The sequence below is a fragment of the Coenobita brevimanus genome, chromosome 15, assembly GCF_032717465.1.
Source record: "Coenobita brevimanus isolate Jiangsu-jjx chromosome 15, ASM3271746v2, whole genome shotgun sequence".
Lineage (NCBI taxonomy): Eukaryota > Metazoa > Arthropoda > Malacostraca > Decapoda > Coenobitidae > Coenobita > Coenobita brevimanus.
In genome coordinates this window covers 4290697-4434875 of record NC_136968.1, presented here as the reverse complement: position 1 = coordinate 4434875, position 144179 = coordinate 4290697, and the positions used below count along the sequence as shown (strand labels likewise).

The 144179-nt window shown below is 44.6% G+C and overlaps 2 protein-coding genes, 1 non-coding gene and 1 pseudogene across 3 annotated transcripts; 2 read left to right on the top strand and 2 right to left on the bottom strand.

Moving 5' to 3' along the window:
- Positions 1 to 688: 688 nt before the first annotated feature.
- On the bottom strand, positions 689 to 807 carry LOC145390842 (5S ribosomal RNA; annotated as a pseudogene).
- A 28284-nt stretch (positions 808 to 29091) lies between these two features.
- On the top strand, positions 29092 to 29562 carry LOC145390601 (uncharacterized). The gene has a single exon (XM_080265407.1). The coding sequence runs from the start codon at positions 29092 to 29094 to the stop codon at positions 29560 to 29562; it is 471 nt and encodes a 156-aa protein (XP_080121533.1).
- Positions 29563 to 38354: 8792 nt separating this feature from the next.
- Positions 38355 to 110984, bottom strand: LOC145390600 (uncharacterized). Its single transcript, XM_080265406.1, has 4 exons — positions 110934 to 110984; positions 39698 to 39876; positions 39222 to 39461; positions 38355 to 38948 (listed from the first exon to the last, which is right to left on the bottom strand). The coding sequence occupies exons 2-4, from the start codon at positions 39845 to 39847 to the stop codon at positions 38355 to 38357; spliced, it is 984 nt and encodes a 327-aa protein (XP_080121532.1). The 5' UTR covers positions 39848 to 39876; positions 110934 to 110984.
- A 2807-nt stretch (positions 110985 to 113791) lies between these two features.
- LOC145390799 (5S ribosomal RNA) lies at positions 113792 to 113910 on the top strand. The gene has a single exon (XR_013895713.1). It is a non-coding gene; the product is annotated as a 5S ribosomal RNA (ribosomal RNA).
- The last annotated feature ends 30269 nt before the right edge of the window (positions 113911 to 144179 follow it).

Here is a 144179-nt window from a genome sequence, read left to right as displayed (position 1 = left end):
AATGCCGCAGTGCATTAGGAAGAAGGAATTATATGTATTGATTGCTCAGTAATCATCACCACAACACTGAACTAGTCTTACCTACAACAAGGATATCATCAGGCAGGCTTGAACTGTTTGATGCTGTAGCTGCATGTGCTGGATATTCAGCCAAGAGGCATCGTTTGACATGACGGGGTGCTGATGCTTGCTCAGCAGCAGTTCCAGGAACAGGAAGGGCTGCTGGAGTCACTGGTGCTGGCTGAGAGGCAGATGTGTGAGGCAGATTAAATGGAGTCAAAGCAGCAGGCTGAGCAGGGGAGGGAAAGGTAGCTGCAGCAACAGGCAGGGTAGCTGGATGAGATGGGTCAGTCTCTGGCAACGGCTGGCCCTCAATGGCTTTGTCGCCAATGAGAGAGAGCAAGATCTCCTCCAGTGGTGTGCGCTCCTTACAGTCCGGTGGCCCTCCACCTAAAATAATAAGCACCAGCATTAGATTTACAGGAAATTCTTTCATTTTTTCATTGTTGAAAGGACACCATAAAATTTCAAAACTACAAGCAGGATACACTGACACTAAAGTATCCATCCATCCATCCATTGCCAGACGTCATGCATCCCAAATGGGGTGGTCAAGGGCTTAGAGTTAATTGTTTTACAGGGAGGGGCACTAATCCTCCACCAACCCCACTTGACACGTAGGGAGTTATGCCAACAGCATCTGGTGTTCCCAGGCGGTCACCCATCCAAGTACTAACCAGATCCAATGTTGCTTAACTTCGCTTATCGGACGGGAAGCGGTGTACTCAACGTGGCATGGCCCCTAAGCTTAAGGAAAAAAACTGTTTTTGCTAACAATGCTGCATGTTTTACACATGTAGTGACACCCTTATAATTTTTAATAATGTAAATATCCCTGTCTCCTCTAGTATTGATATCCTTGGAGTAACACTGACAGCCAACCTAAGTTGGACATCTCATGTCAGATCTATTGCTAAAGCTGCTTCTAAAAAACTGGGACTACTGTAACGAGTTTGAGAATTCTTCACACATGAGCAGTTGGTCACTATAGTATATAAAAGGCATGTGCATTCTCAGATGGAATACTGCTCACCCTTGTGGAGTGGTGACATTGAGGCATTTGGACAAAATTCAAAACAAAGCTACTAGATTAATCAACAACCCTGCAGTCACGCAGGACCTTCCTCCATTGTTCATGCAAAGAAATGTTGCATCCCTTGCTTTACTCTACAGATAATATTACGGCAAATGTTCCGAGGAACTTACTTCATTGTACCACCTTTTTGTGTGTTTCCCTGCAGTACTAGGGCTGCTGAGAATGCCCATAATTTTACACTCTCACCACCACTATGTAGAACTTCCAATTATCAAAATTATTTTATCCCCAGAACTACTAAGTTACACTCTGGAATTCACTTCCTTGGAGTTGCTTTCCAGAAACATTCAATCTGCAACAGTTCAAAATGGACCTTTTATTTTTCCTTCCTCCATTCATTGTCTCTTTTAAAAAATAAAGTCATGCACTAAAGATGTTGCCTAACTTAAACCTAACTTTCCTATAATTCAATAGTGTATATATAAAAATATGTGCACTGCATCTAATGTACTTAGACCCTTTATCAATTTTCAAAATTATAATGCAATACACAATATAATATCCATGTATGTTTTATGGTATATATTTACAAGCACACCCACAAAGCACCCTGGGCCTTTAACCTAACTTGTTCTTGTGTAGGGAAAAAAAAATGGCACATAAGAATAATGATCAGGTTAGGTTAGGTTAGGCTGGGCTGGGTTACGTTAGGTTAGGTCAGGTTGACTTAGATTGGGTTGGGTTAGGTTAGGTTTAAGTTAGGTTCTTAGGATAAGTAGGTTAGATTATGTTGGATTGGGTTGGGTTATGTTAGGTAAGGTAATAAGAAATATGTAAACTCTGAGGTTAAAGTGTATGAATAAATTCTCAAAATGTGTCATTTTTTCCTAGCCTGAAGAATGTGCCATTTTTTCCAACATTCAAATAACGAACACTGTAAAACATGAACACAGCAAGATCTACAATGACTAGATTTATTAGATTTTTTGGTGCCATTGTGGATGTACTTGTAAATTATGTAACATAGGACAGTCACGTGCATGCTCGGGGATAATGACGGTTTTGTCTGCTGTATTTTTAACTTACCAGTCTGAGCTGCTGAGTGCCTTCTCTCTGCTTCCTTCCTCTTCAACTGCATTTTCAAATCACTGAATCTTTTTTTGACCTCCTCTACATTTCTAATGCAGGGGGCCACACTTCACCGCAGTGTGATATGGTGCTTAAAGAACAAGTGATGAAAAAGAGGACTTATGTACCTAGGAGAAAAATATAGAAGCTGAAAAACCAAGTAGTAAGGGATGCCTTCTATAGCGAGATGAGGAGAGTGGTGGCTGAACAGGGAGCTGTAGACAGAGGCGTTAATGAACAGTACAGAGCTCTCAAGAACAACTTCTTGAGAGTTACTGATGTAACATGCGGTTGGACAAGAGGACCACCAAGACATAAAGTAACTTGGTGGTGGGATGAGGGTGTAGAAGCTGCAGTTAAGGAGAAAAGAAGGCTTTTCCGGGAATGGAAGAAGGGTGGTAGCAAAGAGGAATATTTGGCTGCCAAGCGTAGGGCTAGAAGAGAGGTATACAGGGCAAAGTCTGAGTCACAGAGACAATTACTTGATAACCTAAACCATGGGGAAAGGAAAAATATATTTAGGGTGACAGGTCAGGTGAAGAGGGATAATCGGGATATTACAGGTGAGCAGTGTATGAAGAATGATGAAGGAAGGGTAGTGGTGAACAGTGAGGATATTAAAGATGCATGGAGAGAGCATTATAACCGGTTGTTGAATGAGGAGTTTGACTGGGACAGGGAAGGTTTGGAGCCAGCAGTGTCTGGCCCTTGGCCTTTGATTGATACTGCTACTGTGAGTGAGGCAACAGGCAAGATGAGGGTGGGGAAGGCAGCAGGTGTGTCTGGGTTGACTGCTGAAATGGTGAAGGTCTCAGGCGATATAGGGGTGAGTTTAGTCACTGACCTGATAAACAGGATTATTTATGAGTGTGTTGTCCCAGATGATTGGCTGAAGAGTGTAATTGTAAATGTGTATAAAGGGAAGGGTGATGCCCTGGAAAGAGGAAATTATAGAGGTATAAAGCTTTTAGATCAGATAATGAAGGTAATGGAGAGAGTTTTAGAAGGTATGATTAGAGAAAGAGTGAATATTGATGAGATGCAGTTTGGGTTTATGCCAGGTAGGGGGACCACTGATGCCATATTCATTGTTCGACAGCTTCAGGAAAAATATATTGGTAGGAGAAGGGATCTTTATTTAAAGGCCTTTGACAGGAGTCCCTAGAGAGGTGGTGAAATGGGCAATGAGAAAGCTTGGCTTGGAGGAGTGGCTGGTTAGGGTGGTTATGGCCATGTATGTGGGTGATCACACCCAGGTAAGAGTGAATGGAGATTTGAGTGATGAGTTTTCCGTGAATGTTGGTGTGCATCAGGGGTCAGTCTTGAGTCCCATGTTGCTTATCATGGTACTCGAAGCCCTTTCACGTGACTTTAGAAACGGACTCCCGTGGTGTTGATAGCAAAGAATGAAAGGGAGGCGGAGGAAAGGTTTAGGAAGTGGAGAGATGGTATGGGGCAAAAGGGTTTAAGGGTAAATGCAGATAAAACAAAAGTGATGATATTTAGGGTTGGTGGCGGTACTGTCAAAGACAAGGGAGAGTGGCCATGTGCAGTTTGCCACAAGGGCGTGGGAAGTAATTCCATCTTGTGCAGTGTGTATGATAAATGGGTGCATAAGAGATGTAGTGGTATCAGAGGTAGACTGCGAGATAATGCTGAATTTATGTGTATGGCGTGCCGGGGTGAGCAGGTGGAGATTGTCAGACGTGAAAGGATTGAACTTGCTGGTGAATTTCTTGAGTGTGTGGAAGAGTTTTGTTATTTGGGAGACATGTTGTGTGCTGAAGGTGGAGCTGGAGCTAGCTTTGTGGCTAGGGTGAGAAGTGGTTGGAAGAAGTTCAGGGAGCTCTTGCCTCTCCTGACATTGAGAGGACTCTCCGTACGTGCTAAGGGGTCTTTGTATGCAGCATGTGTTAGGAATGTAATGCTGTATGGTAGTGAGACCTGGGCAGTGAAGGAGGAAGATATTTGCCAGCTCAGACGTACAGAAATGACAATGATTAGGTGGATGTGCAGTGCGTCCCTGCGTCCAAGGCCTGGAGGGGCTGGGTTTATGATGGAAGAGTTGAGAGGTAGGATGGGACTGGAGTGTATTGGTGTTGTGATGAGGAGAGGTAGACTGAGGTGGTTTGGACATGTGGAGAGGATGGGGGATGATAATTGGGTGAGGAAGGTGAGAAGTGTTAATATTGGGGGTGGGGTTATGAGGGATAGACCGAGAAAGACATGGGACGAGGTCATTAAATGTGACCTTAGGGTTAAGGGACTGAACATGGAGGCTGCAATGGATCGTGCAGCATGGAGTGCCGCCATTAGGTGACCAAGGCTGACACATGCAAGCATGTTGGAGCCTTTAAAAACGAAACGAAACGAAATGATGTGGCTCTCTTCTGCTGAGCACTAACCCTGGAAGATAACTTCTCCATAATAATTGTTTTTCTACGAGCTACCTCACTAACGAGTATATCACACTCTTGAGGGGTGAAGTTGTCTTTCCTCCAGTGATAAATCACTTTCCTTTCCATGTTGGTGTTTTATGTAGCGCCTGATGAACAATTACCAAGTGGCGATGTATGTACAATGTTTTCAAAGCGCGTGTCTTGCTCGTGACATCATCACTGGATTCGCGGTGAATGGTCAGTTCTAACTCATGATGTCAAGTAGAAACCACGTGATTGGCCAGATTATGGCGCATGCGCATTCAAACTTTTGCCCTTACGGCTGATCAGCTGAGCTTACACTCTGCTTTGTGAATATCATCTAGCGTGGGCAGCACTGGAGGGTGTAAGAAGACACGAGTGGTGAGCGTAGTCGCTTGGCGTAGTATCAGTGTTAGTGAATCCCGCGCCAGGTCTTTATGTCTCTTCAGGAAGCCATGTACTCAGGCTGTACCTGGGAGATTATCCTTGAAATCTGCGATGCAGTGTCTACTACTATCTAGGCAGTACTTAATGAAGTAATAGCATATATATTGCCCCAAAGTGCCAAGTCAAATTGTCCCAGAGGACCAAGTCAAATTGCCCCATTAATCTAAAATCATAATATTTTATAAGCTAAAGCAGCTAACATACTTTGGTAGGTGGATAAACATTAACCCTGGAATAGTAGCGTTGTCAGCATCACGTGCCTACTAGCGATGTCCGGAATCCTGGACAAACTTTGGGGGTAGAAATATACATATAGGAATGGTACAGTTTATTTTTAAAAATTTTCACTTAAATTAGATGCTAATCTTAACTCTAGGAATTATGAACTAAATGTATTTAACTAAAACAACATTATAAAAAAAAATAAAACAAAAAATGTGTAAAAATGACAAAACAATGCTACATCCTTGTAATCTTTTCACCACTGCCAGCCACAGTGTTGCCTGATGGTGATGACTAGTGCCACACATCAAGTCCAGACGTCCCCCGATATGCTCCAGCCTCCCTAGACATAATCCAACATTTTACAGTACATGTATATGTTTCATAGGCACACTCACAAGGTCCTATTTTAATAGCGTTGTACGGAATACCGGACAATTGGCTACAGCAGATGAGAACAAAACGGGAGCAAAACAAACTCACCTCACACACACAGGACAGAGTACAAACTGAAACGTCATGGCAGCTGAGCACCGTAGGCCTTGGAGCGTCTCCACAACGCAAAGTAGGCCTAAATTCGGAATCCCAGATGACGCTACTGAACTAGGGTTGACACTTAGCCTGTTATTATGTATCCAAGAGAGAGCAGAAGAAAATACAAATATTCTTGTCTTTACTGTTGTAAATCACAGCTCAAAAAAATTTGAAAATAACAGGAATGAAAAATTGATCACAGTTAACTTACCTTCAGCAAGCTATCCTTAAATTTCATTTACAATATAAAGTAAATTGGTGATTTCAGAATATAGTACCATATGAAAAAGTCAAATATACCATACTCCTATTTACAATGTCTAGACCACCTAAGTCTCATCACCCCTGATTACGCCAGATTGCCCTAGGTGAGTTGAACAGCTCCATCTTACAGTATGTTTTAATTCAAGCATTTTACCACTGGGTAGAAGCAACCATCATCCACTTGCTTGATGTGGTGCTGCCTACTTCTTCCTTCACCTTTATCATTCTTTTTCTGTGTCTATCATTCTCCAATCCTTCCTGTCACTTTTCATTACCCTTCTTACCTTTTCAGGTAGCTTTACACTGAGTGACAAGTCTAATGGTGTCCTGTAAGCCAGGAAACCATTTAAAACGCTGATGGTAACCATACAACCAACTCATACATGTTCCTACATGTCAACAAGTGGGCTGGTGGAGGGTTAGTGTCCCTACTCATAAATCAGCTAACTCAAAGTCAAACAGCCACCCCTTATGGGATTATGGCATCTGACTATAGACAGATAGATAGACAGTTAGATAGACAAATTTCACCGTTTACGACGGTTAATGGCATGTGGGATACAACCATACCTTTGAAAAATATTCATCATTGCAGCAGAATGGTGGAGAAATAAGAGCTAGAGTCTACAACATTTATATATTTTTAATCATTACCCAGCCAATTCAGATTACTGGATATTTTTTCCCTTCCAATACTGATATCGGTACCAATATCAATCAGCTTTTGCTTGCCAGTTTATAGCACTATGGTACTGGTTCCACTTGAAAATGATACTTGCTCCAAAACCTTGGAAACAGAATGGCAGAGGAGGGTACACCCAGCTCAAGAAACCTCTCTCTCTCTCTCTCTCTCACACATACAACAGGGAAAGGAAAACCAGGAAAAGGTGGGGAAGGCAATGGTTCAGGTACTGAAAAGCAGAGTGTCTCTAGTCAGGGATGTAGCAGAAAAGAAAAAATGTGTGATAATTTCAGGATGGAAAGAAGAACCTAGGCCAATAAGATCAGAGAGGGAAAGAGAAGAACTGAGAAGGACTAAAGAGATAGTATCAATATTTATGGAGGGTGACATTGAAACTCAAGAAGTGACTGAAAAGGTGTTTAGGTTGGGAAGATGAGGAGGGAGACGCATGGCCACTAGAAGCTAAGTTTCAGTCACAGGTCACGGTAAATGAGATAATTAACAGGACATGGAAACTGGCCGACATGGAGGGGTTCAAGAAAGTTTCAATAAGGAGAGATGCAAATGAGGAAGAAAGAGCTAAAATAAAGGAGCTAGTCAGGGAAGCTAAGGAAAAAAAAAAAAGTCCAAACAATGGAGGAAGAGAAGACAGAGTTCTAGATATTATGTGCTCTGTAGAGACCAAGTTAAGAGAGGACACTGATATCCAAGTGGGAGATGGTAAATACAAACTATGGAGAAGAGAAAGAAAAGAAATAAATGGGAGGAGGATTGATGATACCAGTGAAGAACAGCCTAAATGTGGGTAATGTGGGAGAAGGTATGGCTGAAGTGATAAATATGAAACTAGAAACCAGAGGGAAAGGCAGGAGAGACATCGCAGTAGCATATGTACCCCCAAAGACAAGGGCATGGAACGAGGCTGAATACCAGATGTTGTCAGACAAGGTTAGATACCTACAGAAAGTGACTGAGAAAAGCAGCAATGTAATAATGGTGGGTGACTTTCATTGTAAAGAGGTGAACTGGGAGGAGTGTGACTCAGGAGGTAATTAGTGAAGATTCATGGGGCAGCACAGTATACAGGCAAACCCCGATTTACGATATCCCTAGACATGATACCTCGGAATAGTGATGGGGGTAGAAATGCAGTACTGTACTACCCTACCCTACCCTGTCTATTGTAGGCCTACCCCTGGTTTTGAAATGGGTTTTCATTTTTTTTTTTTTTTTTAACAATGTTGATAATATTTTACACATAAATTTTGTTTAGGTTGATTTATGAAATGTTTTTAGACTTGGATTAATGTGTTTTAGTCACAGGTGAAGTGAACACTGTCATTTGGGGTACGGATTCTCGCCCATCAGTCGAGGTACGAAACAGTGTGGACAACTAGGCAGCTCAACAATGAATTTTTCATGTCTGACCATTGAACATCTAACCTAACAAGGAATACATAATAATTTTAAATATTAAAAATTATGAAAGTAAGAGTAAATTTCATGCACTGATGAAAACTGTTACATCAATAAATCATGTGTTTACATTTGGGGTGTTCAAGTAAAAACGCTTGAAAATACAGTAAAACCTCTGCAAGTCGGCATCCTACGAGTCGGCATTACGCACAAGTCATAATGGAAAATCTATCTATCTGTCTATCTATTGCCAGACGCCTCAATCCCGTTTGGGGTGGCTACAAACAAATCGCCTCCACGTCGCTCTGTCCCCCGCCATTTCACTGCCCTGCTCCCAACTCACACCCCCCTCTCTCATTAATGAAAATAATTTAAAATATTTGAAATCGGTAAAAAAAACTCAGACAAATTTCCCCAAAGTCGTAAAATGACGTTTAAGGGAAGGCCCATCTTGGAATGATGATGCATCATTCTAGGCTGTGAGGGCTCGTGTTGCTCCATCGGTCAGAAAATTCTCGTAAAACTACAGCTAAGACGTGAAATCTCGCCTATGAGAAGCCATATCTCAGTATGATGATGCACCGGCTCATCCTGTTCTAGCCTGTGAGGGCCCGCCAGCCACCTCCCACCCAGTGTTGCTAATATGATGGCTTGCCTGCTAAATGTTGAGGTTTAAAAAAAATCTGGGGGATAATAAATGATAAAGCTTATTCTATATCTGGTGTATTGTAAAGTCTTATCTAGCATTGTTTTCCTTACTGTTCCTTAATTTCCATCAGTTTGGTGGATTTTTATCACTGTTTAGGCCAGTCTAGCAGATTTCTGTGCTGTACAGTACTGTACATTCCATTTGGCAGCGCTGCTAAGTCCCGCAACCTCCTGCCTCACTCTGCCTCAGTCTAGCATCTGCTACTACTCGCGTCAGTATTCTCTTGCATTCCACTCTGTATTCTGCACTTTTATTCCTAACCTGCATGGCTTCCAAGGCTCCCAAGGCAGGAAGGGAATGAAGCTGAAGACCCTGAGCATTCAAGAGAAACTGAAAGTTTTGAAAAGGATCGATGTTCGTAGCTCGATGCGTGCCATATGTGCAGAGTTTAACCTGTAGCCGAGCACAGTTTACGATATAAAAAAGAACTGTTGTTCAGTTGTGACTGTGGTTAAGAAGTGTTGCACAAACATGATCATATGCTCCCGTAGCACCTCTACATCCTACCAAGAGGCCCTCCTTACGCTTGGATTACACCCTCTGCTAGCATGGTAAGTGATTTTTGTTTTTTTGTTTCTGGTTAGTCAGGAATCTCATATTTCCCAGAAGTCAGAATTATAGTCAAGTCAGAATGGCCTCAGCCCCAATTATTCCAACTTAAAGAGGTTTGACTGTACAAAGGAATTTCTAAATAAATGTTGGAAAATAAGAGAAAGGAAAATAAAGGAGTTCAGCAACCAGAACAATAGCTAAAATGACATAAAATTGGGCCGTTGAAAAGGCTATCCCAATCACATCATTGATCGATAAATCATGCATTTACACTCAGACTGTTCAAGGGAGAATGCATTGAAAGTATAAAGGAATTTCTAAATAAATGTTGGAAAATAAGAGAGAAGAAAATAAAGGAGCTCAGCAACCAGAACAGTAACTAAAACAACATAAAGAGGGGCCGTTAAACAGGCTATCCCAATCATGTCATTAATCGCACTCAAGAGAATTCCCCGTCGAAACATCAACAATTCTCCGTCACAACAATTCGCACCTTGGATGATTCAGCATCATTCATACATTATTATTATGCATAACAGATGTTTATTTAATTGTCCCAGGACTGTCTGATGGTGGGATTGTATACAATACTGCTACTTCTTCTCTACTGCGTTTGAATACGTGTTGGAGATCACATTCTTCAGTGACCATGACTGGATGCAAGCAAGACGGGCACTGGTTTTAGATTCAGGTTAGCTTCTTTTACTGTTGTTAGGCCATTTAGACTGACTTTAAACTTTTTTTGGGACTCATTTGGGATGGTTTAGGACTTGGTGGTTGGGTAAACCCAAGGCTCAAAAACACAATGCTATACCTTACATGTTAAATCTACCACAAGATACGATACCCCGCCTAGCGATAATTTTCTACTTAACCAATTGCATCGTTAAACCGGGGTTTGCCCTATGCTTTACACATTAAATCTACCACGAGATACAATACCCCACCTAGCGATGGTTTTCTACTTAACCAATTGCATTGTTAAACCGGAGTTTGCCCGTACTATTAAATATAGCAATGAATAATGTAATGACCTAGTAGGTCAAAGGAGAGACAAGATTTTGAGGTGATGACACACCAACAAGCCTAGATATACTGCTAACCAGAGAACATGACGTAATTGAATCTCTGAAATCTCTGTATCCTATAAGAAAAAGTGATCATGTTGTGACTGAATTCCAAATGATAGAAGGGAATGTGGTGCCAAGAAATGAGCTATACAGGCATGGAAGATACAACTTTGGGAAAGCAAACTTTACAGGAATGAGGAAGTTTTTAGAAGAAGCGGATTAGAGAGAATTCAGAGAAGCAAGAGAGGCAGAAGTAGGATACCTTTCTAGGCTTTTACAAATTGGGTGTGGAAAAATATGTGCCAAGAGAAAGTGGGAGAGAGAACTGAAAAAAGGATCAGTTCAACAGAAGATATATGAGTGCAAAAAGAGAAAGGGTTGTGGCATGGAACATGTGGAGAAAGAGAGGTAATAAGAGAACAATGGAAGAACACAAAAGAAGTAGATGTGACTACAGTATACCATACAAAAATCCATAGAAAGGAAGAAAGATACTTTGAAAGAGGTATAACTGACAAATGTGAGGAGGAACAAAAACTGTTTTATAGATTTGTCAATGGTAAATTGAAACACAAGGAAAGAATCAGTGAGCTGAAAGTAGAAGGAAATGTCTATAAAGATGCATTAATGCAAGCTGAAATAATGAACAATAGTTTCCAATCGGTTTTCACCAAGGAAAGTGATTTTGTTGAGGGGCAAGGAGTGACTAGAAATGTAGTGTTAAAAGATATAAAAGTGGAAGTGCAGGACATGTATAAATTACTGGAAACTCAAGATGTAAGGAAGGCCCCAGGGCCTGACGGGATCTCTAACTGAATACTAAAGGAATGCAGAGAACAACTGGCAAATAATGTTCATGGTTTGTGTGTTCTCTTGAAGAAGGGATAGTGCTTTCGGAATGAAGAGGGCCAGTGTGGTACCTAGGAGGGAATAAGGAAGAACCCCTGAATTATAGACCAGTGCCCCTGATCACCATGGTAGCAAAATTGTGCAAGAACCTCGAAAAACAGGTGGATAAAATATTGGGAGGAGACTGACATTTTGGCAGAAAGGCGGTGTGGATTCAGAAATGGAAGGTTGTGTGTCTCTAATCTGTTGAGCTTCTACTCAAGAGCGACTGATGTCCTACAAGAGAGAGTTGGGTGGACTGTGTGTAATTAGACCTGTAAGCCTTTGACAAGGTAACCTATAAGCAACTAATGTGGAAACTGGAGCACATAAGAGGACTGAAGGGGAACCTCTTGGAGTGGATGAGACTTCATGTGAGACTGACAGATGAGGACAGTAATAAAGAACAGGATGTCAGGATGGAGGGACGTAAAAAGAGAAGTCCTGCAGGGCTTGTTGCTGGTGCTCGTAATGTTCTTCCTTTACGTAAATGATATGGTGGATGGGATTCATACTTATGCAAGCCTGTTTGCAGATGATGCAAAGATCATGAGGAGAGTAGAAGAGGATTGTAGAATGCTGCAGGAAGATCTGGACAGGATTTACAAGTGGAGCAGGGTATGGGAAGTGAAATTCAATGAAAAAAAAAAATGCAAACTACGGTAATACCTCGATACACAATACCTCTAAATCCGATACCCCAGCTTAGCGATGGGGGTAGAAATACCACCACACCCTGCCTAACGATGGCCAAACCCTGGTTTAATGACGGGTTTTGATTTTTTTTACCAATTTTGATGATAGACTAAAATTGTGTGTTTAGGTTGATTTATAAACTGTTTTTAGACTTAGTTTCATTGGTGGGGTGAACATTGTCATTTTGGGGTACAGTTTACTAAGCTTGATTTTTTCCAGACTTATATATGACAATTTTCTTATTTTATTTGTTGGTTTTAGTTAGATATTTACAGGTGTTAGGCTTAGGCTAGCTTCTGTTACAGCTGTCAGGCCATTTAGATTGACTTTAAACTTGTTTTGGAGCTCTTTTGGGTGGGTTTTGGACTTGGTGTGGGGGGAGAGAAACCCAAGGCTGGTAAATGCTCCCCATTACTTTACACGTTAACCCTCTCAGGAACAGTCACGCGATTCGCGTTCCATGTAGTTTGTTACAAAGAAGTACAGTCACGTGAATCAAATTCCTAAGCAGAAAAAACACCGTCAAAAGAAAAGTTTTCGGCCACTTTGCGTCAAATTTTGGTGCGTTCCAGTGTGTGCCTCTCTTTTCCGAGGTAAGCATTTGGCAACACTGTGACTGCTCTGATGAGACAATGCGTAGCAGAAATATCTCAGTATCTCACGACCAGCCCGGCAGGAGAGTAGCGCAGCTGTCAGTGTCCCTTTAACCCCTTAACCGCGAGGCATCACTTTCGTGACGCTTGGGAGCAAGGGATCGTACCGCGGGGCGTCACTTTTGCGATTCTGTGTTATTTTGAATTCGCCTGGGCTTTCAAGTGGTAGCTTGTATCATCTATCAGTACTGCCAATGTCCAACACTAGTCAGCACTCCTAATCTCATCTGTACTCCCATCCATTGTTGACAATTTAGCCATTTCTCCCCATTCTTGACTCCCCTCCTTACCTTCCATCCATTACCCTCTCCTCTCGCCTGCCCTGCCGTGCTACGCTAAGTAAATCTTCCCTGGAATTTTCCACTGATTTCATCCGTTGAAATAAGCCCTATGCCCTATTCTTATACCAAATAATATATACAAAAATGAAATAAGGTAAGTGAGATTGCCATACACCTGGAATTGGCTAATTATCACCTGACAACACCTCACGTGCACTCGTTCGCTAATTTTCGCTGTTTTTTTCCCATTGAAATATGCCGTATAATCTATTCTCGTACTAAAAATATATATAAGGAGGGAAAGGAGAAGCCTAAGTGATATTTACATTCACCTGGAACTACCTAATTTATAATGTATTGTCTAGATTTCCTGCCAATCATTTCACTGCTATATATTAGCAGCTGTCAAGAGGCTGACGTTGGCAGTCATGCATTTCTCTAGGTAGGCCACCCCGGCCCACCCCTATCAGTTCACTGTCATCTTCCAAGGTGAAGGTACGTCTGTTTGCTCCTGCTACCTTCTGCCACTTTTTAACCCCATGCAAAGGGCCCTGTGACCTTTACCCCCTACTAAACCTCGTGTGGAAAGAGGTAAAGGGCTGACAATTGAAAGAGAGTGACTACGATCTTTCTGTTGAGTAAAACAGTGCAAGTGGAGCTGTAAATAATGTGTAAATAATGTGTAAACAGCAAGTGAATGCAATGAATGTAAATATAAGTGAACAGTGGAAAATACTTTTATAAGTTACTTCAAGTGACAGTGCATAACACAGTGTAAATACAGAAATGTAAATAATGTAAATAAAATAGAGAACGTAAATAGAAATGTAAATGAGTAGTATTATAAGAATACGAGTATATATACTAGGAGTAATGAAAGTGAAAGTTTCACTCTAGCATGTATGAATAGTATGAGTTATGAGAGTGAAGGTGAAAGTAACATTCACTCTCAATGCTAGTATACAAGACGAGAAAGTGAATGCTACATACTTTACTGAAAGAAATTGAATGCCTACAGTGACAATAAACTACTGTTACTGAAGGAAACTTATGGATAAAGACTGTAGATATATATAAGTGTTATACAGTAATAGAAATATAAACTGTGAGTGTTTTTATGAACAATAAATGACAACACCAGCGGCGAACTAGCACAAGTGGGAAGGTCATACGCCCTCGTAATTTTCATTGCTTTCACAGTGGTTTTTTTTTTTTGGAACATGGATTCCAAACTATTTGAGAATCATAGAATAGTGTTTCTAGTGATAATATCAGGCTGTGGTAATCATATTACGGGTTGTCGGGAAGTGTAAAGTGAAGACTTCGTTACCCAACTTCAGAGGTCTCCACAAGTCCTACAGTACTTGACGAAGGCTCAACAAACACCCCAGGAGAAAGCTGAAGGCATGTGCCATAAGCATATGTGATTTTGATATTCTAGGACTAATAACTGATTTTTGGCAAATATTTTTAGAGAGTCTGTCGGAGCGAGAATATGCCCAGGGGTGCTGCAAGAAAAAGCAAATCAAGCCCACGGTTAAAGGGTTAAACCCTCCATTTCCCCCCTCCCACCTGAGGCAGAAGCCATTATTGAAATATTGTGATTGTACAGTATTTTTTACTATAATGTGAAGTGATTGTGTCTATGGAACATAGATATATTGTCTGTAAATCATTGGGGCCCGTTATCAGCCGTTAAGCCTACAGGCAGGAGTGTGGTTTGTTATAATGGGGTTTCCACTCTGCTTCACCCTGCCCATAAATGATGTGAGTATTTTACCTTTATATACTGAAGCCAATACTTATATTTGTGTGAAGCATATGGTGCCTGGATTGATGAAATAACTGACCTACCTACCATAACAGGCATTATGCACGCCATAGAGATATGCAACAGTCGCTATGGAAACAGGCGGTCACGTACGCCATAGAGTTGGGAATAACAGACGAGGTTGGGATGGAATCATGTGATGGTGTTTTATATTGCGTATGGTTTAGTGTGAAATATACATATAAAGTAGTGCAGCGAGTGTTCACAGAGAAATATTTCATGCATTGACTGACTTAGCTAAAACATAACGCAAGTGTCAGAGACAAGAAATATGCCACAGCCACATATACATACGTATGTCGTGCAGCGAATGTTTGTGGAGAAATCTACTGTGTGCATCGCATGTGTTTTCAGCAAATGTATCGCAAGGAGAGAAGAAAATACGCCACAGCCACAGACACACACACACACACACACACACACACGCACTCACACTCACCCACACCCACACGCTCACACACTACATAACTCCTCATCTTCAAGCTACTGCCAGCATCTCAACACCTCTGGAGGAAGTGAGTTATCCATATTTTGTTGATTTGTATATTTACCTATTTCTATAGTTCAATATTTTTTACACAAATAAGTAATGTTTTTTACATACACATATGAGATGGAAGAAAGTTCAGCTTCAGTATCAGAACCTAGCAAAAAAAGTAGTGGTCATGTCGAATTTCTGACAGGACTATCAAAAACCTTATGATATTTTACATGTATACTTTGAGTAAAAAAAGAAAATAATAAAAAGTAACGAGCAAAAATATGCAGCCGTGGGTGAGGCAGAGAAAATGTTTTTTATCTCGCGTGCGGGTGAGGAGTATTCAACGTTTGTCGTCCAATTATTCCAAAACTATTGGACGTATTGATTTCCTGTAAGAACCTTGATAAAGAGCAGTAAATTCTACGTATGTTCATTTGCAGAATATAAGTCTTTGGGAGCATTTTCTGTTGGAAAAGTTGGGGGAACAGACTGCTTTGGTAAAGTCGAAAGCACTCGGAGGAGTAATCTCACTTAGTCGGCCAATTACTCGAAAACTATTGGACGTATCGATTTCCTGTAAGAACCATGATAAAGAGCAGTAAATTCTACATATGTACAAGACATAACAATGTAATATCTATGATATGAATTCGTTGTTACTTAGGCGGGAATATTGCGTATGCTGTGCGCACATCACAAGTGACGTACGGACATGAGTTCCCAGTCGTTTTTGGCGATTTACTCGAAAACTATGAGGAATATCGAAACCATTTTTAGGTCATTAGAAAGTTCATAAAATTCTGCATAATATTATGCAATAAAAACAAAACGTGTGAGAAAAGTTCAGAATTATAGCTCCTTGAATTTTTTCAAAAATGGCTTTCAGTTTTTGGATATTTTCTCGAAAACTACTAATCGTATCACAATCAGATTTGTCTCTTTAGAAAACTGATGAAATTCTCTATCAAAACTTCTAATAACATTTTCCTGTATGATGGAAAACATTCAAATGGTTATGTTGGGAAGTGAACGTGATGTAGCAAAATGTTTATTCACGGCCGCCTAATGTTGTTTTATTAGTGTTTTCCTGTTTTTTTGTGGTGCTTATCAGCTAGAACAAACATCAACGATTAAGATGACATAGGTTTCATGGCAGTATATTGATGTTTGGGTGGCGAAAATAAGGAGGGTCTATCTATTTATTGCCAGACGCCTCAATCCCGTTTGGAGTGGCCACAAACAAATCGGCTCCAAGTCGCCCTGTCCCCCGCCATTTCACTGCCCTGCTCCCAACTCATACCCCCAGAAAACTTACTGAAACTTATCGTGCGCGAGAGGGTTAAAAGTACCCGAATATATGGTACCCTGCCTAATGATGAGGTTTTACCTAACCAATTACATTGTTAAACTGGGGTATGCCTGTATTGGAAGTGGGTAAAAGTACTAAAAGGCCATCACTGAATGGACTGCTTGATGGTCATTTTTTTTTTTTAAATCCTTTCACATTAGGTGGCACGTCGATGTGCCACTAAGGAAATGTCTGTAGCCTTTGAGTGGCACATATATGTGTTCTGAACTTTTTATATTTGCACGCAACAGTGGTTCAGTGTCAGGAGGTGACAAGAATGAGGAGTTGCCATCATGGAGAGACTATTTTATTGTCTACTATTTTTGTCACTTACCAGAAGTATGTCGAGGTGTTAGGTACGAAATGTTTCGCTGCCATGGCAGCTTACCTGGATCTGATGGAACCGATGTCTGATCACTCAGATTATGTTGCTGGATGAAAGTGAGAGCGAAAATGAAAATGCTATTACAAAGGAAAAAAGAAAACTCAGCTTTGACTTACAATTATACCAAATGGCATACATCTGGCAGTGGAGGAGCTCCAATACCACAGGGTTTCACAGCTCATCATAAGGTAAATTATTACTTTTTTTATACACTATGTTAGACATCACTTTATTCAGGAAATTATGGTCTATCTTTTGGTGTGATATGTTTTATCAAAACACTTATCTGTACACTGTATATCTCAAAACCTCGTGTGTGGGACATCCAGCCAATAAAAAACGCCCAAACTGAAAGGGTTAAGTAAAATATTTATTTGGGTGATAAATGTGCTGAATTATCCTATGATATAATTATGTGGTAGGCAGGGGCACCCATCTTTTTTTTTTTTTTTAATGCAAAAAGAAGGAACCAAAGGATAGGAGCCTGCAAACTGTACAGTCCAAGAAATAACAAAAACAGTACAAAAGACAGCCCAATTCAGGATACGATATGCCTGGACACACTGTGTTTGAATGACTGGAGATCACAGGAAGTAGGAAATGCTGACAGAGGGAGACAGTTCCAGAGCTGACCTGTTGCATACATGAAGGACTGGGAGTAATGGTTAACTCTTGTATTAGAGAGATGGACAGAAAAAGGATGAGAGTTTGTTGCTAGATGGGTGCTAGGCACCCATTGTAGAGATGGAGGGATGCATGTAGACAGTTCAGAGGAGCAGTGACCATTGAAGTAGCAATAGAGAAGCGATAAAGATGAAACAATGTAGCGAAGAGACAGAGGTTGAAGGAAGCCAGTAAGAGGAAGAGAGTTAATGAGACGAACAGTCTTTGACTCCATCCTATTGAGAAAAGCTGTATGTGAGGAGCCTGCTCACACACGAGAGTTGTACTCTAAACAGGGGCAAATAAAACCCATGTATAAAGTCAACAACTGTGCAGAGGTAAAGAAGGTGCACAGTCGGCTTGGCATCTAATCTCTTGGAAGCAGATTTTACAAAAGATGTAATATGATCTTTCCAAGATAAGTCTTGAGAGAATAAAGCCCCAAGTATGTTTAAGAATGATGCAGGATTAAGTAGGATATTATGAAACATTAGTGGGTACTCCTGTGGAAGATTTTGTCGGGTGATAGGTGTAAGAACTGAGTCTCTGATGCATTAAAAACAACATGATTACTTTACCCCAGTCAGAGATACGAGCCACGTCAGACATTAGGTGTGCCATAGCCTCACCCCCCCCCCTTTTTTTTTTTTTTTTTTTTAATGCGAGAAAGAAGGAACCAAAGGCCATGAGCCCACAGTAACAGTTCCCTCCAAGAGAAAAACAAAATACAATAGACAGCCAAATTCAAGATCCGATCATTTTGAGATGCCTGGACACATTGCGTTTGAAACACTGGGGATCATAGGTAGCAGGAAATACAGACAGAGGGAGACAGTTCCAGAGCTGACCTGTTGCATAAATGAAAGACTGGGAGTAACAGTTAACTCTTGCATTAAAGAGTTGGACAGAAGAGGGATGAGAGTTTGCTGCCAAACGGGTGCTAAGCGCCCGTCGTAGAGGTGGAGGAATGCAAGCAGACAGTTCAGAGGAGCAGTGACCATTAAAGAAGTGATAGAAAAGAGATAAAGATGCAACAGTGCGGCGAAGAGACAGAGGTTGAAGAGAGTCAGTAAGAGAAGGAGAGTTAATGAGACAAAAAGACTTTGACTCCACCCTATTGAGAAGAGCTGTATGTGGGGAGCCTCCCCACACATGAGAGTTGTACTCCACACAGGGGCGGATAAAACCCCTGTATAGAGTCAACAACTGTGCAGGGGTAAAGAAAGAGTGGAGTCAGCTTAGCACACCCAATCTCTTGGAAGCAGATTTTACAAGAGATGTAATATGATCTTTCCAAGATAAGTTCCGAGTAAATGAAACCCCAAGCATGTTCCAGGATGATGCAGGATTAAGCTGAATATTATTAAACATTAGTGGGTATACCTGTGGAAGATTTTGTCGGGTTGATAGGTGTAAGAACTGAGTCTTAGATGCATTAAAAACAACCAGATTATTTTTACCCCAGTCAGAGATACGAGCCAAGTCAGACATTAGGTGTGCCATAGCCTCATCCCTTGTTTGTTGAAGTAACTGTTGAGATGGGCGTTGCGGGAACCGAATGGAAAGGTGAAGGGTGGAGTCATCAGCGTATGAGTGGATAGGGTTAGATGTACAGTTTAGAAGATCATTGATGAATAAAAGGAAGAGAGTTGGTGATAGGACAGAGCCCTGAGGAACACCACTGTTGATAGATCTAGGAGAAGAACGATGGCCGTCTACAACAGCGGCTATAGAACGACCAGAAAGGAAGCTAGCGATGAAGGCGCAGATAGAAGGATAGAAACCGTAAGAGGGCAGTTTGGAAATTAAAGATTTATGCCAGACTCGATCGAAAGCCTTTGAGATGTCAAGTGCAATGGCAAAGCTTTTGCCAAAGTCCCGAAAGGAGGATGACCTGGAGTCTGAAAGGTTGGTGAGAAGATCGCCAGTGGAGCGTCCCTGACAGAACCCATACTGACGATCAGAAGGTTATGGAAGGAAAGATGCTTTAGAATTTTTCTGTTAAGAACAGACTCAAAAACTTTTGAGACACAGGTTGTTAAAGCAATTGGGCGATAGTTAGAGAGTTGGGAATTGTCACCCTCCTTTAGGACTGGCTGAATGAGAGCAAACTTCCAGCAAGATTGAAAGGTACAAGTTGAGAAACAAAGGCGAAAGAGTTTACTCTGGCAGGGTGTAAGCACAGAAGCACAGTTCTTCAGGACAACAGGAGGTATCCCATTAGGCCAACATGCCTTGTTAGTACTGAGGCCAGTTATGGCAGAAAATACATCAGATGAAGAAATTTTTAATGTCAGCCATTTGGAAAAGACCTTTAACAAAGTCCCTAGAGATGTGGTGAAGTGGGCATTGAGAAAGCTTGGGTTGGAGGAGTGGCTGGTTAGAGTGGTTATAGCCATGTATGTGGGTGCTAGCACCCAGGTAAGAGTGAATGGAGATTTGAGTGACAAGTTTTCCGTGAATGTTGGTGTGCATCAGGGGTCAGTTTTGAGTCCCATGTTGTTTATCATGGTACTTGAAGCCCTCTCACGTGACTTCAGAAACGGACTCCCGTGGGAGATGTTGTATGCTGATGATTTGGTGTTGATTGCAGAGAATGAAAAGGGGGTGGAGGAAAGATTTAGAAAGTGGAGAGATGGTATGGGAAACAAGAGCTTAAAGGTAAATGCAGATAAAACAAAAGTGATGATATCTAGGTCTGGGGGCAGTACAGTCAAAGAAGAAGGCAGTTTGCCACAAGGGCGTGGGAAATAATTCCATCTTGTGCAGTGTTTGTGGTAAATGGGTGCACAAGAGATGTAGTGGTATTAGAGGTACACTGCGAGATAATGCTGATTTTATGTGTGCGGTGTGTTGGGGAGAGCAGGTGGAGATTTTCAGGCGTGAAAGGATTGAACTTGCTGGGGAGTTTCTTGAATGTGTGGAAGTTTTTTGTTATTTGGGAGACATGTTATGTGCTGTAGGTGGGGCTGGAGCTAGCTCTGTGGCTAGGGTGAAAAGCGGTTGAAAGAAAGTTCAGGGAGCTGTTGCCTCTCCTGACGTTGAGAGGACTCTCCCTACATGCTAAGGGGTCTTTGTATGCTGCATGTGTTAGGAGTGTGATGCTGTATGATAGTAAGACCTGGGCAGTAAAGGAAGAGGATTTTCGCAGGCTCAAAAGAACAGAAATGGCAATGATTAGGTGGATGTGCAGTGTGTCCCTGCGTGCAAGGCCTGGGGGGGCTGGGTTTACAATGGAAGAGTTGAGAGGTAGGATGGGACTGGAATGTACTGATGTTGTGATGAGGAGAGGTAGATTGAGATGGTTTGGGCATCTGGAGAGGGTAGGGGATGATAATTGGATGCAGAAGGTGAGAAGTGTTAATACTGGGGGTGGGGTTGCGAGGAGTAGACCAAGAAAGACGTGGGACGAGGTCATTAAGTGTGACCTCAGGGTTAAGGGACTGAACAGGGAGGCTGCCATGGATTGTGCAGCATGGACAGCTGCCATTAGGTGACCAAGGCTGACGCAGGCAAGCGTGTTGGAGCCTTCAAAAACAAAATGAAATGAAACGAGGAAGTTGGAGAGGGGAAGTGATGGGGGAACAGCACTGGAATCATCTAAGATGGAATTGGAGGAGAGTCTGAGTGAAGAGATCTGCTTTATCAGTTGAAGAAATAGCTACAAAGGCATCAGAGTAGAAAAGAGGAGGGGAGGAAGTTGTCAGAAAGATTTTTGGCAAGGTGCCAGAAGGAACGGGAAGAATTTGAGTTAGAGCTGAGAGCATTTAGTACAGATGAATTATTTTTAGGAGAGCAAAGAACAGACTTAGCATGATTCCATGCAAAAACATAAGAAAGATGTGATGCAGGGGTTGGTTGGCTCTGGTACCTTTTACAGACCATTTCCTTGTTGCGGACAGTATTAGAACAAGCGTGATTAAACCAAGGCTTTCTTGCATCTGTCAGAAGATATGAGAAAGGAATGTATGCTTCCATGCCCGTCCTCTGCAATGCATGAGGCACACTCAGATGGCTCCCAGCCATGGAAGCAGTAATTATTTCAGGGAAAATCAAATATGTACTGCCTGAGGGCCTCCCAATCAGCAGCCCCAAAGTGCCACAACCGACATTCCTTTAGAGGGTCCACAGGCCATACCGGAGTGCTAGGACAGGTTAAGGTAATAAGGTTGTGATTGGAGGAGCCTAATGGAGAGGAAAAATTAACAGTGTAAGCAGAAGCATTAGTTGTATGGACGAGGTCAAGCAAGTTGGAACTCTCTCCAAGGCGGTCAGGAATACGGGTAGGGTGCTGTACAAGTTGCTCTATGTCATTAAGGATAGAAAATGAGAAGGGTGGGTGGTGAACTGAATGAAAGGAAGGCAATGATTGATTATGTGTGTGTGGATGAAAGGATGCGAAGATGTGTAATGGATGCAAGAGTTTATAGAGGTTGGGGGAGTGGACTTTCTGACCACTACTTGGTGGTGGCCAGAATCAAGGTCCAATTAGAATGGAGGAATAGAAGAAGGGAAAGACGAGAGGAAGGAGTAGTTGCAAGGAGAGTGGAAAGGTTACAAGAGGATGAGAAAAAGGCAGAGTATAAGAGAGAAGTGGAGAAATGATTGGGCAAATATGAATGGGAGCAGATGGGAGACGTGGAAGGTGTGTGTAGCATATTTACAGAAGAAATATGTGCAGCATGTGATGTGGTGTGTGGAAGGAAGAGAAGACGGAGGGGGGTGCAAGGAACAGCGTGGTGGACTGAAGAGGTGAAACAGGCTGTGGCACAAAAGAAGAAAGCATACAATGAATGGATGAGAAATAGGGGCGTGGAAGAAGTTGAGAGGCGGAGGAGAGAGTTATATGTAGAAAGAAAGAGAGAGGTGAAAAGATTAGTAAGAGAGAGTAAGAAGAGAATGGATGAGGAATTTGGAAGGAATTTGAGTGTAAAGTGGAGGGACTGTAAGAAAATGTTCTGGAAAGAGGTGAAAAGAGTAAGACAGGGTGGAAGTGAAGTTAGCAGGGGAGTGAAAGATAAAAATGGTAGATTACTAGTGGAGAAGGGAGAAAAAGTGAGCAGATGGAGAGAACACTTTAAGGAATTGTTGAACGTAGAGGATGGAAGTAATGCGAGTATAAGTGGCTGGGGAATGGCTGGGAGAAGGAGGGAGGTGAGAAGACAGGAAGAAATCAGTAGGATAGAAGTTGTGGAAGCAATGAAGAAAGTTAAATCGGGGAAAGCCCCAGGAATTGATGGAGTGTGTGGTGAAACGCTGAAGCATGGGGGAGAGATAGTAGTAGAATGGATGTGGAAGATGTGCAGATTAGCCTGGGAGGAAGGTAGAGTCCCGGAGGATTGGAAGTCAGGTATAATTATTCCCTTGTACAAAGGAAAAGGGGAAAGAGAAGTGTGTGGTAATCATAGGGGCATTTGTCTTCTTAGTATAATAGGAAAAGTGTATGGTAGGATACTTATTGACAGAGTTAGAGAAAGAACAGAGAAATTAGTTGGAGAAGAACAGGGAGGCTTTAGGAATGGAAGAGGTTGTGTAGATCAGATATTCATTCTTAGATCTTTTGTGGAAAAGTTTCTAGAGAAGGGAAAGAAGTTGTATGCGGCTTTCATGGATTTAGAGAAAGCATATAACAGGGTGGATAGACAAGGATTGTGGAAAGTGTTAAGAATATATGGAGTAGATGGGAAGTTGTTGAATGCTGTGAAGAGTATGTACGATGGTGCGAAGGCTGCAGTGCGTGTGGATGGTGAACTAAGTGAATTTTTCTCTTTGAAAGTTGGTTTGAAACAGGGATGTGTCATGTCTCCATGGTTGTTCAATCTGTACATGGATGGGGTAATAAAAGAGGTACAAGGTAGGGTAGTGGATGTTGGAGTGGCCCTGGTGAGAGAGGATAGTGTTTGGAAACTCCCTGTACTATTGTTTGCAGATGATACTGTGTTGTTGAGTGAAGACGAAGGGGAGCTGCAAGGCTTGGTGGATGAGTTTGGGAGACTGTGTAAGAAACGGAATCTGAAGGTGAATGTAGGCAAGAGTAAAGTGATGGTCTTTGAGAGAGGTGAAGTCAGTGAATGTACAGCTAGGTTGGATGGTGAGGAATTGGAAAATGTGAGTACGTTTAAGTACTTGGGTAGTGTGATGAGTAAGGATGGAGGTTTGGAGGGTGAAGTGCTTGAAAGGGTACAGCAGGGAAGAAAGGTTGCTGGTTCTTTGAAAGCAGTGAAAAGAAACAGGGAAGTGAGCATGGAAGTGAAAAAGTTACTACGTGACAGTATTGTGATACCAACTCTAACGTACGGAAGTGAAGCTTGGATGTTGTTGGAAGGACACAAGTCAAGAGAGCAGTGGAAATGAGTTATTTAAGAGGAGCCTGTGGAGTCACATGGAGAGATAGGCTGACGAATGAGGTTATAAAGGAACGTTGTGGTGTTGATGTGGATGTGATAGGGAGCGTTATGAGGAACACACTGAGGTGGTTTGGCCATGTGGAGAGAATGGAGGGTGGGAGACTGACGAAGAGAGTGTATGTGAGTGAGGTGGAGGCCGAGGATGAGATGGAAGGATGGGGCGGAGAGGTATATGAGAGAGGGGGGTGTGAGTTGGGAGCAGGGCAGTGAAATGGCGGGGGACAGGGCAACTTGGAGGCGATTTGTTTGTGGCCACCCCAAACGGGATTGAGGCGTCTGGCAATAGATAGATAGATAGATAGAAAAGATGTAGGCTTGTTCAACAGGTAGATCAGTGAAAGAAGAGGAGAGCCAAAGGTGGTGGTGAATATTGAAATCTCCTAGAATGGAGATTTCACAGAAAGGAGAAATGGATAGGATGTGTTCCATTGTAGAAGATAGTCAAAGAATTTTTCATAGTCAGCAGAATTAGGGGATAAGTAAACATCACAGATATATTTAGCCAGAGAATGACAGGAAAGCCAAAGCCAAAGAGTAGAGAATTCAGAAAAATCAAGTTCAGGAACACAAGAGCAAGATAAGTCGTTGCATACACATACACAACAGCCACCTTTGGCTTTGAAATGAGTATAGAGAAAGTAGGAGGATACAGAAAAGGGTTTGGTATCAGTTGCCTCAGACGACTGAGTCTCAGTTAACCCCTAGGGTATGCAATTCGATCAATCGAACCGGCATGAAGATCTGTAAATGGAGCCGATTTTTCAATTTTTGCAGAAGTAAAAAATGTTATGCCCAAGTTTTAGAGCTTGAATTTACACACCTTATGCCGCAAACCACAGCATTTTAGACCAACTGGTTCATGAGCTATAGCTCATCAAAGTTGAAAAAAGTTACCCTTCCAGGCAGCACAGCTCCCTTTTTTTAAGTGCTCCCACCCCATTCCTCCTTCATTCCTCCCTTCCCATGACCTTCCTCACCCACTCCTCTCTTCCCCCCTTCAGAATTTTTCAGATCTTTTTTTTTTTTTTAAATAGCAGGCAAAATAATTAGTTGGTGTTCTTCACTCACTTCCAACCCCGTTCCCCCCCAACACTTCTCCCCTCCCCATCTTCCCTTCCTCGTCCCCTTCCCTCATAGCTGTGTAGCTGTCAAAAAAAAAAAAAAAAAAAAAAAAGAAAGCAAAAGCATGCAAAATCTCTTTCTTGGTGTTACTCACACACTCCAGCAGCCACTCCCCTCACCCCTTCCCCCCCATCCCCTCCCCTCAGAGCTGTCAAATCAAGTAGCTGTAAAAATTTCAAGGGGAAAAAAAAAAAACTAAAACATGCAAAATAATGATAATGGTGTATTAAAAAGACAAACACACAAATACACAATTTATTGTTATAAAAAACATACACTACTAACATTTATAGGAAATATTATATACACGGAGGTACGGGACTTGTGTTTTTGCACCTCCGACCCTAACTGCCCTGCGGGATGAGGGGCAGCTGTGCCTGCCCTTGTGATAAATGAGAGACTGAATATTGTTTCAGGGTAGGTGATGATACTGAATCTCGCTGGATGTCTCGGACGCGTAGCAATATAACAAAAGACTTAGGGCACTAAACGTCTTATACCTAGATAACTGGTAACTTACACCTGTTATTAAAATTTTACTATTTACAGACCTCGGTTCTTTTACCCATTTTAGAAATGGGCTAGAGAATGATACTCAACAAAACAATCTTTCAGGCACAGGGCGACTTTACATTCGTGGCACCTGAATGATGTTCTCTTTTGGACTCGAGGCTTTCTCTGTGAATGTTTGCAAACATAGCAATCTCTCTGTGCACTGCTACGTGCTTTACGTTGTTGCTCAGAGGAGAGTGGGATGGATTCTAAGTGGTGCCTCCTTATCCCTTCCGCAGCCACGAGTCGGTCAGGTAGAGCTGCAACGTAACTGGCACGGCCAGGTGCTGTCTTTGCCAATGTCCCATGTTTTTCTAGGATCTCAAAAGCCAAAGTATGAACAAACGATCTAAGAGTGATATTCTTCCCAGTGTGGAGTTTGTAGTATATATGGCAATTTAGGACAGCAATATCGACCAGGTGAAAGAACAGTTTTTTGTACCACTTGACCGTTTTACGTACACATTCTACCTGACTGATCATCATGTCACTCTTGTCTAAAAGACGCATGTTGATGTTGTAGTCAAGAATGACATCGGGCATACGGATGTCATTTCCCTCCTTGTCTTTCTTTCCAGTAGGCCTCATCTCCCCTCTGTGCAAAGTGGAGAGAGTTGTAACACTATGCTTGTCTTTCCACTTAGTGCATAGGACTGTGTCTGTTTTCTTTTTCACTATGTCACCTGTTTTTTGTTTAGACGGCAATTTTGGCATATACTTTTGGTGTTCTCTAACCATCCCCACTGTGCCTGTACTGTGCTGGTTCAAGTGATGGCAAAGCAAAGGGCTCGTGTACCAGTTATCTAGGTATAACACGTGCCCCTTGTTCAAGTAGGAAGTCATGAGCTCACGAACTACTGCGCCCGAGACACCCAGCGGATCGTCCTTGTCAATGTCTGTTCGTTTTCCTGTATACGCTATCATATCCAACACTGCTCCGGTCTTACAGTCACACAGAACGAAGATCTTTAGACTGAAGCGGTGCCTCCTTGTTGCAATGTACTCCCTAAAATGAATCCTCCCTTGAAACAGTACTAGACTCTCATCTATCACAAGGTTTTGGTATGGCACTAGTAACTCCCGGAATTTCTGCACCAAGTCCTCGAACACATAGCGAATTTTGAACATTGGGTCTGACATGTGAGGGTTTTTGTTATCAGCAAAATGAAGGAATCTCAAAATCAATAGGTATTTGTCTCTGGTCATGAATTTTCCAAAACAAGGCAGTTCCACAAGTGGGTCTTTAGCCCAGTATTCCCTTATAGCATGCTTCTTCACAAGCGGCATGATCAAGGTGAGGGCAAGGAACACCAGGAAGTCGTCCGGAGTCACAGACGTCCACCTCCTTACAGGTGAATGTACCGGTGCCTGCCCCAGCCCTCCACTCGTGTCAAAAAAATGGTTGGTCTGCTCCACCATGTAGGCAATAAGTTGAACATCAAATATCAGGCGGAAGAAATCAAGCACACTTGCGTCCCTTGGCATATTCTTGATTTTGTCACTCACCCCTGAATCTGAGTCGTCGAATACGTAGGTGTTAGGGACGAAAGGATCTTGCTGGTCGTCAACATCATCCCATGCAAATGCAGTACTGGGTACTTGTGCAACGGGCGGAGGGGCAGGGCGGCGAGCTTTCCTCTGCGTGTTCGTGGCCAGGGGAGGGGCAGGGGGAACTGACGGATCATCCTTGTCCTCGCTCTCATCCTCGCCCTCGTCACTGGATGACGCTGCTGGCGGTGCAAATTCCTCGTCCTCGTCATTATCCAGGTCGTCCTCGCCGCTGCTTATGCACTCGTCCAAGGCATGACGAATCTCCCCAGATGTATCCAAAATGCGTCGCCTTGCTTTGGGACAAGTAGGTGTGGGTGTAGGAGAGAGAGACCTATCATATGCTTTGACAAACAAAGAGTACAAAGAAATACAAAGAAATATGCAATGAAATACATCAAAAGGAAAAGCATATGCAAAAAACCTTTGGCAGTTACATAACTGTGCACATAGCATGCTTTTCCCCCAAAAAAAAACATGCAAAAAAACATGGAAATTCATTAAAAAATAAACATGAAAATACATACATTCTATGTTTCGTGCATTGGTGTATACAATTACACAAACAATAGTCTGGTAATGAATGAAAACATGTGACATGAATAGTAACAATGACATATAATACTCTAGGCAGGGGGGGGGGGTTGAGTAAGCATACAGCGTACTACAGGGGGTGGGGGGTGAGTTGTAAGCATACAGCGTACTACAGGGGGTGTGGGGTGGGGTGAGGAGAGGCCTGGAGGGTGGTATGGGGGTATAGAGGTGGGAGACAGACACCACAAGGCAAAGAGGACAGGCAGGGAGGGAGTACAGGGGTGTGGAGGGTGGGTAAGCCCCTGTCACACATACGCAACTCAAGGGCTGACCGCAGCCAGACTCAAGGTCGTGTCCTAGTTGGCTACCGTGTCTCTTGACTGGCCCCGAATCTAATCTGCTTATGACTGCCTCACGACTGGTCATGACGACCTCAAGAACGCGACCAGATCACATGGCAACCACAAGGTGACCGTGAGGTGACAGAGCTACATGTCTTCAAATTTAAAATTTAACGGATTTTTGTCACCCACGACCATGTCACAACCACCAATGAATGCAACACGACTGCGTGATGCGGTCGAGGAATGCACGACGACTCCCCCCATGACATCCCCACGAATGACCCATGGCAGTATATACTGAGTGCCAGGTGGGGCTGGGCATCACACTGCGACTGCCACTGACACAGCACATCACCATGGACCTCTCATGTGTCCCACCCACCGTCAGAAACAAGAGACTGCTTACCCAGCTATGTCAGTTGAGGGTGCAAAGCCTTAACACCCACACACTCCTTTTGGTCTACAAAAGGAAGCTTGAGGAGAAGGAGGGGGAGAAGCAGAAGAAGAAGAAGCCGAGATCCTGCAGGGTTCGACCCTGGATCAGCAGGAGATGCCAGTTTGGACAATGGGAACATCTTATTCAAGAGCTTCTCATCGAAGACAAGAGTTTCTACCAGAATTTCCTGCGACTGGACGAGTCCCTGTTCATGGAAGTATTGGGGAGAATCGAACACTGGATCAAGAAGCAGTACACCTGGTGGAGGGAACCTTTGGAGCCAGGACTTTGGCTAGCTATCACCTTGTGATATCTAGACACGGGTGGCAGCTACAAAAGTCTCTCCTATTCAGTCAGAGTTGCACACAACACAATCTCCCTCATGGTGTATGAGACCTGCGAGGCAATTATCGCAGAGTATATGGAGGAGGGCATCGATTGCCCAACGACGCCAGATGGATGGAAGAAGGTGGCCAACGGGTTTACCGATCGATGGAACTTCCATAACACCATCAGTGCCATCGACGGGAAACACATAGCCATGCATGCCCCCGGGAAGTGTGGGTCCTACTACTACAAGTACAAGGGGTTCCACTCGACTGTCCTCCTGGCAATGGTCGACAGTGATTACAAGTTCATCTACGTAGATGTTGGGGCAAATGGGGCAACAAGTGACGCTGGGATATTCTTAAACACAGACCTGAGGAACGCCCAGGAGGACAACCGCATTGGACTGTCCCCTCGAGATCCACTGCCAGGAGATGACCGCTCCATCCCCTACTTCGTTGTTGGAGACGAAGCCTTCGGCCTAAAGGATTGGCAAACCCTACCCTCACCGAGGTTTGACCAGTGAAGAGAAAGTCTACAACTACAGACTCTCCAGGGCAAGACGAGTGGTGGAGAATGCCTTCAGCATCCTCTCCAACAAGTGAGTTGAACAGTATTACAACACACTTAATTGTCACATTCAAGTAAGATGGAGGAATAGAAGAAGGGAAAGATGAGAGGAAGGAGTAGTTGCAAGGAGAGTGGAAAGGTTACAAGAGGATGAGAAAAAGGTAGAGTATAAGAGAGAAGTGGAGGAACGATTGGACAAATATGAATTGGAGCAGATGGGAGACGTGGAAGGTGTGTGTAGCATATTTACAGAAGAAATATGTGCAGCATGTGATGTGGTGTGTGGAAGGAAGAGAAGACGGAGGGGGGTGCAAGGAACAGCGTGGTGGACTGAAGAAGTGAGACAGGCTGTGGCACAAAAGAAGAAAGCATACAATGAATGGATGAGAAATAGGGGCGTGGAAGAAGATGAGAGGCGGAAGAGAGAGTTATATGTAGAAAGAGAGAGGTGAAAAGATTAGTAAGAGAGAGTAAGAAGAGAGTGGATGAGGAATTTGGAAGGAATTTGAATGTAAAGTGGAGGGACTGTAAGAAAATGGTCTGGAAAGAGGTGAAAAGAGTAAGACAGGGTGGAAGTGAAGTTAGCAGGGGAGTGAAAGATAAAAATGGTAGATTACTAGTGGAGAAGGGAGAAAAAGTGAGCAGATGGAGAGAACATTTTAAGGAACTGTTGAACATAGAGGATGGAAGTAATGCGAGTATAAGTGGCTGGGGAATGGCTGGGAGAAGGAGGGAGGTGAGAAGACAGGAAGAAATCAGTAGGATAGAAGTTGTGGAAGCAATGAAGAAAGTTAAATCGGGGAAAGCCCCAGGAATTGATGGAGTGTGTGGTGAAATGCTGAAGCATGAGGGAGAGATAGTAGTAGAATGGATGTGGAAGATGTGCAGATTGGCCTGGGAGGAAGGCAGAGTCCCAGAGGATTGGAAGTCAGGTATAATTATTCCCTTGTACAAAGGAAAAGGGGAAAAAGAAGTGTGTGGTAATCATAGGGGCATTTGTCTTCTTAGTATAAGAGGAAAAGTGTATGGTAGGATACTTATTGACAGAGTTAGAGAAAGAACAGAGAAATTAGTTGGAGAAGAACAGGGAGGCTTTAGGAAGGGAAGAGGTTGTGTAGATCAGATATTCATTCTTAGACCTTTAGTGGAAAAGTTTCTAGAGAAGGGAAAGAAGTTGTATGCAGCTTTCATGGATTTGGAGAAAGCATTTGACAGGGTGGATAGACAAGGATTGTGGAAAATGTTAAGAATATATGGAGTAGATGGGAAATTGTTGAATGCTGTGAAGAGTATGTACAATGGTGCGAAGGCTGCAGTGTGTGTGGATGGTGAACTAAGTGAATTTTTCTCTCTGAAAGTTGGGCTGAAACAGGGATGTGTCATATCTCCATGGTTGATCAATCTGTACATGGATGGGGTAATAAAAGAGGTACAAGGTAGGGTAGTGGATGTTGGAGTGGCCCTGGTGAGAGAGGATAGTGTTTGGAAACTCCCTGTACTGTTGTTTGCAGATGATACTGTGTTGTTGAGTGAAGACGAAGGGGAGCTGAAAGGCTTGGTGGATGAGTCTGGGAGAGTGAGTAAGAAACAGAATCTAAAGGTGAATGTAGGGAAGAGTAAAGTGATGGTCTTTGAGAAAGGTGAAGTCGGTGAATGTACAGCGAGGTTGGATGGTGAGGAATTGGAAAATGTGCGTACGTTTAAGTACTTGGGTAGTGTGATGAGTAGGGATGGAGGTTTGGAGGGTGAAGTGCTTGAAAGGGTACAGCAGGGAAGAAAGGTTGCTGGTTCTTTGAAAGCAGTGCTAAGAAACAGGGAAGTGAGCACGGAAGTGAAAAAGTTACTACATGACAGTATTGTGATACCAACTCTAACGTATGGAAGTGAAGCTTGGACATTGTTGGAAGGACACAAGTCAAGAGTGAGAGCAGTGGAAATGAGTTATTTAACCCGTCATGTCCCGAGGTTTTCTGCACCTTCGACATCCCCCAGTCCCGAGGAATTTTCGAAAAATTTTTTTTTGGCTAAAACCTTCGCTTTTGGTGAGAAACATTGAAAATTCATAGAGAAATCGCTCACCTGAGGTTTAAAAACCCAATCCAGGTAGGAGTTCCTCCATACCTGACTGGGTTTTCTAACAGGCTGGCACCAAAGAAAACGAGTTCTATGGGAGGGTAACTATTTTATCCACTCATAAACGGTATTTATTTATTTACTTGGTACGAATGTATATGTAGTATGAGAGTATATTGGTTTTCAAGCAGTAATAAAAGCATTATAAGCATTGTTTCACTCACTAACTAATCACCATACCTGACCTTTTTTTGCCACATTACCTGATCATTATTTCTGGCTGTTTCTTCTTCTAATGTTATGTAAACATTGTCCTCCACACTGTCATCGATTGGGGAATCACTCTGGCCCTGAATATCTTTACTAGCCAGGTCACTGGTAACAGGTGAATTGCCAAGACAATGGCGTGAGGGGGGGAGGGGGGAGGTTATGCGGTGTAAGGCATTGTCCCTGCTTGGCATCTTGTAAAGGAATAGAGGAAGGTGTCCCGTGTATACATACGAAAAATCACGCGCGAAAATTGAAAATTGTGCAAATTAGGGACCTTGCAATTGCACGACGTACCGGTACATCGCCGGGACTGGCAAATGCAAATCGTTGCAACGTACCCATACGTCGACGGGACGGGGTGGGTTAAGAGGAGCCTGTGGAGTCACGTGGAGAGACAGGCTGACGAATGAGGATATAAAGGAGCGTTGTGGTGTGGATGTGGATGTGATAGGAAGCGTTATGAGGAACACACTGAGGTGGTTTGGCCATGTGGAGAGGATGGAGGGTGAAAGACTGATGAAGAGAGTGTATGTGAGTGAGGTGGAGGGGGGAAGAGGGAGGGGGAGGCCGAGGATTAGATGAAGGGATGGGGTGCAGAGGTATATGAGAGAGGGGGTGTGTGAGTTGGGAGCATGGGAGTGAAATGGCGGGGGACAGGGCGACTTGGAGGCGATTTGTTTGTGGCCACCCCAAACGGGATTGAGGCATCTGGCAATAGGTAGATAGATTCATGTTAAAAATTTTGACTTGGCTATACCACCTGAATATGTGCCGAAATCCACCAACAACATGTATGCTATTCAAAAATGTATGCTATATCGTTGTCCCCTAGATTCCGTTGCCTCCTGACAACGATGGCCCTCAAGCCCAAAAGAGTAGAGTCTGCAGTCCTGGCCTGCTGCTGCCTCCACAATCTCCTGCGTCTCCAGAATCCCTCTTTATGCATACATGGGTGAAGTTGACTGTAGCACCAGTCGAGCAGGGCAGTATTCCCAAGGTGGATGGAAAGCTGATGACAGGGAGAGTTGGAGCTCCCGTTTCATCAGCCCTTGGGACTAGGTCCCGACCATCCCCTTTTGCTGAACTTTTTCAGTGTCTAAGTAACACAGAGAGTAGACCAGCATGCTCTCCAATACAAGTTTCTCCAACTATCAACACCAAACTATATGCATAGCACACACCACACTTCCTTTTCAAAATTTTCAAAAATAGCGTCAAAAAACATAGCCTCGGAGTCCCCGGGGGGGGGGGGGGGACCATAAATGCCCCCACCTTCAGCCCCTCTCCCGGTGACGACTCAAGGTGCCTGGAACCACTGTCTGACTCTCTTCCTCTTCATTTCTGCAACATTCGTGGCCTTTCCTCTAACTTTCGCTCTGTTGAGCATCACCTCTCCTTCTCTAAACCTCACCTTCTTTTCCTAACTGAGACTCAGCTGTCTGAGGCAACTGACAGCAAACCCTTTTCTGTATCCTCCTACTTTCTCTATACTCATTTCAAAGCCAAAGGTGGCTGTTGTGTATATATACGCAACAACTTATCTTGCGCTCGTATTCCTGAACTCGATTCTTCTGAATTCTCTACACTCTGGCTTCGGCTTTCCTGTCATTCTCTGACTAAATATATCTGTGCTGTTTACTTATCTCCTAATTCTACTGACTATCAAAAATTCTTTGACTATCTTACTTCTACGATGGAACACATTCTATCCATCTCTCCTTTCTCTGAAATCTCCATTCTTGGAGATTTCAATGTTAACCACCACCTTTGGCTCTCCTCTCCTTTCACTGATCCACCTGGTGAACAAGCCTATACCTTTTCTATCCTTAACCCCTTAACCGCGGGGCGTCACTTTCGTGATGCTTGGGAGCAAGGGATCATACCGCGGGGCGTCGCTTTTGTGATTCTGTGTTATTTTGAATTCACCCGGGCTTCCAAGTGGGGGCTTGTATCATCTATCAGTACTGCCAATGTCCAACACTAGTCAGCACTCCTAATTTCATCTGTACTCCCATCCATTGTTGACAATTTAGCCATTTCTCCCCGTTCTTGACTCCCCTCCCTACCCCCCTCCATTACCCTATCCTCTCGCCTGCCCGGCCGTGCTACGCTAAGTAAATCTTCCCTGGAATTTTTCACTGATTTCATCCATTGAAATAAGCCCTATGCCCTATTCTTATACCAAATAATATATACAAGAAAGAAATAAGGTAAGTGAGAGTGCCATACACCTGGAATTGGCTAATTATCACCTGACAACACCTCACATGCACTCGTTCGCTAATTTTCGCTGTTTTTTTCCCCTTGAAATATGCCATATAATCTATTTTTGTAATAAATATACATATAAGGAGGGAAGGGAGAAGCCTAAGTGATATTTACCTTCACCTGGAACTACCTAATTTATAATGTATTGTCTAGATTTCCTGCCAATCATTTCAATGAAATACATAGCTGTTTCAAGAGCTATGTTGGTAGTGCTGAATATCCCCTAAGTAGGCCTCAACCCGGGCCAGCCCTCCTTTATCAGTTCTCTCTCATCTTCCGAAGAGGAGGTACGCGTCAGTTCCTCTTGCTGACTTCAGGGCCTTTTTCTCCCCCATGCAAAGGGCCCTGTGACCTTTACCCCCTACTAAACCTCGTGTGGAAAGAGGTAAAGGGCTGACAATTGATAAAAGAGTGACTACGATCTTTCTATTGAGTAAAACAGTGCAAGTGGAATCGTAAATAATGTGTAAACAGCAAGTGAAAGTAATGAATGTAAATATACGTGAACAATGGAAAATAGTTTTATAAGTTACTTCAAGTGACAGTGCATAACACAGTATAAATAAAATAGAAATGTAAATAACGTAAATAAAATAGAGAACGTAAATAGAAATGTAAATGAGTAGTATTATAAGAATACAAGTATATACCCTAGGAGTAATGAAAGTGAAAGTTTCACTCTAGCATGTCTGAATACTATGAGTTATGAGAGTGAAGATGAAAGTGACATTCACTCTCAATGCTAGCATACAGGACGAGAAAGTGAATGCTACGTATTTTACTGAAAGAAATTGAATCCCTACAGTGACAATAAACTAATACTACTGAAGGAAACTTATGGATAAAGACTGTAGATATATATATAAGTGTTATATAGTAATAGAAATATAAAGTGTGAGGGGTTTTATGAATAATAAATGACAGAGTACCAAGAGCGAACTAGCGCAAGTGCGGCGGTCAGACGCGCTCATAATTTTCATTGCTTTCACAGTGTTTTTTTTTTTTGGAGTATGGATCCCAAACTACTTGAAAATCATAGAGTGGTGTTTATAGTGTTAATATCTGGCTGTGGTAATCATATTACGGGTTGTCGGGAAGTGTAAAGTGGAGACTTCGTTACCCAACTTCAGAGGTCTCCACAAGTCCTACGGGAACTGACGAAGGCTCAACAAACATTCCGGGAGAAAGCTGAAGGTATGTGCCATAAGCATATATAATTTTAATATTCTAGGACTAATAACTGATTTTTGGCAAATATTTTTTGAGAGTCTGTCGGAGCCCGAATAACCCAGCGGCACACGCAAAACATCGGTAAACATGCCCGCGGTGTAGGGGTTAATGACCTAGAGCAGCTTGTACAGCACCCTACCCGTATCCCTGACCGCCTTGGAGAGAGCTCCAACATACTTGATCTCTACCTTAGAACTAATCCTTCTCCTTACACTGTTAATCTTTTCTCTCTGTTGGGCTCCTCCGATCATAACCTTATCACCTTAACCTGTCCTATCACTCCGGTACGGCCTGCGAACCCTGCAAAAAAAATGTCGTCTCTGGCACTTTGGAGCTGCGGATTGGGAGGCCCTCAGGCAGTACTTCTTTGATTTTCTCTGGAATGATTATTGCTTTCATGGCCATGAGCCATCTGGGTGTGCCTTGCGCATTGCGGAGGTTATTCTCTCGGGCATGGAAGCACACATTCCTTTCTCATATCCTTTGACTAACGCAAGAAAGCCTTGGTTTAATCACGCTTGTTCTAATGCTGTCCGCAACAAGGAGAGGGCTTATAAAAGGTACCGGAGCCAACCCACCCCTGAATCACATCTTTTTTACATTTCTGCCCAGAATCCTGCTAAGTCTATTCTTCGCTTTGCTAAAAATAATTTCATCCGTACAAAATGTTCTCAACTCTCCAACTCAAACTCTTCCCGCCCCTTCTGGCACCTTGCCAAAAACCTTTCTAACAACTTTACCTCATCATCCTTCCCTCCTCTTTTCTACTCTGATGGCTCTGTAGCTATTTCTTCTACTGATAAAGCAGATCTCTTCGGTCAGACTTTCTCCTACAATTCCACCTTAGACGATTCCGGTGCTGTTCCTCCATCACTTACCCCCTCTGACTTCCTCATGGTTAACATAAAATTTCTTCAGCTGATGTATTTTCTGCCATTGCTGGCCTCAGTACTAATAAGGCATATGGGCCTGATGGAGTCCCTCCTGTTGTTCTCAAGAACTGTGCTTCTGTGCTTACACCCTGCCTAGGCAAACTCTTTCGCCTTTGTCTGTCAACTTGTACCTTTCCTTCTTGCTGGAAGTTTGCTCTCATTCAGCCAGTCCCAAAGAAGGGTGACCATTCCCAACCCTCTAACTACTGTATCGCCCAATTGCTTTAATATCCTGTATCTCAAAAGTTTTTGAGTCTATTCTTAATAGAAAAATCTTAAAGCATCTTTCCTATCACAACCTTCTTTCTGATCGTCAGTATGGGTTCCGTCAGGGACGCTCCACAGGCGATCTTCTCACCTACCTTTCAGACTTCTGGTCATCCTCCTTTCGGGACTTTGGCGAAAGCTTTGCCACTGCGCTTGACATCTCAAAGGCTTTCGATCGAGTCTGGGATAAATCTTTAATTTCCAAACTGCCCTCTTATGGTTTCTATCCTTCTTTCTGTGCCTTCATCTCTAGCTTCCTTTCTGGTCGTTCTATAGCCGCTGTTGTAGACGGCTATCATTCTTCTCCTAGATCTATTAAAAGTGGTGTTCCTCAGGGGTCTGTCCTATCACCAACTCTCTTCCTTTTATTCATCAATGACCTTCTAAGTTGTACATCTAATCCTACCCACTCATACGCTGATGACTCCACCCTTCACCTTTCCATTCGATTCCCACAACGTCCATCTCAGCAGTTACTTCAGCAGGCAAGGGATGAGGCTATGGCACACCTAATGTCTGACTTGGCTCGTATCTATGACTGGGGTAAAAATAATCTGGTTGTTTTTAATGCACCAAAGCCTCAGTTTTTGCACCTGTCAACCCGACAAAATCTTCCACAGGTATACCCACTTATGTTTAATAATACTCAACTTAATCCTGCATCATCCTTGAACATGCTTGGAGTTTCATTTGCTCGGGGCTTATCTTGGAAAGATCATATTACATCTCTTGTAAAATCTGCTTCCAAGCGATTGGGTGTGCTAAGCCGACTCCATTCCTTCTTTGCCCCTGCACAATTGTTGACTCTATACGGGGGTTTTATCCGCCCCTGTGTGGAGTACAACTCTCATGTGTGGGGAGGCTCCCCACATACAGCTCTTCTCAATAGGGTGGAGTCAAAGGCTTTTCGTCTCATTAACTCTTCCCCTCGTACTGACTCCCTTCAACCTCTGTCTCTTCGCCGCAGTGTTGCATCTTTATCTCTTTTCTATCGCTGCTTCAATGGTCCCTGTTCCTCTGAACTGTCTGCGTGCATTCCTCCACTTCTACGACGGGCGCGTAGCACCCATCTAGCAGCAAACTCTCACCCCTTTTCTGTCCAACTCTCTAATCCAAGAGTTAACCGTTACTCCCAGTCCTTCATTTATGCAACAGGTCAATTCTGGAACTGTCTCCCTCTGTCTGTATTTCCTGCTTCCTATGATCTCCAGTCTTTCAAACGCAGTGTGTCCAGTCATCTCGAAATGAATGGATCTTGAATTTGGCTCTCTCTTGTATTTTGTTTTTCTCTTGGAAGGAACAGTTTTGCGGGCTCATGACCTTTGGTTCCTTCTTTGTCACAAAAAAAAAAAAAAAATGTCGAGGACCCTGTAACGCACAAAATCACCGAGGGCCAGTGGAGACAGGGCACCCAGCTGACGTCCTTGGACCACCTGCCGAGGAGCCGAGGTGCGACTGGTCCCATAGTGATCAGGGACTACCTCAAGGAATATTACAACTCCCCTTGCAGTGCTGTGGAATGGCAGGACAGGGTGGTCCACTAGGTAAGTACAGTACCATGATTTTCTTTTTTTTTTTTCCTATCACCATAAAACCCTTCCCATGACAATAAAACACCTGTTTAAAGGGGGGGAAAAATTTATTAAACTTAACCATACATAACCATCTTTACCTGTAAACTTATAACTATATACATCAGTCACGTGGCTCAAGGGTCGACGCGCGAGGTGTGATAAGGTCTGAGTATGGTTGCTGCAAATCCAGTACAGAAGAGCCAAATGATAGGTTCCCCAAGCTGGGGAAATGTGAAGTGCCTGGGGTGAGTGGTGGGTGGGGAGGCCTTGCTGGATGTTGTTGGAGGAGCTGCTGCTGTTGTTGTTGCAACTGCCAGATCTGGTGTTGCAGCTGCTGAACGAGGGACTGTGACGGTGTCAGAGTTGGTGCAGGTGCTGGTGCAGGTGCAGGTGCATGCAGGTGCAGGTGCTAGTGCTGGTGCTGGTGCAGGTGCAGGTGCAGGTGCTAGTGCTGGTGCTGGTGCTGGTGTTGGTCCTGGATTTGGAGGATGTGAGGGGCCAGGAGCATGGGGGGGTTGCATGTAATGGTTAGGGTTCTCAATCATGTCCAGGGTCACGATGCTGACATGCCTTTGAAACTTCTTAAATAGCTGTGGTGACATTTCACAGCAAAGGGTTGCCAAGTAGTTAGTGTACTGAACCACTGCTGCCTCATGCTCGTTTCCTGGTTGCAGCGTCGATGCCACCTGGACCTGGAAGCTGGAGTTGGCTCTCAATTGCTCTTGGAGCTGCAATTGGGAAATGAAAATCATTAGAGACATAACTTTTAAATAAATGTAAACAGTGAAATGTAAACTGTGGGTTTGACATAGTGCGCATTGTATTAATACTAACAGGTTTTTTTACTTTTTATATAGTGCTGATGTGAATACCAAATTGTTCAAAGACCTTGTTTTATAGCAACTTTGTTTGAGATCAAAATACACACCAATAATGAAAGGTCTCATGATTAATGAATTTCTTAATTTTAACTGCTGCTGTCATTAATAATTTGTTCTCACCGTATTCAGGAGATCCTCGGCGGACATGCTGGTGGAGCCAATGTTCGGGGAGGTTCTGGGCCTCTTCTTCGACGGACCTGTGGACGAACATGGCTGTGGTGGCTGGCATGGCTGGGATGGTGGCAATGGCTCATCGTCCCCACTGAGCACAGCCTCCGCCAGGTGGACTGTGGATGGGGATGGTCCGTCATGATCTCGTGGCGTTAGCAGTGCCGCCCCATTGTTTGCACCTGGGAATCTCTGAGAGAAAAAAATGAATGAGAACTTCGAATTACAGGATAAATATGTATTACATTAACAACAAGGAAATTTGTATGATGTTGTACTAAAGTAAGTAAATAAAGAACTGGTATGTTTCATACACTTTGTTTAACCTTTATTAAAATTTAAGGATAGCAACTATGTATATTCCCATGAAGAAAAAAAAAAAGGTCACTGTATTATGACAAGTGTATAACATAAATAAATTTGTTTACCTTTGACTGGCAGGTGGGGCATCTGACACTGTGGGGTTGGAGGGAGTCAGAACTTAGAACTATCCACCTCTTACGCTCAGCCAGTTCATCCAGATCAACTTGGCCCTGGCCAGAGCGGGTTGCAGTGAAGCGGCCATACTTGGTCCGCATATTGTCCAGCCAGTTCCTCAGCTGACCCGCTGAAGTAAACAGTGAAAAAAATAAACATGCGCAGAATGCTTACATACTCATAAATTTGTATAAACACGGACAGTTTGCCTGCCTGTTGCAACAACAATGACACTACAAGAAATACAATACTTACCAAGAGATGAAGGGTTTATATTAAAATTAATATGTAAATGTACATAACAAGGTGTGTGTAGAAGAAATTGCACATGTGTTTTTACTCATGATAACAGTCGAGTTCCTGTACCTTTTCAGCCAGTATCCTGTTGCGTTCGTCCACGTCCTTATGTATGTTGAGTTTTTTGTTGTACAACATCTCATGATGCTTCAGCCACTCCACCAGGTCCTTCTCCTGCTCGCTTGTCAGGTTGAGAGATCCGACCCGCCTTGCTCTCTTGGGCTTCTCCCTCGGCTCCCCACAGTTGGGGCAGGGCACAGCAGCCTCCGTCTGCTGCTCCTACATCAGAGATTCAGCGTGCAGTGGAAGGGAGGCCTCATGAGTTGTGCACTCAGTACTGAAGAGGTTCTGGGACAATAGCTGGTCCATGGTTCCATGGTGAAGGCGTGGAGGGGTGACATGGAAGGTGTGGGAGATGGCTGACGTGATGCTTTCAGGCAGGTGGAAGGTGGGGCAGATGGTTGGAGTGGTGCTCACAGGCAGGCAGCCAAGTGTGACTGATGGCAGGCCCCGGCCTGTCGCGCTTTATGCGCCAATTGCTTGTGGACTCGCAGTTGCCATGTGTGACCGGTGTTGCCAGATCGCCGACCACGCCAGGTTTCCCGCCAAGACTCTTGGCGCACTCTGCACGTGGTCTGGGCTCGGCCCTAGCCCAGTCGTCACGTGGTCTTCTTGAAGTTGTCACAAGGTTGTGAGCCATGATTCTGAATTGCCAACTGGACTGTCAAAATGCATTGCATGGTTGGCTCAGGGTCTGGGGACGGTCTGGTCGTGGTTGGTGATTCGTTACGTGGTTGTAACGTTTTTTTGTCACTGACTGTATTACAACACGCAACGACCACATCACGATGCAGACGATTGAGCTAAGAATGCTTCAGGACTGACCTACGACACTCCTGACTATGACCCAACTGTGACACGACTTTTGGCAAATCGTGAGGCTCGACAAGTCGTCCCAGCAGCTCACGACCGCCCTCAAGAGTCCGGGTTTTGTCGGTGAATCAAGGGACAATCGATGAAAAAATGCGTTACGACCTTGAGTCGTGCCACGTTCGGCCCTTGAGTTGCGTATGTGTGACAGGGGCTGTAAGGGGGATATAACCATCCCCAAGGAGACAGGGAGAGGGAGAAGGGGGAGGAACCACGGCGGCGTGATGGAGGATGGTGGGGGAGGGAGCAGGAGGTGGTCAGAGGAGAGGAAGGGGGATAGGGAACAAAGATAGTGGGGTGGAGGGGGGATGCGAGAGGGCCATGGGAGAGCCTCCCCCCCACCATGGGTAAGGGCCTGGATCCTCCTTCCCGCCTATTCAGCACTTAGTTCTGATTGACTGGAAGGAATATATGTCACAATTGGGGCAGAGCATGCTGTTCCCAGTTTTTCCTTGAAGCCCCTCTATTGATCACATAGATCTTGCATAATCCTGAAAAAGGATCAATCAACCCAATTAGCACCAGAGGGGTTAAGGAGCGAATGTGAGGTTTAGAGGAGACGTGGTGCTCAACAGACAGAAAGTTAAAGAAAAGGCTGTGAATGTTGCAGAAATGAAGAAAAAATGAGTCAGACAGTGGTTCCAGGAAGGTCTTTGAGTTGTCACCGGAAGAGAGGCAGATGGTGGGAACATATATGATGTACACCCCTGGGGACTCTGAGGCTTGGTTATTGAATGCCATTTTCATGTTTAATTTTGAAAAGGAAGCGATGTGTGTAATGTGTTTGTAGTTTCGTGTTGACAATTAGAGAAATTTGTATTGGAGAGCATGCTGGCCTACTCTCTGTGTTACTGAAACACTGAAAAAGTTCAGCAAAGGGGAATGATCAGGAACTAGTTCCGAGGACTAATGAAACGGGAGCTCCAGCTCTCCCTGTCATCAGCTTTCCATCCACCTTGGGAGTACTGTACTGCCCTGCTCGACTGGTGCTACAGTCTACTCACTCAATGTAGTGTTGCCTTATGGTTTATACACTGAGTGACAAGCCAAATGGTTTCCTGCACCCAGGAAACCATTTACTATGCTGGGTGGTAACCATATAACTGGGGTTTCTGGTTGGGTTAAATGTCCCCCAGATACCCCTACCAAAAATCAATAAATTTATGGCAAATGTTTCAGACAGCCTTGAAAGGCCCAATACCTGCCCAGGGTCCCAATCAAATGAGAAGATTCGCATGACCATGTGGAATGTGAGAGGTGTGAATGAGGAGGGGAAGAGAGTGGAAGTGGTGAATGTGTTAAAGAGTGTGGGATATGCTGTGATGTTACTGTGTGAAACAAAGATGAAAGGATGTGAAGTGGAGGAGTGGGAGAGGGTAAAGTGTGTAAAGTTAGGCATGAATGGGCAAGGAAGATGCATGGAAGAAGTTGCTTTGTTAATGAATGAAGTTGGCAGAGTGTAATGAGAGATTAAAAATGTGTCAGCTCGAGATGTACCATACATATGTCAAGTTCAAGTTTGAGAAGGTGAAAGTGGCAGTGACAGTATCGTATGCACTGTGAGTTAACAGGAGTGAAAAAGAGAAAGACAGGTTTTGAGATGAGATGGATGAAGTAGTGGGAGAAATGCCCAAGAGCTATAAAGTATTTGTAATGGGCGACATGAATGGGAGAGTAGGCACTGGTCCTGAGAATGATACACCATCATCATCATCATCCGGACCTCCTTTCCCACCCTAGGGCAGGGTGAGGAGTAGTAATGTCCTGACAGCCCAAATTTGCCCAATCCAATGGGCCACGCTTCCATTCACTCATCATTCAAGCCCCTGGAATCCTGGCTGTATCAGATACGCCAAAAACATTCACCACGTTCTGTAGCTTCACATAAACATATCCGTCAGAGTCAATCCGAACGCTGTCACGTTAAAAAAGGGTGCCAAATCCCTGATCATGCACTTCTTACAACGTTTATCCAGTCAGCTTTATCTCTTGTCAGTTCCCTAGCCTCACTGACTTCCAAGCCTCTATTCCTCACACACTCATCCGTCATATCTCTCCACCTTCTCCTTGGCCTACCTCACCTCCTCCCGCCTTCAAATTCGCTCAGATTTACCTTTTCCACCACTCTATTTTTATTTGAGAGGAGCCTGTGGAGTCACAGGGAGAGACAGACTGACAAATGAGGATGTGAAGGAGCGTTGTGGTGTGGATGTGGATGTGATAGGAAGCATTAGGAAAAACACACTGAGGTGGTTTGGCCATGTGGAGAGGATGGAGAGTGAGAGACTGACAAGGAGAGTGTACGTGAGTGAGGTGGAAGGGGAGAGAGGGAGGGGAAGGCCAAGGATGAGATGGAGGGATGGAGTGGAGAGGTATATGAGAGAGGGGTGTGTGAACTGGGAGCAGAGCAATGAACTGGCAGGGGACAGGGTGATATGGAGGCAATTTGTTTGTGGCCACCCCATATAAGGGATTAAGGCATCTAGCAATAGATAGATAGATGGATATTTTTATCCATTCTTTCCACATGACCATACCATCACAGCACACTCTTTTCGATTCTGGTGTCCACAGACTTCCTCACTCCACATCTTTCACGAATCACATTACCAGTATTTCGTATCCTATCTACCCTCTGTGCTCCAGATACATTCCTCAGCAGTCTCATCTTCACTGCTCTTATTCTTGACTTTTCATTTTCATGCCATACCATAGTCTCACATCCATATATTGAAGTTGGCACTAACACTCCTTCATGTAAGCCTCATGCAGCTGCAACACTCAAGTCTCTGTTTCTTATCAAGGCCTTCACTGAACCAGCTACTTTTCTTCCTCTACTTTCCACTTCTTTTGCACATTTTCTTCTCTTTTCTATCACTGTATCCAGGAATTTGAACTTCCTTACCAATTCCAGTCTTTCTCCACTCACTGTAACATCGCACAAGGAGTCATCTTCTCTCTCAATAACCATCACTTTACTCTTCTCTACATTTGCTGTCAAAGCACAATGCTCCCAGACATCTATAAAACTCTGCACTAGCCTACCAAGTTCTTCTCCAGTATTTGCAAGTAGTACTGCATCATCAGCATACAACAAATTTGAGATATTTCATCCATCACCATTTGTTACCAAAGCCATCCCCCTCTCCACTACTCGTGTTTTTACTTCTCTCATCACCCCATCCATATATACGTTGAGCAACCACAGGGACATCACACAACTTGTCGCATGCCCACACTGATCGTAAACCATTCACTTAGATGCCCATTAACCCTTACACATGCTTTATTACCATCATAAAAACTCTTGACAGCACCTGGCAGCTTACCATCTACACTGTACAATTTTTTTTTTTTTTTTTTTTTTTTTTTTTTTAATGTGTCCGACTCTGGGCAAAGGCTTCAGGGCCTATATCTCGGGGGCAGTAGCCTATCCCAAGGCCCAGTAGTCCTCCTACACCTCCACATGTCACCACTTCAGCGCTAACACCCACCGTCCCTATTAATACATGCTAGGGCTGTCTCATACAGGACTGGTGTATTGGTATTAGCGGGGGTACTTTTATGACATGTCGGCGGGTCATCTGGTAGATCAGGAAGGTCTGCTTCTATGAAATTCAAATCCTTAAACTGTTCCCTGCCCCAGCCAGGATTCGAACCTGGGTCCATCAGGACTGCAGGCCGCCTCTCTACATGTGCAAAACTTTCCACAATCCTTCTCTGTACACTTTGTCGTATATTTTTTCCAGATCCATGAATGCCATGAACACCTTATGGCCCTTCTCACAAGCCTTCTCTGCTATCTGTTTCACTGCAAATATTTGATCAACATATCCTCTGGCACTCCAAAAGCAACCCTGTTCATCGCTCATCAGGACTTCTGATATCTCTCTCACTTTCTCTATGATAATTCTTCCATATACCATCCCTACCACACTCAATAAACTCACTTCACTCACCTTTACTTTTGTACAGTGGTACAATCACAGCCTTTTTCCCTTCTGCTGGCACAGTTTCACTCATTCATGCCTTCCTACATATCTCCAACAAGCACTTCATTCCATTCTCTCCACTACACTTAATCATCTCTGCAAACACCTTATCAACCCCAGCTGCTTTCCCATTTTTCAGGTGCTTCAGAGCATTCTTCAACTGTGTGAGTGTCACGTTTCCTGGCACTGCACCCCCCCAAAACAAATCATGTTTACAGCCTCTCTGCTCTCTCTAGTCCCGAGGTCCTTACTTCATCCCCATGGGTTAATAATCTACCACCTACATCCTTCACACCACCACATTTCTTTCTGCTTTCACTTCTACATTTCTGCACTGCTTTCCAGAATAACTCCCTATTTTCAGAGTAGTTTGCATTCATTTTTCTTCCAGATCATCATTTACCTTCATCTTCACTAGTCTCTTTACATGCCTCTTGCTCTGAACATATTCAGTTCTGATTTCAACTAACCCTTGTCCTGTAACCACTTTAGCCACTTTTTCCTCTTTTCCTCCACTGCTCTCTTAACCTCCTCATACCACCATGCCGTACTTTTCTTCTTTGTTGTTACTCGTCACACCACATACCACTTTAGCATTTCTAACTAGGCAATCCTTATATGTATGCCACGGGCTGTCCAGATCCATTTAATTACAATTCACTGATTTTAACTTCTCCCCTCCTTTGGTCCTGTAATCATCTGCCATTTCTTTGATCCACAGCTTCTCAACTTTCAGTTTTCCTCTCTGACTGCAACTTTCTCTCCTGATCCACCTCACTTCTCTCAGCTTGATCTTGCATACCACAATCAAATGATCTGACAGACCTCCACATTGTCCTCTCACATCCCTTGTATCAGCAGCCATTCACAGCATCGATCTCTCTATGAGCACGTAATCAATCAGGCTTCTTTCAGCACATTCCCTGTTCCTTTTTACCATGTATATTTATGTGCATCGTTGTGTTTGAAATACGAGTTGCAAATCACAATCTCCTCTCCTGATACAAATCCTTCAGTCACTTCCCAATATCATTTCCTCCTGCTATTCCATTACAACTCATTATGTTATCCTCACGACCAGTGTCTACTCTTCCATTAATATCACCCATTACGGTCACTTTATAGCTCCTGGGCATTTCTCCCACTACTTCTTTCAGCTCATCCCAAAACCTGTCTTTCTCTCTCTCTCACTCATCCCAAAACCTGTCTTTCTCTCTCTCTCTCACTCCTGTCCTTACGTGGTGCATATGCTGCAATCACTGACACTTTCACCTTCTCAAACTTGAACTTGACATACATACACCTCAAGATGACACATTTGTAGTCTCTCATTCCACTCTGCCACACATCATTCATCAACAAAGCAACTCCTTCCTTGCATCTTCCTCGCCAATTCATGCCCGATCTTACACATTTCACACCCTCCCATTCCTCAACTTCACACCCATTCATCTTTGTTTCACACAGTGCCATCACGGCATATCTCGCACTCTTGGACACATTGACATAATGGGTAATAAAGGAGTACCAGGAGAGAATGATAATGGGATGCAAATGGAGGACATGTGTCAGGAAACGAGGCTGTGCATTTGTAATTCTTAACACACACATGAACATAAATATACGTGGTATAGATGGAATGGAGATCACGTTGAAAGGAGCCTGACTGATTACTTGCTTGTAGAGAAATCAGTGCTGGGTAGTACTGCTGATACGAAGACAGTGATAGGACAATGTGGAGGTTTGTCAGATCATACAATTGTGGTATGGAAGACCAAGCTGAGAGAAGTGAGGTGGACCAAATGAGAGAGGAGCTGTCAGGGCTGAAAACCAAGATGCTGAGCAACAAAGAAATAGGAGATGAATACAGTGCCAAAGTATGGGAGGAGTTAGAAACAGTGCACTGGAATGAAATGGATCTGGACAGCTTGTTGAATGTATTTAGGAAATGCTCTGTTAGGAATGCTAAAGCAGTGTGTGGTGTGGCAAAAGTAACAACAAAGAAGAAAGCTACGACATGGTGGGAAGAAGAGGTTAAGAAAGCAATGGAGGAAAAGAGGAAGAAATGGCTGGAGTGGATACACAACAGGGGTTCAGTTGAAATAAAAAATGAATATACAGTAGAAGTCCTCTCATTCGGCATCTGGTCTTACAATATTTCTGGTCTTTCGGCGGTTTTCATAAATAGTCCCATTACGAAAGTTCTCTGCTCTTCTGGCATATATGCTGAGCCCACATCAGGGTCCCCGGCTCACTACAGGTACCCGTGCGCCTACAACTGCCAATTTGGCATTGTTGCCACTATATCTATTATCTAGCGCTTCTCATAATAATTTAGCACTTCGTAATAATTTAGCACCAATAAATAGTAGGTTTTCTTCTATATCTAGCACATTTTGAAGTCCAATTTAGTGCACAAATTTGAAGAGTTCACCTAGAGCTTAGTGCGTTTTAAATTTGAGCTTAGTGCGTTTGAAGATTTCTGCTTTGACAACACTCCATGTGCCGTCAGCCATCATGACTTGTAAGTGTCTGGCTCTGTGAGTAGGACCTTTCGAAAGTTTGTGAACTTCATGGTGCTATTTTACGGTGTACATATATAAATACACGTACAGTACTTCGAATTTTTGTGACATCTTCCCTATGTAGTACTGCCCAGTTTCAAGGCTATATGACCCTGGAGTCAGGACCTAGCAATTCTCACTGATTCAGTTCATTAATCACTTCATTACAGCTTTATCAAAACTGGTCTTTGTGCTATCAAACTGTCCTACAGGTACTTGGTTGTCACAAGGTTCGTCATCACTACTAGTCTCTCTACAACCAACAAAACTCTTCACTATACCATAAACATTGCATACTTCACCTTTATGGGTGCTATCACACTCTCACACACCTTGCATGATAATAACAGCTGAATATAGTATCACAGAAATCTTACCTATAGTGAAGTATAATTCCCAGACATTGATGTGAGTGGTGGCCAGCTGTGGCCCAGGTATGGTTTGTGGCGTCACAGCATGGATGTATGTTTCACGCGAGGTATGATAATCTTCAACTTTGACTTTTTTTTTTTCATAAATATTAAATTGGAGAAATTAAAGTATGATTCCCAGACACTGATGTGAGTGGTGGTCAGCTGTGGCCCTGGTATGGTTTGTGACGTCACAGGAAGGGTGCATGTTTCCCGCGAGGTATGATAATCATCAACTTTGACTTTTTTTTTTTTCATAAATATTAAATCAGAGAAAAAATAATGAATTCTATTATTTTATGTAACTTGTACACGTATTATTAGTTAGTTGTTATCCAGGGTGGGGCACTAACCCTCCGCCAACTCACTTGTTGTCACACAGGGAACATGTGTGGGTTACTTATAAAGTTACCACCCAGCGCTGTCAATGATCAATGATTTCCTGTATACAGGAAATCATTTAGCTTGCCACTCAATGTAGAGCTACCTTAAAGACAGAGTACCACAGTACCACTACACTTAGTGGGTGGATGATGGGCGCCCCCACCTACCACCAGAGTGTATGTGAGTGAGGTGGAGGGGGGTAGAGGGAGGGGGAGGCCAAGGATGAGATGGAGGGGGGTAGAGGGAGGGGGAGGCCAAGGATGAGATGGAGGGATGGAGTGGAGAGGTATATGAGAGAGAGAGGTGTGAGCTGAGAGCAGGGCAGTGATTTGGTGGGGGATAGGACAACATGGAGGCGATTTGTTTGTGGCATCCCTTACAGGATTAAGGTATCTGGCAACAGACAGATAGAAAAGGCTTGTACATGACCATCAACCAGTCCATTACTCGATGGCAAAGGAAGCAATCACAAAAGCGAGAGAAGAGAAGAACCTAGGAGTGTTGGCCCAGGATAATTTGTCACCCGAAAGACATATTAACAAGATTGTCAGAAGACATATAAGCTCTTGACAAACATAAGAGTGGCACTTCCATACATGGATGAGGAGACGATGAAAAAACTGATAGAGGCTCTGATCAGCCCCAGGTTAAAATATGTAGCAGCAGTGTGATCCCTACATAAAAAGAAAGATATAAACAAGATCAAGAGAATAAAAAGACCAGCAACCAAGATGGTCCCTGGCCTGGATGCAATGACCTGTGGAATAGCCTGGACAAACAGATCAACCGGTCCAAAAACCTATACGAGTTTAAAATAAAGTTTGGTTGAGACAAGGAGATGGGACCCCATGAGTGTAGCTCATTTCCTGTATATCACAATTAGGTAAATACACACACTTTCTTTATACTCATTTCAAAGCCAAAGGTGGCTGTTGTGTATATACAGTAATCCCTCCGATATCCGACGTAACAGAGCCATAGGCACGTCCGGATAGTGGTCCCCAGCCTTCTGGACTTGTACTTAAGGTCCCTAACTCAGAAAAACACCTATACAACTCCATCTGGACATGCATAGCACCTATTTAAGACCGAAATCACACCAATAAGGGACATAAAAGACTGAAATAAATGCAAAAGAAGCATAAAATAAGGTTTTTGAGGTAGGTTCATACAATATTAAACATTCTGGGTACTTACAAGTCCCTGACTCCTGGACTGGTAGTTATGGACCCTAACCTAGCCTAACTCAGAAAAACACCTCCCTACTGCACATGCACACCTAAGACACAGCATATTCATACCTATAAGGGACATAAAAGAGTGAAATGAGGTGTTTGAGGTAAGTATAGTATGGAAAGTACAGTAGAGTACAGTATGAAACATTATGCCTACTTACAGCAAGTCCATGGCCATCTCGATGAATAACCGCCTCCTCTCAGACTCTGACAGTAAGAAGGATTTCCTGAAGCACTTGCAGTACATTGTTCATGAAGTCTTGCACTGAACTTAGTCATTCGAACTCAGAAGTCCATTCTCTTTACATTGCGCACTCTTGTCTTACTTGCGCTCCATTGTACCTTAATGAAATAAGTGTTGCACTCTGCACTTTAAGTCTTTCCACTCTTAAAACCATTTTCTAAACAAAAAACACTCAAGTTAATTTATGTTACAGTTACAGTCCATTAAATTTTTGTCTTTTCACTCACAACTCTAAATCCTTAACACAATGCACTGTTTTTTTCGCTGCACAACACCGTAAATTCCCGTGTGGTCTAGTGGAGAAGTTCTTGCCGTCTAATCACTGTCAGAGTCTGAGAGTAGCACAGGGAGGTGACCTAGGGGTGCGTCGCTGGGTCGTGGTGATTGTGTACCCACTGCAGACGACTCTGAAGACAGACGCAAACTCATGTCGAGCAGTGACTCCACCGTGGCTGATGTGCTGGGCTGTGGCTCGGAGCATGAGGGCCTGTAGGGGAGGCAACGGAGTGGAGCCAGGGCTGGGCACAGCGGGGGTCACAGGCCTGAAAAAGCTGTCAATCGTTGATTGACGCAAGGAATGACGATTCTGATGATTTATGATGCGCTGCCTGAAAGCATGCACTTCCTCCACAAGTCCCAAGGGTCCCATCTCCCTGTCATAATCCGGGTGTCCCAGGTAGTCCAGAACGAACTCTAGGTGTTCCCGGAGTGCGCTCAGCTTGGGGATGGCTGGAGTTGTGTCATGCTGAGAGGAGTCGGCATCATCGTCGCCGTCCTCATCGGAATCTTCAAGCTGGGTACTGACACCTGCAACTGAAGATGCGATCTCGATATCAGACAGGGTCTGATACCCAGGATCGCCCTCGTCGTCATCCAACCACTCACACACTTCGTCCACATCAACATCATCGCCGTGCGTACGTAGACATGCATGGAACTCATCCACCTCGAAACCTAGGAAATCGTACTCCGCATCCGTTCCGAGAAGCAGACGAGACAACCATTTTCTAGAGTCTTGACAGGGATTTCCTTCCATGCACTGGCCCAGTTGTAGACTGCAGACCTGATGTTGTAGCGGCAAAGGTTTTCCAAAGTCCACTGGCCTTGCGTGTCCCATCCCTCCCTGCACTCGTCCTCGTCCTTGAGAACAACCATCACCTCGTCCAGGAACTTCCGGCGGTATAGGCACTTCGTTGCCACGATCACTCCTTGGTCCATTGGTTGGATGAGAGCAGTAGTATTAGGTGGCAGAAACATGCACCTAATGCGGCCATTCTCAGCCGCCAAGTCCTTGTCGCACGGGCGGGCAGGTGCATTGTCGAGGAGAAGGAGGGTCTTTACCTGGTCGCATAAGATTCCCAGTTTCTCCGTCTGGTAATGTATGACCTCCTTGACGAAATGGCAGTGGAACCTGTCTTTCAAGATGTGGACTGTGAACCATGCCTTCAAAGAATGGTACCAGATGACTGGAAGGACATCCATCACCCCACGAAGACACCGAGGCTGCTTTGCACGGCTAACAATAACGGGCTTAAGCTGGTGCACAACATAAAGCAGATAGCCGTTGCTTGGAGAGCTTGCGGCCAGGTACATGCTTCTCCATCTCCTCGGCTAGAGTGTTCGTTGGCAAAGAGCAATAGAATAGACAAGTTTCGTCAGCATTGTAGACTTGACCGAGAGTGAGGCCCTCCCTGTCGATCAAGCCCTTCACCTTGTGCCGAAACTCGTCAACTCCATCCTCATTAGCGTCCAAAGCTTCGCCATGAGAGGATGGAAGTAATGCGAGTATAAGTGGCTGGGGAATGGCTGGGAGAAGGAGGGAGGTGAGAAGACAGGAAGAAATCAGTAGGATAGAAGTTGTGGAAGCAATGAAGAAAGTTAAATCGGGGAAAGCCCCAGGAATTGATGGAGTGTGTGGTGAAATGCTGAAGCATGGGGGAGAGATAGTAGTAGAATGGATGTGGAAGATGTGCAGATTGGCCTGGGAGGAAGGTAGAGTCCCAGAGGATTGGAAGTCAGGTATAATTATTCCCTTGTACAAAGGAAAAGGGGAAAAAGAAGTGTGTGGTAATCATAGAGGCATTTGTCTTCTTAGTATAACAGGAAAAGTGTATGGTAGGATACTTATTGACAGAGTTAGAGAAAGAACAGAGAAATTAGTTGAAGAAGAACAGGGAGGCTTTAGGAAGGGAAGAGGTTGTGCAGATCAGATATTCATTCTTAGATCTTTAGTGGAAAAGTTTCTAGAGAAGGGAAAGAAGTTGTATGAGGCTTTCATGGATTTGGAGAAAGCATATGACAGGGTGGATAGACAAGGATTGTGGAAAGTGTTAAGAATATATGGAGTAGATGGGAAGTTGCTGAATGCTGTGAAGAGTATGTACGATGGTGTGAAGGCTGCAGTGCGTGTGGATGGTGAACTAAGTGAATTTTTCTCTTTGAAAGTTGGGTTGAAACAGGGATGTGTCATGTCTCCATGGTTGTTCAATCTGTACATGGATGGGGTAATAAAAGAGGTACAAGGTAGGGTAGTGGATGTTGGAGTGGCCCTGGTCAGAGAGGATAGTGTTTGGAAACTCCCTGTACTGTTGTTTGCAGATGATACTGTGTTGTTGAGTGAAGATGAAGGGGAGCTGCAAGGCTTGGTGGATGAGTTTGGGAGAGTGTGTAAGAAACAGAATTTAAAGGCGAATGTAGGGACGAGTAAAGTGATGGTCTTTGAGAGAGGTGAAGTCAGTGAATGTACAGCGAGGTTGGATGGTGAGGAATTGGAAAATGTGAGTACGTTTAAGTACTTGGGTAGTGTGATGAGTAAGGATGGAGGTTTGGAGGGTGAAGTGCTTGAAAGGGTACAGCAGGGAAGAAAGGTTGCTGGTTCTTTGAAAGCAGTGATAAGAAACAGGGAAGTGAGCATGGAAGTGAAAATGTTACTACATGACAGTATTGTGATACCAACTCTAACGTACGGAAGTGAAGCTTGGACGTTGTTGGAAGGACACAAGTCGAGTGAGAGCAGTGGAAATGAGTTATTTAAGAGGAGCCTGTGGAGTCACATGGAGAGACAGGCTGATGAATGAGGATATAAAGGAGCGTTGTGGTGTGGATGTGGATGTGATAGGAAGCGTTATGAGGAACACAATGAGGTGGTTTGGCCATGTGGAGAGGATGGAGGGTGAAAGACTGACGAAGAGAGTGTATGTGAGTGAGGTGGAGGGGGGAAGAGGGAGGGGGAGGCCGAGGATGAGATGGAGGGATTGGGTGGAGAGGTATATGAGAGAGGGGGGTGTGAGTTGGGAGCAGGGCAGTGAAATGGCGGGGGACAAGGCGACTTGGAGGCGATTTGTTTGTGGCCACCCCAAACGGGATTGAGGCGTCTGGCAATAGATAGATAGATAGATAGAGAACATTTTTGGAAAATGCGGATTGGAGAAAATTCAGAGAAACAAGAGAGATAATCTATAATTTGGGAGTGGAAATATTTGTGCCAAGAGTAAGGGGGAAAGAAAACAGGAAAAAGGAGTGGTTTAATTGATGGTGTATGATAGGGAAAAAAAAAAAAGAGACATGACATGGAACAACTGGAGAAAGAGAGGTAATAATAGAACAAAGGAAGAATATAAAAGAACTAGAAATGAATACACAAGAATATGTAGAGAGGAAGAAAGGAATTTTGAAAAAGGTATACAGTACAAGTCCCATTATTCGGCATCTATGGGACCAGGATGATGCCGAGAAATTAGATTTGCCGAATAATCAAAAACCTACCCACTCAGTACCTTAAATATATTGGTGAACACTTATCACCACTTATGGTACGGTATTACAGCTGTGTTTGGAGAGAGTACTGTATACTGTACAATACTGCAATGAATACAGTACTATACCTGAATCTGAAATATATATATATATTAGTGAACATATACAAGGGTAATGACACAGTAGGCCTACAAGTCAGATAACACTTCCTGGATGGCCGAAATGATACGGAATATTACCTACCAGCTCAGTACATCACTTGTATTGGTGAACTCATCACTACTTATAGTATTACAAATATGTTTGGAGTGAGTACTGTATACAGTACTTTTTCCAAACAAAATAAAATAGTCGGAAAATTGCATAAAATAAAGGGATCTGAACTGGTAAGGTCTTTCTGATGAAAGTCATAAATTACATTTAGCACTCACTCTTTTGTTCTTTTTTTTTTTTACATGTGAAAGGAGAGTACTGATGGAAACAGTAATGTATTCCACGGACCCCTTAATAACCTCCGACATTGAACAACCCTTTAAAGTACCGATGTCGAGTTAGTGAGCTGTGGAAAAACTGTGAACAATTATGGGAATGAAACGAAGGTCACTGGTATGTTTACACGACTCTATGCTACGATTCCAAGCAGTCAGGGGGTCAGTTAATCTCAGATGTTTTCGCCAATTTGGTAAATGCACCGTAACTTTATCAATTCTCCAGTCAATCATAGCGAATCATAGCATGGGTTTAGGGAGCTAAATAACACATTTCTAGGTGCGCCAGACGATTATCTTCACATCTTATAAGAAAATGGAAGAAATTAAATCCCTTTCTGAGTACGTAAAGTTCTTCCATTCTTCTGAAATCAATTTATTTTTCTTAAAGATGGGAAGATAATCGTCTGGGTCACCTAGCAATGTGTTATTTAGCTTCCTAAACCCATGCTATGATTCGCTATGAGTCACGGAAAGATTGATAAAGTTACGGTGTATTTACCAAATGGGTGAAAACATCTGAGATTAACCGACAGCCTAACTGCTTGGAATCGTAGCGTAGTCATGTAAACATACCACTGACCTTCGTTCCCTCCCCATAATTGTTCAGTTTTCTTTATAGCTCACACTAACTTAACATCACTGACATCGGTACTGTAAAAGGTTGTTCAGTGCCGGAGGTTATTAAAGGATTAATGGGATATATTACTGTTTGCATCAATGCTCTCTCTTTCACGTTAAGCACAAAAACAAACAAAAGAATGAGCACTAAATGTATGTTTAACTTTCATCAGAGAGACCTTAGCAATTCGTATTCCTCCAGTTTATTTTTAAGTATTTTTCTGACTTTAGGTTAGGTTAGGTTTGGTTAAATTATAAGGTACAGTTAAACTAGGTTAGGTTAGGTTCAGTTAAACAGGACAGTCCCTTCCACCATTATGCTGAGGAATAAAAATACTAGAGCTGTCACAGCCGTACAACTAAAAACAACGGGGAAACTGATTTAACAAGCAACATTTATTTATGGGTATGGCATTACAGTGTCAGTGGTTCATGGGCTACTCAATTACCGGTGTCATTTTCAGGAAGGCATCAAGAATGAAAGAATTTCAAGAATTAGCGTGGGGGCTTGGAACGTAACCCTCGCTAATTTGGTGGGGGTGGTTACTGTAGTGTATGATACTGTGCAATATTGTAATCAGTACAGTACTATACCTGAATCTGAATGAAAATATAGAAATTAGTGAACATACAGAAGTGTAATGAAACATTAGGCCTACAAGCCACAGATAACACTTCCTAGACTGCCGAGATGATTCCGACATCTGCCGAACAATCAATGATTTTCGTAAATGGGACTATTTCTCAAAACTGCCGAAATGTTGGATCTACCGAACAATCAGCTGCCGAATAATAGGACTTTTACTGTAGTAGACAAATGTAAGGATGAACCCAAACTGTCTTACAGATTTGTCAATGGCAAACTGAAACAAAAGGAAGGGGTCACCAAACTGAAAGTAGAAGGAGAGGTCTATAAAGATGCGGCAATGCATGCTGAAATAATAAACAAATGTTTCTAATCAATTTTCACTAATGAATAGGCGTTTGTGGAAGGGGAGGGAGTGACTAGAAATGTCGTGATAAAAGATGTAAAAGTGGATGTACAGGAAGTGTATAAATTACTGGAAACTCAAGATGCAAGGAAAGCCCCAGGACCTGATGGAATCTCTAATTGGGTACTGAGGGAATGCAGAGAACAACTGGCGGATAAAATTCACAGTTTAATTGTGTGTTCTCTGGAAGAAGGGAAAGTGCCTCAAGAATGGAAGAAGGCAAATGTGGTACCAATTTATATGGGAGGAAACAGTTTTATAATAAATCATAAGAAACTTTTAGTGAAGAATTATTTATAATAACTCATAAGGAACTTTTAGTGAAGAATTATTATCTATTCATCACTAAGTTACTAATGAAATACCTTTGACGAAAGACAGACTATAAGGAAAAAGAACCAACTCCTTACCTGGCTGTGTGGAGGGCTGGGCTGGACTGTTTTTCTCCTTGTTGGGCTGGGATGAACTGCTCTCAGCACATTGTAGCTCTGTTAAAGGTATACTTGCACTCAGGTCACTCTTCCAGCAGCAGTCAGGCTTGTGTGTTGGTGAGTCAGGATCTGGGAGCAGCTTGTGCTGCTCTTTCCTGCGCCAGCCACTCTTCTGTTTCATTTTGCTGCCTCCAGCCTTTGTGGGTCCATCATTCCCTAAGTTTCCCATGCACATCATGTGTGAGCCAACAGTACTGTCACTAAAGTCTTCTACATGCATGAACTCTTCCTCACACTTAACCTCTTCCATGCACGACACTTGTGCTTTACTGTCACCTGAATCTTCTCCTTTCAAGAACTCTGGTTCACAAACCTTTTCTGCTTGCAAGACCTCTTCCTCACTCTTAATCTCTTTCTCTTCCAAGACTCTTTCCTCACATTTACGCTCTTCAACTTGCATGAATTCTTCTTCACATTTTACTGTTGCAGTACCCCAAGCTACAACAGGTTGTACTGAGCTCCCTGAATTAGTTGTCTCACCCACTTGTTGCATTCGAGGTGTGTCTTTCCTCTGGTCAATTTTCCATGGCTTGTATCTCTGTGCATCTGGGTCGTCTGTGAGGTGTTCGAGCTCATGCGGCTCTTTTCTATGATGACTGTGTTTGCGTTTCAACCCTTGTCTACCAGAGTTGACGGAGGTTTCTTTATTTAATTCTGAGCTCCACATAATCTGTAAATTATCACTGACCAATTCTTCAGCTTTCATGAGCTCTTTCTCACATCTGACCTCTGTGCTATCACATGATATATTTTCTAATGGGTCATGTTCTTCACCAATGACAGTTGCATTACCATCGTCTACTTGGGCAGTGATTATATCCTTGGCAGCTGGAACCACAATATGTTCTGCATCAACTATGTCATCATCACCATCCGGTTTCTGCAGCATTGTCAATCCTTTATCAACCAGTAAACACGCCGTCACATCCTCCTCCTCCTCTAACTTCACTCTTGTTACACTGGCGTCCATACTCTCCTCCTCCTCCACCTTCATTACATTTGTAGACTCAGTGTCTTCCATGCACTTCTGTCCTTCTTTGTCAACCTGTTCCACATATGTACTTAACACTCCTCCAGTTCCTACACTTACGTGTGCTTTGCTTATAAAGATATTCTGACACATCTGTGACGGTACTATATTTTTATGCCTTGTAATAAAGGAATGCACCCACACAATGTCAGGCATGTTGTCTTTAAATTGGCCAACATTTCTGCCTGCTTTATCAAGAAGGGATTTCACAAAGTGTTGTAACTGAAGCAAACCAAAGGCACCAGCAGAATCACCCAGGCTTGCAACCTGGTGGGCAATGAAGCATTCCTCTTCCTTACACAAGGCACCACTCAGGTGAGTTCTAAGGAATGTACTCATGGTCCTGACAACTTGTTCTGGTGGCTGAACAATTTGAATTTCAATGTGGCAGTTATATAAGGCCTTCTCCGTGTTACCTGCAACTTTTCGGACATCAACAGCCTTATACATGTGTTCCTTTGCTGTTGTTCACTGGGCCTTCATGCTTCAAGCCTGAAAGAGGAAAAATACTTGCAACAGTATATACAAACAGAGTTTATAATGGATAGAAAACCAATGACCATATGAAAACTTAGTGTGTAGTGTGTGGACAAACCCCCAATTTTTCATGATAATTTCTTGAGAATGTGCATATAATGCGGGTGAATAGTCAGCAACTGGATGACATCACTGAGTGCCTTCAAATATGTGTATTTAGGTACTGTGATGAGCAAGAATGGAAGCTTAGACCATGAAGTCCAATAAAGAGAACTGCAGGAAAGGTTACTGGCTCACTGAAAGCACTGGTAAGGATTAGTGATGTGAGCATAGAAAAGAAGTTATTTACATGACAGTGTCATGAATCAAATTCGCGACATTTTCCTTTTGTGAGAAACCACGAACTATTAGTGGAAAACTCACTGTGTATCGTTCAGTTAACCATTTCTCTCTCCATTTCGGTGGTATACTTTTCAAAACATTCGTCACTGTTTCAAAAGTGACCGATCTAATGCACGTCATTAAGTGCTCTACTGAGCGATATTACTGTTTCTTTATTGTTTGCCCCTGCTTGCCTCCACCGTTGGCCATGCCTTCTCTCAGCTGGCCTGTATTTGAAAACAGTCAAGTGTCTGTTGCGACGGAGTGAGGTTCTGTGCTCCAGCAGTGAGAGAGTGAGAGGTCAGCTAGCACCCAGACTCCACTAGACTACAGTTCTCCTGGCTCCCACCCTTCTTTGGTGATACGCTACACTGACCAGTATTTTCTTTTCGTTTTCCTAGACTTAAGAGTTTAGTTAAGGTGCTTTTCCTAGGTTTAAGAATTTAGCTTTTGAGTGAGTGAGTGAGTGCGATCTCTTTATTTTGAATTCATTTGAAATGTAACGTTAAATTTATTTCTTTGTAATCAATAAATTTAACAGTTCTTTTTCTTGAGCTTAATGTAATGTAAACTCGTGTTTCATTTCTCCACAATTAAGCTTATTTCCCTTATAGCTCCTAGCTTGCATAAATGTTTTGCTATTCATAACTGGTACTTAGGCCAGTCTTGTTGTATTAAGCTTAAAATCCGTTGTGCCTTCTAGGAGTTACGCATCAGCAAGAACCTGATATCATTAATAGTATTAGTTATTTATTGTCAGGGGTGAAGTAACTTTCTCCAGAGGCTAACAGTACTAATAAACAGCAATTGAGTAATTAGTCTCTGCTGTGTACTGTTGAGAAAGTTTATAAATTCTCGTTCTGAGAGAGTCGGCGAAGCGGACCGGTATAAAGTAATCATTGCTTGATTTAGCAAGACAATTCATTGTCCCTGCTCTTCAATATTATTGAACATTATCTTTTAATAATTGCTTTTATTTTAAAAACCCCGTGACAGCATGTACAGTACTGTGATCCCCACTTTTACATATATAAGTGAAGCTTGGCCTCTGTTGGAATGACACAAGAAAAAAAGCAGTGAAAATGGGTTATCATATTTATGGTCTGTGATGGCAGAAAATAAGTAAGTTGAAGAACTTTTATGTCGGCCATGTGGAAGTCTGAGGGGGAAGTGATGGAGGAAGAGCATCGGAATCATCTAAGGTGGAATTGGATGAGAAACTCTTAGTGAAGATATCTGCTTTATCAGTAGAAGAAATAACTACAGAGCCATCAGAGTAGAAAAGAGGAGGGAAGGATGATGAGGTAAAGTTGTTAGAAAGGTTTCTGGCAAAGGTGCCAGAAGGAGCAGGAAGAATTTGAGTCAGAGAGTTGAGAACATTTAGTAAGGATGAAATTATTTTTAGCAGAGCGAAGAACAGACTTAGCACGATTCTGGGCAGAAACATGAAAATAGATGTGACTCAGGGGTGGGTTGGTTCCGGTATCTTTTATAGGCTTTCTCCTTGTTGTGAACAGAAATAGAACAAGCGTGATTAAACCAAGACTTTTTTGCATTAGTCAAAGGAGATAAGAAAGGAACGTATGCTTCCATGTCCAAGAGAATAACCTCCATAATGGGCATGGCACATTCAGATGGCTCCCAGTCATAGAAACAATAATCATTCCAGGGAAAATCAAAGAAGTACTGCCTGAGGGCTTCCCAATCAGAAGCTCCTAAGTGCCACAACAGAAGTTTCTTTGGAGGGTCCACAGGCCATACTGGTGCAATAGGACAGGTTAAGATAATAAGGTTGTGATCAGAGGAGCCTGACAGAGAGGAAAAATTAACAGTGTAAGCAGAAGTATTAGTTGTAATGAAGAGGTCAAGTATGTTGGAACTCTCTCCAAGGCAGTCAGGGATATGGGTAGGGTGCTGTACAAGCTGCACTATGTCATTAAGGATAAAAAAGATGTAAGCTTGTTTACTAGGTGGATCAATGAAAGGAGAGGAGAGTCAATGGTGGTGGTGAACGTTGAAATCTCCTAGATTTCAGAGAAAGGAGAAACAGATAGGATGTTTTCCATCGAAGAAGTAATACTGTCGAAGAATTTTTCATGGTCAGTAGAATCAGGGGATAAGTAAACAGTGCAGATATACAGTAATCCCTCCAATATCCGACGTAACAGAGCCAAAGGCATGTCCGGATAGTGATCCTGTCCGGATATTGGGCCCCAGCCCCCTGGACTTGTACTTATGGACCCTAACTCAGAAAAACACCTATACATGGACATGCATTGCACCTATTTAAGACCCAAATCACACCAATAAGGCACATAAAAGACTGAAACAAAAGCAAAAGAACCATAAAATGAGGTTTTAGAGGTGAGTTTATACAGTGCTCGTCAGAAGTATGGGGCGCCCTGCGTCCCTCCTGAGAAACAAACCTTTCAACATTGAAAAAACATATAAATAATGCATTTTATTTACATTTAGTGCTTCGTAGGGTAGCCTTTACGTTTCTTCACGGACCTGAGACGTCTTGGAAGTGAAAGGGCGAGGCTCCTGAGGTGCTGGAGGGGTATTTTGTCCCAGGAGTCACGAATGGCGGCTTCCAGCTTAGGCAGAGAGCTCACGTTCTTCCCTTGGAGACTCTTCTTTACGAGGTACCAGAGGTTTTCAATCGGGTTGAGGTCTGGGCTATTTCCTGGCCAGTCTGTCATGAATGATACCTCGCAGTCACGAAGCCAATTGGTGACCGATTTGGCCTTGTGAGCAGGTGCACCGTCCTGCTGAAACACTCGTGCACCTGTTAGCTCGAAGGAGTCTGGTAAATGATCACACAGAAGCTCCAGGTAAACATCCTGATTCACTCTGAGGTTCTTGGGAAGTACAACAAGCTTCCCCAAACCCTTCCCTGAAAAACAACCCCATACCATGAGTGAATCAGGATGTTTAACTGTGCTTTCTACATACCGTGGGTCAAGTGGGTCACTACCTTTGCATGCTCCTCTGTTACAGGTAACACTAAACGTTGCCTCATCAGACCACAACACTGACAACCATTGCTCCTCACCCCAATTTAGATATTTATTAGCAAAGGCAAGCCTACGAATTCTCTCTGGCTGCTAGAGAGAAGAGGCTTTTTCACAGGCCTGTGACTTGTGTAACCAAGCTCATGCACCCTACGAGACACTGTTCTCACTGACACCTCACCAAACACTTCCGGGTTGCTCTCCTTAATTTTCCTTGCACTCACACAAGGATTAAACTCCACTGCACGTTTTAAAACATTAACAGACCTTGGGGAAGTTTTCCTAGGCCTACCAGACCTCGGTTTCTTTGTGGGAACTTCACCACTGTTTTCCTCCCGAAACCGCGCACACCAACGACGCACTGTCGATCGTGCCACACCAACCAATTCACTAATTTCCTGTGTCTGGTGGCCTGCCTCCTTTAGAGCAATGATCTGGGATATGATTTCACTCGATAGTTCACGGGTAGGTGCCATAACAAAGTTTTGAAGGCCAAAACACTGCGGGACACTCGGTAAAAAATGGCGCAATTTGAGAGGGACACTCGGCGGAGTTCCTCTCTCTCAGGCAGCCCGTGGGCGACTGAGGCGGGAACCAACCAGCGCGTCAGAAGGCCTCAGGCTACCGTGACGTCATGCTCGGAGCTCAAACTTGTGGCTCAATTCTTACCCCCCAAAATGGGTGATTCTTTTTGGGCCATAAGTATTGCGCGCCCGGCGGACAACGCTGAATACTTCTGACGAGCACTGTACAATATTAAACATTCTGGGTACTTACAAGTCCCTGGCTCCTGGACTGGTTTGAACCGCCAGTTTGCAGTCCACAGTTAATCCTCTGCACTCTAAATTCTAATTTCTTAACACTGCACAACGCTGTAAATTCCCGTGTGTTCTAGTGGCGAGGTAATGCAGTTTATCCACTGTTTATTCACAAAAAACAAGCACCTGTGGCTTGCACTGCTATAAGCATCTGCTCTCGATCGGAGTTTGGCTGTGACTGTTGATGATGGCAGGGTAACAGAGTTGCCAGATCGCAACAGCCACATTACCAATCTCCTCAACTTTCATTACCAAATTTAACTTTTCATTACCAAATTCGTAAAGCTAGCATTTATTCTTCACTAATTATATATACAAGTGGAAATACATGTAATCACTCTCCTTATAATTAACACCATGTTGATTATTTTCATGCTATGTAGGGTAGCAGACTAATCAGAGACAGCAAACAATCCACCATCTCCATCCTCTGTATCCTCATACATGTGAAAAATCCATTTGGTAATGCATTATTCTGATTCATTACCAAACGAATTTTACATTACCAAATTGGCCCACACTTGGTAATGAAAAATACCAAATGGCAACCCTGACAGGGGAGGGGGGAGGGGGAGGAAGGAAGGGGTGAAAGGACCATGGTGTAACAGCTGTTCGGTGCCACGCGGCAATTTCAAATTACGGAAGGGAAAAAAGTAAGATTTTTTTCGTTTTTTTTTTTTGCGGTTTTTGGCCCATTTTGGGAATATAGGATCCCGGGACAATTATGTCCAGTTAGTGGGGGTGTTCAGATATTGGGCGTTCGGATATTAGAGGGATTACTGTATTTAGTCAGAGAATGACAGTAAAGCCAAAGCCAGAGAGTAGAGAATTCAGAAGAATCAAGTTAAAGAACAAGGGAGAAAGATAAGTCACTGTGTACATATACACAACTGTCACATTTGGCTCTGAAATGAGTATAAAGAAAGTAGGAGGTTACAGATACGGGTTTGCTGTCAGTTGCCTCAGACAGCTGAGTCTCGGTTATGAAGAGAAGGTGAGGTTTAGAGGAGAACAGGTGGTGTTCAACAGACAGAAAGTTAGAAGAAAGGCTGCGAATGCTGCAGAAAAGAAGAAGTGAGTCAGACATGGTTCCATGCAACCCGCTGAGTCATCACCGGGAGAGGGGCAGATGGTGGGGGCATTTATGGTTCCCCCCACCTCTGGGGTCTCCAAGACTTAGTTATTAAATGCCTTTTTTTTTTTTTTTTAAATTATGAAATGGAAGTGTAGCATGTAATGTGCATGTAGTTTGGTGTTGACAGTTAGAGAAACTTGTACTGGATTACATGCTGGCCTACTCTCAGTGTTACCGAAAAGCTGAAAAAGTACAGCAAACGAGTATGGTCAGGAACTAGTCCCGAGGGCTGATGAAATGGGAGCTCCAGCTCTCCCTGTCATCAGCTTTCCATCCACCCTGGGATTGTTGCCCTGCTCGTTGGTGCTACAGTCTACTCCCTGGATTTGGACAACTGAATTTGCTTACGTCTTTTTCACCTCTCTTTACCTCCGCCAAGGAGGTTATGTTTTCACCATCATTGGTGTTTGTCTGTCTCTCTGTTAGCAACTTTACTCAAAGACTTAAGAATGGATTTTGATGAAATTTTGTACAAGGGTCGCCCATGGCCAAGGAAGAAATGATTATATTTTGATCTGGAGTATTCCACACAATATCTCTGAAAGTTCTCAATGAATTTCAATGAAATTTTGTGGAAAGGTGGGCCATGGACTAACATGGAATTGATTAAATTTTGGAGCAGATCTGGATCCTACATTCACAGATCTGGGTCTGAATCCTTAGAATGGCATTGACAAAGGAATGTGATCTCTGAAAGTTTTCTAGTTTTGTATGTTTTATTCAAGTCTCCTCTTGATGTTGCTTCTCTATAGGTTATATACTCATTTATGTCTACTTCCTCTCCTCCTGTGATACATTTATACAACATAATCAGATCTCCTCTTTTCCTTCTTTCTTGTAATGTTGGTAGGTTCAATTTTTCTCGTCTTTCTTCACAGCTTAGATCCCTTAAACCTGAAGCCCATCATTCAGCAGCCCGCTGTACCTTTTCAATCTTATCTATGTGTTTTCTATTTTTTTTTTTTTTTTTTTTTTTTAATGTGTCCGACTCTGGGCATAGGCTTCACAGCCTGCTATCAAGGCCCAGCAGTCCTCCTACATACCATACACCTGTGGATTCCAGACGCATACTCCAGAGTTGTTCTTATGATGTGATTGTCTTTCTCAGTATGTCTTCACTTATATAAGTGAATGTTACTCTCAAACTAGAAAGCAGTGAAAACATGTTATGTGCTTTCTGATTCATGTGGTCAGCCAGTGATAATCTGTTACTGATAATCACTCCTAAGTCTTTCTCCTTTTCTGATGTGTGTAGGGTTGAACTTCCTTACTTATAATCCCAGTCTAGTCTTTTTCACTCTTACCAAACATTTTTACATGAAGTTTGTCCACACTGAATTCTATTTGCCATCTACTGCTCCATTCACATACCTTCTTCAGTTCTTCTTCTAGCTGGCTGCAAGAGTCTGTGTTCATAATTTTCCTTTGTATTTTTGCATCATCAGCAAACATATTTAGACAGCTTCCATTTCCAGTGTTGCTGCCTATGTCTCTTTATCATCATCATCATCATCATCATCATCATCTGGACTTCCTTTCCCACCTTAGGGCAGGATGAGGAGTTGCAACATGCAGACAGTCTATGTCTGCCCAATTCAATGGGCAACACTCCCATTCACTCATCATTCAAGCACAAAGAATCCTGGCTCCATCTGATAGGCCAAAAAAAATTTTACCACGTTCTGCAACTTCACATATACCTATCCGAGTCAATCCGAACACTGTCAAGTTAAAATCGGGTCCCAAATCCCTGGTTATGCACTTCTCTGCACAAAATTCATCCCGCCAGCTCGATCTCTTCTCAGTCCCTTAGCCTCACCAACTTCCATACCTCTCTTCCTCACACACTCATCCACCATATCCCTCCACCTTCATCTTGGCCCACCTCACCTCTCCCTCCTTCAAATTTGCTCAGATACCCTTTTCACCATTCTACTGTCATCCATTCTCTCCACATGACCAAACCATCTCAGTACATTCTCTTCAATTCCAGTGTCCACAGATTACCTCACTCCACATCTTTCACGAGTCACATTATTCTGTATCCCATTCACTCTCCGTACTCCACACACAGTCCTCAGCAGTTCCATCTCCACTACTCTTACTCTTGACTTTCATTTTCATGCCACACCATAGTTTCAAATCTGTATGTTAAAGTTGGCATTAAAACTCCTTTGTGTAAGCCTCTTGCAGCTGCAACACTCAAGCCTCTGTTTCTTATCAAGGCTTTCATAGCACCAGCAATTTTTCTTCCTTGTGTCACTCTACTTTCCGCTTCTTTTGCACCTTTTCCTCTCTTTTCTATCACTGTACCCAGGTATTTGAACTCTCTCACCAATTCCAGTCTCTCCATTCAGTGTAACATCACACTAGGAGTCGTCATCTCTCTCAGTAACTATCAATTTACTCTTTTCTACATTTACTCACAAGGCATGACACTCACAGACATCTACAAAACTCTGCACTAGTCTACCAAGCTCTTGACCAATATTTACATGTAGCACTGCATCATTAGCATACAACAAATCTGAGATATTCCATCCATCATCATTCATTACCAATGCCATCCCTCTCTTCATGGCTCATGTTTTTACTTATCTCATCACTCCATCCATATGTATATTTAACAACCATGGGGACATCACAAAACCTTGCTGCAGGCCCACATTGATCATGAACCAACCACTTAGATGCCCATTTACCCTTACAAATGCCTCACTACCATCATAAAAACTCTTGATGACACCTAACAGCTGATCATCTATACCATACATATGCAAAATCTTCCAAAATCCTTCTGCGTCTACTTTGTTGTATGCTTTTTCCTGATTCATAAATGCCATAAACACCTTATAGTCCTTCTCACACACCTTCTTCACCACCTGTCTCACTGCAAATATTTGATCCACACATCCTTTGCCACTCCTAAGGCCACCCTGTTTGTCACTCACTAGGACTTCTGATCTCGCTCTTACTTTCTCTATAATAATTCTTCCATATACCTTCCCAACCACACTCAATAGACTTTTGCCACAATAATTCTTACACTCACTCTGCTCACCTTTATTTTTGTACAGGGGTACAATCACTGCCTTTTTCCACTCTCCTGGTACAGTTTCACTCATCCATACCTCTTAAATATCTCCAACAAGCACTTCATTCCACTCTCTCCACTACACTTAACCATCTCTGTACACACCTCATCAACCCCAGCTGCTTTCCCATTTTTCAGCTGCTTCACAGCATACTTCACCTCTGCAGGCGTCACGTTTCCTGGCACTGCATTCTTTCTCTGTACAACCCCCAAACCAATCATGTTAACAGTTGCTTTGTTCTACCCATTTCCATTCACCAGACTTTCAAAATATTCTTTCTATCTGGTCCTTAACTCATCCCCATGGGTTAGTAGTCTCTCACATCCTTCAGATTTTTACATTGCTTTCCACTGTCACTTCTACATTTTTGCACCTCTTTCCAGAATAACTTTTTATTTTCAGAGTAATTTGCATTCATTTTTCTTCCTAGATCATCATTTACCTCCTCCTTTTTCCTCTTCGGTAGTCACTTTACATTCTTCTTGATCTCAGTATATTCATTTCTCATTTCAACAGAACCCCTGTGCTGTGTTCACTCCAGCCACTTCTTCCTCTTTTCCTCCACTGCTCTCGTAACCTCATCACCCCACAATGCTGTACCTTCTTCTTTGTTGTTACTCTTGCCACACCACACATCGCTTTAGCATTCCTAACTAAGCAATCCCTACACATTTCACAAGCTGTCTGATCCATTTCATTCCAATTAACTGATTCTAACTTCTCTCCTACTTTGGCCCTGTATTCATCAGCCATTTCTTTGATCCCCAGCTTCTTAACTTTCAGTCTCTCTCCCTGACAGCTCCTCTCTCTCTTGGTCCACCACACTCCTCTTAGGTTGATCTTCCATACCATAATCATATGATCACACAAAAATCCACATCTTCCTCTCACTGCCCTCATATCAGAAACACTAACCAGCATCGATTTCTCTACAAGCATGTAATCAATCAGGCTCCTTTGGACATGATCTCCATTCCCTCTATACCATGTATACTTATGTGCATCATTGTGTTTAAAATAAGAATTACAAATGCACAACCTCCTTTCCAGACACATGTTCTTCAGTCGCTTCCCATTATCATTCTCTCCTGGTACTCCATTATTACCCATTATATCATTCACAGAACCAGTGACTACCGGTACTCTACCATTCATATCACCCATTACCACCACTTTATAACTTCTGGGCATTTCTCCTACTACTTCACTCAGCTCATCCCAAAACCTGTCTTTCTCTGTCTCACTCCTGTCATCACACAGTGCATACACTACAAACACTGCCACTTTCACCTTCTCAAACTTGAACTTGACATACATACATCTCAAGCTGACACATTTGTAACCTCTCATTACAACTCCTTCTTCGCATCTTCCTTGCCCATTCATATCCGGCCTTACACATGTTACACCCTCCCACTCCTCCACTTCACACCCTTTCATCTTAGTTTCACATGATGCCATCACGGCATATCTCGCACTCTTGAACACATTCACCACTTCCACCCTCATACTTTCCTCATTCACACCTCTCACATTCCACATGGCCACGTGAATCTGCCCCACTGATTGGGGCTCAGGGCAGGAATTGGGTCTTCCGAGGCTCCCCAAAACATTTGTCATAACTTGGTGATTTTAGATGGGCGTATCTGGGGGACACTTAACCCTGACAGAAACCCTGGTTACATGGTTACCACCTAGCGTAGTAAATGGTTTCCTGGGTGCAGGAAACCATTTGGCTTGTCACTCAGTGTAGAAACCATAAGGTAACACTACACTGAGCGAGTGGATGATGGGCGCCCCCACCTACCAGCATTGAGCCCTGTACAACTCCACTTGTCACATCTCTTCATGATGGGTAATTTCCCCTTCGTACTTTTCTCATTTCCCTTTTTCTGAGAAAATCTTGCATCCAACAGTACAGAATACCTTGGATTCCTCCTTGATGATACAGTTTCCATAAAAGTCTTTGGTGTCGTACTTTGTCAAATGCCTTATTGAAATCCAAATAGATGCTGTCTACCCATCCTTCACTTTTCTGATGTGTTTCTTCAACACCATCATGGAAGTTTAATAGACTAGTAATACATGATTCTCCCTTTCTAAAACTGAACTGTCTTTCTGTTATCATATTGTGTTTTTCCAAATGATTTACTCAGATTCTCCATATCAGCTTTTCTAATATCTTATGACACTGGTCAACGATACTGGACAGTAGTTAAGTGGATTTTGTCTACTTCCTTTCTTGAAAAGGGGGACAATGTTTGCTTTCTTCCAAATATCAGGTAGCTTACCTTGTCTTAAGGATTCCCTGAAAATTATATGAACTGGTCTGCCTAACTCTTCTGCACAATCATGTAGTACCCAACTTGAAAATAATCTCATCTGGACCATCAGCTTTTCCTTTGTCTAATTTACTCATCTCTTCCTGGACCTCTTGTTCTGGTATACAGGTCCACTCGCTAAATACATGAGTTTCTATGACACAAAATGCCTAGAGTGTGACTCGGGGGGAGGGGGGGATTGACTAATCAGTAGTGTGCAAGTTGGTTCTGAAAATGCGAAATCGGGAAGGCAAAGTGAGCCGAATGCAGTATACAGTCAGCCCTCTGCTATCACGCCTAATTGGTGCCTAAATTATACCGTCATAGCAAAATTCGCTATAGCAGAACTAGGGTTGCAAAGGGTGAGAAAGTTTCCAGGAAAATGGAAACTTTCCAGGGAATCTTTCCGGGAATTTTCAGGGCCAGGGGATTTTGGGAATTTTCAGGAATATTCACATTTTTCAAAAAATTTTCTGTGTATTAATAAGTAAAGCAATTTAAGGTAATATATATATTAATTAGATACAGTCTTCAACTTTTTCCTCTAAACAAAAACTCAAAGGCAAAAACTCATCTCTTAAACTTCCAAGTAAAACAAGGTGGGGAGGCATAGTCCTGATGTTGAACAGTCTAACTGAAGGGAAAGAGGCCTTGCAGGAGTTGGTCATCATGGAAAGTCTCAGTGTAGATAAGGACATACGCAAGTTGATTTTAGACAACGAAGTTTTCTGGGTGCGTGTAAGTAGCTCACTGGCCATTCTAGAGCCTATTGCCTCTGCTATCCAGGAAATAGAAAAAGATGATGCAGTGCTCTCAGATGTACCACGTCTTTTTGCTGGATTGAACCAGAAAATAACTGCAACTCTTCCTTCATCACCTTTACTCCAATCAGAAGAGGCATCTGTGACAACATATATTGAGAACCGAATGCAGTTTTGCATAAAGCCAATACATGCAGCAGCAAACATCCTTGATCCTGTGCGCCAAGGACAAGACATTGATGAAGAACAAGTTGGCAGTGCATATTCAGTCATATCATCTATGGCCATTCATATGAATCTTGACATTGGTGAAGTGATGGGAAGCCTGGCAAAATTTCGTGCCAAAGATGGTATTTGGAAATCAGATGGTGTCTGGAAGTCAGCTGTGCATGTTTCAAAAGCAACTTGGTGGAAAGGGCTCTGCAGCTCGGAACCAGTATCATCAGTAGCAAGTATTCTTTCACAGATACCTCCGACATCCGCTTCGTCAGAGAGAAACTGGTCTATGTATGGAAATACACACACCAAACTGCGAAACAGACTTACCAATGATCGAGTGGAAAAGTTGGTGGCCATTCGTGCTAATCTCAAACTGTTTGAAGATGACATGGACGAGAAAAATTTAACCATCTGCACCAGTGAAATGGATTCAGACAGTGAAGTGATGGAAGATTCAGTGTCATCTGATTCAGAGGAAACCGAAGTTACCGAACAACAAAGTGAGAAATAAATGTAGTGAGAAATTGAGACAATCTGCTCTATTGTTTTAACTTACATGGCACAGCCAGTGATAATTAATGATAAGTTTTGCTTTCTTATTCTGCTTACATATTACTGTAAGGTACCAGTTTTGAGTAAAATTTTAGTTTACAAACAAGGTTTTCAGCTTACTGAATAACGCCACACATTTTGAGATAAGGTTATCTAAAGCTTAGGAAGTTATATTTGGACTGAAATAAACATTTTTCTTTACATATGACTTTTAATTCTCCTCAGGAATAAGGGGCCACCTCTTTTCTTTTATAATTTTTAAGGCATTTAAAACCTTCTGAAAGTTCCCGAAAATTCCCGAATATTCCCAACATTTCCAAAAAATTCCCAAAATTCCCCTGGAAAGTTTCCGAGTTCAAAATTCCCGGGAATTTTACAACCCTAAGCAGAACAGAAAAACCTATGGTAATATATATAATTGGTGCCTGGACCCCTGAGTTGACCACATATTTGACGTATTTTTGCCACTTTTTTTTTTATAAAGTTTTCAAACAGTAATACGAAACACTAACATTTAAACAAACATCAAAAAAAGAATCACAATCCAAGGAGAAACAAACACTTACTGTACAGTATTTCACAATTTTATTAACCTTCATTGGGGACGATGACAGCTGCCAGACTTATGTGGTTGGGTAGCCTCTGAGGCTTGGCTGGAGTCTCATTTACCAGCCCTACGCTCCTCTACTTCATCAAGAATTTCATCAGCTGTAGCACTAGAGAAGCCCTCAAAGTAACAGGGCTCGTCTAAGACAGAGGGCCGGCGGGATGGTCCTGGCGTTGGTTCAGGTTCTGGTTGCGGGGCCGGCTGTGCCTCACTGCGACGCCGTAAGAAATCAGTGATCTGACCCTGGTGCAGGGAGCTGACGTGCATGTGATACTGTTCCTCATAACCTGCAAATGCCAGGCTAATATGGGAGCACCTTGCTTCACTGTTGACTGCTGAATCTTGCTCTAGGAGGTGGCGAAGCTGGTAACCCAAGTCTATCATCTTCTTGATGTCCGCCATGGATAATCCTTCACGCCTCCCATGATGCTAAGTTTGAGAAAGGAAGGAGTGAGTTACGGATGTTAGAGATAAATAAATAAAATAAATAAATAATTAAATAAATAAATAAATGAATAAATAAAAATAAATAAATGAATAAATACAGTAAACAACCTCCTCATCCTCTCCTGCAATGTCCTGTTCCTGTGTCTCTTCATCTTCTTCAATTATTTCATCGGCAGTAACTGGAGGAGGCTGTATCATTTCCCGAATATCATGGCCAGTAGTATCAGCAAAGCCAGCTCCGGGAATTTGCCTTGCCTCCGCTGCCGCTGCCTCAACTGTCTGTGGGTTACCAGGTACCGCCACGTGACGGTCCCCAGGCAGACCCTCCAAAATGTTACGCCAGGCATGGTGAATAGTGGCAGGAGTAACATTGTTCCAGCAGTCTACCATCAAGTCAATAGCCTGTTTCACACTGTAATTTTTCCAATAACGAATCACTTTTTGTTCCGACTCATTATCCCCTTGAATCATGGCCTCATCTTCATCCTCACTATCAAGCAACTGCTGGATAAGGGCAGTGTCTTGTGTTGCCTGCCACATCTGCCTAAACTGCCTTGCAGAATAGGAGGCCTTCACAACTGAAATGACCTCCTGGTCGAGGGGCTGGATCAAGGCAGTTGTTTGGTAGCAGAAACTCGACCCTTACATTAGGATGCGCGTCCCTTAGAAGTGGTGAATGTCCAGGGGCACTGTCGAGAAGCAGGAGAATGTTGAACCTTACGTTGTTTTCCTTGCAATAATTTTCCACCTGGGGAATGAACAAATCTTTTAACCAGCCACTGGAAAGCTTGGCAGACATATACCCCTTCTTTGATGTCATCCAGTGCACATATAATTTGTCCATGTTGTATCCTTTGTAGGCCCTGGATCTTTTCGCACGATGCACAACTGTAGGTTTCAGGAGGCATATTCCTGACGCATTCATAGCGAGCAGAAGGGTGAATCGCTCCTTTATGGCTTTCCTACCACGAACTTTTTCTGACTTGGCAGTGATGCATGTTCGGCGAGGCATTGTTTTCAAGTAAAAATTCGTTTCATCCATATTAAAAATCTGATCGGGAGGGTACATACCTTCCTGGATAATTTTCCTCAGCGATTCTGGGTAATCACGTGCAGCACTCGTGTCCCCAACTGCTGCTTCGCCCGATATTTTCACACTTTTCACTTTATGCCGTGACATAAACTTGTCTACCCACCCTTTAGATGCTAGAAACACTGGTGGTTGTTCAACACACATCTTACGAGCCACAGACACATATATTTCCTTGGCAGTCTCCGTAATTTCACGTGTATCAACTGCTAAGTTCCGCTTCGCCTGCCTCTCCAGGTATCGGTGTAGCAGTTGTTCAGTCTTGAGGAGCAATTGATTTCCACTTCGTATAGTCTGAGCACCTGCTTCTGATGGGGCAAGTTTCATATGGGCCTTGATATGGTCACGCTGTCGGTAAATACCACGCACTGTCGATTCATTTATCCCGAATTTCTTTCCCACACTGACTTTTGTGTCTCCCTTGTCTATTAACTTCACTATCTTGAGTTTCTACGCATAATTTAAGTTCTTTCGTCTTTTAATTTCCCTTTTAGGTGCTGCCGCATTACGCTGTGCAATGGTAGGAGGACGAGGCCGAGGTGTGTCTGCCATTGTGCGAGCACTTAAAATGGCTTTTGTCCACACCTGTGACCCACTGGTCGCGCTTGTTAAGTCCCAGGGGATCGTTTCCCGGTTTGTGGCCAATCACAGTGCTGTGACGTCACAACCGATGAGCGCGGGAACCCGCCGCTATGGGTGATGACGCTTTGCGCGGGCTTTTTGAAACTTTTACAATTTTTTCTTTTCCCTTTTTTCGTGATAGCGTGCATTTTGACCGCGATAGATGTGTTTTGGCAGCTCTTTAGGTGCTCGTGATAGCATTAAATAGTAACAGCAAGACCCGTTATAGCAGAGGGTTGACTGTAGTGCAGCACTGCGCACCTTACACTTGTATAGCACAACCTCTATCACTGTCACAAGCCACGGCCATGGACAGTGAAGATCTACGGATACGAAACATAAGCAAAATCCCAGCACCATTTGACGAGTTTAAAGATCTAGTGAGAATGAAGGAAAACTGTAAAGCGAGAGCTCAAGAGGTTCTGGATGCCACAGAGAACAGCCTCCGTTATGACCAAGACAGGCAGGCTGAGGAAGTGAACCAAAGACATCAGACTCTGATCACCATTTCTTTACTCCACCAAAAAATGATGATTTAGTCCCTCAGCATCAGCAGAGCATGACGACGATGGTGCATCTGTTGTGTCTGCCTTGGGCTTTGAGGGGTTCATGACTGATGTGGAGTGTGTTGGTGGTGGTGGTGGTGTGACTGAGTCAGGCGGCGTGGAGGGCACCATAACTGCCTTGCACTGTCTCAGAACCCCATCACTTCAAGTCAACTATGTCTTTCCTGCATAGATTTTAAGGTAAGGGGTTATTGTGTGGGTCATACTAACTGCGTAAATGTGTTTAATGTCCCATAATATACAGGCAAAATGACAGACTAGGGGCCTCAGGGGTGACTTTTGAGACAGCTACCCCACCAATTAGAATTTTCCCCATGGGGTATGATATTTGTAAAGTGCGAAATTTCTAGACAGTGAGGTCTTCTATTGTCAAAATTCTCATCTGTTAATGTACAGACTGTATATCACTCTCATTTTTAGACAACAAAATATTCTTAGTGCCTGCACCTCCTTCTGTGGAAAATTATAAAATGTTTTACATAAATATGCATGCTGGTAATGCCAGCCTGTTTCCTTTGTGTCACATACTGTACATAGCAAGCTGCATACTTTCAACTCAATTAATTTCCATCTATGCATCTGACACTCACTATTAATATACTAGTATTTTTAGTGCCTCTAAATAATAAGAGTGTTTATGTAATAATCCACACTGGTGGTGCCAGCCAGCCTATCTCCTTTGTATCACATATGTAACTGGCTACATGTGTTCAGCTATGCCCGCCTAAGGGGGACCCATAGTGACTATTCAGGCCACACAAGGAAGCACTTTTGGTGAGTTGGAAATTTGTTTTGAAACTTTCAGGGTGAGTGACTTTTGATCAAAACTATATCCCCATGTTATAATGGAACTGCTAAACAATCAATCACCCAACATTCAGATTTTAATTGATGTCACCAGATTGTAGAGCACAGCTGAACTGTGTTTAACTATATTCTCAACCTTGCTGGTGGAAACTCAGTTCTTGGCCATTAAACTTTGTGAACCTGTCTAAATGCTTCTTCAACCTATTAACAAAGGTTTTGGATTTTTTACTACAACTAACCATGGTTTTGAATTTTTAAAAATACAAGTAACCATTAGTATTGAAGAAAAATATGGATAATTAGAAATACCGTACAGGGTAAAGCATTTTCCTTGCATCAACAGCTTCTGTCGTATTTGCTGTCACTCCTACAAGTTAAGCAGAGCTGCTGACTGTTTCACTTTGTACCACTTAAGCTCTAATACAACTTTTCAGAATATCTATCTATCTCTCTATTGCCAGACGCAACAATCCCGTAAGGGGTGGCCATTTGACTATGAGTTATTTGTTTTACGGGGAGGGGCACTAACCCTCCACCAACCCACTTGTTGACATATAGGAAGCACGTATGGTTTTGCTATATGGTTACCACCCAGCGTTGTAAATGTTTTCTTGGCTTACAGGAAACCATTTGGGTTGTCACTCAATGTAACGCCAGCTGTAAAGGAAAGAAAAGCAAAAAGAAGTGACAGGAAAGATGGGAGATATAGAAAGAGAGGAGGGCAGGTACAGAAAAAGAATGATAAAGGCTAAGGAAGAAGTAGGCAGCACTACATCAAGTGAGTGGATGATGGTTGCCACCACCTACCACAAAATGATCTAAATTATTTAAATCTTTTCCCTCTGGACCAATGTAGCTATATAAAATCCATGCATGACCCATTTCATGACAACACAGACCTCCAAAATATTTTATGCCACTAATGATTCAAATTTCATGAGTTACGAAGACTATGTGCTACCTGAATTTTCCTTACCAAAGACTGTTCTCTCTAATTTCTAGTTCTTTTATATCATTAGGCAATTGTATTCCATTATCCCCCCCCAATGTCTATCTTTATCTATTGCCAGATGCCATAATCCCGTAAGGGGTGGCCATTTGAATCGAGTTATTTGTTTTACAGGGAGGGGCCATTTGACTCTTTATTTGTTTTACAGGAAGGGGCACTAACCCTCCACCAACCTACCTGATGACACATTGATCTAAATTTCCTCAAATCAATTTAGGCTAAACTTATATACCCTAACCAAAACATTTTCTACCCTGGGCAAAATTTGGCCTTATTATGGCCTAGTTCTGGCTAGTTAGATCAACTTCACTACCATGATGCATCTTCTATTTTACTCCAGCTACCACCAAATAGGTTTTACTTAGGTTGGAGAAGAGCATCATCGTAGTGAATCGGTTAATGAAGGCTGTATGTAAACTTTCCAGTTCAAATATTCTCTACAGCTGAATAAAACCATATGAAGGGAGGGAACAAGAATACAATGGAAAAGACACTATCACTGTACAGTGATCCAACTGAATGCTATACTTGGCTTCTTTTTATCTGAGGGAACTGGACCATTCTCAACTTAAACACCAAGTCATGGGCAGTGCTGTAATGCAACAATGTAAATTTACTTGAGTTCTGTACTTAGGTAATTTTTCTGGGTACCTCCTTTTTAAAAAGACAGTTTATTTAGTTCCTAATACTTTAACTTAAGTATAGCTTTCAAATCTGAATATAATCAAGAAGGTACTTATTACATCAAATAATGTAATAAGTGTGACTACAGCATGGCCACTGGCAATGACAGCATTGAAAAGTGCAAACATGGATCAACTGTTCATGTCTGGACCAGCCATTGTGTTGTTTCACACACTTTCTTCCCATCATACCTGCACCACCAGGTCTCTCCTGTCATCATCATCATAATCCTGACTCCACTTTCCTATCTAAGGATGAGGTAAGACAAGGTCCAATAAGAGAAAAGTACAACTGGGGGAGAACTAATCAACACCATGCCCAGTGAAATGAGCCACATACTTATAGTATTGCCATTTAAGCCACACGAATCCTGGCACTACCTATTCTGCATGATCACCTGCAATTTTCTGGGCATTTTTTCTTATAGATGTTGTTCACACTACCTACCTAACAGTCAATATGACAACTACTAAACTAAAAAGGGGTATGCCAAACCCTCACTGTGTGCTCTATCTATGCAGCTCACTCCCATGTCAGTTCCCCAATCTTATCAATCTCCAAATCTTTTTTTCTCATTTACCATATTCATCTACCTTCTTTTTGGTCCACCCACATTTTCTCCCATTTTCAAACTCACTTGTTATATCCTTTTCATCACCCTGTTTACATTCTTTGTCTCTAGATGGCCATACCATCTAAGAACATTCTCTTCAGGTCTTTTGTCAACAACTTCCACACCTTTCATAAATCCTTATTTCTTATCATATCTACTCTACTTTACCCAATCAACAGACGTTTCTCAATAATCCCATATCCGCTGCTCTTACTCATCTTTTCATTCTCCTGCCACACCAAAATTTCACACTAATATATTAATGTGGGAACTAAAACATAGTTAAGCGATCCTCTTGCAGTCTCCATACTCTTGATTTTTTGTGTGTGTGTCCGACTCTGCTCTTAGGCTTCACAGCCTGCACTCAAGGCCCAGTAGTCCTCCTACATACCATGCACCTCTACATGTCACCACTTCGGCGTTAACACCCACCGTCCATATTGAATACATGCTAGGGCTGTCTCATACAGGGCTGATGTATTGGTATTAAAAGGGGTATTTTTATGACATGTCGGCGGGTCTTCTGGTAGATCAGTAAAGTCTGCTTTTATGAAATTCAAATCCTTAAACTGTTCCCTGCCCCAGCGGGGATTTGAACCTGGGTCCGGTGGGACTGCAGGCCACCTCTCTACCAATTGAGCCACCGCCTCCCCTTACTGTACTTTTTTTAAGTTTCAGGCTTTCAAAGCACTATCCATTTACTTTCTACATCCTTTGCACATTACCTTGTTTGTGTTTGCTGCTGCACCCAGGTATGTTAGTTCCCACCCCAATTCAAGTCTTTCCCCATTCACCATCACATCATACTGGAAGTCACCTTCTCCCTGAACAACCATGGCATTTTCATAAACATTTACTTGCAATGCATGATGCTCACAGATATCAACAAAACTTTGCAACAATCAACAATCCTCTTATTCATTATCAGCATGCAACATTGCAGTGTGACAAATTACCAAATAAACAGTCATTTACCAAGCTGGCACATTTTTTTGGAAAATACAGGTAGTACCCGTATCATTTTTTTCGGAATATAGGTTCATACACCCCTATCTGATGTCTGGTTAAAAAAAATAAAAAATAAATAAATATTTAACTATTAATAAAAAAATCAGGATTCAAAGCTAAAACATGCTAAAGTTAGTGTTTCACCATTAGATTGCCAAAATGCCTTGGCAGACTTCTGTTCGATCCATCATCATAACCTATGTCGCCCCATGAGGAGCGTTGGAACCCGGGCTAGGCAAGCTAGTCCTGACATTTAACTCCTTAACGTTCAGGACGTACGCATATACGTCAATGTGGTGTCTGGTGAACCTGTCCAGGACATACTGTGCTACATCCTAATGTATCAGTCTACCTTCAGTGTGTTTCATTCATGGGTACAAAGGTGTGGGAGAGTTTTTCAAGCCTGGTATTGGCCAATGATGCTATCAGAAGCTCCGCCCACTAACCAATCAGAAGAGATACATTTGAAAGCACAGGCCCCCTTCCCCCACAAACCAATCATAATTGTTATAAGTGATACCCCAGCCACGTCAATGTCTCCTCAGCCAGTTACATTGCATTTTTTTCATTATTTGCTCATCACCCACAAAAGAAGGACTCGGTGCCTATGTCCTCTTCCTCTCTTGCCATTTTTGGTGGCTGTTCGCATACAGACATAGCAAAATTACATCACCATGGCTGACTCTAGTGGAGATAGTTCAGATGATGTGTATGTGCCAAGTCATTCAGGTAGCAGTGCAACAACTGACAGTGAATTCTCTGAGAGTGGTAGTGAATTACCGAGGATACAGAGCCTATCGAAGAGGAAGGCTAACGGCTTGTGGCAGACATTTTCTCAAATGAGAGGCCTGATGATGTACCCCTGTTCAGTGATGAAAATGCTGGTGTAAATTCTGCATTGGGACCACAGAGTTTCACTACCCCTGGGGCAGTATTTAGTTACTTTTTCCATGATGAAGTGATGTCTAAATTATGTGCATGGATCAATGAAAGGGCTGAAGGTTACGTATGAGAAAATCCAGGTAAATCCAAAGTGCATGGACTAAAGTGGCAACCAGTGACGACAGAGGAACTACATGTGCTCTTTGGCTTTCTCATGGTGATGGGTATGGTAAAAGTGCCAAATATGCATATGTATTGGTCACACAGTGTGATGTTTGGAGGACCACCTATATTTTGCAAAGATGTGATGAGTAGAAACAGATTTCATTCCATTTTGAAATTTCTGAGGTTCTCTTCAGCTGACCCTGTGAAAAAAAAGTGACCCTAGTTCAAAGATTGAGCCTTTTTTTAGAGCTACTTCAAAAACGATGCCAGACTTTGATCAGACCATCAAAAGACGTAGCTGTTGATGAGGCACTGGTTTCGTGGAAGAGACAACCTGACTTTCAACAGTTTATCAAGACTAAAAGAGCATGATTTGGTGTAAAAAATTTTGTTTTATGCCCATCTGGTGATGAGTGGAGTGGTTATTCATGGAACTATGAAATTTATTATGGAAAGAGTAATTACAAAATAGATGACCCTGCTGCTTTTCACTTCTCAGTTTCTGAGGACATTGTTGTGTACCTAATGAAGAATTTGTTGGATCAGGGATGACATGTTGTCACTGATAATTGGTACACAAGTCTCAGACTTAGCGACTACCTCCTGACACGCAATACAATGCTGACTGGAGTTGTGCGTAGTGGTAAAGGGCCCCCCAAGAGAGTTATGAGTGAAAAGTTGGAAAAGCATCAGTCAATCTTTACTAAAAAATATAATACTCTGGTTGTGAAATATCAAGACAAAAAGGAAGTTACTGTACTTACGACCAAATACAAAGCAGGCATGGTAGAAAAAAAAGAAGACATATTTTGGAAATAAGACTGTATTTTTCAACAGGCCATTACATATTGATCGCTACAACAGCAAAATGTGCAGTGTAGATATGGCAGACCAGCTGCTTGAGCCATATGTACAGTATTAGAGAAAAAGAGTTTGGCATGGTTCGAGAAGATAGGAATTCACTTCATATTTCGCACTCTTTTGAATGACTTTCTCTTCTACCGTAATGTGTGCCAGTTCAAAGGTGAATTTCTCCACTTCATCAAAACTGTCAGTAACCAATGGGTGCATGAACACAGGAATGGTACTGATGCTCTCATTATGCAAGAAGATACAAAGACATTGAAAAGGCCAGTGGAAGTGATAAGAGCTCAAGGATCTTGTTCATGTGTGGGTTCGCCATGAAAAGTCAGGGAAACAAAAGCATTGTAGAGTGTGTACTAGGAAGGAACACAAAAGGAAAGACACAGTGTATTACTGCCCTGGATGCCCAGGGGAGCCAGGTCTGTTGTTCAATGGACCACTTCAGGGAGTGGCACACTGATGTATCAGATGATCCAAAGCCAGGCTCAAGTGGTGTGCCATCAGGAAAGAAAAACTGCCTCTGCTAAGCCCCCTCACCTTTGTATATACAGTAATCAAACCAACAACACAGCATGACAGAATGTAAGTACAATGACTATTGTATTATTCCAATATATTGCCACTGATCTAGAATTTACTGTATATTATATATCCCCAAAACATTATACACTCAATCCTCGTAAATCGCGGCAATTTTGGTCTGGACCACTGCCCCAATTTACAAATTCCGTGGTTTATAAATAATAACTCCTATGTGAAAAATGAATTTGGGTCTGAACTTTGGCCAACCACCCCCCACAGCACCCTAGCTACACCTATCTAGGCACCATCAAACACAAACATACAAATTCAGGAATATTCAGTGCATGTATTTAATAGAAATAAGCAATGTTAAGGGATCTCACCTTAATCCTATGACAATATTGCTTAAGTGAATGGAGTGGGGTGGTGTTGAGAAGAACTTAGAACCTCTCAGCATGAGGTGGGGGTGCTCCCTCATGCTGTTCTCCCTTCTCCAGCTCCTCTGCCTCCCTCAGGAAGCCCTCAAAGTCTGCCTCAGAGATGACAGATGCTATGTCATCCACGTCCTCAGTGTGTGAAGGGCCAGGCTGTGGTTCAGGCTCAGCTTCTGCCCTTACCAGGGCAAAATAGTAGGTGATGAGTTCCTGATGTTTCTCATTAACTCTGCGGCATTAGTATGCACACTTTACACCAGGGACGGGTGGTGATTGGTTGTTGGGTCACGATTTTCAAACTGAATGCCGCGGTTTACAATTCTCCTCGGAAAAGGCCCACTTTGGTGCCTAGATCCGCGATTTTCATGACTTAACAGTGATTTAAAGGTGCTGGCAGTCTGACAGCCACTTAGCCGTGAATTACAAATCCGTGATTTATAAACACGCGATTTCCGAGGACTGAGTGTGTATCGTATTTAGAATGAAAAAGTACATAAGGAATTTTATATATATATAAAGAAAATATTAAATAATGTGAGGTACACGTAGCACGTGGACGCCATTGGAGAGGCTGGGATTGACGTGTAACAGCGTGGTCAACATCTGGGCGTGAAGGGGTTAAGATGAAATTGACCAGCCTCACTCATCCCTAAGTGAGCTGGTCCTGACATTTAAGATGAGAGTGACCAGCCTCACTCATCCCTGCCCTGGTAAGGGCAGAAGCTGAGCCTGAACCACAGCCTGGCCCTTCACACACTGAGGACGTGGATGACGTAGCATCTGTCATCTCTGAGGCAGACTTTGAGGGCTTCCTGAGGGAGGCAGAGGAGCTGGAGAAGGGAGAACAGCATGAGGGAGCACCCCCACCTCATGCTGAGAGGTTCTAAGTTCTTCTCAACACCAAAACAGATGTCTTTCAAGGTGCATTGGTAAGCTAAAGGCAAAATACTTCTGCTAACTTTAGCAAGGTCTTGCTCTGAATCCTGATTTTGTATTAATAGTTAAAATAAACAAATTTTTTACCAGATTTCAGATAATTAGCTGAGATCGAAGGATGGAGTGGAGATGTATACGAGAGAGGGGGTGTGTAAGCTGGGGAGGAGGACAGTGAAATGGTGGGGGACAGGGCGACATGAAGGAAATTTGTTTGTGGGCATCCCTTATGGGATAGAGGCATCTGGCAACAGATAGACAGGTCTGTATGAACCTATATGGTGATAATATATTTTCTGATTAACACTGCCGATTTAGCAAATAACTATCGATTCAGTAATTCATTGCACCCCAACACGTGTCTGAATAAATAACACTAAATGTATTCGATCCTTCACTATTCCAAACACTGCCCTCTTTCATTAGGGCCACTCCAACATCCACTGCCCTACCTTGTATCTCTTTTATAACCCCATCCATATACAGATTGAACAATCTATCTATCTATCTATAGCCCGACGCCCTAATCCCGCAAAGGGTGGCCGCAGACAAAACGCCTCCAAGTCACTCTGTCACCCACCATTTGACTCCCCTCCCCCCAACTCACCCCCCCCTCCCTCATATACCTCTCAACTCCATCCCTCCACCTCATCCTCGGTCTACCCCTCCCTCTCCCTCCCTCCACCTCACCTACATACACCCTCTTAGTCAGTCTTTCATTCTCCATCCTCTCCACATGTCCAAACCACCTCAGTGTATTTCTCCTAATCTTTTCAACCACATCCACATCTACCCCACAACGTTCCTTCACTTCTTCATTCGTCAACCTGTCCCTCCATGTCACTCCACATGCTCCTCTCAAGTAACTCATTTCCACTGCTCTCACTCTTGACTTGTTCCCCTCTTGCAAGGTCCACGCCTCGCTTCCATACGTCAGGGTAGGGATCACAATACCATCATGCAGTGACTTCTTAACTTCCATACTCACCTCCCTATTTCTCATCACTGCTTTCAGTGTGCCAACAACCTTCCTTCCCTGCTGTACCCTTTCACGTACTTCATCCCCCAAAGTTCCATCCTTACTCATCACACTACCCAAGTACTTGAATGCACTCACATTCTCCATATCCTCACCATCCAACCTCACTGCACACTCTGTGACTTCATTCCTCTCAAACACCATAACTTTACTTTTGTTTACATTAACTTTCAGCTTCCTCCTCCTACACACTGTCCCAAATTCATTCACCAAACCTTGCAACTCCCATTCATCTTCACTCAACAATACTGTATCATCAGCAAACAGCAACACCGGAAGCTTCCAAATCTCACCCTCATTCATTAGGGCCACCCATCCACTGCCCTACCTTGTACCTCCTTTACGACCCCATCCATATATATATTAAACAGCCATGGAGACATTACACACCCCTGTTTCAGTCCCACATTGAGATCAAAGAACTCACTCAGCTCTCCATCCACTCGCACCGTAGCCCTAGCTCCCTCGTACATACTCTTCACAGCACTCAACAATTTCCCCTCCACTCCATATATTCTTAATACCTTCCACATACCTTTCCTATCTATTCTGTCATAAGCTTTCTCCAAGTCCATGAAGGCAGCGTACACTTTCCTTCCCTTCTCTAGATACTTCTCCACTAAACATCTTAGAACAAATATCTGATCTACACACCCTTTTCCCTTCCTAAATCCCCTTGTTCTTCTCCAACTAGCTCCTCTGTCATATGCCTCACCCTGTCAATGAGTATTCTACCATATATTTTACCAGTCACACTAAGAAGGCAAATACCCCTATGGTTACCACATACTTCTCTCTCCCCTTTTCCTTTGTACAGAGGAACAATTATACCTGATTTCCAGTCCTCTGGAACCCTTCCCTCTTCCCAAGCCAATCTACACAACTTCCATATCCACTCCACAACAATCTCACCCCCATACCTAAGCATTTCACCACACACTCCATCAATTCCTGGGGCCTTTCCCAGCTTAATCTTCTTCATCGCTTCCACTACTTCCGACCTACTGATCTCTTCCTCCCTCCTCTCATCTCTTCTCTTCTTCTCCCAGCCATTCCCCAACCACTTATACTCACACTGCTCTCACTCTCTACCTTCAACAAATCCTCAAAGTGCTCCTTCCATCTCCTCAATTTCTCTCTCTTCTCCACCAACAATCTATTATTCCTATCTTTCACTCCCCTACTATTTCCCCTTTCACACTGCCTTACTTTCTTTACCTCCTTCCAAAACAATTTCTTACTCTCCCTCCATTTCACACTCAGATTCCTCCCAAACTCTTCATCCACTTTCTTCTTACTCTCCTTCACCAGTCTCTTAACCTCCCTTCTCCTGCTCACATATACCTCTCTCTTCTCTCTCTCATCTTCTCCCCTACCTCTACTACTTCAACCATTCACCATATGCCTTCTTCTTTTGTTCCACAGCTCGTTTCACCTCATCATTCCACCATGCTGTCCCTTGCACACCCTTGCATCTCCTCCTCACTCCACAAACCACCTCACACGCTGCGCTTATCTCTTCCGTGAATATCTTACATACGTCTTCCACCCCTTCCATCTGCTCTAGCTCATACCTTCCCAATCTTTCTTCCACTATGCTCTTATACTCTGTCCTCTTCTCACTATTTTGCAATTTCTCCACTCTTCTCACAGGAGCTGCTTCCTCCTGTCTTCCCCTTCGCCTCCTCAACCACTTTCTTTGCAGCTCTATCTTGGCCATCACTAAGTGATGGTCCGAGACTCCATTCCCCCACCCTCTCCACACCCTTGCATCCAACACTTGTCTTCTCATTCGCTCATCCACACACACGTAGTCTATCATTGCCTTTCGTTCAACAAGTTCACCATCCATCCTCCTTATTACTCTCCATGTATACCGGTGGATCATCTTATGGCGTGAAAGTAGGTGTTGCTATTGCCAACCCCTTACCAGCACAGATGTCCACCAAAGCACTACCATTCCCATCTACTTCCGCTGGCACACCCCACTGACCAACCACTCCATCCACTCGTACATTCCCGACTTTGCCATTCATGTCTCCAATCAACAGCACTCTCTCGCTCCTCTCAAACTTGTCCATACATGCTTCTACTTTCGCCCAAAACTCATCTTTCACTCTTGCCACTCGATCCTCTGTTGGAGCATACACACATACAATCGCCCATGCTTGTATACCTACTTTCATCCTCACCCATACAATCCTTGCACCCACTGTTCCATACTCTCTTATATTCTCCTTCCACTTCTTGCTTATCATCAGACATACTCCCTCTCTTGCCCTCTCATTCTCACTGACTCCCGCACATATACCTACACCGTATTCCCATTCTCTCATCCTTTCACCTTTCCATTTAGTTTCAGTCAATCCACATATATCCACTTTTGCATCCTCAAGCACCTGGACAATCTCTCTCTCTTTCACTTCATCATTCACTCCTCTCACATTCCACGTTCCTACTCTCAGAATGTCCTTTGTCCGTTCCTTAGTCGTCAACGTATGGTCCGTCTGGGTCCGAGGCGCTTTATTTGCTTTTTTAGTTAGTTCTTTTTACGGGGTGGGGCACTAACCCACCACCAACCCTTTTAGTCGCCTCGTACGACAAGCAGGGATACTGGGGGAGTATTCTTGAAATAACCAATAAATATTTAGGCTTGAAAGAAGTAATGTGCACAGTTTATACGTGTATTTCCTTACCTTGTAATTTATGTTGACTTCTTGCAGCAAATAATAGTTTTTTTGTACATGAGAAGGTGACCTACATACGGTACACGCGTGCTCCGAGGCAGACACAACCAGGCAAGGCAAGGCCATACTCGATAAAGAAGAATGAAAAAAGAGAAGAAAAACGAAGGAAGAGGGGAAAAACTGTTGTAAAAGGAAAATAATATGGGTGCAGGAAGTATAAAAGTAGAGAAAAATAAAATGAAGAGAAAAAGAAGGGATAGTAAGAGAAAGACGAGAGAGAGGAATGTGTGTGGGTTACTGGTCATGCCAGGCCCAGTGATGTTCAGCTGAACGTAATCCAAGCTGTTTGGGGCAGGCAGGGCAGTACAGTCATGTCCACTTTCTTCTTTCTTCAAGAGTACACTGAGCACACTTGCGATGTGGGCGACTACTCTTCTCTGTCCTTGAAATAGTACAGTAACTAGCCCATGAACTACTGCAGCTGCCTGTTGTGTTCTTCTCTTCCTGGATGATGACTCTTTCACACCAAGCTTAGCTATGTACCCCAGGCTGTGATCTGATAACATTTCGTGAATCACTGTTTTTAGAAAATCATGACACTCGATAGCTTTTTCAAGTGGGCGGAGATTTTGATAAATCACTCGAGCATTTAGAATCATTCTTGTTATCATATGCAGAGCCAGCTTTCTGAACCATGTTTAACATTTTCTAGTGGGATCATAAGGTTCAAGTAACTGATTAACACTGTCCACTGACCCCATTTGTTCACCGTACTTTTGGATGAGCAATGGTTTTTTCACCATCTCCTGTTTACCACCTTTCAGGTAACGTGACTTTTCAACATATTCTGCCTCATACTTCAAGCTTATCACATGAACTAATTTTCTGTCACAAAATTTCACCACCACTATATCATCTTTTCTAACAAACACAGCCTGGGTCTCTTTCAGTCTCTGTTTCTTAACATCAGGGACATTTCTCTTGGGTCTGATGGTCCAAGTTGTCACGGTATTTTTCTGGAGCAAGTACTCAACAAGTGTCTAAGAGGTGTACCAGTTGTCCACCACTATGTGTCGTCCTTGATACAGTAAAGGTTTCATCAGGTGAACTGGCACACACTCAGACTTGGAAAGGGCTGTAAGGTCAGGGTCTTGAAAGAGATTTTTATAAAGTCTAGGGGTATACAAACAAAAATTCCATGTATATCCCCTTGTGTCTGGTGAACTTGGGCAAAGGGCAAAAAGTTTCAACTCAAAACGCTTTCTTTTTGCCTTTACATACTGCCTAAATCATAGTCTTCCTTTGTACAGTTGCCCCAAGAAGTGATGGCAGAGTTTCAGATTGCTTCGGTCACTCTGCAGTGCCATACGTTCAATGAAACAGTGAATATAAGGTAAATATTCAATGCCTTCATCACGTCATATCAAATAAAATATATATTATATAACGCTAAGAATGATGTAAAATGAATAACAGGAGGCAGTGAGATATTAGAAGTTAACACTTATATAGTTACCTTTCCCGATTTGAATGAATGTGAACTGTATTACTCCGCGCGCGGAGTAAGCCTATAACTCCGTGTTCCTGATTTATTTGTTTCCCATGTTTTCATATACAGATGCTCTAGTTTTGAAGATCAGTTAAGGATAATTCTTGTGAATGCAATACACTGCCTTATTTTCAAATGCTATGGTGATGATACAGCAACAATAAGGATGCCATAACAATGAAATTATTATTCATAATGATGCCCTACCTGCGGTAGCAGCAAGACCATACTGCCTTTTATTCCGTCTTTCTTTCGCCAATAATAATTATAATTAGCAATTTTATTTCCTACTGATGCAAAATTATTTTTACTTGTAAGGAGGTATGACAGATTCTGCCTTTTTCTCTTACACTAGATAATTAACAGGACCAAAACATGAGTTCATAAACTCTTGCAGTGCAAAAGCACGCACTCTACTCCATCTATTAACCTTAATATGTCTTTTTAAATAAACTGTAATGTCCTGCTGAACAGAAAATGCAGATTTGGAAGTTTTGAACTCAATGATCTGTTTGTGAACCTCTGAATTTTATTACTCTTGCTAATCGATTATGCACTGAGGATATCACACTATGACAGAAGTTAGCATTCTCCAAGGAGCTCCGACTCTAGGGAAATTTCGAGGTTCTTTTTTTTTTTTTATACTTCTTTCACCGATAGCCCTCTGGCATATATTCAATAATCCAGAGATTTTTCTTGATGGAAAACTGGCCAAAGGCAGTGTAATAACTTCATATCTTTGAGTAAATGTTATCTCCTTTCGTGCGTGTCAATCGAAACATTTAAAATAGCTTTCTGGCTTGCGCCACCTTCCCGCTTTCTGTCGTCGTCCAGGGAGACATTGGAAACGGAAATAAATGACTTTAAATTATTCCCTAGTATTGTAATGGAAATTATTTTATAAATAATTATTATTATTTTTTATTGTTTATTGAAGGTCCCTTTTGTTCAGTCTTACGCTACTATAAAATTATTGCGTGTTACCATACTATAATAGACTTGAACTCCACAAATTTTTCCTGACTGTCCCTGAGCGATAGTTGTGAAATTTCAATTAGTTCCGTTTAGGATTTCCTATTATCGTAACTAATGAACTGCTTCCTACAGTTTTGAAATAGACAGGTACAGTAATCCCGCACATTTCGCGGTAATTACGTTCTTGTTACCCCCGCGAAAAGTCAATTCCGCGAATACTCTATTAACAATTGAATCTTACACTTGTGTCCACCATGCTGCCCATCACACAGTCCATGTCCATATTGATTGCGAGACAATTCGCCGTCAGACAATTCCCCGTCAAAACATGGACGATTCCCCTTCAGAACAATTCGCACCCTGAACGGCTCCCCGCCATTCTATAAATATACTAATCAATACTTTTATCAATATACTTATTATTAATTAATCAATACTTTAATAACTATATTTCAGGGGGATCCAGCAAAGTCTATGTTCAGTAGCGTAGGTTCTGGATATTATTTATTAGTTGCACCTTTAGTCAATAATTAACTTGTTTCTTCCTCGCTGTAGTCGCCTTTGAATTATATTCTAGCGTCACCCATAGCTATCTTCATTAATGAAGGCGAATTGTTTTGTGTTTGTTGTGACTGCGAATTGTCCCGAAACCTCCATACTCATCCCAAAATACCTTCTTACAAGATTGAAAGCACATACTCCATTATGAAGGAAAAACGTAAACACCGTACTGAAATACACAATTATCTACACATTTATTCACAAAACAGTACAAAATAAAAAGATGCATTAACTGGTGATAGCAAACACTCGCACGGTCGCTTCTTAGCTTGTCCAGTAACACAATTTTCTCTGCTAAGGTCATAACTTTTCTTGATCGTTTTGTCACTTTGGAGTTCTTACTAATTGTATTATTAGCCTTTGGTGAGGCTGGCTTACGTCCTGGGGCCATGTGGAAAGCAAGTGGGAGGCAAGAGGCTCATATCATAGTGCGGTTACAAGCACACCACACACGTAAGGCAGTCAGGCGTGGACTGAGGAATGCGGGGCAGAGAGCAGTGTTGCCATATCCAAACAACGAAATTATGCTAGGGCAATGAAAAAATTATGCTAGATTGAGCAAATTTGTTACAAGTAAAAAATGAATTATGCTAACTTGAAGCTAAATGATAAAATTCTATACATATTTGTGCAACATATTAATTATGTATTGTTTACTTTGAAAATATTAAAATGAACCTACATACAGTAAGAGGATAAATATCGGTTTTCTGCCCACACTGGTTTTTCCCACGAAACTTACGTTTTTCTGATGGATTTTGATGTGATTCATTCGATATTGAGCACCATTTCCGTCGGAAATAACCAGATTTTGAGATATGACCCCCCCCATCCCCCTGCAATAATGGGGGATCTTTGGGGAATCGGGGGTTATAGGGAGAGGGGGAAACAGAAAACGGTCATTTCTGACTGAAATGAAGCTGAAAATCGAATGAATCATACCAAAATCCATCGGAAAAACCTAGGTTTCATGGGTAAAGTACAAAGCTCAAACTAATCCTAACCTAACCTAACCGAACCAAACTGAACCTAACCTAAAACCTAACCTAACCTAACCTAATCCAACCCAACCAAGCCCAAACTGAAAGTAACCAACTATTCAAACATCTTACCTTATTCGTCTCTCTCTCTCTCTCTCTGATTTGTAGCTTTTATAAAATTATTCCAAAAATATTCCATTCCATTCTAAATTATGCTAGAATGATTCTAAAACTTCTAATATGCTAAAAAATATTCCAGACTCGAAAATTTGATCAAAATTATGCTAAAAGAATAAAATTTTGTAGATATGGTAACACTGGCAGAGGGGCCGCAGGAAAGGGACAGAGGGTGGCGTGAGTTTACCGCGCTACAAATGCAAGCTGCGGGAATTTCAAATTTTTTATTTTCTGTATATTCAAGGATATTTTTGTTGAACTTATTAATGCTAATAAAATCCGCGAGGGCAAAACCGTAGACAAAAAATCCGCAAAAAATGCGGGATTACTGTACTTTAGCATTGATTTATTGTTTTTTGTAACAATTCTACGTATTAGGTTTCACCTCACAGAGATATAAGCATGAGTATGTGCACTGTCGCTGACCAAAAACTTCTGGATACTCCGCCGTCACTTCTTAGGCCGACTGTACAAAATTAGTGACTCATCCACCGCGAACTTTTCAACAGCAGAAAAGTACAACATAAACTTTTCACAGCATCTCAAAGAAACTTTGTAGTCTTGAAATGGGTTCCCTGGGAATAAAATCATCAGGGTGGGAATACCTCATAAAGCATAATATCTGTATGAATCTGTTCCTACTCATAACAGCACTGAACACTGGGGGCCTACGGCAAAGCACAGACTTGCTCCAGTAATTTGAGATTCTTGGCAACTTCGTTATTCCCATGAGAAGCCACAGGGAAAGAAACACAAAGAACTCACTCTCAGTTACATCAACCCATCTCCTACTCATGAAATTCCTCTTGCTTTTTGTTGGGTTCCCAATGAAAAATTTGTCTGAACATGAGTTTGTCCAAGAACAAATGGTTTGCACTGTCTCTTTTGTCATAAACAACATGAAACAATCAAATGCACTGTATAGGTGATTTTCATTTTGTTAAATTACTTCTGGATGCACATTCGGAAAATCTTCCACCACATTTGGCAAATCATTTAGTCTTTTGTCTGAAAAAGGGTCACTCATTAACCTAAATGTGTGAAGAGTTGAAGAGGAGTCAGAACTCGAGACAAGACATTCTCGACATACAACTTTCACTGTCCTCCCTGCTCCCACCCTCACTCTCTTCCGGCTCATACAATGGATCATTGTCACTTTCCTAAGACAACCACTCATTATCAGGTTCCTCCAGATCACGGTCTAAATGGAGGGTAAAATCCTCTTCCTCATCACTTGACGACATGTTTCCACATAAGGAGGTCTGTGGCGGGGTTTAGCGCGAGTACACATTCTTTCCAAGGCTGCAAGCATAGTAAGTCATCAATCACAAATTTACTTGAAAAATAGTTGCAGACTTGCAGGGGAGGCATGGGTGGTGGGGAGGCTGATAATCTGATTGGTGCTTGAGAAATTACGTCATACATGCAGTCTACAACTGGTCGAAACTAATGAGGTTTCATGACATATGTAAGACATAATATAGTTACCGTTGGTCGAGAAAAAAGGAGTGTTACCATATAGTCCAGCTTTTTCTGCAGCTGAAAACTACGTGGAAGGATTATAAGAGCCATATCAAGGCAGCAAAGACGTGCAGACAACCATGATGTTTGGAAGTATATGCGTACTTCCAAAATTTTCTCGGTACTCAATGGCTTTAAGAATGGAAGTACATATGTACTGTTAAATGCATTTAAGTAAAGAAGGAGTTGAGGGGGTGAAGTCATGTATGGAATAAAATGCTCAAAATCAATTTTTAAAAAATCAACTTATATTGAAAAAAAAAAAAAAAAAAAAAAAAAAAAAAACACCCTTCACATAAACACAGAAAAGACATGACTAACGAAGGAATGTATACGAACTGGGGGGCAAACCCCCCAGATCCTCCACTGACAATAATCAACAAACCACTACTAACCTTTACCTTCAGTGCTACTCAAAATCCTCCATGAAAAACTGTCAAACCTGCTTACCTTAGGGGAGGTGTTGTTTTTGGCCAATTCAGGTGTCTCAGCAACTCTGGGGATGAGAGCAGCAGCACATGTAGCTTCTTTGCTGTGTAGAACTGACTGCGGGAAATACAATTTTGCCGCTAGGAGCAGGAAGGAGTGGAGTTCGTGTCCCTTATGTTTTCTGATGCAAAGGTACCTTTATAGGTACTGTAATTCTGAAGGCACCTGGCAACGACACCAAGGCACTTAACACACTCCTTCACATCATACCACAAACATTTAATTATCTGTTTATGAATGCATTAATTTTCTGCATGCACAAAGTTTTCTTGATGATTACCATAAGTACATGATGAATATATCCATCACTGCCAAGGGTTCTACAGGCTACCTACTTGTCACTGCATATGATGCTTCTGCGACTAATGCAGTGCTTTACAATGGAAATTAAAGTCTCCCAGTACCTTGGCTCTCCCTCTCCCTTTGCATCCATTAATTGTATGATAAAACATACAATTGTATGATAAAACATTGCTCAATCCGCCCAAACAACAAAATCTGTGTTACCTCCCATCCGTGACTACATTTTCTACATACTACTGTAAGAGATTCATCTTTCTCAACAGCAATTCTTGACCTGCCAAGCTCCTCCTGGTTTTGGAACCAATATTCATTGACTCTGCTGCAGAAGTTCCTCCATTTGACATTTGCACATCATCTGATGCATAGGTTCTCAAACAATAAGCAGTGCCTCCACGATCAGTCTAACTACAAATTTATGTACTTCAAGATTTCACAGGGCTGCAATTGAGTCTTTTCTAAAAAACATACCTTTAAAGTTGCTGGTTTGAAAAGCCCTACTGGAGGCACTGATAGGGGACTTTGCTCCCCAACCCCCCAATGATTATAATCTACCTCACAGCATGCAAACTAAAATGTGCATTAGGTAAAACTTATGCCAAAACACTATTGTACATTTAGAGCATTTGTTAGCCATGGCATAAGTCTTAATCATCACATGACAATGTGATGGCGATGGTAGATCCAATTACAGTGGATACCAATATATATATATATATATATATATATATACTGTATATATAATGTATATTATATATATATATATATATATATATATATATATATACTGTACATATAATGTATATTATATACATATAAATATATATATATATATATATATATATATATATATATATATAGAAGAGAGTATACAATGAATGGATGAGAAATAGGAGCATGGAAGAAGTTGAGAGGCAGAAGAGAGAGTTATATGTAGAAAGAAAGAGAGAGGTGAAAAGATTAGTAAGAGAGAGTAAGAAGAGAGTGGATGAGGAATTTGGAAGGAATTTGAGTGTAAAGTGGAGGGACTGTAAGAAAATATTCTGGAAAGAGGTGAAAAGAGTAAGACAGGGTGGAAGTGAAGTTAGCAGAGGAGTGAAAGATAAAAATGGTAGATTACTAGTGGAGAAGGAAGAAAAAGTGAGCAGATGGAGAGAACACTTTAAGGAATTGTTGAACGTAGAGGATGGAAGTAATGCGAGTATAAGTGGCTGGGGAATGGCTGGGAGAAGGAGGGAGGTGAGAAGACAGGAAGAAATCAGTAGGATAGAGGTTGTGGAAGCAATGAAGAAAGTTAAATTGGGGAAAGCCCCAGGAATTGATGGAGTGTGTGGTGAAATGCTGAACCATGGGGGAGAGATAGTAGTACAATGGATGTGGAAGATGTGCAGATTGGCCTGGGAGGAAGGTAGAGCCCCAGAGGATTGGAAGTCAGGTATAATTATTCCCTTGTACAAAGGAAAAGGGGAAAAAGAAATGTGTGGTAATCATAGGGGCATTTGTCTTCTTAGTATAATAGGAAATGTGTATGGTAGGATACTTATTGACAGAGTTAGAGAAAGAACAGAGAAATTAGTTGGAGAAGAACAGGGAGGCTTTAGGAAGGGAAGAGGTTGTGTAGATCAGATATTCATTCTCAGACCTTTAATGGAAAAGTTCCTAGAGAAAGGAAAGAAGTTGTATGCGGCTTTCATGGATTTGGAGAAAGCATATGACAGGGTGGATAGACTAGGATTGTGGAAAGTGTTAAGAATATATGGAGTAGATGGGAAGTTGTTGAATGCTGTGAAGAGTATGTACGATGGTGCGAAGGCTGCAGTGCGTGTGGATGGTGAACTAAGTGAATTTTTCTCTTTGAAAGTTGGGTTGAAACAGGGATGTGTCATGTCTCCATGGTTGTTCAATCTGTACATGGATGGGGTAATAAAAGAGGTACAAGGTAGGGTAGTGGATGTTGGAGTGGCCCTGGTGAGAGAGGATAGTGTTTGGAAACTCCCTGTACTGTTGTTTGCAGATGATACTGTGTTGTTGAGTGAAGACGAAGGGGAGCTGCAAGGCTTGGTGGATGAGTTTGAGAGTGTGTGTACGAAACAGAATCTAAAGGTGAATGTAGGGAAGAGTAAAGTGATGGTCTTTGAGGGAGGTGAAGTCAGTGAATGTACAGCGAGGTTGGATGGTGAGGAATTGGAAAATGTGAGTACGCTTAAGTACTTGGGTAGTGTGATGAGTAAGGATGGAGGTTTGGAGGGTGAAGTGCTTGAAAGGGTACAGCAGGGAAGAAAGGTTGCTGGTTCTTTGAAAGCAGTGATAAGAAACAGGGAAGTGAGCATGGAAGTGAAAAAGTCACTACATGACAGTATTGTGATACTAACTCTAACGTACGGAAGTGAAGCTTGGTCGTTGTTGGAAGGACACAAATCAAGAGTGAGAGCAGTGGAAATGAGTTATTTAAGAGGAGCCTGTGGAGTCACATGGAGAGACAGGCTGACGAATGAGGATATAAAGGAGCGTTGTGGTGTTGATGTGGATGTGATAGGAAGCGTTATGAGGAACACACTGAGGTGGTTTGGCCATGTGGAGAGGATGGAGGGTGAAAGACTGACGAAGAGAGTGTATGTGAGTGAGGTGGAGAGGGAAAGAGGGAGGGGGAGGCCGAGGATGAGATGGAGGGATGGGGTGGAGAGGTATATGAGAGAGGGGGGTGTGAGTTGGGAGCAGGGGAGTGAAATGGCGGGGGACAGGGCGACTTGGAGGCGATCTGTTTGTGGCCACCCCAAACGGGATTGAGGCGTCTGGCAATAGATAGATAGATCTAACGTAACCTAACAACTCAACCTCATAAGACTACCAAACCTTCCTCGCATCATCCCCAGACATCACCTTTTGCTCCTCAAACCTCACCCCCACAACATCCTGGAGAGTGGTCAAAACCCTTGGCTCTGACCACCTCCCGATCATCATCACTACCAAATCCAGAATCACCCTAGCTGGCCACAGACATCATCATCATCATCATCATCATCCGGACCTCCTTTCCCACCCCAGGGCAGGGTAAGGAGCAGCAATGTCCAGACAGCCCAGATTTGCCCAATTCAATGGGCCAAGCTTCCATTCACTCATCATTCAAGCCCCCAGAATCCTGGGTCTATCGGATATGCCAAAAACATTCACCACGTTTTGATGCTTCACATAAACATATCAGATACAGGCAATTAGGATGCTGCCACCTTAAAAATGGGGTGCCAAATCCCTGATCATGCACTTCTCCTCACAACATTCATCCAGCCAGTTCGATCTCTTGTCAGTTCCCTAGCCTCACCGACTTCCAAACCTCTCTTCCTCACACACTCATCCACCATATCTCTCCACCCCCCGCTGGCCCACCTCGCCTCCCTCCCCCCTCAAATTTGCTCAGATATACCTTTTTCACCACTCTATTGTCATCCATTCTCTCCACATGACCGTACCATCTCAGTACACTCTACGAATCTGATGTCCACCGACTTCCTCACTCCACATCTTTCACGAATCACATTATTTCGTATCCTATCCACCGTCTGTACACCACATACATTCCTCAACAGTCCCATCTCCACTGCTCTTACTCTTGACTTTTCATTTTCATGCCACATCATAGGCTCACATCAATACGTTAAAGTTGGCACTAACACTCCTTCATGTAAGCCTCGTGCAGGTGCAATACTCAAGCCTCTGTTTCTTATCAAGGCCTTCATTGCACCAGCTACTTTTCTTCCTTGTGTCACTCTACTTTCAACTTCTTTTGCACATTTTCCTCTCTTTTCTATCACTGTACCCAGGTATTTGAACTCTCTCACAAATTCCAGTCACTCACCAATCACTGTAACATCGCACTAGGAATCACCTTCTCTCTCAATAACCATCACTTTACTCTTTTCTACATATACTCCCAAGGCACAATGCTTACAGACATCAGCAAAACTCTGCACTAACCTACCAAGTTCTTGTCCAGTATTTGCAAGCAGTATTGCATCATCAGCATACAACAAATCTAAGATATTCCATCTATCACCACTCAATACCAACGCCATCCCTCTCTCCATTACTCATGTTTATACTTCTCTCATCACCCCATCCATATACTGTATATAATGAACAACCACGGGGACATCACACAACCTTGCCACAAGCCCACACCAATCGTGAACAATTCACTTAGATGCCCATTAACCCTTACACATGCTTCACCACCATCACAAAAACTCTTGATGGCACTCAGCAGCTTACCAACGAAGCCGTACATGTGCAAAACTCTTCCCCAATCCCTCTCTGTCCACTCTCTCATATGCCCTTTCCAGATCCATGAATGCCACAAACACCTTATGGTCCCTCTCACAAGCCTTCTCTGCTATCTGTCTCACTGTAAACATTTGATCCACACACCAACTGCCACTCCCACAGCCACCCTGCTCATCACTCACTAGGACCTCTGATATCTCACTTACTTTCTCTATAACAATTCTTCCATATACAGCTACCACAAACTGACTTAGGACCTCCCCCCACAAGGTATTAAAAAACACAGAAATCATAGTATATCACAATGTTTGTTCATGAAATGCTATTCATTAACAAGAAATCATGTTTCCCTTGTTTCTGAGGACTAGTTGGATGCATTTCGGCATGGAATCACTTAGATCTCTAATGTAATGTAAGGACATGTCTTTGCACCAAACATTTGTCAGTTCAGTCTTGAGGTTGTCCATATTGGGTGTCTTCTTGTCTGCCATGATTTTCTTCATCTTTGCCCAGCAGTTTTCTATCGGATTTAGATCCGGACTGTTACCAGGCCAGTCGAGGACCTCAGTCTGATTATCCTGAAGCCATTTTGTCGCCCTTCTTGACTTGTGACAAGGAGCTGAATCGTGCATGAAAAAGTCACACCTATGAATAGCAAAAACTTTTCTGTTTCCTCCTACCTTCTCTATACTAATTTCAAAGCCAAAGGTGGCTGTTGCATATATGTACGCAACGATTTATCTTGCTCTCATGTTCCTGAACTTGATTCCTCTGAATTCTCTACACTCTGGCTTCGGCTTTCCTGTCATTCTCTGACTAAATATATCTGCGCAGTTTACTTATCTCCTAATTCTACCAACTATGAAAATTTGTTCAACTATCTTACTTCTTCGATGGAACACAATCTATCCATTTCTCCTTTCTCTGAAATCTCCATTCTAGGAGATTTCAATGTTCACCACCGCCTTTAGCTCTCCACTCTTTTCACTGATCCACCTAGTGAACAAGCCTACATCTTTCTATCCTTAATAACCTATAGCAGCTTGTACAGCACCCTACCTGTATCTCCGACCGCCTTCGAGTGAGCTCCAACATACTTGACCTCTTTCTTACAACTATTCCTTCTGCTTACACTGTTAATCTTTCCTCTCCGTTGGGCTCCTCCGATCACAACCTTATTACCTTAACCTGTCCTATCGCTCCGGTACAGCCCGTGGACCCTCCAAAGAAACGTTGTCTGTGGCACTTTGGAGCTGCAGATAGGAGGGCCCTCAGGCAGTACTTCTTTGATTTTCCATGGAATGATTACTGCTTCCATGGCCGGGAGCCATCTGAGTGTGCCTTACGCATTACGGAGGTTATTCTCTCAGGCATGGAAGCATACATTCCTTTCTCATATCCTTTGACTAATGCAAGAAAGCCTTGGTTTAATCACACTTTTTCTAATGCTGTCTGCAACAAGGAGAGGGCCTATAAAAGGTACCAGAGCCAACTCACATCTTTTTTATGTTTCTGCCCTGAATCACGCTAAATCTGTTCTTCGCTCTGCTAAAAATAATTTTATCTGTACTATAGTCGTTCTGTTTTATGAAGGCAGTTTGGGTGGGGCGCTCTAGGACCTCACTCTGTTAGCTCTGTTGCCACATCGTCACCACACACGTGCTCTCTCTCTCTCTCTCATATTTATATTAACTACTACTAAGTTTATTTTCTTTATTTTTTCTCTTGTTTTCGACTTTTTTCAACACCACCTCTGAGGTAAAAGTCTATAGGTGTGTTTTTTTTATACCTTCAATGGCGGGAGACTGACTGAGTATGACCCACTCACGCAGGGCTGTCCCTCGTGTCACACACCTGACAACGTTGCAAAAGCAACGCTGACAAGTCTTAAGAGATTTATACTATACTATAGCTTTTTTATTGAATTACATCTATACAGAGTGTTTAAAATTCATTTATAAGTGGTTACTAGCTTAAAATACGAGAGTGAGAGAGAGAGAGAGAGAGAGGTGAACACAAATAATTACATGTGTGTCGGCGGCAATGTGGCAACAGAGCTAACAGTGTGAGGTCCCAGATCGCCCCACCCAAACTGCCTTCATAAAATAGAACGACTGTATATGCTCTCAACTTACCAACTCGAATTCTTCCCGCTCCTTGTGGCACCTTGCCAAAAACCTTTCCAACAACTTTACCTCATCATCCTTCCCTCCTCTTTTCTGTTCTGATGGCTCTGTAGCTATTTCTTCTACTGATAAAGCAGATCTCTTCGCTCAGACTTTCTCCTCCAATTCCTCCTTAGACGATGCCAGTGCTGTTCCTTCATCACTTCCCCCCTCAGACTTCCTCATGGCTGACATTAAACTTTCTTCAGCTGATGTATGTTCCGCCATCACTGGCCTCAATACTAACAAGGCATACGGGCCTGATGGAGTCCCTCCTGTTGTTCTCAAGAACTGTGCTTCTGTGCTTACAGCCTGCCTAGGTAAACTCTTTCACCTTTGTCTGCCAACTTGTAAGTGTACCTTTCCTTCTTGCTGGAAGTTTGCTCTCATTCAGCCAGTCCCAAAAAAGGGTGACCATTCCCAACCCTCTAACTATCATCCAATTGCTTTAACATCCTGTGTCTCAAAAGTTTTCAAGTCAATTCTTAACAGAATAATTTAAAAGCATCATTCCTATCACAACCTTCTTTCTGATCGTCAGCATGGGTTCCGTCAGGGACGCTCCACTCGCGATCATCTCACCTACCTCTCACACTCCTGGTCATCCTCCTTTTGGGACTTTGGCAAAAGCTTTGCCATTGCACTTGACATCTCAAAGGCTTTTGATCGAGTCTGGCATAAATCTTTAATTTCCAAACTGTCCTCTTATCTGTGCCTTCATCTATAGCTTCCTTTCTGGTCGTTCTATGGCTGCTGTTGTAGATGGCCATTGTTCTTCTCGTAGATCTATCAACAGTGGTGTTCCTCAGGGCTCTGTCCTATCACCAACTCTCTTCCTTTTATTCATCAATGACCTTCTAAGATGTACATCCAACCCTACCCACTCGTACACTGATGATTCCACCCTTCACCTTTCTATTCGGTTCCTGCAACATCCATCTCAGCAGTTACTTCAACAAACAAGGGATAAGGCTATGGCACACCTAATGTCTGACTTGGCTCATATCTCTGACTGGGGTAAAAATAATATGGTTGTTTTTAATGCATCAAAAACTCAGTTTTTATACCTATCAACCCGACACAATCCTCCACAAGAGTACCCACTAATGTTTAATAATATCCAGCTCAATCCTGCATCATCCTTGAACATGCTTGGGGCTTCATTCACTTGGTATGACTTGGAAAGATCATATTACATCTCTTGTAAAATCTGCTTCCATAAGATTGGGTGTGCTAAGCCGACTCCATACCTTCTTTACCCTGGCACAGTTGTTGACTTTAGACACGGGTTTTATTTGCCCATGTAGGGCACAACTCTCATGTGTGGGGAGGCTCCCCACATACAGCTCTTCTCAATAGGGTGGAGTCAAAGGCTTTTTGTCTCATCAACTCTCCTCCTCTTCCTGCCTCCCTTCAACCTCTGTCTATTCACCGCACTGTTGCATCTTTATCTCTTTTCTATCGCTACTTCAATGGTCACTGCTCCTCTGAACTGTCTACTTGCATCCCTCCACCTCTACAATGCATGCATAGCACCCATCTAGCAACAAACTTCCATTCCTTTTCTGCCCAACTATCTACCGTTACTCCCAGTCCTTCATTTATGCAACAGGTCAACTCTGGAATCTCCCTCTGTCTGTATTTCCTACTTACTATGATCTCCAGTCTTTCAAACGCAGTGTGTCCAGGCATCTCCAAATGAACGGATCTTGAATCTGGCTCTCTTTTGTATTGTTTTTTTCTTGGAGGGAATGGTTTGAGGGTTCCGACCTTTGGATCTTTCTTTCGTGCATTAAAAAAAAAAAAAAAAGTTAAACAAATGATCTTTCAGACCTTGAATGTACTAGCCACCATTCTTCATCAAGTTCTTAGGAAAAAAGCTGAGGCCTCGCCTTCCCAGTTCACCTGAGAAACACCCCCACAGCATTACCAATTGTGGGTCCTTAACGCTCAGCACCGTGTAAGCAGGGTCATATCGACTCTGGGAGGCAGGGCAACGAACCTTGACAGAACGCACCTGGAACACTTGAAATGTGCTTTCATCGGAAAACATAACTTTTCTCCACTCATCTGATGTCTAGTGTACATACTTCTTGGCAAACTGAATGCACTGCTTCTTTATGCAGTCAGTGAGAAGTGGTTTCTTGGCTGCGGTGCAGCTTGGCAACCCAGTTCCTTCTGCAAGCAGTGTTGGATAGTTTGAAATGAGACGTCTTGTAACAGCTGGGGAGGCATTCTCTTCAATTCTGCTGCTGTCAGTCAAGGATTCTTGATAACTTCTCTCTTCAGAAGCGTACCTGTACCTCTGGAAGTTGTCATCTTCTTTCCACCACCATGCTTGTGCTCTGGTAAGACATCAGATGGCAGGACACGCGCTGCAGCAAGAATCTTCATGATGGTCGACTTTGCGCATCAAGTACGTTCACAAATCGTGTTGATAGGGACATTATCCTGCCTCCATGCAATGATATGGACCTTCTCATCCCTTGAGCAGTACTTTCCAGGCATGAAAACTCGACTCTAGGAAAATAACAGGGCAAAACGGTAATGCATACAAAAAAGAGGGAGGTGCAAGCTCGGAGCAAAGGGGACATATACTCCCACTCTCGCTTCTGAGCAAGCACTGAGGTGCTGAATGTTTCACCACCTCCTGCCAACACAAGAGGAGTTGTCAGTTACTTCTTGCCCAAAAAATTCACTTGGCAGAGGTGGAAACCCAAAGCAATGACAGACAACTCTCCCACAGCAATTCTGTGTGTAGGTCCTAAGTAAATCTGTGGTGGGCATATATAGATAGATAGACAGATATAGATATATACAGAGATAGATAGATACATCTATATCTATATACAGTAAACATACTATCTATCTATCTATTCCCAGATGCCTCAATCCCGTTTGGGGTGGCCACAAACAAATCGCCTCCAAGTCGCCCTGTCCCCTGCCATTTCACTCCCCTGCTCCCAACTCACACCCCCCTCTCTCATATATCTCTCCACCCCATCCCTCCATCTCATCCTCGGCCTCCCCCTCCCTCTTCCTCCCTCCACCTCACTCACAGACACTCTCTTCGTCAGTCTTTCACCCTCCATCCTCTCCACATGGCCAAACCACCTCAGTATGTTCCTCATAACGCTTCCTATCACATCCACATCCACACCACAACGCTCCTTTATATCCTCATTCGTCAGCCTGTCTCTCCATGTGACTCCACAGGCTCCTCTTAAATAACTCATTTCCACTGCTCTCACTCTTGACTTGTGTCCTTCCAACAACGTCCAAGCTTCACTTCCATACGTTAGAGTTGGTATCACAATACTGTCATGTAGTAACTTTTTCACTTCCATGCTCACTTCCCTGTTTCTTATCACTGCTTTCAAAGAACCAGCAACCTTTCTTCCCTGCTGTACCCTTTCAAGCACTTCAACCTCCAAACCTCCATCCTTACTCATCACACTACCCAAGTACTTAAACGTACTCACATTTTCCAATTCCTCACCATCCAACCTCGCTGTACATTCACTGACTTCACCTCTCTCAAAGACCATCGCTTTACTCTTCCCTACATTCACCTTTAGATTCCGTTTCTTACACATTCTCCCAAACTCATCCACCAAGCCTTGCAGCTCCCCTTCATCTTCACTCAACAACATAGTATCATCTGCAAACAACAGTACAGGGAGTTTCCAAACACTATCCTCTCTCACCAGAGCCACTACAACATCCACTACCCTACCTTGTACCTCTTTTATTAACCCATCCATGTACAGATTGAACAACCATGGAGACATGACACATCCCTGTTTCAACCCAACTTTCAAAGAGAAAAATTCACTCAGTTCACCATCCACACGCACTGCAGCCTTCGCACCATCGTACATACTCTTCACAGCATTCAACAACTTCCCATCTACCGGTACTCCATATATTCTTAACACTTTCCACAATCCTTGTCTATCCACCCTGTCATATGCTTTCTCCAAATCCATGAATGCTGCATACAACTTCTTTCCCTTCTCTAGAAACTTTTCCACTAAAGATCTAAGAATGAATATCTGATCAACACAACCTCTTTCCTTCCTAAAGCCTCCTGTTCTTCTCCAACTAATTTCTCTGTTCTTTCTCTAACTCTGTCAATAAGTATCCTACCATACACTTTTCCTATTATACTAAGAAGACAAATGCCCCAATGATTACCACACACTTCTTTTTCCCCTTTTCCTTTGTACAAGGGAATAATTATACCTGACTTCCAATCCTCCGGGACTCTACCTTCTTCCCAGGCCAATCTGCACATCTTCCACATCCATTCTACTACTATCTCTCCCTCATGCTTCAGCATTTCGCCACACACTCCATCAATTCCTGGGGCTTTCCCCAATTTAACTTTCTTCATTGCTTCCACAACTTCTATCCTACTGATTTCTTCCTGTCATCTCACCTCCCTCCTTCTCCCAGCCATTCCCCAGCCACTTATACTCACATTACTTCCATCCTCTATGTTCAACAATTCCATAAAGTGTTCTCTCCATCTGCTTACTTTTTCTCCCTTCTCCACTAGTAATCTACCATTTTTGTCTTTCACTCCCCTGCTAACTTCACTTCCACCCTGTCTTACTCTTTTCACCTCTTTCCAGAACATTTTCATACAGTTCCTCCATTTTACACTCAAATTCCTTCCAAATTCCTCATCCACTCTCTCCTTACTCTCTCTTACTAATCTTTTCACCTCTCTCTTTCTTTCTACATATAACCCTCTCTTCTGCCTCTCAACTTCTTCCACGCCCCTATTTCTCATCCATTCATTGTATGCTTTTTTCTTTTGTGCCAAAGCCTGTCTCACCTCTTTAGTCCACCACGCTGTTCCTTGCACCCCCCTTCGTCTTCTCTTCCTTCCACACACAACATCACATGCTGCACATATTTCTTCTGCAAATATCCTAAACACACCTTCCACGTCTCCGATCTGCTCCAATTCATATTTGCCCAATCGTTCCTCCGCTTCTCTCTTACACTCTGCCTTTTTCTCATCCTCTTGTAACCTTTCCACATCCAATATATATATATAAATATATATATATATATATATATATATATATACATATGTATATATACTATATATATATATATATATATATATATATATATATATACATATGTATATATACTATATATATATATATATATCTATCTATCTATCTATTGCCAGACGCCTCAATCCCGTTTGGGGTGGCCACAAACATATCGCCTCCACGTCGTCCTGTCCCCTGCCATTTCACTGCCCTGCTCCCAACTCACACCCCCCTCTCTTGTATACCTCTCCACCTCATCCCTCCATCTCATCCTCGGCCTCCCCCTCCCTCTTCCCCCCTCCACCTCACTCACATACAGTACACTCTCTTTGTCAGTCTTTCACCCTCCATCCTCTTCATATGGCCAAACCACCTCAGTGTGTTCCTCCTAACACTTCCTATCACATCCACATCCACATATACACATATATATATATATATATATATATATATATATATATATATATATATATTTATACATTTATATACTTATTCACAGAGTTAGAGAAATTACAGAGGAATTAGTTGGAGAAGAACAGGGAGGCTTTAGGAAGGGAAGAGGTTGTGTAGATCAGATATTCATTCTTAGATCTTTAGTGGAAAAGTTTCCAGAGAAGGGAAAGAAGTTGTATGCGGCTTTCATAGATTTGGAGAAAGCATATAACAGGGTGGATAGACAAGGATTGTGGAAAGTATTAAGAATATATGGAGTAGTTGGGAAGTCATTGAATGCAGTGAAGAGTATGTATGATGGTGCGAAGGCTGCAGTGCGTGTGGATGGTGAACTGAGTGAATTTTTCTCTTTGAAAGTTGGGTTGAAACAGGGATGTGTCATGTCTCCATGGTTGTTCAATCTGTACATGGATGGGGTAATAAAAGAGGTACAAGGTAGGGTAGTGGATACTGGAGTGGCCCTGGTGAGAGAAGGTAGTGTTTGGAAACTCCTTGTACTGTTGTTTGCAGATGATACTGTGTTGTTGAGTGAAGACGAAGGAGAGCTGCAAGGCTTGGTGGATGAGTTTGGGAGAGTGTGTAAGAAATGGAATTTAAAGGTGAATGTAGGGAAGAGTAAAGTGATGGTCTTTGAGAGAGGTGAAGTCAGTGAATGTACAGCGAGGTTGGATGGTGAGGAATTGGAAAATGTGAGTACGTTTATGTACTTGGGTAGTGTGATGAGTAAAGGTGGAGGTTTGGAAGGTGAAGTGCTTGAAAGGGTACAGCAGGGAAGAAAGGTTGCTGGTTCCTTGAAGGCAGTGATAAGAAACAGGGAAGTGAGCATGGAAATGAAAAAGTTACTACATGACAGTATTGTGATACCAACTCTAACGTATGGAAGTGAAGCTTGGACGTTGCTGGAAGGACACAAGTCAAGAGTGAGAGCAGTGGAAATGAGTTATTTAAGAGGAGCCTGTGGAATCACATGGAGAGACAGGCTGATAAATGAGGATATAAAGGAGCGTTGTGGTGTGGATGTGGATGTGATAGGAAGCATTAGGAGGAATACACTGAGGTGGTTTGGCCATGTGGAGAGGATGGAGGGTGAAAGACTGACGAAGAGAGTGTATGTGAGTGAGGTGGATGGGGGAAGAGGGAGGGGGAGGCCGAGGATGAGATGGAGGGATGGGGTGGAGAGGTATATGAGAGAGGTTGTGTGAGTTGGGAGCAGGGCAGTGAAATGGCGGGGGACAGGGCAATGTGCAGGCGATTTGTTTGTGGCCACCCCGAACGGGATTGAGGCGTCTGGTAATATGTATATATATATATATATATATATATATGTAGATAGATATATAGATAGATAGATAGACAGATATATATATAGATATATATATAGATATAGATATATATATAGATATAGATATATAGATATATATATATATATATATATATATATATATATATATATATCTATATATCTTAATTTATTTTTTTTATTTATTGCCAGACGCCATAATCCCGTAAGGGGTGGCCATTTGACTTTGAGTTATTTGTTTTATGGGGAGGAGCACTAACCCTCCACCAACCCACTTGTTGACAAGTAGGGAACACATATGGTTTGGTTATATGGTTACCACCCAGCGTTGTAAATGATTTCTTGACATACAGGAAACCATTTGGCTTGTCACTCAATGTAAAGCCACATGTAAAGGAAAGAAAACAATAAGAAGTGACAGGAAAGATGGGAGAAATAGGAAGAGAGGAGGGCAGGCACAGAAAAAGAATAATAAAGGCTAAGGAAGGAGTAGGCAGCACTACATCAAATGAGTGGATGATGGTCACCATCACCTATATACAGTACCCTCGCGTCCAACACGGTAATACTGTCATGCATGGGTCTCATGTTGGACCAAAAACGTGTTCGACAAACAATAGAGCTCATGGGGAAAAATGAATTATGTCAGCAACCCTCGGAAAAGTCACCCTAAATACCTACCATATACCTATAAATATATTGGTACTATTGTAATTATAATAAGTGGTACTGTGCTATGAATGATAACTAACCTTTTAGGACAGTGTTGGTGGGCTTGCTGGGAATGGAAGGTGGTATCCAAGGCTGTAGGTAGTCCTACTGGGTCCCCGGAGGATAGCTGCTGGCATCACTAGCGGGTAATGGCTGCTGCTCCTCCTCAACCTCCCTCATAAATCCTTCGAAATCACACTCAGAATCACTATCTTTGTCCACAGCCATAGAAGGTCCTGCTTCTGTCTGTCCTAGCACTCTGTAAGCCTTCACTGCTGCCAGGATCTTGTCTTGGTTTTTTATTATGGTCCTCACGTTGGCTTCATTCATGTTGTAGGCCTTAGCAATGTCAACTTTCCTCTCCCCTTTCTTCTTCCTCTTGATGCTTTCTAGCTTGGTGGCCTGAGGGAGGTGCCGACGCTTCTTGGGGTTCTCAGAAGGCTTCCTAGGCATCGTGAGCAGGGTAAAATGCAGTAACAAGGTCAGAAAATGCAGCAAGAAAAAAGCACCTTCCAATGCGAATTATGCGACTGAGTGGCGCTGTGGTGGGAGAAATTTAAACAAAACATCACGTGACAGCAGATGCGTTTTTAATTGGGTGGCATCACGATCACGTCACGATAGCGGGCGGGGATGGCTACTTGATCAGAAGTTTTCATTGGCTATCATCATCATGGGAATGTCCAGTATGACCATGTTGGACCGGGGGTGATTGTGCTAGAGGTGAACTCTGCGGATTTCGCCCACTTCTCGGAACTCTGTGCGTGTTATGCTAACACACTCATGTTGCAGTAATTAAATCGTATTAAATAATACTAATTATTTGCTCTCCATGCTGGACGTGAATCGTGCTGGACTAACACGTGTTGGACGCGATTCATCATCCAATCCTACGCTGCCCCATGAGGAGCGTAGGAGCCCGGGGCTAGGCAGTTGGTCCTGACACTTAAGATGAGAGTGACTAACCTCACTCATCCCTGAGTGCCATTACGTGAGCAATAAACCCCAATCACCCCTTGGATATAAACCTTCACCGGCTCAATCCGATTGGAGCACAATAATTACCCACTAAACCACCGGGCGCCAAAATGTGGTTATATGGTTACCACCCAGCGTAGTAAATGGTTTCCTGCTGTACAGGAAACCATTTGGCTTGTCACTCAGTGTAGAGTCATCCACAGGCAGAAGGAAGAGGAAAGAATGAAGGAACGAAAGACAGAAGAGGGAGTGTAAAGTCACCCGCAGGCAGAAAGATGAGGAAAGAATGAAGGAAACAAAGACAGAAGATGGAAGGAAAAAAGGATGGAGGAGAGGACAGGGCAGACACCCGAAAGCAACCCTATATTGAGTGAGTGGAATATACATTATATATATATACATATATATATATATATATATATATATATATATATATATGTATATACACAGTAAAACCTCGACATAACGGAACCTCAGTAGACCGGAAGTAGCTTTTATTGGAATCGAGGAGTGATCGGACTAAATTCTTATATATTGGAAAAAGTCCAATAAAACCAGATGCAATCCGGACTGCCTGACCACTTCAGCTGTGTTCACCACCACAGGGTAAATAAAAGACATGCTTATCAGTGTACAGTACAGTATTATTATATATATTTAACCATTCAATTATTGTAGTGAATGTATAATACAGTACAGTACTGCAATGATAATGCGAGCAGTTAAAAAACTGTTGGTACGATCCAGACTAATGTCTGATGCATCGGAAAAAGTCCAGGTTAGCAGGGGGAAGTCCAGATGTCACTTTTATCAGAATTTCACTTTTTTCGGAATGGCTTGGGCCCCAATTAGTCCATTATAATGAGGTTATACTGCATATATATATATATATATATATATTATCTCATCTCGTCTCGTTTCATCAGCTGTTTGAGTGTCCACTGCAGGACCGGCCTATCCTGACCAAAGTGGGGACAATACAGCCAATGAATCTCTACCAAGTGGCTTAGGCTGTCTGGTAGAGATTGTATGTAAGGTGAGAAGTGCTTGTAATTGTAATTGTAGTGTTGGAGTGGCTTTGGATGTGTGTGTAGTCTGTGAACCAAGTGTAATCGGCCCGCACAAGCTGACTGGGTGCAAACACACTTTACAGTATGCGACACTGGTTCAACCACTGCACCCCTTGTGTCTGCCAATGCAGCACGTGGCCTGAAGAACGCTCCCAAAGTTTATTACCCTGGCAGGGAATGAACCCTTGTTCTTCAGTGCACGAAAATGCACACTTTACCACTGCACCACAGAGGCTCCATATATATATGTGTGTATATCTATCTATCTATCTATGTATATATATATCTATATATTTATATATATACATATATATATACCGATATATATATATATATATATATATATATATATATATATATATATATATATATACAGTAAAAGTCCAATTCTTCGGCATCCAATTCCCCGGCAAATCTGACATTTCGGCAGTTTTGAGAAATAGTCCCATTTACGAAAATCTCTGATCGTTCGGCAGATTTTCCGATTTTTTTCGTTCCCTCTACTGCTGGGGACTTCTTCCAGCAGTAGCAGACTCCAATCAACCCCTTCTATTGTACATATATAAATAAGGAACCTACTATAAGTTTAGGTAAGTGCATGTGAACTTGTAGGCCTACTGTATCATTACATTTATATACAGTATGTTCACTAATTTCTTTATTTTTCATATTCATGTATAGTACTGTATTCATTACAGTATTGTACAGTATCAAACAGTATACAGTATTCTCTCCAAACACATATGTAATGATATGAGTAGTGATGATAGTGTTCACCGAAACATATAAGGTACTGAGTGGGTAGGGTTTTTGATAATTCGGCAATTTTGATTTTTCGGCACTTGCCTGGTCCCATAGATGCCGAAAAATCGGACTTCTACTGTATATATATACACACACACACACACACACACACACTATTTTCTAAAAGTATCTTACTGACTGTGAGGGTGGATGGTGGCAGTGAGGAAGAAAAACACCTGCAATTTTTCAAAATTTGCTAGATCAACTACAGCAGTCACCCGGGGTGTAGAGCATGTTTTGCTAGATAGACTAAGGTCATCACCCGGGGTAAAGGGGTTAAAGATTTTCCTGCATTTAGTAAGGTCAACTCTGATCAGTCTCCTTTTTACAGAATACAGGTCCAGGTTTTTCAGACGGTCAGCATAACTGAGTTCGGACAGGCCATTGATTTGCTTAGTCTATCTACGCTGTACAGACTCCAGGAGCCTCTGGTCACCGTGGTACCCTGTGTTCCACAGAGTGGAGCCAAATTCCAGGACAGGTCAGATGTGGGATTTGAACAGAGTCAACATAAAATCCCGGTCACAACAGAGGGCGAATTTCAATTAATTATTTGCCAGGCTTGCTGCTTTTTTTACAGTAGTTCTTATGTGTGAGTGAAATCTCAGAGAACTGTCAACCAAGATACCCAAGAAGACAAATGCCCCTATGATTACCACACACTTCTTTTTCCCCCTCTCCTTTGTACAGGGGAATAATTATACATGACTTCCAATCCTCCGGGACTCTACCTTCCTCCCAGGCCAATCTGCACAACTTCCACATCCATTCTACTATTATCTCTCCCCCATGCTTCAGCATTTCACCACACACTCCATCAATTTCTGGGGCTTTCCTCCTTTTGACCTTCTTCATTGTTTCCACAACTTCCATCCTACTGATTTCTTCTTTATACAAATATGCCAAGTAATTAAACATTTGCAACTGCTGACTGTAGAAGGGAAGGATCTTTTCATGACTTAAATTTAGTCATGAGCATAATAATTTGTGTCCATTAGTGGGATGTAATTATGAAAAAAAATAAATAAATAAATAACTGCTCAAGTACTGTATATGGGTAACAAACTAGCAATAGATATAGGCTAGAAACTTAGTGGCAGTGTTCACAATATACGGAATTTTTGTCGTTTATTACAGTCAGGGTATTTCAATTTTTTTTCTTTCTTTCACTAGGGGTAGTATTTACCCCTATTTTGAAAGATTTAGATTAATTTCCGCCTCAACTGATCCCTAACCAATATTTGGGGTTGATGTCAAATACAAAATAAAATCCTTGAAACTTTTTTTTTTTTTTTTTTTTTTTCATTATTTCAGTAGGGGAAGGATTTACACATTTTGAATGATTTTGAGGATAATTTCCATTGAGAAACTTTTTTTTCTTAATCTACCATGACCTAGCATAATCAAACTTAACCCTAGATAGGTATCCCTAGTCCCAATTGGAGTCACGCCTGAGCAGGGAGTGAACCTCCCGCATCACAATTGCACGCTATTGCAAATTTGGTAACCCCCAGTCAGCCATCCATAATTGCTGGTCCAGACGATGGTGGGGTCACATGTTCCTGTCCTCACCTGCTCTTTGTCATCTGGCAGGGAGTAGTCATGGGTCCAACTGGACCCATGTAACCTTACATGAAGCAGAAGGGTATTTCTATAGCATATACTTACAGGCATATAATACGACTGTGTGTGAATAAGTTAAGCAACGTTGGGTCTGGTTAGTACAGTACTTGGATGGGTGACCGCCTGGGAACACCAGATGCTGTTGGCATCCCTACGTGTCAAGTGGGGTTGGCGAAGGATTAGTGCCCCTCCCTGTAAAACAATTAACTCAAAGCCGTTGACCACCCCGTTTGGGATACATGGCGTCGGGCAATGAATGAATGAATGATCTAATACTACTATCCATAACATCTAACACTGTGTGTGTGGCTTATCATACAGCCAAAAATGCAGGTGCAATAATTGCCCATTTTCATTAGGTTGAGGTGGACCTTTGTGTTGCCTTTACAGGTACGGTGGGACCTTTGTGTGTTAGTGCAACATATCTCCTTCAAATTGGATGAGTTCCATTGCCATGCTACAAGTACTTTCTCTGCTATACCGGTACCTCATTTCCATATACTATCAATTAATAGGACATTTTTTTTTTCATTTTGTCAGAAGTGCCATTATGCTCAAGGAATTCTTTTGTATTTTTGTATGAACACTCAAGAAGCCTTATAATTTAATTTCATAGGGGTCTGTAATAATATAACAGCACTGCATTTTTTTTTTCCCTGCTGTGGGTTCAAATGGACCAGGGTTTCCTGTAAGGTAAAAGAATGAGAGGGTTACCTATCTAGTGTTAACCTCTAGCCTGAAACATTTGCGAGAGAAATGTCACAGAGAAGAATCCCCCCTAATGTGAGAAGTCTGTCATAGAAAAGGCTGGAATACCCGACGGGCTTGACTGTAATAAATGGCAATACCCAACATACTGCTTTACAGCAGCATGTGGCTATGAAACTATCAACATGCAACTACGCATGATGGTCGGGTAAACAAATATTACAACTGTCTCACAGCACCGTGCACATAAATATGTTATGGTACTGACAACAAATAAACATCCCATACCTCTAAATATCACCAACTCTGTGCTAAAGAGCCTTGTCGCGTCTTCATGCACCAGCGCCACTCTTCCCGGCCAATACCCCACCTAGGGTATTCCCCGCCAAGGGCTGTTAGCGCCACGACCAGGGTTTCCAAGGCCAAATTTAATTATACCCTAAACCTTTGCCATTTCTACCCTAGAATGGCAAGTTATACCCTAAAGCTATATAATATGTGTGCATGTAAAACAATAAAATAATATGGGGTATTTATGGAAATTTTAATAGTTGCACAACAAATGGTATCAAAATAGAATTGCAATTCACAAAAAAGTGGTACAGGAATAAAAATGCATTTCTAATAAAAAGACAGTATTCACACTGTTGAACCATATATTTAAGGTTGTGAGAGTAATATTATATATATATATATATATATATATATATATATATATATATATATATATACATACAGTATATATATATATATATATATATATATATATATATATATATATATATATATATATATATATATATATATATATATTGCCAGACGCCTCAATCCCGTTTGGGGTGGCCATATACAAATCGCCTCCACGTCGCCCTGTCCCCCGCCATTTCACTACCCCGCTCCCAACTCACACAACCCTCTCTCATATACCTCTCCACCCCAACCCACCATCTCATCCTCGGCCTCCCTCTCCCTCTTCCCCCCTCCACCTCACTCACATACACTCTCCTCGTCAGTCTTTCACCCTCCATCCTCTCCACATGGCCAAACCACCTCAGTGTATTCCTCCTAACGTTTCCTATCACATCCACACCACAACGCTCCTTTATATCCTCATTTTCAGCCTGTCTCTCCATGTGACTCCACAGGCTCCTCTTAAATAACTCATTTCCACTGCTCTAACTCTTGACTTGTGTCCTTCCAGCAACGTCCAAGCTTCACTTCCATAACCTTCGTTAGAGTTGGTATCACAATACTGTCATGTAGTAACTTTTTCTTTTCATGCTCACTTCCCTGCTTCTTATCACTGCTTTCAAGGAACCAGCAACCTTTCTTCCCTGTTGTACCCTTTCAGGCACTTCACCTCCAAACCTCCATCCTTACTCATCACACTACCCAAGTACTTAAACATACTCACATTATCTAATTCCTCACCATCCAACCTCGCTGTATGTTCACCGACTTCACCTCTCTCAAAGACCATCACTTTACTCTTCCCTACATTCACCTTTAGATTCCGTTTCTTACACACTCTCCCAATCTCATCCACCAAGCCTTGCAGCTCCCCTTCGTCTTCACTTAACAACACAGTATCATCTGCAAACAACAGTACAGGGAGTTTCCAAACACTACCCTCTCACACCAGGGCCACTCCAACATCCATTACCCAGCCTTGTACCTCTTATATTACCCCATCCATGTACAGATTGAACAACCATGGAGACATGACACATCCCTGTTTCAACCCAACTTTCAATGAGAAAAATTCACTCAGTTCACCATCTACACGCACTGCAGCCTTAGCACCATCATACATACTCTTCACAGCATTCAGTAACTTCCCATCTACTCCATATATTTCTTAAAACTTTCCACAATCCTTGTCTATCCACCCTGTTATATGCTTTCTCCAAATCCATGAGAGCCTCATACAACTTCTTTCCCTTCTCTAGAAACTTTTCCACTAAAGATCTAAGAATGAATATCTGATCTACTCAACCTCTTCCCTTCCTAAAGCCTCCCTGTTCTTCTCCAGCTAATTCCTCTGTTCTTTCTCTAACTCTGTCAATAAGTATCCTGCCATACCATCCATCCATCCATCCATTGCCAGACGCCATGTATCCCAAACGGGGTGGTCAAGGGCTTAGAGTTAATTGTTTTACAGGGAGGGGCACTAATCCTCCACCAACCCCACTTGACCTACCATACACTTTTCCTATTATACTAAGAAGACAGATGCCCGTATGATTACCACACACTTCTTTTTCCCCTTTTCCTTTGCACAAGGGAATAATTATACCTGACTTCCAATCCTCCGGGACTCTACCTTCCTCCCAGGCCAATCTGCACATTTTCCACATCCATTCTACTACTATCTCTTCCCCATACTTCAGCATTTCACCACACACTCCATCAATTCCTGGGGCTTTCCCCAATTTATCTCTCTTCATTACTTCCACAACTTCTATCGTACTGATTTCTTCCTGTCTTCTCACCTCCCTCCTTCTCCTAGCCATTCCCCAGCCACTTATACTCGTATTACTTCCATCTTCTATATTCAACAATTCCTTAAAGTGTTCTTTCCATCTGCTCACTTTTTCTTCCTTCTCCACTAGTAAACTACCATTTTTATCTTTCACTCCCCTGCTAACTTAACTTCCACCCTGTCTTACTCTTTTCACCTCTTTCCAGAACATTTTCCTACAGTCCCTCCACTTTACACTCAAGTTCGTTCCAAATTCCTCATCCGCTCTCTTCTTGCTCTCTCTTACTAATCTTTTCAGCTCTCTCTTTCTTTCTACATATAACTCTCTCTTCCATCTCTCAACTTCTTCCACACCCCTATTTCTCATCCATTCATTGTATGCTTTCTTCTTTTGTGCCACAGCCTGTCTCACCTCTTCACTCCACCACGTTGTTCCTTGCACACCCCTCCGTCTTCTCTTCATCCCACACACCACATCACATGCTGCACATATTTCTTCTGTAAATATCCTGCACACACCTTCCACGTCCCTCATCTGCTCCAATTCATATTTGCCCAATCGTTCCTCCACTTCTCCCTTATATATATATACTGCAATTCATATTTGCCCAATCGTTCCTTCACTTCCCTCTTATATATATATATATATATATATATATATATGGCCAACGGCCATACCACGTTGAGTACACCGCTTCCCGTCCGATCAGCGAAGTTAAGAAACGTTGGGTCTGGTTAGTACTTGGATGGGTGACCGCCTGGGAACACCAGATGCTGTTGGCATCCCTACGTGTCAAGTGGGGTTGGTGGAGGATTAGTGCCCCTCCCTGTAAAACAATTAACTCTAAGGCCTTGGCCACCCCGTTTGGGATACATGGCATCTGGCAATAAATGATGATGAATGATATATATATATATATATTGAAATACCGGCTGTGGCAACCCAGGTCACCACCACACCCCCAGGAGGAGACTACGGAGGGGTAGACAGAGCGCGCAGCATGACCAGTCAATACGGACATAAGTTCATCTGGGCCACGCACCCCTATTCCCCGGAGTGCGCCTGACCAGACCACCCCAGTCCAAGTGCACTACCTTTCGGGCAAGCTAGCCCTCGCCAGGATTGGGGTGAAGCTGACCCTACAGCTCAAGACAGCACCCCAGCGATGGTCCAAAGCTGCACAAACCAATGGATGGTCCATAGCCGCTCTGCTAATAACGAGCTGGCCCATAGCCAATCTGCTAATAACGAGATGGCCCATAGCCGATCTGCTAATAACGAGATGGCCCATAGCCGTTCTGCTAATAAGGAGACGGCCCATAGCCACTCTGCTAATAAGGAGACAGCCCATAGCCGCTCTGCTAATAAGGAGATAGCCCCTAGCTGCTCCGGCCAAAGGGCCATGGCCTATGGCAGGGCCCCAGTGATGGCCAAAAGCCACACACAAAATAGGCCACGACCTATAGCCAGGCCACCAATAAGGAGACAGCCCATAGCCACTTCATCAGGTGCTGCCTACGCCCCCTACAGAACCCGTGACAGCCCAAAGCTGCACGTGGGGAGAGACAGGTATGCCCCCCCTCCTGCAGTTGCCTCAGAGGGCATGACACAGGCGATGGCCCATAGACGTGCTCATAGGCAGGAGACGGCCCATAGCCAATCCTTGTCTGAACATCACCCTCCATACAGGACTTCAGTAACGGCCTACTGCCGCACCGACAGGCAAGCGATGGCCCATAGCCAAGCTTTGTCTGCATTCCCGTCAGGGAGTAAGGCTTCAGTGATGGCCCAAAGCTGCACCAACAGCGAAGGGATGGCCCATAGCCACCCTCTGTCCATTGCCCAAGGGAACCTAGCGACAGCCCATAGCCACGGTGGGGAGCGACATCAAAGTCCCTCACCCCCTGTGCCTCCGCAATGCAAGGGTGACCTGCGGTCAGACCTGCCTACCAGCAGGAGCACAGGCTGCCCCTCTGTTCACCCAGACCGAGGCAACCTCCAGGAGGAGGACTTTGCCCCAAGGACTGGTGGAGAGGCCTGGTGTTCTCTCCAAGGCTCTTCTTCATCCAATCGGCCCGCAAGGAGGACCTCCAGCTGACGGACTCCGGCAGGGAGCGACGCCGCAGCCCCAACCTGGCAGCAATGCCACAAGAAGGAGACCGCAGCCAACGGGCCTCTGAGGGCACCCCCAGGACCCCAGCACGAGACCTCACCCCTTACCAACAAAGGTGGCGCGCTCTTCCCCCACCAGCCACCTGAGGGAGCGCTTCCAGGATCTGTTTGGCCCAAGTCCTAAGGGCCAGACCCCAGTCCCCAGCCCCGACAGTGAGGGACCCTTTACCACGCCCAGCCCAAACCCTCGACGAGAGACAACGCCCCTGAGAGTGGTCCCATGGCTGCGGGACGAAGGGACCTTATAGGACTCTGTCTACCCCAGGCAGACAACTGTGAGTACCCAGGCCGCCCCCTTCCCCTTTGCCCAATCAGTGACATTACCTAACAGTGACGGCGGTATATGGCTCCTACAGACTAACAGCGAGATGCCAGGACTGTGCGGTATAAGTGAATAGTGGGATTGAGTGAAGTGAGGAAAAACACCTGAGACAGTGCATATCCATTCTGTGTAAGGCGAGAGGCAAAACTCAGTGTCAGTATTACAACTCTGTGTGTGTCCCTCCACCCTGTGTGAATCAAGAAACAGAAATCAGTGCATCTCGCATATAACTATCGTGAAACAGGAACCAGAGTCAGTGTCTGAGTAAATTCCCCTGAACTAGTAAAACCTATATTTTGCCTTCCCACTAGAAACAAGTCTCTCGTGCAGAGACTGTAAGAGTTGTGTATTGTCCCCAGCCCAGACTAAGACTCCTGTCTACCTAGTAGGCTATCCTGTGCGATACTCCACACCCACCTACCAGCCTATGTATTAATTTTGATTAGGATGTTGTGTAACCTGTCTTCCTGTTCCAAAGAATTTGACAATACACGTGTAAGGGTGTTGCCCTGTGTTTTTATGTCATGTTCCTCTCATACTGTGTCTAAGCTCCGGTCTAGAAAGGGAACCTTTTAGACGGGAAGCTGACCCTAAAATGTTAGCATAACACACACACATTATATCTATCTATCCATCTATCTATCTATCTATCTATATATATATATATATATATATATATATATATATATATATATATATAATCTCTCTCTCTCTCTCTCTCTCTCTCTCTCTATATATATATATACACGTGTGTGTGTGTGTGTGTGTGTGTGTGTGTGTGTGTGTGTGTTATGCAGTATAGTCTGAGCCCCGACTTCTCAGGTCCAGGTAGGGTGCAGCCTTGGGTTCTTTGTCCTCGACCGGGTCAGAGTGTACAGACAAGGAAGGGTAGTCTAAACACGACTGGTCTAAGGCACACATATTGAAATGCGTGAGTTAGAGTTTAGTGCCCCCGAGAAACCACCGACACCCTTAGAGTTTAGTGCCCCCGAGAAACCACCGACACCCTTAGAGTTTAGTGCCCCCGAGAAACCACCGACACCCTTAGAGTTTAGTGCCCCTGAGAAACCACCGACACCCTTAGAGTTTAGTGCCCCCGAGAAACCACCGACACCCTTAGAGTTTAGTGCCCCCGAGAAACCACCGACACCCCCACACAGACCCCACAGAGTAGCTGCAGCCGAACACCGAATGTCCAGGCAACAACGACATAAGTCAGCCCGGGCCGTGCGCCCCTATAACACCCAGCCGCCCCACCACCATCCCAGCAGGAAAAAGACACAACTTTCGAGGAGTGGGGTCGCCAAGTCAGCACGGGGTGGAGCTGAGATTTCAGCTCCTGACAGCGCCCCTCTGGAGACGGCCAATTGCCACTCCCGCCTTCGTCAGTCGGCCCAGCGTCGTACGGAAGGTGTTTCTTCTGAGACAGTCTGCTGCCGCTCTACTCTTCTTCAGGAGACGGCCTACTGCCGCTCCTCCCCCTTGCCGAAGGAGACGGCCGACTGCCGCTCTGAAGGTGCTGTCCCTGAGACGGCCTACTGCCGCTCCCTCCTCCTGCTGAAGGAGACAGCCTACTGCCGCTCTGAAGGTGCTGCCCCTGAGACGGCCTACTGCCACTCCTCCCTCCTGCCGAAGGAGACAGCCTACTGCTGCTCTAGAGGCGCTGCCCCAGAGACAGCCTACTGCTGCTCTTCCCTCCTGCCGAAGGAGATGGCCTACTACCGCTCTAGAGGCGCTGCCCCAGAGACAGCCTACTGCTGCTCTTCCCTCCTGCCGAAGGAGATGGCCTACTGCCGCTCTAGAGGTGCTGCCCCTGAGATGGCCGGTTGCCGCTCCTCCCTCCTGCTGAAGGAGACGGCCTACTGCTGCTCCTCCCTCCTGCCAAAGGAGACAGCCTACTGCCGCTCTAGAGGCATCGCCCCAGAGACGGCCTACTGCCGCTCTGCCCTCCTGCCGAAAGAGATGGCCTACTGCTGCTCTAGAGGCGCTGCCCCTGAGATGGCCTACTGCTGCTCTAGAGGCGCTGCCCTTGAGATGGCCTACTGCTGCTCTAGAGGCACTGCCCCTGAGATGGCCTACTGCCGCTCCTCCCTCCTGCAGAAGAAGACGGTTCATTGCCGCTCAGGAAGTGACCAGAAGCGTCCTGACCCCCTTGCGAAGGCCACGGCCAGTTGCCGGGCCTTGACACAGACTAGTCGCGCCCATGGGCAGCCATGGCTGATTGCCGGGCCCCTCGACCTGCAGGAGGTGTCACCCACATCAACGCCCCAGTGTGAGGCGAGAGTCGGGCCCTCCAACCTCCGAGACACCTTGTCAGGCCCCACGGCCTCCCCTGGTCTCCATTCCCTGTGCCTGGCCCTGGAGCAGATGCACCTGATGGACCCTAGTCCGGATCGGTGCCACAGCCCTCCCCTGACAGCGCCCTTTGACGTTAGGGACCACAGCCCGCTGTCCCTCTAGACCCTCCACAGGACGCCCGGGCGCCGCCTCTCCATGCACCCTCGACGGTCTAAGGCCTACACCTCAGGCCGGGACCTACACCAGCGGTTCCGGGAGTTATTCGGCCTCAGTCCTGAGGGCCATACTCCTGAGCCCAGTCCGGAGACCGCCGGCTCTTCCGCCCCCTGCAGCCCTGGATGTGAGAGGACACCCCTGCGCACAGTCCCGTACCCTCTCGGCACCCCCTCTCTTGACGGTGCCCTCTCCCCGGCCTAATTCAAGCCGGCGTACCGCCCTGTCACACACCACAGATAAGTGACCTATGTAATGTGTTGCCCTCAGTATAAGTGAAGTGACTTAGGTTAAGGCAAATTTCTTCAACACACTAGTCTTTTTACCTAAAGCTCATATATGATTAACTTTTGATATTGAAAATTGATAGATTACTTCAAAATCTTACCTTCCCTCAAAGCTTGTGCCTTTGTACGTATGGTAAATACGGGATTTGAATGTTTGTGCAAAGTTACCATTGAAAATACTCAAACTTCGCTATAGGTAGCAAGATGGAATGGCAAAATATTTAGAATAATGCCACAGATATTAAAATGTCATTTAAAATGGCTCAAATAACTATAACATTTATAGAATCTCATTAGATGTAAAAAGTAAATATTTATACATGATCAAAGTCAATTCCTCTACATCTAGCGTGAAAGTATGGCTAGATGGTACGAACATGGCAACACTGTGTTTGAGGCGTGTTGTTTACGTCGATATTGGTGATCTCTATAGTAGCCGCAGCGAGAAATGAACGCTGTGGTGGGGCAGCCGGTCATCCGGGGATTCCCCCACTGTAGCCATATCTACATGTCACCGACCTTAGAGGTAGGATGTCACCGACCATCGGCCACCGCTGCAGCCCCGCTCCATGATCCTTACCCTGTGTCTCTGGCTTTCTCTTTCTCTCTCGGTTTCTATATAAACTGCTGTATTTCCGAAACTAATTATGAAATTATTATGACTTTTGTTCCACACCACCACTGAGGTAAAAATCAAGGAGAGTTTTCTGTATAAAGGTTTCCCCCCCCCCTTGTCTGAGGGCAGGTCAGTTCTGGCGAGTGTATAATTATAGGTCAGGCGGAGGTATCGGCAAGGCCGCACTCCCCCACTCATATGCCACATTTAGGAGGGGTGGGAAACCTTTATACAGAAAACTCTCCTTGATTTTTACCTCAAAGGTGGTGTGGAACAAAAGTCATAATAATTTCATAATTAGTTTCGGAAATACACCAGTTTATATAAAAACCGAGAGAGAAAGAGAAAGCCAGAGACACAGGGTAAGGATCATGGAGCGGGGCTGCATTGGTGGCCGATGGTCGGTGACATGTAGATATGGCTACAGTGGGGGAATCCCCGGATGACCGGCTGCCCCACCACAGCGTTCATTTCTCGCTGCGGCTACTATAGTATTATTTTGCATTCGTTAAAAAAAAAAAAAAATAATAATAAAGAAAATGTTTAATAAGCACATAAAAAGTAATACTTTGAATATCATGAATATCTACTGTACCATCATTTATATAGCTTAATTAAGAGAGATGATCATTTTAGGTAACGAATTATCCACAACCACTTCAGTCTGTCTGTCTGTCTATCTGTCTGTCTGTCTCAAATACGGAATTCATGGAGAAGGTTTGGGGAGGCCTTTCTTCAGGACAGTAAATGGTGATGATGATATATATATACTGTATATCATCATCATTAAAATGTCCGCGGCCGGACCTTCCGCCCCGCCACCCCCCACACCACCACCACCCCACCACCCGAGTAGGAGATAACGGGGAGGTTAATGACCCAGGGCAAAAGGGTCATCCTACCACCACTGACCTGTGCCCCTTCTCCCCGAAACTGCCCCAACGCCAGGTGAGCCTAGATCCGCAACAACTTCAACGGCGGGTTGACCATCAACAGTAGTGGGGTGGGACTGATATAAAATCAGTCCCTAGTAGTATTGTGGTGACGACCACAGCTTCACCCCAGAAGGGCAGGAGGTCCCTTGGTGAGCCACGAGGTGTTCGCACCTCTGCCACAGTGAGCCACGAGGGAACACCACCCTCTGCCACAACCCTGGTGAGCCACGAGGGGCTAGTACCCTCTGCCACAGTGAGCCACGAGGGAACACCACCCTCTGCCACAACTCTGGTGAGCCATGAGGGGCCAGTACCCTCTGCCACAACTCTGGTGAGCCATGAGGGGCCAGTACCCTCTGCCACAGTGAGCCACGAGGGAGAAATACCCTCTGCCACTACCAGGACAGGAAGTCCGTGAGGGAGAAATACCCTCTATCACAAACAGGGCAGGAGGCCCAATAGTGAGCTATAAGGGGCCAACACCCCTAGCCACCCCAAGGGTAAGAGCCCCTTGTATAAAGCCAAAAGTGGGTCCCAGGGCCGATCGACCTGGCGCCACGGCTGTGTCGGAGACAAGAGAGAGAGTCGCCTCTGTGTTACCCTCCCTGTGTAAGAGAGAGAACACGGCCTCCGTGTGTCCTCTATCTTCAGCCAACTCCTGCAGGAGTAGCTGGACACCACCCGGGAGAGTTGCCCTGAAGGTGTCCCCTGAGCAAAGGCCAAGTCCCAGTCGGGACCTACCTCCCACTCCCGGGAGATTCTTGTCTCCCCCAGGCACCAGCAGGAGACGAGGCCGCAGCCCACACCTGACGGCGCGTCCCCTGACAGACCTCCACAGTCCCCGGACCCCCAGGCGAGCCCAGCAGCCTACCAACGCTGTCCTCCTCCTGCCTCAGAGCCTCCGACGCCAGACACGACTTCTCCACCTGTTTGGCTCCAGTCCAGAGGGCCACCACACCAGGTCGAGGCCCCACATAGACGGGCCTCCCTGCACCACGACGACGAGACCCTGAGAGGAGGGTCTGCATCAGGTCGAGGCCCCACATAGGCGGGCCTCCCTGCACCGCGACGACGAAACCTGAGAGAAGGGTCTACATCAGGTCGAGACCCCAGGCAAGAGGGTCTCCCTGCAACGCCTCAGTGGATCGGACCCGGGTCGAGTCTCCCCCCAGCGGGTACGGTGATTCCCGCCACGGGTAGAGCCCCCGGAGGTCCCCTTAAAGTGACAGAGTGATATCGCCCCAGAAAAACGGGTAAGACCAGTGACATCCCCTCCTATATCCGAGAAAGTGAAACAGGGTCAGTGATACAGTGACAGTGCGAATAAGGGGGATCCCACCTATAAGTGCCCGTGATTACTTGCCCTTTATTAAAGACTATAATTCTGGACCCGTGAATCTAGTGTTGTTCCCCCAGCCCAGAATAGAGGAGTTCCCCCTTGTCAGTGTACGTGCGGGCGAGTGTCACCACGCTGAGCCCAACAAGTCAATTGTAGTGATCTGCTCCCCGTGTCCTTTTATAGTAATATTCCTCCCCTGGGCCATTAAATCTATATATTCCTCTTGTGCCAGTGAACTAAGACCTTTTGGGCTTTGATGAAAGACAGTTACATCCACTTATAGAACCCTAACCCATTGTAAAGTGTAATTACAGTGTATGTTAAATATCCCGTGGTATCTTAACGTAACTTTGTATATCTGTATCCCCTGTCCAGAATATCTTTCTATGTAATATTGTCACGGTGTTAGAATTAAGGTAATAGATGTGTTAAAGATGGACTGCCTAGTTTTTATGTCCTGTTCCTTTGTTGGTGCTTTACTTCTGGTCCGGAAAGAGGACCCCGCTCAGTAGCTAGTGTTTTTAGTACGAGGAGTCGGCCTAAAAACACTCAGCATAACACTGGTGGCAAGCGGTGGTTCTGGATCCGAGTAAAGCACGGAGGAACGTAAAAGGAAACTTGCACAATGGCAGCTAAACCGCACATTCAGTTACCAAAATTCAACCCAGACCAATGTGACATGGATGTTTATTTGGACATGATCAAACCCCTTTTAGACATAGGGTTTGACTCAGATAAGGAGAAAATTGCAGTCACACTACCGAATCTGGGGAAAATTATCACAAATGTCGCACCCAAAATAGTCCCAGAACTGTCATGGGACCAGTTCACTCAGATAGTGAAGCAGGCTTTTATGCCTTGCATGGGCAGAGTTGTTGCACTCTCACAACTCAACGCCCTCACCTATGACGGTAACTTGGATGACATTTTCATCCAGGCTCGGCGCCTCGTCACCGCCGCTTATCCCGAGGCAGAAATAAATACTCGGGATACCCATACCTTCAACGCCCTGCTGAGGATCCTCCCGAGCATAGTCAGGGAACACTTCTCCATTTATGATCCCTCAGGAAATATGGATCAAGACCTGCAGCTCGTCAGACGTCTCCTCGCCGCCCGCCCCACACCACAACCGCTTCACACAGTGACAAAGTTCCCCACAAACCACATACCCCCACCAAAACCCAAGCCGCCGCCTCACCAGTCGCCTGCAGAACCGCCTCCCACAGTACCAAGGGCTTACCCGCAAAGGAAGCGCCATAACCCCAGGGAACAAGGTAACTTGATTAGTATAAACCCTTGGGAGTTCACGGCTTGCAGCCGCACCTGTCCCCTTCATGACATAAGGGAGCAACTCAAGGCGAATCGGCGCAAGAATCCCCAACAAGGCCATAGGAAAGTTTCCTCCCTTGACGACGACACCCAGGAGGACGACGTACCACCACTGCTCTACCAAGGACCGGACGACGACGAGCACGACGACTACCCCCATCCTCAGCAGATGGATTTTTAGGCCCGCCCCCGCACCTCCCCACGGTGGCGGGGGCCACCTCACATAGCTACAGGCCCCCAGTCTACAACAAGATATGGCTGAACGGGGTCAAGGCAAGATTACTGGTGGATACGGGAGCAGCCAGGTCTTGTCTCTACTCCCATTTTTACTCCCGCCACATCTCAGCATTCGGCCCACTTCTCCCCACTTCAGCCAACCTCGTAGACGCCGGGGATGGCCCCCTACCCATCCGTGGGGAAACCAGGGCCTTACAAACTACCACCCACCAACGAATCTCCACCGACCACCCATTCATCATTTTTGACTCCTCATGTAGCCAATATGATGGATATCTTGGCCTGGACCTGCTTCAGAAACTCCATGCGACCATTGACTGCTATCAACGTCGCCTCCACTTCGGTCCAGCCCACCCTAACCAAGCATCCACCAACAAGGAAAGAAAAAAAAAGAAAAAAAAAACACCACCACCACCCCCACACCGCCCACACACACACCACCCCACCACACTCTCCCTCTCCAACTCACCTGTACATGTAAACCCAGCCTAACCTCCCTAAATGCCTCACTTCATCCCCTTCCAACCCCATCCCCCACTCCACCCTTGCCATCCCAGACTCCCTCATTCCCTGCCACTGTTGCTTCCACCGTTACCATTCCACCTCACCACGAAGCATAGGTTACACTCACCAGACCCTCAGGTATATCAGTCCCTTTTTCACCGTCCATCCCCACTGGACCCCTGTCATCCTGTCTAGTCTCCCACACTTTCCTCCCCCCCCACGCCCACCAAATCCGTAATGCCAATCTCGCCACAACACCTTTAACCCTGCCTCGAGGACTCATCATTGGTGACACAGAAGAGGCAGAACCATGCTCAACACAACCCCCCAATCACCCCACCCTCCCCAACATACCACCACATCTTTCCCCTGCCCAGTCAAACAGCCTCCACCAACTACTCCTGGACTTTCAGGACTTATTCTCCGTCGGCCCCACTGATCTCGGCCATACCACCTACCTCAGCCACGAAATTCACACTACAGGACCTCCCATTCGCCAACCATCTCGCAGAAAAAATCCTAAACAACGGGCAGAAGAAAGCCGGCAGGTCCAGGAAATGCTTGATGCTGGTGTCATATCAAACTCCACCAGCCCATGGCCCTCACCTGTAGTACTCGTGCGAAAAAAGGACGGAACCATGCGGTTCTGCGTCGATTACCGCAAAGTGAAAGACGTTCCCATCAAAGATGCTACGCCACTACCCAGGATCGACGACTCCCTAGACTCCCTACATGGATCGACCTGGTTCTCTACCTTAGACCTGCAATCAGGCTATTGGCAGGTTCCAGTCGACCCCGACGACAAACACAAAACCGCCTTCTCAACATCAAATGGGAAGCACTACGAATTCAACGTCCTTCCCTTTGGACTCTGCAACGCCCCTGCTACATTCTCCCGCCTTATGGAATCTGTGCTGAGCGGACTCACCTGAGAAACCTGCTTAGCTTACCTGGATGATGTAATTGTTTTCAGCCATACCTGGGCCGACCACCTCCACTGCCCCAAACAGGTATTCCAGCGCATACGACACGCCGGACTTAAGCTAAAACCCGCCAAATGTGTTCTAGCTGAAAGATCAGTCTCCTTCCTCGGACACCTGATCAACGCAGAGGGCATCTCCCCTGACCCCGACAAGCTACGTGCAATCCCTGACATTCCACCACCCCGCGATGTGCATGAAACCAGGGCCTTCCTAGGACTAACCTCCTATTATCGGCGTTTCGTGAAAGGTTTCGCGAACATCGCCAAACCCTTGCACGACCTTACAAAAAAAGGAGAACCCTTCATCTGGACTGAACCCCGGCACAATGCATTCACCACCCTCAAAGCCAAACTCACCTCCGCCCCAGTCGTCGCTTTCCCAGACTACAACCTACCGTTCCGCCTGTACACAGACGTCTCACTCCACGCCATAGGGGCAGTCCTTGTGCAAGTACAAGACGGCCGCGAACACATCATCGCCTGTGCCAGCCGCACCCTGAACTTGGCGGAAAAGAATTACGTGGCCACCAAACGTGAATGCCTAGGGATAATATGGACACTTGAGTACTTTCGCTCATACACCTCAGGCACCCATGTGATCATCATCACGGATCACCAGTCCCTGCAGTGGTTGCGCCAATCCAACACCACGAACGCCCAGCTCACGAGATGGCGAGAAACCTTAGAAGAATACGATTTTGAAATATCATATCGTCCAGGCAAGCTCCACACGAACGCCGACGCCCTATCAAGACTACCCATCAATGCCATCTCACCAGAACCCGACCTCATCAAGATATGGCAAGAAAACCAACGCCCTACCTGGATTCCGCCGAACATTTTCGGCAGACTCCACCTACACGGCGAACACCTGTTTGACCCTAACGGCCACATAGTCCTGAGCCCCACCACCGCCCACGACACAATGCTCCACCTCCATGCCGACAACGGCATCCACCTAGGCACCAAGAAACTCACCCAAGTGTTCAACGACATGTACTGGACACCGAACCCCACCACCATAGCCAAAAACATCGTACAATCCTGCCGTGCCTGTGCATTAGGAAAAGATACCACCTGCACACCAGGCCCATCCAGAAAACTAACGGCAACAAAACCCTGGCAACTACTATCCCTTGACGTCGTCGGACCACTCACCCCAAAGCAGGATATAAATATATAATCACCTTCATTGACGTCTATTCCAAATTCATAATAGCATGTCCTGCTAAAGATCACAGTGCAGTGTCCGTCGCTGATGCTCTGACTCGCCACGTATTTTCATACTTTGGCATTCCCCAGGCATTACACTCCGACAATGCACCGGAATTCACCGGAAAAGTCTGGCAAGAATTAGCTAAAATATTTGGATTCCACATCTCCCACTCATCCCCCTACTGGCCCCAAGACAACAGCATCTGCGAAAGAAGCCATCGCTCCCTCCTAAATCAAGTCCGCACTCGCATTACGCAGACAGGAAATGAAGACTGGCCTGCTCACGTCAAAACTGTTCAATGGGGCCTAAACACATGCCCGCGAGAAGACGGCATAACACCGCACGAACGAGTATTCGGGGAAACCCCGCTCCTCCTCCCGCTCCGCCACCACCTCCAGCCACCCTCCCCACCCTCCACCACCGACCCTCTCCACCATCTCAAACGCCGCCTCCACCACCTGCAAGCACAACAAGACCTTACACCCAACACCAACCACACCAACCCCTACAAACCTGGCCAATCCGTTGTCGTCGCCCAACTCCCTACCCCAAATAAGATTGCACCCCGATTCATCGGACCCTTCACCATAACCCAAGTCCCCAACCCGTATCAAGTGATCATCAATCAACAAGGCCAGCAACGCATGTATTGCAACCGCCACGTGCGACCTTTCCACCCACCCAACAATGACCACCCCCGCACCCGCGCGCCCAGCACCTCTGCCCGACCACCTGGCCACGATGACGCTTCCGGGAATTATCCCCCACACTCCTACGCCTACTATTTCTCACCCCCACCCAGCACCTCACCTACAACCACACCACCTCCCACCACCCTGGATCCTGACTCACCTCACCCGCCGCCCTCACCACCACCCCCACCCAGCACCACCACACACTCACCAAGTCCCACACCACCCTCCACCACCCATTCCCATACCACCCCCCACACCACGCCCCCTCCATCACCTGCCTCTCCACCGCCACCCCAAACCATTACCTCCTCAAACCGCACTCCTCAACCCTCACCCACCTGCGCCCGCACCACGCCCAGACCCACCCCAGCAAATGCTCCCGCCCTACCCAGCAACCATGCTCACTATACCCGCCACACCGCACTGCCACCCACCTCACCCCCCAACACCTGCACACCCTCACCACCACCATGTGCTCAACCACCCTCGCCACCCACACCCACACTCACCACCACCACTATCAGATCCGGCCGCCTTTCATGCCCACCACCCAGATATACACCTACACCACCCCACAGTAACCAACCAGCCCACCACCCACAACCACAAAACCCCCCTACCCCAAACACCTCCCCATCACCCTCCCTCTCCACCAAGCACGATGGAAAAATCCCAAGTCCCAATTCCCCAAAGTGAAATCCCCCACCCACAGACCCATCCCCCATAAAAGCACCTACCCACCAACCCTTGCCAGCATTCAGCTACGGCCGCCTCACCAAGCACCAACCACCAGCATGAGGATCACCCGCGTCCAGTGGCTACCTTACAGCCAGCCGCCCATCAGAATCCGACAGACGCCCCAGCTTCTTCGCCGCCTACGCCGCACAAACCGCCCATCCTCCATCCGTCTCTTTTTCAACCCAGCCCAGGAACCGAACACGATGACCAACCACTGGATCAACCTCCTGCAGCACCTCACCCCGGTCAACAAGACATTCACCACCATCACCTACCACCTGCAGTCACGGGGTCATGACATTTTCATGAGAGACGGTGGTAAAATGCCTGCGGCTGGACCTTCCACCCCGCCACCCCCCACACCACCACCCCACCACCCGAGTAGGAGATAACGGGGAGGTTAATGACCCAGGGCAAAAGGGTCATCCAACCACCACTAACCTGTGCCCCTTCTCCCCACAACTGCCCCAACGCCAGGTGAGCCTAGATCCGCAACAACTTCAACGGAGGGTTGACCATCAACAGCAGTGGGGTGGGACTGATATAAAATCAGTCCCTAGTAGTATTGTGGTGACGACCACAGCTTCACCCCAGAAGGGCAGGAGGTCCCTTGGTGAGCCACAAGGTGTTCGCACCTCTGCCACAGTGAGCCAAGAGGGAACACCACCCTCTGCCACAACTCTGGTGAGCCATGAGGGGCCAGTACCCTCTGCCACAACTCTGGTGAGCCATGAGGGGCCAGTACCCTCTGCCACAGTGAGCCACGAGGGAGAAATACCCTCTGCCACTACTAGGACAGGAGGTCTGTGAGGGAGAAATACCCTCTATCACAAACAGGGCAGGAGGCCCAATAGTGAGCTATAAGGGGCCAACACCCCTAGCCACCCCAAGGGTAAGAGCCCCTTGTATAAAGCCAAAAGTGGGTCCCAGGGCCGATCCTGGCGCCACGGCTGTGTCGGAGACAAGAGAGAGAGTCGCCTCTGTGTTACCCTCCCTGTGTAAGAGAGAGAACACGGCCTCCGTGTGTCCTCTATCTTCAGCCAACTCCTGCAGGAGTAGCTGGACACCACCCGGGAGAGTTGCCCCGAAGGTGTCCCCTGAGCAAAGGCCAAGTCCCAGTCGGGACCTACCTCCCACTCCCGGGAGATTCTTGTCTCCCCCAGGCACCAGCAGGAGACGAGGCCGCAGCCCACACCTGACGGCGCGTCCCCTGACAGACCTCCACAGTCCCCGGACCCCCAGGCGAGCCCAGCAGCCTACCAACGCTGTCCTCCTCCTGCCTCAGAGCCTCCGACGCCAGACACGACTTCTCCACCTGTTTGGCTCCAGTCCAGAGGGCCACCACACCAGGTCGAGGCCCCACATAGACGGGCCTCCCTGCACCACGACGACGAGACCCTGAGAGGAGGGTCTGCATCAGGTCGAGGCCCCACATAGGCGGGCCTCCCTGCACCGCGACGACGAAACCTGAGAGAAGGGTCTACATCAGGTCGAGACCCCAGGCAAGAGGGTCTCCCTGCAACGCCTCAGTGGATCGGACCCGGGTCGAGTCTCCCCCCAGCGGGTACGGTGATTCCCGCCACGGGTAGAGCCCCCGGAGGTCCCCTTAAAGTGACAGAGTGATATCGCCCCAGAAAAACGGGCAAGACCAGTGACATCCCCTCCTATATCCGAGAAAGTGAAACAGGGTCAGTGATACAGTGACAGTGCGAATAAGGGGGATCCCACCTATAAGTGCCCGTGATTACTTGCCCTTTATTAAAGACTATAATTCTGGACCCGTGAATCTAGTGTTGTTCCCCCAGCCCAGAATAGAGGAGTTCCCCCTTGTCAGTGTACGTGCGGGCGAGTGTCACCACGCTGAGCCCAACAAGTCAATTGTAGTGATCTGCTCCCCGTGTCCTTTTATAGTAATATTCCTCCCCTGGGCCATTAAATCTATATATTCCTCTTGTGCCAGTGAACTAAGACCTTTTGGGCTTTGATGAAAGACAGTTACATCCACTTATAGAACCCTAACCCATTGTAAAGTGTAATTACAGTGTATGTTAAATATCCCGTGGTATCTTAACGTAACTTTGTATATCTGTATCCCCTGTCCAGAATATCTTTCTATGTAATATTGTCACGGTGTTAGAATTAAGGTAGTAGATGTGTTAAAGGTGAACTGCCTAGTTTTTATGTCCTGTTCCTTTGTTGGTGCTTTTCTTCCGGTCCGGAAAGAGGACCCCGCTCAGTAGCTAGTGTTTTTAGTACGAGGAGTCGGCCTAAAAACACTCAGCATAACAATCATCATCATCAGCAGCAGCAGCAGCATGACCTGCCCACCTCCATTTCTTTTATAACTCCTATAATATCTTTTACTAATTTAGTCTGCTCTCTCACCAAAGATGAAGAGAGCACGGTGGCTCAGAGGTAGAGCGTCCGACTCGCAATTGCAAGGTTGCGAGTTCGAGCCTGTCATGGGTAACCGTTGGCTGGAGTGGTAGCGCGCTCCTGTAACTTAGTAGGGCTATATGGCAATAGTTGCCTGGCTCGGGGATGACGATCAAATCACCAAAGATGATGTTTTTCTGTCCCTCAAAGATATTCCCAAAGAGCAATAGAAACGACAATGTTGGGAATATCCTTATATATATATATATATATATATATATATATATATATATATATATATATATATATATATATATATATATCCTTACCTCGGGTGTTCACAGAAAACTCTCTAACTCTCTTACGTGGGGGGACTGGGATAATTACAACAAAGTTCATTCTCTGCCCTGCCAACACTGAGTTCTTGTGGGCTACTATCGACTACACTGTTCTTCACTTAGTCACTGTGCACTGTTCTTTTTCCCGAGTTGTTCTTGACACAGGGAGGGAAGGAGTCACTGTTTTCCTATATCTCCTGGGTAATGTTCGCTCTAGGTCGCACTTGAAGGTTAGGTGCAGGGAGGCTATCCCATCTGGGGGCCTCGACCTGGGAGGTGGCCCTCGTGCTAGGGCCGCATCGGTGGGGTGCAGGGAGGCCCTCTGGTCTGGGGGCCTCGACCTGATAGGTGGCCCTCGGGACTGGGACCAAACAGTCGGAGTAATTGGGTCTGTCGTCTTTGGCTCCATGGAGTGAGGGAGCCCGGATCGCCTTCGTCAGTAGTTGGAGAGTCTGGCCTGGGCGTCCTGGGACTGCGGGCACCAAGGGGGAGAGGTGCAGTCAAGACTGGGCTGCGGCAGCGTCTCCTACGGGGCTCAGACAGGAACAAGGAACTCCCGGGCGTAGGCGGTAAGTCCGATATCAGGCCTTGCCACCACTCTAGCGTCTCCTCCGGGGCTATATTCCCAGGTGGTGACGAAGGGCTCCCACAAGGGAAAGAGGCTGGAGAAGGACTCACGTCACTCGTGTCCTCTCTAGTACGTCCTGAGGCCGTACCCTGGTACGTACTCTGGCTGTAGCCGTGGACTTGCCTGGCATACGAGGAACACCTGCAGGGCGTACTAGGCCGTCCCTTCGCCGCGTATCTAGACCGTCGGCGTGGCGTTTCTCCCATAGTAGGGGACAAGCCAGAGCGAGGGGCACAGAGGCCACACTCTCTCCAATACGGACTGAAACTACCTGCAGGGGCTTCTCTACCCTGATACGTGCCCCGGCTGGAGCCGAGTGCCTACCCGTTTTACTGAGAACACCTGCAGGGTGTACTAGGCCGTCCCCTCGCCGTGTATATGGACCGTCGGCGTGGTGTTGCTCCCGTAATAGGGAAGGGCTACACGTACGGTAGCAGGGGCTCTTTACCCTGGTCCGTACTCTGGCCGTAGCCGGAAGCTGATCTGTCCGATCAGGAACAACTGACGGGAGTACTAGGCTGTCCCTTCCCCGCCGCGTATTTAGACTGTCGGCGTTTAGTTGCTCCTGAAGGGGAGAACAGCAAGAGAGGGATGCACTGGGGCAACTCTCTCTCTCTGGTGTACTAAGGCTGGAACCTTGAGTCGCCTTACCCTTTGTACACTTTGTAAGGCCCGTAGCCTTGGGCCTCCTGCCCTTGGGCCTCCTGCCCTAGAGGGTGTAACAAAGCCGTAACAAAGCCTATTCTGACGACCATTGCTCCGCCCGCAATGTAGCTGCCTTTCCCTGATCACCTGGGGTTGGGGCAATTGCGGGGAACAAGGGCCCAGGATCGTAGTGTCCTGGTGACCCTCTTGATCGGGGTCACTAACCCCACTGTTGTGTCCTCCTTGGGTGGTGGTGCGGTGGCGGCCCGGTGGTGGGGTGGGGGGTGGTGAGGTGGGAGGTCCGGTGGCGGGCACGGCGGGCATTTTAATATAAATGTTATGCTGGGTGTTTTTAGTCCGACTTCTCGTTCTAAGAACACCAGCGACTGAGCGGGGTCCTCTTTCCGGACCGGAAATAAAGCACCACAAAGGAACAGGACATAAAAACCAGGCAGTATACCTTAACACATCTATTGTCTTAATTCCTACACCGTTACAATATAAAACAGAGAGGTATTGGATATACAGTAGACAGGGACACAGAGTTACCCTTTAACACCAAGATTTACAGTTACACTTTAGACACAGTATTCTGCATGTACACTTAGGTAATTAATTATAAGATCGTGATACCCTTATTTTGTCTTTAGGCAGAATTGGCATTATATAAATTGAGTCCGATGCAATAGGGATGAACAGGGCCAAGAGTTAGTGGGGTGAATGTTACTATAACTAGGTAGGGTGCAGGTCGCGACACTTGATGGAGTCACTTAGTCGCGACAGCACTTATTCACAGACTTTTGATTCCTCTGCGCACCCTGGTCTTGGCTCACGATTTCTATAAGTTCTCTTATCTGGGACTCAGGCTATTTTCTATTCTGCCGGGTATTGGGCGTTGGTAGGTTATTGGTAACTTTGTCACTGGTATTATTCTGGCCCTCACTTTGTCACTGTTCGCTGTTATCTTCCCGTCTCGACTGTTCACGACTTTAGGGGCGTTAACATCACTATTTACCCGTGCTTCCTGGGTATAACTCACTACGGTGTCTGGGCGTGAGGGGGAGGCCCTAGGGGGAGCCTTCCTGCAGAGAGCAATACACTGCCCGCAGGTGAGTCACTGCCCGGGTCCTAGTCGTCGGTGGAGTACAGGGAGGCCCGCCTGTCTGGGCGCCTCGACCTGGGAGGAGGCCCTTGTACTGGAGCCTCGTTGGTGGGGTGCAGGGAGGCCCTCTGGTCTGAGGGCCTCGACCTGAGAGGTGGCCCTCGGGACTGGGGCCAAACAGCTGTAGGAGGCAGGCCTGTCGCCTCTGGCTCCGTGGGGAGAGAGAGCCTGGGTTGCCTTCACCTGGGGGCTGCTGGTCGGGCCTGGGGGTCCTAGGACTGCGGTCGCCTATAGGGGGAGGCACCGACAGGGGTGAGCTGCGGCACCGTCTCCATTGGGTGTCCGGCAGGAGCAGGGATCTCCCAGGGGTAGGCAGTAGGACCTGGATCGGGCCACGCCACCACTCTGGCAGCACCTCCGGGGCAACACTCCCACAAGGTGACAAAGGGCGTCCCACGCAGCCGAGAGGGAAAGGGTCGCCCTCACAAGGGACTTCCTGCATCGGGAGGGCCTTCGGAACCACGAACGAAGGGCGTACAGTGGCTGCTCCTTCCCTGTCACGTACAGTGGCCGTGAGCGCGGTTTCGTGACTCCTAGGGCTCGCAGCTGAAGGGAGTACAGTGGCCGCTCCTTCCCCCGCACATACAGTGGCCGTGCTGGCGGTGCTACTCCTGAAGGAGGAAAAGGCAGGAGAAGCGTACATGGAGTCCACACCCTCTCCAGTACGTACTGAAGCCATAGCCTTGGGTCTGTTTACCCTGGTACATACCGCGGCCGTAGCCGTGGGCCTATCCGCCCTATGGAAAGCAAATGAAGGGCATACAGTGGCCGCTCCTTCCCCGTCACGTACAGTGGCCATGAACAAGGTGTTGCTCCCGTAGGAGGGAAAAGCAGGAGAGAGGTGCACAGAGGCCGCGCCCTCTCCAGTATGTACTGAGGCTGTAGCCGAGGGTCTATCTACCCTGGTATGTACTTTGGCTGTAGCCGGGAGCTTGTCTACCCTTAGGGAAGCAACTGAAGGGCGTACAGTGGCCGCTCCTTCCCTGTCACATACAGTGGCCATGAGCGCGATGTTGCTCCCGTAGGAGAGAAAAGCAGGAGAGGGGTGCACAGAGGCCGCGCCCTCTCCAGTACGCACTGAGGCCGTAGCCGAGTGTCTATCTACCCTGGTGCATACATCGGCCGTAGCCGTAAGCCTGCCTGCCCTTTGGGAAGCAACTGAAGGGTGTACAGTGGCCGCTCCTTCCCCGTCATGTACAGTGGCCATGAATGCGGTGTTGCTCCCGCAGGAGAGAGAGGCAAGAGAGGGGTGCACAGAGGCTGTGCCCTCTCCGGTATGTCCTGAGGCCGTAGCCGAGGGTCCCCTTACTCTGGTATGTACTTTGGCCGTAGCCTTGGGCCTGCCTGCCCTTGGGGAGAACTGAAGTGCGTACAGTGGGCGCTCCTTCCCCGTCACGTACAGTGGCTGTGAATGCGGTGTCACCTGGGACTGAATCTTGTTCAGTCCCACCCTGATTCTGGTGACGGCTGTCCTGCTCACAGGGTCGTTGTCTCTTCCCGCTTACCTGGTGTTGAGGTAGTTGTGGGGAAGAGGGACTCAGGACAGTAGTGACCCGGTGACCCTCTTGTTCTGGGTCACTAGCCCCACCGTGGTGTCCTCCTGGGGTGATGGTGTGGTAGCAGCTCGGTGGTGGGGTGGGGGGTGGCGGGGTGGGTGGTCTGGCGGCAGCGGGTATTTTACCACCCTCTGTGGTAAAGAAGTCACGGATGTGGTATGTTGTGGTGGTGGATGTCTGGTGGGCCGGGGTGAGGTGTTGTAGGAGGTTGGTCCAGTGTAAGGTGATGGGGTTTGGCTCTCGGTGAGGGTTGAGAGTGAGCTGGAGGGAGGATGGGTGGTCGGTCCAGCGTATGAGGCGGAGAAGGTGATGTGTCTCCCGGATCCTGACATGTGGGCGGTCGTAGGGCTGCCAGTGGATCCCGATGATCTTCATCTCGGGCAATGGTGCTTGGTGTGGAGGCAAAGCTGAATGCTGGCGAGTGACGGGAGATTGGGGCTTTTATGGGGGATGGGTCGGTGGGAGGAGCATTGTACTGTGGGGAATTGGGATTTGGGAGGATTCCATCGTGCTTGGTGGAGAGGGAGGGTGATGGGGGAGGTGTTTGGGGTGTGGGTGATTTGTGGTGGTGAATGGTGGGTTGTGTGGGCGTGGGCGGTGGTGTTGGTGCATATCTGGAGGGTGGGCATGAAAGACGTCCTGATCTGGTGGTGGTGGTGGTGAGGGTGGGTGTTGGTGGTGAGGGTGGTTGGCCACGTGGTGGTGGTGAGGACGTGCTGCCGTTGGGGGGGGAGGTGGGCGAGGGTGAGATGTAGCGCATATAATGAGAATGGTCGTGGGGTAGGGGGGGTGTGGTTGGGCGGGTGGTGCTTGTGCATGGTGGAGTAGTTGGACGTGGTTGGTGTCGGGTGTAAGGTCTTGTTGGGCTTCGAGGTGGTGGCGAAGGGGTTGGAGGAGAGGGGTTTCTCCAAATACTCGCTTGTGGGGGGTTATGCCGTAATCTCTTGGGCACGTGTTGAGGCCCCATTGAACAATTTTGACATGGGCGGGCCAATCGTTTCCCGTTTGCATGATTCTCATCCTGACTTGGTTCAGGATGGAGCGATGACTCCTCTCGCAGATGCTGTTACCTTGGGGCCAGTATGGAGTTGAGTGGGAGATATGATATCCGAATATTTTCGCCAGTTCTTCCCAGACTTTGCCAGTGAACTCTGGGGCATTATCCGAGTGTAGGGCTTGGGAAATGCCAAAATAAGGGAAGACGTGGCGGGTCAGGGAGTCGGCGATTGATACAGCATTGTGATCTTTGGCGGGACATGTGATGATGAATTTTGAGTACACATCTATGAACGTGATAATGTATTTGTATCCCACTTTAGGTGTGAGGGGGCCGACGACGTCAAGGGAAAGTAGCTGCCATGGTTTCTGTGCCGTTGGTTTTCCTGAAGGGCCGGGTGTGCGAGTGATGTCTTTCCCTAATGCACAGGCGCGGCAGGATTGGATGATGTTTTTGGCAATGGTGGATGGGTTTGCTGTCCAATACATATCACTGAAGACTTGTAAGAGTTTCTTGGTCCCGAGGTGGATGCCATTGTTGGCGTGAAGGTGTAACATAGCATCATGTGCGGTGGTAGGGTCTAGGACAATGTGGCCGTTGGGACTGAACAGGTGATCGCCGTAAAGGTGGAGTTTGGAGATGTGCTTGGCGGGATCCAGGTAGATCGTTGCTTATTTTTCCACATTTGGATTAGGTCTGGTTCTGGGCAGATAGCATTGATGGGTAGGCGGGAAACGGCGTCGGCGTTAGTGTGCAACTTGCCTGGTCAGTATGTTATCTCGAAATCATACTCTTTGAGTGCTTCTCGCCATCGTATGAGTTGGGCATTGTTGGTATTGGATTGGTGCAACCATTGCAGAGATTGGTGGTCAGTAATGACGACTACATGGGTGCCAGAGATATATGAACGGAAGTATTCGAGAGCCCAGATGATTCTGAGGCACTCGCGTTTGGTGGCCGCGTAATTCCGTTCAGCTTGATTCAGGGTGCGGCTGGCACAGGCAATGATGTGTTCGCGGCCGTGTTGTACTCGGGAGAGGACAGCCCCTATGGCTATGAGGGAAACGTCGGTGTACAGACGAAAGGGGAGGTTGTAATCTGGGAACACGACGATGGGGGCAGAGATCAACTTGGACTTGAGGGTGTTGAATGCAGTTTTTCTCGGTTCTGTCCATATGAATGGTTCGCCCTTTTTTGTTAGGTCATGGAGAGGTTTGGCGATGTCGGCAAACCCTTTTACAAAGCGTCTGTAATATGAAGTTAGACCTAGGAAGCCCCTGGTTTCGTGTACGTCGCGAGGTAGAGGGCTGTCAGCAATCGCACATAGTTTGTCGGGGTCAGGTGAGATGCCCTCAGCTCTGATCACGTGCCCTAGGAAGGAGACGGATCATTCGTTTAGTCCCCCAGACACCGGCGACGTCCGTGTGAGCACGACGTTATTCCCATAGTATTGCCCGTAGACTTACATACACATTTACACTACCCACGAGTTATTTTACAAACCGAAAGTAGTTGATATGTTATTAATGATCCCATCAAGTGAACTTCTTTTTTTGTAGATAAGGAATAGAAATATATAAGTGATATGATCTGTAACGGAAAGGAAAAAAATTCAAATTCATTAACTGTTCTCTTACTTTAAAATTAATTTATTAGGAAAAAATAATCAGGAGCGTGGAAGGGAACTTAGTGATTGTGAGCAATAATGTGATATTTGAGTTGTACCTCGAGGCTAAACAAGCCCGAGAGATTATATATTTCTAGTGACTATATAACATTGTTGATGACGAACTGTAAATAATACTGACTTGATGTGGGATTCTAGTAAATTACATGAGGAGAATATATTATATGGGTGAAAGATGAACACAAATAATCTTTCTTATTGATTCGAGGCTATGCCAGCCCGAACAGACAATTCATACCCGTAAGAAAATGTCCCTGTCTTGAGGCCATTGTTGAGCCCAAGAGTAACGGCCAAAAAGAAAGTAAAGTACAACAACTCCATACCTCGCGTGTATCAAATTGTTTCGTCTGGTAATAATGTTAGAGGAATGATCACCCAAAAACCTTGGTAACATATACAATCTTCTCTCATACTAAAAAGGGTCATGTAATTAGGAAAAAAAGAAATGTTTTTGTGGAAATTAACAGAATTATTAAAGTAGAGTAAAGTATATATCGTTTTCTTTTCTTTATTAGTATACCTAATCAAGGAAATTATGTCCTCAAGCTAAATTCACTCCCCTTCCAATTCAAGATTCCTTCGCTGAGGGAACGACAACCACCACGCTACCATAATATTTCATAAATATTTACTATAAACTGTTATACTAAGTCGAGTACCACTTGTATATCCATGGATGAGTTGATCAGCACCCACAACAGGTAAGAATATAATCATTCTTAGCTACACACTGGTGTCAACCGGTGGGATAATATTCTCATCATTATACTGGTGTCAGCCAGTGGCATTAAAATTCTTACCATTACAAAAACCGATTGGAAACATTTGTTCATTATTTCAGCTTGCATTGCCGCATCTTTATAGACCTCTCCTTCTACTTTCAGTTTGGTGATTCCTTCCTTTTGTTTCAGTTTGCCATTGACAAATCTATAAAACAGTTTGGGTTCATCCTTACATTTGTCTATTACACCTTTTTCAAAATTCCTTTCTTCCTCTCTACGTATTCTTGTGTATTCATTTCTAGTTCTTTTATATTCTTCCTTTGTTCTATAATTATTATTACCTCTCTTTCTCCCGTTGTTCCACGCCGAGTCTCCTTTTTTCTATCATACACCTATTAAACTACTTCTTTTTTCCTGTTTTCTTTCTCCCTTATTCTTGGCACAAATTTTTCCACTCCCGAATTATAGAGGTCTAGCAAGATATCCCACTTCCTCTGTATCTCTCTTGTTTCTCTGAATTTTCTCCAGTCCTCATTTTCGAAAAATTTTCTCAATCCTGTAAAATTTGCTTTCCCAAAATTGTATCTTCCCGTTCTATAAAGCTCGTCTCTTGGCTCCACGTTCCCTATTATCATCTGGAACTCAGTGACCACATGATCACTTTTTCCTATAGGACACAGATATTTCAAAAATTCTATTACATCGGGTTCTTTGGTAAACAGTAAGTCTAATCTTGCTGGTGTGTCCTCACCTCGGAACCGTGTCTCTTCTTTGACCCATTGCGTCATCACATTGTTCATTGTTATATTTAATAAAATACTGCTACCTCCTAAGTTCCATTCCTCCCAGTTCACCTCTTTACAATTGAAGTCACCCATTAAAATTATATTGCTGCTTTTCTCAATTATTTTCTGTAAATAACTAGCCATGTCTGACAACATCTCCTGGTATTCATCATCATTCCATGCTCTTGTCTTAGGGGGAACATACACTACTGCCATACTTGTCTTGTTATTCTCTCCAGTTTGCTAATTTCATATTTATCACTTCAGCCCTGCCTTCTCCCATTCCCACGGTATCTGCATTTAAGTTGTTCTTCATTGCTATCATCACTCCCCACGTTTTTTTTTTTTTTTTTTTTCTGTCTCTTTTCCAGTTTGTATTTACCATCTCCCATCTGAATATCAGTAGGCCTATCTTAACATGGTCTCTACAAAGCACATAACATCAGGTCCATGTACCCTCAAGAAATCGTTAATTTCTAGCCTCTCCGATATTAAACCATCAACATTAGTATATGCCACCTTCAAATTATTTTTGATGTTTTCTGTACCCTCTTTCCTTCTCTCCGTCGGTACCAGTTCCTCAATTTCTGATCCATAACTCTCTAATAAAACACTGTCTTCTCTTCCTCCTTTCTCTGTTCGTTTTTTGCTTTTGCTTCTTTTACTAACTCCTTTATTTTAGCTCTTTCTTCCTCATTTGCATCTCTCCTTATCCAAACATTTTTTTTAACCCTTCCTTGTCTGATAATTTCCATGTTCTATTGATAATATCGTTTACTGTTGCCTGGGACTTAAACTTTACCTTCAGTGGCCTCGCCCCTCCTTCCTCATACTTTCTTAACCTAAACACTTCTTCAGTTTCTTCTTGAGCTTCGTTGTTTGCCTCCAGAACTACTGATATTATTTCTTTAACTTTACTCAGTACAGTACTTCTCTTTCTCTTTCTGATCTTACTGTCATACGTTTTTCTTTTACTCCTGAAATTATTGCACATTTTTTCTTATCTGCTACATCTCTGACTAAAGATTCTCTACTTCTCAATATCCTAACCACTTCCTTCTCTACCTTTTCCTTGCTTTGTTGTTCTATAATCTCTTTCAGATTTACATTTCCTTCTTCATGAATTTTCTTCCACCCCTTATGTTGCTCCTTGATTTCTTTAATGTGCTCATCCTGTATTCTTGATTTGGATTCATACTCATCTAGTTTGCTTTTCATCCTGTCCCTTTCTTCTTCCAACCTCTTATTCTCCGTCTTAAGCTGTTTTATATCATTAGAGGCAGATTCATTATTCACTTTTAATTTTGTTGACTTCTCTTCTTGTTCATTACTGCGTGTACAAACTTTTTTCAGTTTATTCCATTGAATTTTGATCCAGTTTTCCTGCTCTATGGTCCGTTCCTGTATCACTCTAATTACTGCCGATACATTTTTTAACTCCTGGACAATGTGTGTGTGTGTGTGTGTGTGTGTGTGTGTGTGTGTGTGTGTGTGCTCCACTAGGGAATACTTCGCTCGGTATGGTACCGTTCGAAGCAATCACACACGCAAAGTGGCATATCACAAACAGGACACATGTGACTTGTGTCCCTCCTCATCTTCGCCAGGGCACACAGGGCGCACTGAACCCTCCTCCAGTTGGGGATCCTTTCCCGTCGATGGCCCAGCGTGTCATCCAGATGCACTCTGTCATTGATGACTCTCCAACGCATGGTTGGATGTCCTCCTGGTCTTCCCCGGTCCTGTCGTCCTAGAGATGTAGCCGCAGGGCTGGGCATGGCAGTGGCAGCAGGTTCTCCCGACAGACCAGCAACCGCAGCAGATGGTTGTCTTGGCACCCATGCTGGTCCTGCAGGTGATGGTGGTGCTTGCTCCTGGCTGGTCGTCCTCCTGGAGATGGTGGTGTTGGCACCTGTGCTGGTGCTGGTCCAGGAGATGGTGCTAGCCCAGGAGATGGTGGTGATGGCACCTGTGCTGGTGCTGCTGCAGGTGCCGCAAGTGCCAGAGGTCCTGCTGGCCATCGGGTTGGAAGGTCAGGGGCATGGTGGATGACGTGTCCTGATGCAGGCCACTCTGCTTCATCAAAGTGGAGGAGCTTGTCAACTATCTCCTCCACAAATTCCAGCAGACTGACTGACTCTCACAAGCACTTCTTGTACAGGGTGATCGCGTTGAAAATCGCCATCTGGGTGAAATAGAAGATGATCTTCTTAGTCCATTTCATGGTCCGCCGCTGAACGGGGTAGTATCTGATCAAAGTGGTCCACCCCACCCATGTGTCGATTATAGTTCTCCACCACGATGTTTTTGTCCACGGTCTTCTAGACATTGGTTGTCCTCCCGTTAGGGCCCCTGGTCTTCCCTCGAACCTACTTCTGGACAGTGCTTATGTTGTGGAAGGTGGAGACCATGTTGATGATGCACTTGTCTTTCCACAGCAACACCATCACGTTGTCCTTGTGCATCGCTGCCATGTCCCCCTCTGGCAGGTTCTTGGTTCTGGCGATGTCCTGCAGCTGCTTTGGTGCTCATCTTAGCAGGCGTAGGGTCCTACATACATAGGTTCTTGCACTAAAGAGGCATTCACTGATCCTTCAGCGGTTCTACGAGGCTCCAAACGGTGGTCTCCACCACTTTCTTCTGCCCCGTATACTGTACACCTCAAAGTTCCAGATGTACCACGAGGAAGCCTCAGCCAGGATATAAAACTCGATGGAATACTTCGAGGGCTTCATGGGGTTGTAGATGGGGAAGCTGAGGCTCCCCTTCCACGCCAGCGGGCCCTTGTCCAGGCTGAGGTGCTCCTTGGGTGAGTAGGTGTCCTGGAACTGCTGAAGGAGGTACTCCATCACCGTGCAAACCCTGATGAGCCTGTTGCGATTGTCCTGGGGTATAGCAAGAGAGTTGAAGACATGGAAGTGTTTCAGGATGGCCCTGAAACGCCTCCCACTCATCACTTGCTGGAAAAGAGGGTAGTTATGGAGACGGGATCTCCTCCCGTAATGCCTGATGGTCGGCATATTCACCACCCCCATGAAGAAGTAGAGCCCCAGGAACTTGGCCATCTCCTCTTCATTACAGATGAACCATGTGTCCAGCACAGTCCCCAGGAATGACGTGTAGCTGTTGGTCTCGCAGGTGGAATACGTCAACAACTCCCTCATGAAAAACAGCTGGAAGAATTGGAGAGGCATTGTTGGTGGATCCACCCTCATTCCTGGGGATCCTGTGAAGGGCCCATTGGCTGGTGTGAATGGGCCATTGCTCCACCCTGGATCCTCTGAGGCAACACCTCCCACAGTGGTGGGAGTGGGTCGGCCTACTAGCACCCTTCTGCCTCCTCGGCCACCCCTTGGCCGCCCCCCATAGCTGGGCTGTGGACCACGCTGGCCTCGTTGAGGTGGTGAGGATTCCAACAACGAGGATGACGAGACTGTCTCCTGCTGCTGCAAAATGTCAGGGGGGATGAATGCTGTTGGAGACAGCGCCCTTGTCAACCGGGCAAGGGACGATGACACAGTTGCATCCTGCACCAGTTGTGCCACAGACTCTGCGCCGCGTGCAGGTGCCAGTGTCATGTAACTAGGCCCTGCTACTGGTGACATGGGCTTGGCCAAGGGGGAACTGGAGGCAAGAGTTGGAAAGACCGCGATGGCTGCTGGAGCGAGAGGTCCAAGGAAAGGCGATGCCTGTCGTCCAAGTGAAGACGATGGCTAGGCTGATGGTCCTGACACTGGTGGTGGTGGTGTCTGCTCCCGTGGTGGTAGGGGTGGGGGCAAAGCCTCCCAACGGGAACAGCGCTAGACATCGTCCCAGTCCTCTTCACTTGAAGCATTGCTCAGCTGCTCCTCCTCCTCGCTCTCAGTCTCCTCCTCGAAGAGAAACTTCTGCCACTTCTCGGAAGACAAACCCCTCTTCTCCACTGTGACAAGCACTGACACACAGAAAGTCCAGTATGAGCTGTTTAGGTTCTCAGCTGAAAAACAAGAGATATTATTCACTGTCACGCAACACCTTTCATTGAGAGTAGCACAACACAAGTGATGTTATATTTTCTATCTATCTATCTATCTATCTATTGCCAGACGCCTCAATCCCGTTTGGGGTGGCCACAAACAAATCGCCTCCAAGTCGCCCTGTCCCCCGCCATTTCACTCCCCTGCTCCCAACTCACATCCCCCTCTCTCATATACCTCTCCACCCCATCCCTCCATCTCATCCTCGGCCTCCTCCTCCCACTTCCTCCCTCCACCTCACTCATATACACTCTCTTCGTCAGTCTTTCACCCTCCATCCTCTCCACATGGCCAAACCACCTCAGTGTGTTCCTCATAACGCTTCCTATCACATCCACATCCACACCACAACGCTCCTTTATATCCTCATTCGTCAGCCTGTCTCTCCACGTGACTCCACAGGCTCCTCTTAAATAACTCATTTCCACTGCTCTCACTCTTGACTTGTGTCCTTCCAACAATGTCCAAGCTTCTCTTCCGTACGTTAGAGTTGGTATCACAATACTGTCATGTAGTAACTTTTTCACTTCCATGCTCACTTCCCTGTTTCTTATCACTGCTTTCAAGGAACCAGCAACCTTTCTTCCCTGCTGTACCCTTTCAAGCACTTCACCCTCCAAACCTCCATCCTTACTCATCACACTACCCAAATACTTAAACGTACTCACATTTTCCAATTCCTCACGATCCAACCTCGCTGTACATTCACTAACTTCACCTCTCTCAAAGACCATCACTTTACCCTTCCCTACATTCACCTTTAGGTTCCGTTTCTTACACACTCTCTCAAACTCATCCACCAAGCCTTGCAGCTCCCCTTCGTCTTCACTCAACAACACAGTATCATCTGCAAACAACAGTACAGGGAGTTTCCAAACACTATCCTCTATCACCAGGGCCACTCCAACATCCACTACCCTACCTTGTACCTCTTTTATTACCCCATCCATGTACAGATTGAACAACCATGGAGACATGACACATCCCTGTTTCAACCCAACTTTCAAAGAGAAAAATTCGCTTAGTTCACCATCCACACGCACTGCAGCCTTCGCACCATCGTACATACTCTTCACAGCATTCAACAACTTCCCATCTACTACATATATTCTTAACACTTTCCACAATCCTTGTCTATCCACCCTGTCATATGCTTTCTCCAAATCCATGAAAGCCGCATACAACTTCTTTCCCTTCTCTAGAAACTTTTCCACTAAAGATCTAAGAATGAATATCTGATCTACACAACCTCTTCCCTTCCTAAAGCCTCCCTGTTCTTCTCCAACTAATTTCTCCGTTCTTTCTCTAACTCTGTCTATAAGTATCCTACCATACACTTTTCCTATTATACTAAGAAGACAAATGCCCCTATGATTACCACACACTTCTTTTTCCCCTTTTCCTTTGTACAAGGGAATAATTATACCTGACTTCCAATCCTCCGGGACTCTACCTTCCTCCCAGGCCAATCTGCACATCTTCCACATCCATTCTACTACTATCTCTCCCCCATGCTTCAGCATTTCACCACACACTCCATCAATTCCTGGGGCTTTCCCCGATTTAACTTTCTTCATTGCTTCCACAACTTCCATCCTACTGATTTCTTCCTGTCTTCTCACCTCCCTCCTTCTCCCAGCCATTCCCCAGCCACTTATACTCGCATTACTTCCATCCTCTACGTTCAACAATTCCTTAAAGTGTTCTCTCCATCTGCTCACGTTTTCTCCCTTCTCCACTAGTAATCTACCATTTTTATCTTTCACTCCCCTGCTAACTTCACTTCCACCCTGTCTTACTCTTTTCACTTCTCTCCAGAACATTTTCTTACAGTCCCTCCACTTTACACTCAAATTCCTTCCAAATTCCTCATCCACTCCTTCTTACTCTCTCTTACTAATCTTTTCACCTCTCTCTTCCTTTCCACATATAACTCTCTCTTCCGCCTCTCAACTTCTTCCGCGCCCCTATTTCTCATCCATTCACTGTATGCTTTCTTCTTTTGTGCCACAGCCTGTTTCACCTCTTCAATCCACCACGCTGTTCCTTGCACTCCCCTCCGTCTTCTCTTCCTTCCACACACCACATCACATGCTGCACATGTTTCTTCTGTAAATATCTTACACATACCTTCCACGTCTCCCATCTGCTCCAATTCATATTTGTCCAATCGTTCCTCCACTTCTCTCTTATACTGTGCCTTTTTCTCATCCTCTTGTAACCTTTCCACTCTCCTTGCAACTACTCCTTCCTCTC

Excerpts from the sequence above, each read along its gene's own strand:
- LOC145390601 (XM_080265407.1), top strand. The coding sequence starts at position 29,092 with ATGGTGTATGAGACCTGCGAGGCAATTATCGCAGAGTATATGGAGGAG.
- LOC145390600 (XM_080265406.1), bottom strand. The coding sequence starts at position 39,847 with ATGCGGACCAAGTATGGCCGCTTCACTGCAACCCGCTCTGGCCAGGGC. Across the intron at positions 39,462-39,697 it reads GCCCCACCTGCCAGTCAAAG|AGATTCCCAGGTGCAAACAA; the intron begins GTAAACAAATTT and ends TTTTTCTCTCAG. Across the intron at positions 38,949-39,221 it reads CCGAGGATCTCCTGAATACG|CTCCAAGAGCAATTGAGAGC; the intron begins GTGAGAACAAAT and ends TCCCAATTGCAG.